Below are 121,182 nucleotides of genomic sequence, written 5' to 3'. Positions count from 1 at the left end.
AGCTTGAGGACAGAAATGCACTCAAGACAAAACCATAAAAACAAGCTCCATCATTTTAACATTTCACGAGTAAAATAACATCTCAGCTAATGTAGATATAAACAACATATTTCAGATACTGACCGTGTTGCCAAGCAGAATTTGTTCTGCCCATTAAGACACACAACTGAACAGAAGTCACCTACTATGCTGTTTCTTTGGCACGTGGAAGTGCTGCCTCCATGAGTGAAAATGCAATCAATGTCTTAATAGAGGCCGGCGAACATTCACTTTACAGTTCGCATTTGCTTCTGTGGGAAGGAACAAATTAAACGCATAGGTTAAAGCACCAATGTTCTTTAAAAAATGCTCTAAGTAGCAAGTTTAAAGTCTAAATAAAATAAAAATAGGTTGAATGTGGCTTTTGATTTTTATTGTTGAATGGCAAAGAGCTTAATAAGGAGCAGAAAACTGTGAAAGTGCAGTAAAAAAGAAAGAAAGAAAAAGAGAAAGAAAGAAAATTTTTCAGAAAGGTAATGTTTTTAGCATGAGTGTGAAGCTCCAGCGCACAGGATTGGAATGTAAGGGAGAACAAGCGGAGCACAGAATCTGTGCCACAGAAGATGGCTGATGATGATTGAGCGAATCACCCTGTCACTCTTCTGTTTAATAAGGATCATTCCAGATTTTTACACCAGCAGCCACGCCCTATCGTTGGTGGGCTTCTGCAGACATGACATGATTTGACCTGACTTCCTGACAGCACCAGACCACCCATTAAAGTCAGCACTGGACACAGTAAACATTAATATTAGCATTAGCAAGGTTTATTTATCTTGCTCATATGTTGGGGGGGGGAAAAGTAAGACATCGGGATCAGATCCTATCTTTAAAAAATAGTAATAAAAAATACAGTATGCAATAGTCCCGACCCGAGCATAAGAGGGCCTCATGAGTGGACTCACGGGCACCAAATCAGTGACAAAACAATGACGCTTCTTGTGTAGGAAATCCCCTGCATAGGGTCCTTTACTATAGCTCTTGCTAACTGGAACCCCGTAGACAGACTCACCCAAGTGGGGCCCCCCTCTAGCAGGTTTGTTTGTTTAAAACAGTCATTTCTTATCTCAAAATTATTTATTAAAAGATATATTTGCTTATCCGTCATCCTGTTTTTTTATTCGGACCCCTCATATGGCCCGGCCCTTGTTGGTGTCTAGAAACGCCCTGTGTGGCAACAAGATGCCTTAAATATACCTAATAAGTGACCTTTTGGCTGCTGGCTTCAAAATGAATAAGAGGAAACCGTGCCTCGCATGCTTACACATGTTGAGTGTTTCCTGCGTGAACAGCTGAGTTGACCCTCCTTCGGGATCACGGAACTGTTGATGATTTTACGTTGTGCTCATGACACACGAGTGCGTGACACATTGTGCATGTTTGTCCAGTCATCCACACGTGGCCACAAACAACTGCCACGTGTGAGAAACCCGGAATTTAAGTCTATTGTTATGGCTGCTGAAATATGTATTATTCATGTGGGCTTTTAACTATAGCTGAGTATTTATGGTGTTAGTGCGCCCCTTGTTGGAAGTTATGGGAACTACACTTCCGTAGCCTTTCAATGTGAAGGAAATAATGACCACGTTTTGTCCAATTTGATATTGAAGTATTTGTCAGCATCATATCTGTTCATACAGTTTGCATGTTGTGAAATATTGCAACTAGTTAGCGCTTCTGCCTTACAGTTGAGAGATTCTGGGTTCAAACCTTGATCAATTTTCAGGGTTCTAAAGACATTGGTTGATTCAGTGGTTCCCAACCTTTATTGAACTGAGGTATTTTTCCCCCATATAGTTCAATGAACTCTATAGGGAAAAAAAATACATAATAATATTTAAAACAAACAAAACAAAACTAACTATTAGTTTAATAAACACATGACTGCAGCTGAATAGTTGTCAACAACACTTACACTGTATTTTCATTGATTTCACACCCGTTATCAGGGTACTCTTGTTGCAGTGGTATAGCAGAATTTCCCCATCCTTCACTTGTTAAAACTACAGGTACTCTAATTTGTTACTTCTAAGAGTTCCATTGTAAAAACTAAAATCTAAATATGCAATGCACATTGTGAATGTATGGTCAATTCAAACGTAAATATTTTAAATATTATACATTTAAACCAAAAATAATTTTGTCTTACAATATATACTTGCTAAAGCAATATAAAAGTGTGCATAATTGTACTTGTTTTGTAAACGTCTCGGACTGTTTCACACTTATTTTCCACATCAGTAGAAATTTTCACTTTACTAAGATACGAATTAACTAAAACAGTTCACCTATTTGCTGATGTAATGAAAATGCTTACGTATACTGTACCTGGAGACTGCAGCCAACAAAGCAGTTTTCAGTTAACAGTCAAAACAAAGTTGATTTTAATGACTAATTCAGAATATGAATAATTCAGTCAATCGATGCGTGGAGAAGAGAGGTACCAAAATAGGCTTTATTTAAGAACATTGTCAAAACATTTTTTTTTGCATATAAACCCTTTAAAAACAAGGAAAGACAATTTAGGAGAATTTCACAGATTGTACAAAATATCATTGAGAAGAAAGAAAGAAAGAAATCGTGTTGAGTGATTTATACCCCTCATTTGCATGGTTATTTGCAGCCGCCACCACAGCAAGTGGAGGAAGAGTCACATAAACAGCACATTAGCGCATGTCTCTCTGAACACAAGTAGTGTCTTTCTCTCGGCTCACGTCGACGCTGATGCACCACAGCGTGACTGACCACCATTGTGAAACCTGGCCAACTCGCATTTTACTTAGACAAAGCCAAGTAGAAAAAGTCAAACGAGCCCCTGCACAAGCACTACTAATTAACTGCATTATACAACAACAAAAAAAGAGAAAGTATGATAGTGTTATTACAAGCTTTAGTTTGTTTGGCAAAGTCAGACTGTGCAGTTTGTATGCAATATCACAATGTGCTGACTTGTTGAACAGTTGTGTAACCTTGACGCTCATTTTCTCACATCACAGTCCCAAAACTTTCTTGTGATCCTACAACAGTAAACTTGAGCGCAACCCCAAGAGACCTTGAAAGGGATTTGCATTCGAATCCAGTATCAACATTAGGAAAAAGTCCTCGTGAGCATCTACCTGTAATTTTCCTGAGATATCCTCAATAAGCTCAAAACAGAAAACGTTGGCAGATATGAGCAGGCACTACTTTCATCATCAGCACCAGGCCACAAGACAAACGGGCAGACCAAATAAGGACAGGAAGCTCTTCCGCTGGAACGTTGTTTACGCTCTCATTAGCATTTTCAAGTCGGCTTTCTTTTAGCAGCTGGCGAACGCCACAGTGCACTGTTTGACCCACAACTAAGAAATTCCCCACTAGACATGAAAAGAAATAAAGAAATGCCTCATCTGTCGTTGACTGATCTTCCCTCATACAAAACACAAATACCCTCTTGTTTCTAATTAGTGTCACCCGCTGCATTCTAGTCCAGATAGGCCGTCAACAATCATCTTTGCATACAAGGAGGACAGAAAAAAAAAAAAAGTTAAGCAAGCGACTCCTTGCTGTTGCCTTACAGGCGAATAAGCTTTACGCAGGCTTTTCATTCTTATGCTTAAAACACCCCCCCACCCCCCAAAAATAATTCCCTTTTATTACCTTCTTCTTCCTTCAGCTTTTTAATCACCTCAAATCCCCCCAATCGATTCTTGCTGTTTAAGACTCAATGCGAACGGCACTTTTAAGATTTCAGCAAGTCTTGCTCGGCGGGTGCCTTGTGACTGCTTTTGGCTTTGGGCGAGCCGAGGCTTCCCTCCACGAACATGTTGGGGATGTCTTGGCCGAAGTAGATCTTGCTATTACTCGCTATGGCCTGGTATTTCATCAGCTCCATGTACTCAGGCGTCAACTTCAGCTGCAAGACAGAGCATATGTGATGGTTAAGCCACTTAAAAACTAGGGCTGCTCGATTATGAAGAAAATATTCAGCACGATTAAGTTGGTAATAATTTAAATCACGATTAGGACAATCATTTGTTTTTTGGTACAAAAGAAGAAAATGTTTAAACATGTAAAAAATATTAAGGCAAATACATTTCTTTATAACACTATAATTATGCAAGTTCCTTTCGAACCAAACAATAATTATTAAATGAGTCATTTTTAAATAAATAAAAAAAGGTGCAAATATATACATTTAAACAACTAAAAATTAGTATTAATAATCTTTTATTTTTGTTTAAGATTATGCCGATTTTGTAATGGTGGAGTAATAATTTAAATTGTAATTGAATTTCGATTAATTGCACAGCTCTACACTTAACCACATTTTCACTACTGTGGTGACTGTAAGAGTAAAACCACTAATTAATTCAACTAAAGCAGGAAAACAACAGAAAAATGAAACATGATAATCTTAGAACTCTATCAGCTCAAAGTGTTTAAAGTGTGTATGGTATTTGTCAAATTCAGCATTGATAGGCTCATCCACTACACTAATAAATAATAAATAAATGATTTCCTTTACAGTTAAGAACAAATTATTCAAAATCACTGATTTCAATGGGAATGTGAGGTTGCTGCCAGAAAAGGGGTTGCCAATAATTGTATTACAATACTATTGCGTGTGCAGGGTTTTTCCTGTCTGCAAAATTCAGAGGCGGCCACCTCCACCTAATTTGCTTGCCACCACCAGCCTGATATCGCTTAACACAGAGCTCCAGTTGTGTTGATTGAGCTCGGCAGCAACGCATTTTAACTGCAGTTGCAGTGTTGCGCCATTATGGAGGCGCTAACAGCAGTGCACCGGAAAGACCTGAAGCAACAACGGTACAGATACCTTAAAATAAGACTGGTATTGGCACCGATAGTCACCCATAATAGTCAGGATGATACCACCCCTGCCTCATTTTGAGCCAAAAAAAACCCCTGAGTTTGTGTATACAATATCTAATTGTACCCGATTTGCTTCAGCAAACTTGGCAGCGGTGTAGTATTCTGCATCTGCCTTGGCCTTCTCCCTGGCCAGAAAGGCGGCATCTGAATGAGACATATGACACGATAGAATACAGAAATATAATAAATATCCGTCCAAAGTGATGAACAGGAAGTACTGTACGTGATGAAGTATGATAGCTGACCCTCGATTTCTGAGATCCTCTTCTCTGTCTCTTTCTCCATCACTTTCTGCTGAAACTGGATCTCAGCTACTTGAGCCACTTTTTGAGCCTCTACACATGTACACAAAACACAGCAGGTGGGCTCTATGGTGAGCAGAATGGAAGAGCGTGAAAAGGAAACCACCAACAAAACCACATTTACCGATAATCGCTTTCTTCCTCTCAGTCTCAGCCTCCTTTTCCACCACCTTCTGAGTCTCAGCGGTAATTAGGAGACGTGTCTTCTCTGCTTCCCTGCGTGCACAATTTCACACATACTGCACAGTTGCCTTCATGCTGTTGAACTCACTTGAACCAAGTAGGTCATTGGCAAGAAATGAATGACACAGAGCGAGTTGGGGTCAAACTCACATCAGTTCAAAGTTCCTCCTGATAGACTCTGGGATCTTTGGCTTGGTTACGCGGACAGCCTGCATCCGGTTAAGAGCGAGGAGAAAGGTCGTTGAAATCATCATCATTTTCTACACTATGTGATTATTGTCATGTTGAAAGTTTAAGACCATCGTGAGGGACTAATACAAATCACGTCTGATTGTCACTAATGACCATAATGTCAAGAAAAGAGGAAAGAAAATAAATTTGTACAGATACACAGGAATATAGAAATACTGATGATACTGGATACACTGGTTCATTTTTTAATGCAAAAAAATACAATAAAATCACAGAAGAAAAGTTAATGAAGCAAATTTTTTGTCCTTGACTTGAATTGCATCATTCTCTAGATAAGCCAAAAAGTATTCTTGAGTGGAATTGAACCATAGAAAGGGATTACTATTCACACACACACAGTAAAAAAGGGAAAGTTGACTGGTTTGAATTTAGTCTTTGTCTTGCGCCGCCACACAAACATGCCTTCAAATTGTACTGACTGCAATAACCAACTGACCTAGTGACTTTTGTACAAAAGGTACCTGTATGGTTAGTCCAGGGGCCATCACATTAAGCTCTTTCTGCAAGGCAATCTTGAGGTTTTCATCAATTATATCTGTAAACCAAAAACACCATATTTTATCTACTGCACATTCAATATTGAATAATTCCAGATTTAGCTCGAGACGAACCAAAGAGCTCTATGTAGACCTCCTGCAGTGTGTGCACACTGCAGAACTGGTTTAATTCGTGGTGAATCTTGTTGAAAATGAGAGTTTTGTCATAGTCGGCCGTGTAGTTCCTCACTATGTCCACCACTAGAAACACATCAGGAAGGCAAACAGTGAGACTATTGTGACAGCTCTGCATGAAAATAAAGGAACTTTTGCAATTGATTGTTGATTCTGAACATGTTGTACCTGCTGAAGTGACCAGCATGTTGACAACCTCTATTCTGTCAAAATAGATCATCACGCCGCCACTATCAAGGACATACAAAATGTGTCAATATCTTTCAACTACAAAAGGAGTACTGGGGCCATTTAAAAACATAAAACAAGGTAAAATTTGGAGGAAAGATACAAGAGTAAGGCTTTATTTTGTGAACAGCACAAGTCTGGTGCGAAGCGTGGACTAAATGTGCGCAGGGGGTAGGTCAGACTTTGTTTTGGTATTTTCGCAGACACCTGCAGCTTGCCGCAGTTTAAATCAGACTTTTGCACTGTTGTAAAAGTGAACACAACCAACTTGATTCGGCATTAATATTAGCGGCTCCTCTCATTCCCTTCAAAATGGGCACGCAAGATGTAACATGGTGGAAGGAGAAATTGATTTGCTAGAGTCCATGCTGGAAGAACTAGAAGCAGACCTTTACAGGAGGAGAATTATGTAAAGTTAGCCCGGCTGATCTTTGAAGTGGGCCCTTGAGGACTACCTTCCACCCTCCCGTACATGTTCATTATTTTTATAATACTTATTTTATTAATTTATTCTCAAAGTTTTTTTTAAACATTATTCTATAGCCATTCTTTTTTTCAGTTGCATGTAACGTATTGAGGAAAAAGAGGAAAAAAATATTGGGTTTTTTTTGTACCTTGTTCCACAAGGAACATTCTTGATCTCATCAGTCTGGAGTGTAGTCTGAAATCCAAAAAAAAATAAATAAATAAAATAATGACCATAATAGTATAGACAACAAAACAATGAAAATATGTTTTTTCACATCACGTTAAATGTACATTAAGATGAGAGAAAACTCTTCGCATACGCATTTCATAGGTTCCTCTTTTGTTTGTATGCATGGTGAAACATGCTGTTGACTCCAACTTCCTCATTCTTATGAGAAGGATGCCAGAAGACATTACCTGCACTGATCTGTAGGTAGTAATGAAAGGCAGCATGATATGATATCCAGGACCATTGGGACCCGTCAGCAAAGCTCCACCCCTAAAAAGAGATTGAAAGAAAACAAAAACATGTGGAATGATTTCGTAATAGCTGATTAACTGCTGATTACAGTGTAGGAGGGTGGAGAAAGGGAAATTGCCTAGAGGGCACAAAGTTAACAATGAAGTTCAATCTGGATAACATACAGTGGAAACTCAAAGGTGGATCATAAATCTTTCTGTGATGTCAGTTACCTGTTTGGAAAAGTTTGTGAATGACTACTTTAGTGGTTCCACTGTATGCAGACAATAATGTATGAGCAATTCATGAGCTTTATCACACAGTAAGGAACTTACTCTAAAGGGTCAGTGTTAACAATTACCTGTAGTAGACTGCAAGGTGCCCTTCCTCTATTTTGTGAATGGAGGAGTGCAGCAGGACAGCCATCACTCCTGCTATCGCTGCAAACACAGCCCCAACATGCGGCATCATCCTCACTGGCTCACCTGCAGACAGACGGACATTATTTAAACATTCTAGAATGTTTACACAGGTACAGTAAATGGCATGGAGCTGCTCTGCTGCCTTTTTATTGCAAGCAATTAAAATGAGTGTAGTCAAACAGGATTCGTGTGGAGTAAAAGTTATTGTGAGTACAGAGTAATTCACCATTCGAAATGAGCGAAATAAAATAGAATGTTTATGTTTTCAGTAAAATTGCTTGCTGTCCTATACTTTTCTTTCAATGTATTTGACGGCCAAATAGTATTGGTGTTTGACGGTTCTGTGCTGTAATGTATTTGGGGATCTATTTCACTTCAGGGTGTATTTTCTATTGATGATTTAGGCCTGCCAATGTTAACGTTTGATGATATCTGCTACTGCAGTGATTCCCAACCACGCCATGTGTGCGACAGGAAATAATCCAAATTCATTTAATTGTGTCCGATTCCAAAATGTATAATTGAAGATCTCTCTGTACTTACCCCCCTCTAAGTGTTTCAGCTCGTGTTCAGCTAAACAGACCCAGATTTCACAATGTGCAAGTAAATTTGTGGTGGTGTGCAGTGAGATTTTTGTAATGTAGACATGTGGCTTAAGATCAATAAAATATGTGGTCAACTGTATGTCATCTCTTGATTGCGGTTTCCTTTGTAATGCTCTTGGCTGGACTATATTTTATTGCACCGAGTTTCCTTGTTTTGCAATTTGTTCTTTTTGCCATTCACTTCGATGTTTCGCATATGAAACGAGATGATACATCTCGAGGGGTTAATAAAGAAATGGCACAAAATGTTATGCATTCCACATTATGTAACAATCCCATTTAATGTTTTAAGGGGGGAAATCCAGCTATTCCACATTGACGAGGAAAATATGTGAACAGCAAAAATGGCATGAGTTTAGTTATTTGGAATAGCAGGTCGTATTCCCTCGTTGCAAGAATTAGACTAAATGAAATAAACTAAGCACACCCATGTCAGTCATGTCCAAAGCCACAGAATACTTTCACTTTAAATGCGTTAACCGAGAGTTAATAACATTGAGAACGTCCACACAACTGTCGCGGCGGTTAATTTTACAGTGACGATTACTAAACAGCTAACAAGCACAAGTACACAGACTGCCACAAAGACAAAATGTATTCCGCTGAACAAACATCAACAAGAAGCATTCGTCGTGACCATAGCTTAACATTTAAAACGCAACAGACCGACCTATTGCCGACAGACCGACGATGTTTGTTAGCCACAGTTAGCCGTGTAGCTATGGTTTATATCAGGGGCGGATTCCGTATTGAGGCAGCTCTAACATGCTGTGTGCTAACTCTTTGGACTCGTAACCTACGCACCAAGCAAGGCGTAGCCTGCTTTGGAATACAACAACAAAATGTGTAACATAATGCAAATGCCGAGTTGAATAATGAATTGTAGTCAAACGAAATTACCACTCTCTCGAACAGTCACTTCTCCTGTGTTGTTCATTCAAAGGTTCATCCCCTGGCCTCCGCCAGCTTTGGTTTTGACTCGTTACTGTGCGGCATTCACCGGCTGTCGGAATTAATTTTCGCTTCAGGAAGTGGAATGTCTAGCTACTAACGGTACAGTTGTTGAGTCTGAAATAAAACTTTACACCCAAAAATGTGACAGATGTTTTTTTTTTATATATATATATAAATAATGATTCAAATAAATTGTATGTCACGTAAATCTTAAACTTAAATTAAAATTGTATCTTAATGAACATACAGTACTTCTTGTTTGGACTCCTTAAATGCTGCATTCAGGGTCCATGGGATTCTCCCCCACCCCCCCACCACACTTTTGGATTTCACTGGTGTCCGGCCGAAATCATGAACATTACATCATCAAAGACAGCAAGCCATTTTCAACACTTTAGATTGGTATAAAACAAATAAAATAAACACACACGTGGACTGAGCAACAGTATAGATTTTTGAAAAAAACCCACACACACACAAAAACAATGCCAGCGATTTGCAATGTGAACTCCAGAAAGAATGCCCACAACATAACACAACAAGCTCTAAAGTCATGTTTACTAGTAATTAGAAATAATTAATACATCAATACAAGAGCTGAAAAATCTGACTGTTACAGAGATAATAATGCTGACGCTAAACAGTGGATTCATTTACAGTGACATTGTTTATTAATGTTGAATTTCAATGTGTCATACTGTACGGAGCGTCGACTTCTTTGCCTTTCTTGTGTAGCAAAATAGGGTAATCTAAATATTACAAACACCTCTAAATAACATTCAGTGCAGTTCTACACTTCGGTACAACAAACCAACTCTTTCTTAATGAATACGTCTGGGACAGTTCCAATTAAAGCTGAGCACACTAGGAACCAACAGATTGAATACAAATAGTCTTCAGACAGGCTAATTATTGTATGATTTGCTTAAAATTATACTTTAACTACAGTTATTGTTAAATTCACATGATTCTTATTTCACTCCTAAGGTTGGGTTCTGGGTTTGAATTTCAATTTAGGTCTCTCCTGTGTGGAATTTGCAAACTTTGCATGTTTTCCCCTGTGCTTGCTCCACATTCTAAACACATGCATGTTAAATTCAGTGGACGTTTTTTTTTTTTTTTACTCCAATGACATTATGTAGTGAAGTGAAGAAAATACATAAATTTGTGCCAAATTAAACAAGTGACATGTTTTTGGGGGGGGGGGGGGGGTAGAGAGAGGGGGGGGGGAGAGACAGAGACAAAGAGAGGCTGTAGATATATAAATAGCTATATTATAGATACGATGCGTCACAACTACCTTCCTTTCATTAGTTATCACTTCAACATTTGCTGTGGTAACCCACAAAAGTTAACGACATTCACCGATGGGGTATTTTCAATTTTGTTTTTTGCAGAGTAAACTTATCTTCATCTTCTACTCCTAGTCACACAACAATCACAACATCGCTACAATGATCTTATCATTGTTGAAATATCACTATATTGTTTTGTGTGACAAAGTGGTTTCCTTAAGTTAACCGTATGCTGTGTGTGGAGTATGCTGTGTAAGTGGATTTGGCACACAATAACATTGTAACCAGTGTATAATTTTCTTGGCAATACGTCACTCTGAGATCAGTTTTAGTAGTAAAATAAATACATTTTGGCTTACTGGCTATGCAACACACTTGAAACCAAACCAATACAATATAAGCTTATATCACTTGGCTTTAACATAAAGTCTGTGCCTATTACATCACTCTGTGTTAGACACAAAAAAATAAAAATAAATTCAGGCAGCATAACACGTTGTAAGGCACAAATAATGTATCTTTGACTTATTGAGTTTTTGGTTGGCTGCTCAAAGCCTTTTGGTTGGGTTTGGCTGTGCCATTAGGGATCCAACTCCAATCTTGATCCTGAAGAAAGAACACAGAGATAACATGTCATTACAAGACAGGAAATGAATTGTTGCAATCTTGTTTTGAGAGTAAGTTGGGACTGGGAGAGTTGTTCCTGATACATCATCAACATCTTTTCACTATTTTTTGTATGTTAACACATAGCTTCAGGGTTTTGTAAATTGAGGATTTTAAAAGGTTTACTTAAACTCAAAACTGCTAAAATGCAGTGAAACATTTGGGTAATTGACGCTTGAGTTGACTGAAATTCAATGAAAGAATCACAGGGGAAAACACGCCACCATGTGGCAGAAATGTACAAAATACATTATTCATGAATTTTCGTCATGACTAAGCAGTGACGCCTTTAAGAGAGTAACAGTGTTGATCATATTTGACCTTAATTTAATTCAGCTTTAAAAATACACCATAAAGTGTTTGTGTAACTTAATATAATAATAATTCAGACACGAAGACGATTGATTTGTGATGTGTCAATGACGTGATGTCTTCTTTAATTGACGTCTCCATGAAATGATGATATCAAGGAGTGGATGTCTCATTTTACTCAATATTTGTCCCTTCTCGCTCCTCTTTTGTTCTTGACGTGATCTTTGGCAGGAACTAACTTCTAAAGAGCGCAGATCACAAAACAAACTAGGATGTACACACGGAATTAAGATTTTGTCACACTTGCTCGCTCCACTCGTAACACTACATTGACTAAATGGGAGAAGTTGCAATGCAGGTACATCAATTTGTCTGTGTGCCTCTTGTGTTTAGACCTTTACAATTATAATGACCAGATAAAAACACTCTGCATCACGTACCATCATACTTTGCTCCCTCTCATGGCTGGCATCTTGCAGAAGAGAAGTGAGCTTACTTAGATAATGCCAGTTGTCATCCAATAATTGAGAAACCGTTTCACTGCAAAAGAAAAAAAATGGCTGTTAGGTTAACTTTAAGTCATGAGTTTGTACAAATCATCTTTTAGACTATTTTGGTAATATAAAGCTTTGTAATTCAAACATTACCCATCAGTGGATGGCTGAACACAAATCTGCGAATCATTCTGGGCCTTAAAACACAAACACATCAGCACTACAGCATTAGTGGCTTTTAGTTTATTCTTTAATCTCCTAAATATCATGGCTATTGAATATTCTTTTTATACTCTTTATTTACTTAATACTATTACTCACACATGCAATCTTAAGAAGGTACCAGAACTCTTTCTGCCGCTTTGTTTGCATCTGCATTACGGCTGCCTCTGCCTTCTTTATGCTCTCAACTGCCTTCTCCAGCTTTGGGAACAAATCAACGATGCGTTGCTTACACACCAGAATCGTACTGCAGGGTGAGACACACGTGGTTAGGTAGAATGACACGCCAGTCCTACTGCACTTTGCTCGGTTGCTTGTGAATGAATTACCTAAGATGAGTGTACAAGTCTTTCAGCACTCGATCCTGGTTCTGAACCATTTGTAGTATGGCCTTCACCATGCCCGAGCTGTCACTGTAACCATGCGGTAGGTCGGGGCCTGTGCAAAACAATTGTTTTTCACCCACTTTTCTATTATAATAATAAATGTGAATATCTGCACTAACTTTTGCATTTAGCTTTTAGTTGCTTGTAGAGTTCAATTGCTTTTCCCTCACTGTGGAAAAGCACATGAAGATAAATTACTTAATGTACACTACGCAGCACTAATATGATTGTTACATTATTACAAATAAACTGACAGCTGTTCCATTAGGTCTCCTTGTCTCCTCAAAAATGGACTCCGCTGCAATTCCACAATTTCAGAATGAAGCGCAACAATTTCTTCATCCAGATATCCCACATCAGCAAACTACAACAGAAAATATTTGTTAAATGTGTGAATTCTTAAATGGAAGTATAAGCATGTCTGCATATATGACTTTATATATTTTGTCCTACCTTTGTAAAGCTATCGGCCTTCGATTCATTTTCATGCCACGTCCTAAGCATCTTCTCTGAAGCTTCGCATAGATACACAAAAGCGCATCATTTGCTTTAGTAATAATTGTAAACACAGTGACAGTAAAAAGTGTAAACACCCTTGTTCAAAAATGTGATGTTTTTGTGATATGAAAAAAAAACAGACCAAGACAAATCATTAAAGAAAAAAAAAATTCCATCATTTAAGTGACCTCAATTTAATATTTTGTCATCTTTTCAAGAGGGTAAAAAACAACAAAAAAACAACAACACAAATAATCTGGTTGCACAAGTGTGCACACCCTCTTTTACCTGGGATGTGGCTGCTTTAAAAATGTACCAACCAATACCAACACATGGTAAATGGATTGCACTTATAGGTTAAATAGGCATCAGCACACAACTGCCACCGTTTAAAGTGGTTCTTCTGATTAACTGCAAATTAATGTCAGCCATTCCAATAGATTTTTACTGACTTTTTTTTCTGTGCTCTATAGCGGAAGTCTGAAGGGTTTGTACTAATGCTGACTACTATTTGTAAGTCTTCATAATATATATATTTTTTACCTTGTCTATGGTTTCAGTTCCAGCTGAATAAAAAGATAATAAAAGTCTGATGCTGCCACCACCATTAATGGTGATAAACAACATTGTGTTTGCGCTAGATAGATACCTCTTGGAACTATGGCTAAAACAAAATCTCCCAAAACCATGGGAACAATTTGTTTTTACTTTCCCCCTTTCAAAAACACCTTATTGTTTTTAAAAGAGTAGTACAGATTTTAGGTCACATTAATGGTGGAAAGGGTTTTGAAATGATTTATCTTGGTCTCCTTTTTTTACATCACAAAAACCCGGCATTTGAACAGGGGTGTGTAAACTTTCTCTATCAACTGCATGTGCATGGATGGATGCACGAATGGAAAAGACGGGCCAAAGAAGAGACACTCACAGATGCCTGTGTGCCTCTGCTTGGTATATTGCTCCAAGTCATGCTGGATGCTGGTTTTGAAGAACGCCAGCTTGGCTTGCAGCTGCTGTGACTGCGAGAAGAGCACGTTCTTGTAGCGTGTTAAGTTGGTGTTGTAACGTAGCAGACTCAGCCTACGCGCAAACAAAGGAAAGGAATGCATTTTAGGAGCGGGTTACAGCTTCCAGCTTGCCCTTACAGTATTTAAGCAAATTGCAATACAGTGCATACATTGGAAACAGTATTTGGAATGTGACCTGCAAGTACGACTTTAAAGTTCCGCAAACAATTTCAAGCATGATATCCCACAAGAACATAGCAAACCTCAGTGAGTATCAATGGATTAAGTCCGGGATTGTGTTTTGCTTTTCCTTTGGCTTTTTGCAACATTTTCTCTAAAAGCGGACTCTCATACAAAGCGGTATCGCTGCCAATGGTAACAGTGATGAGGCTCTTTTTATACTTGTACTCAACTGTAAGTCAATAAAAATAAGTGAGAGTCATGAGGCACAACCACACCTTTGCATTTGCATTGTCAAGGTAACACGAGTCGACCGTGCCAGTTTTCCGCCCCTGTGAAAAATGTCAGTGGTTTTTACTTTAAAAGTTTACCGGCCCTCAGCTGTTTTTAGACATGTCATACCAGGAAGCGGTGACAGCTTTGACGAAGGCTGAAACATCAGATGCAACTTTTAGGGTGTATTCAGACCAGCACTGTTTGGTCCGCTTTAAACGGACCAGAGTTCGTTTCCCACGCTGATCCGGACCTTTTGTGCAGGTCTGAATACACACAAACGAATCCTGGTGCGGACCAAACAAGCGGACGAGACCCACTTTTTGAGGTGGTCTCGGCCCGCTTCCAAACACACTTGGTGCGGTTCGCTTCGCAGTCTGAATACAAACCATGGCTGATCCGCTCTAACTGCAGGACATATGTGCCTTTTTGGGCTTAACAAGCCACCGTAGCTAAGCATCACCAGGGGGGGAATATTGCCCGGTCGTGAAATATTGTGCTAAATTCATTCATAATCATCCGTATTATGTTTAGCCACGCTGCTGTCAGCATGTTGTGGTGGGGGCGAGGCACACGTAACGCAACTGCTCCTCCGGTTACTGCACGCAATCTACGACCCGTTCCAAAATTAGAAACAGCATCCCAGAACCTCCGTCTAATGAGCTGCCCTTGACGCTCGCAAATATATTGCATCTAATAACGCCACAAATATGCAGGGCAGTAATGCAGCACGTCGGAATTTCATGTTTTCCTCTATTTCTGAGTTTAGTTATGCGTTCAGCCCTCATCATTTTTGTCCAATGGGAGCACAGATTGTCACGCGGGTCGAAGTGATTGCGCAATATAGTCCACTTGCAAAAAGCACAGTGTGAATATGAACCGCACCAAACGAAAAAAATCTATTCCGTTTTTGTTCCGGACCAAACAAGCGGATTAAAGGCATTTTTTGGTCAGAATACACCCTTAGCCAGGTAAGAGAACTTCTCTTTACCTGAAAAATATTTGCCTGGACACAAAAAAAATATATAAAACTTATCTTAAAAGACATGATGAATGTCAGAGATCTAAGACTAAAGAGTTTGAATGTTTTTACATTTTTATGGACGTTTGTATGATGATGACAGTTTGACCCTGAAACTAATTACTGTACTTCCTATTATTATTTCCTTTGGGGAAAGTTTAAATGGCTATGGATTTATCCATCCATCAATGTTGTTGTTGCCCCAACTGGTTATCACTTTTCTGAAGGAGCACTCAAATTGCAGTTCCATAAATGTACTTACATAGCAGCTCTTTGCCCTTGGTACAGGCGGGTATAGTCCTCTTTTAGTCCACAAATATAGCTGACTGCTTCTCCCCATACCTTCCTCAATGCTGCCAGCGGGAGCTGCGTCTTCGTCTCTCTGACTGTGGAAACAAACATTTGTTCCCAACACTTAAAATTACTTACTTTTGATGGGAGCCAAGCCCTACAAGAGCATATTCAACAAGTTCGACTTGAATCGAAGAAAGAGGCAAGAGGAAGATTTGGATCCTCTTTTAAAGTGAAAATTTGTACCTATAAAGTTGACACTCTGAGGCAGGGGTCTGGCTGTGAGGGGTCCTGAGTACTTGGATAGGCTCTTATCAAACAAGAAGACGATGAAGGTGTCCCAGCCTCGCTGATAGAATAAAACAAAAATTAAGGCACACATATTGCAAAGGTAATGCTACCAGTTAAAACAAAGTGGCTGCAAGGTAGTTCATTGAATACAAATGTACTTCTGTGTCGGCATCGCATACCAAACCATCCGGCAGGCAGTGCGCAGGAGGTCGGCGTGGGTCAAGGGTGATTCCCGTCTCTAACAACAGTTCTTGATTCAGAGGAGAGATGTGCGTCTGTGTGTGCGTCTCCAGACGAATCTGCAAGGAGTGTAAGCTCTCTTCGGATTCCAGGATCAAAGAGTGCAGCTGGGCTGACGTCATGTCCAACACATGGATCACCTGAGCACCATATCTGGGAATTATTATCTTTCTCAAGGCAACTTTATGACAGAGCTGTTACATGCAGTCTGTGCGGGTGTACTTAAAGGTAGTTGCTAATGAATGGACATTAAAGTGTTTGTTTTTATTGACCTTCATGTTGAGAATATTCTGGAGAGCCTTGTAACAGTTTGCCTTATTCGTAACAGGATCCAACCCTCCGCCCCGGGCTGCTGGGTCCCACAGTAACAACATCTGCAGCAAATTCTCAACTGGCGCCAGCAGCGGCCTTCACATAAACACATGCAAAGATTTTAAATGGGCAGAAAATTAGATGCTTGATTTATAGCGTAATAATTGTTGTTTTTGTCTCAACCTGCTGAGGTTGTTGGGATATGGAAGCTGTGTTGAAAATCGAACTTCCCCGTTCATGTCCTCCACTGCCATGATGTCCTTGGCCCCTTTATTCTTAACTTGGCTTGTCCTAATAAAAAGGCACACATATTATACATACACCAAATATTGTAAACATTCATTATCATTCCAAGCTGAGTGCATACACCATTTGCAGTCAAATTCAAGCACTTTCTAACACAGTCAGTCTTGACCATCTTTTATTATCGCACAGGAAGAAAAGAGTTTTCACAAGCATATTTTATTTTATTTGTTTAATTTAGGGGTGCACCGATCACAATTTTCTGGCCTATGACCGATCTCTGATCTTTTAAAAAGTCTGACCTGCCAATCCCGATTTTTCTGATCTCGACTTTTTTCATAATAAGCAGCATACACCTTCAGAGATCCAATCTTGTTTTTTTGGGAAAACATTGAACAATATCTGTGAAATAATACAAACGGGTTGTTTTAACTGCAAATTAAGTAGTTCTCTGAAATAAAAATGAAAAGCTTATTAGTCATCTCAGCAGAAGAGGACAGTGGCTGACTTTTTCAGACCTCTGAGGAGGGAGATGAGATTGGTGGAAAAGATCGGTTTATATTTAAAGGATTGGCCGATCACCAATCCCCCAAAACTAAGAAAATTGGGGCAGAATAATCGGCCGGGCCGATCGATCGGTGCACCCCTTTAGACACATAATGTGAGCAATTCAGTCGGAAAGGTAAGCTCTGAAGGAAGTGTATCCACTACGTAAAGATTTTGAAATCACAACAAAATTCTAGTAATTTCCAGGACCCATGGGAACCCTGTGTGAAGCTAAATACAGCTCTGGAAGAAAATAGGAGACCCCAACTTTTTAGTTTTATTCTATAAACTACTGACAATATAACTTCCAAATATAAATATTGTCACTGGTATTTATTTGCAGAAAATGGTCAAAACACAAAAATGGGCACATTTTTGGGGCATTTTTTTCCCCACAACTGTACCTCTCTCTCTCTCTCTCTCTCTCTCTCTCTCTCTCTCTCTCTCTCTCTTCTCCTCTCTCTCTCTCTCTCTCTCTCTCTCTCTCTCTCTCTCTCTCTCTCTCTCTCTCTCTCTCTCTCTCTCTCTCTCTCTCTCTCTCTCTCTCTCTCTCTCTCTCTCTCTCTCTCTCTCTCTCTCTCTCTCTCTCTCTATATATATATATATATATATAGTGCAAAAATAATTATGAAGTAAACTCACCACTGTACGGGCTGCATATGGTGTAGAAATGGGCGAAAGCCACACGTGCATTCAAAAATCACTGTTCCAAAACTCCAGTAGTCCACAGTTACCGTGTAAGGTTTACTCTCAAACAGCTCTGGAGCCTGGAACATGCAACATAGCACTTCACAAACGGTTTTAATTTGAAAAGGAAAAAGTTACGTTACACTGCACAGTAACATACAAGTTGTGCACTTACAAGATACTGGAGAGTTCCGACGAATGACGTACAGACACTGCCTTGGTCAAGATCTTTAGCATAACCGAGATCTATAATTTTATGGACAAGCTAAAGCAAAATGAAAGTGAGAGCATGGACAAGAAACCAGTAGTTAGAACATTACAGATGGCGCTTTTGTATACATGCAAGATAACGGGTTACCTTGCCATTGATCTCTTGCAGAACTATATTCTCTGGCTTTAGGTCTCTGTGTATAATTTTATTTTCATGAAGGTACTCGATACCGCATCCTGTCAAAAAGTCAAAAAGCATTAAACTGCTTCATCACATTGGGACTTTTGAAGCAAAAAATCTTACCGATGTCACGGAGCAGGGCGAGCACTTCACTCTCCTTCAACCCACAACAATTTTCTGGTTTACTGAGAACCTAAGTAATATATGTGGTGAAAATTCAATGTTTAAAGCCTTGACAAAACATTTAGTTCATAATTACTTTGCGTAGGTCTCCTCCAGAGCAGTACTCCATGGCTAGCAGCGGTAAGTCGTTCAAAGCAATCAAGCTCAATTCTTCAGGAACTTCGCTGGCCTGAACCACATTCACGTGGTTCAACCTGCAATGGATAAATACGACGGTAAAAATAAATGGGTTTTTTGTACCAGTTGATTATCCATCCAATATTCACTTCTTCATGATCTGGATCTCTCTGCCCCAGCGTTCCTTGTTCTTGGAGCTCAGTTCGAGGCGGCAGATTTTCACAGCCAACTTCTCCCCCGACTTCTGCTCGACAAATAAAAATAAGAACACATCACTCATGAGCAAAAATAAAGATGCATTCTCATCTCCTTGTTCTGGTAGCCCTTCACATTAATCACTATCCAAGAAGTAGCTCATCAATGGGTTACCAGTTACTTAAAAAATAGAAAACAATATGTTGAATTCAATAGTAGACAATCAAAATACAGTTATGTAACCAGGGATCAAATCTGGGGCCAGTACTTTTCTCCTTTATGTGAATGGTATTACAACAATTTCTAAAATTGTTCAAATGTATTTTGTTTGCAGACGACACCACTTTATTTTATGCCGGAAAAAATGTATAGAGTATATTACAAGTAATAGAGAAAGAGTTTAAGAATATTATGAAGTGGTTCAACGCCAACAGACTGTCTATAAATATTAGTAAAACCAGATTTATGATTTTCAGTTGTAGAAAATAGAAATATAGATGTTGAAGCAACACTGACTGTGCAAGGTATAGAAATAGAAAGGACTGATGAAATAAAGTTTCTCGGTATTATTATTGATGAACATTTAACATGGAAAACGCATATAGAATATGTCAAATCTAAGGTATTCCAAACCATAGCCGTGTTACACAAGGTTAAAGAATCATTGAGCAAGAATGCTTTGTTATTGTGATATAATTCAGTGATTATTCCATACCTGACCTATTGCATTGAAGTGTGGTGGTGTGTTGGCAAAACCTACACCGAACCCATCTTTCTTTTACAGAAACGTGCTATTCGAGTCGTTTTCGGATGTGGATACAGAGATCACACTAATCCAATTCTTATACAACTAAAAACTTTAAAATTGAATGAATTGGTGGAGTTTAACCGCCTTACAATAATGTATAAAGCCCATCACGAAATCTTACCAATTAACTTGCAAATCAAATAAAAATAAAAATAAAATAAGGGAAAATGAGTGTGAATTAAGAGGAACTGATACGAACGATGTATTTCAACTCAAGGTATCAGTTTGTGGAACAATCTGGATTAAAAAACTAAATCATCTCAGTCCATTTGTATTTAAAAAAACAAATTATAAAAGCACAATTACTGTTAAAAATATAGATAGCACAATGTCATGCTGTTGAATTATTTTGTTTATTTGTTATATTGAAAGCATCTTGACTGCTTGATGTCATTTACATATTTTGTGTTGTTCAGTTTGTTTTGTGTCGATCAGGGGCAGATATAAGTTTTACCTCTTTCTGTTCCCTTTCATTTCTTTTTTTTTAAAGAATCGAATAAAAATTTGCATTAGAAATTTAATTAGAAAATTTAATTAGAATTAGCTCCCAGTTTCCAAATTGGCAACCACTGAAATACAGGATCTCAGGATTTATACTGCACTTATTTTCACAGGTAACAGTGAGAACGTTGGAATGATACTTTAAGTCAGTTTGTCATCTCCGGCAGCGACTGTACATCATCTCAATTCAGGTTGGCAGTAATGTCCATTTGTATACTCCTGTGTGTAGTGACCATTTGGAAAATGGCACTTACGTGATTCTGGTACAGGTAGACGTGGCCAAAACCTCCCATCCCGAGCCTCTCCTTCATCTCCCATGTTCCACACAGCTGGTTCTGTTTGATGGAAGCCCGCTCCATTTTCACCTGCTGACGACAGAAAAAGTACATTGCAGAGTTAGTCCTTTACACTTTGACCTCTTGGTATGTTTAAAATGCAGCTGTACATATGTGCGAGCAGCTTATTTCATCAGACAAATATACAACAGACAATGGCAAGCAATTTGCTTCCTCACTAAAATTGTTGTACATTCATTCAACAGTTTATAGTCACTAACATTTTGGTGTTTTGGGTGAACATTAATTTATGTGATAAACTGCAGGTGACATGATGTATTTTCCTAAACAAACCTAATAACACATCCATCCATTTTAAATATTATTGATACGTTTCTAGGTACTACAGGACTGACTGTCAGTAGTCAAGATAACTTCCTGCTTAGAAAGAATTCTACTCGCAAATCTGATGCAAATCTCCTTACCTTTGCTATGCCATGACTTGTCGTGACAACATTAGCCGTGCTCAAGTTATTAGCCTTCCAAGTTAGCTAACTAATAATTACGGTTCGTTTTTGTCACTGTTTACGACCAAAATTTAACTTAACAAAGCCGCCAGCTTCCCCGGTCTTTTGCGCTTGTAACTGGAGATATTTGTGGTGTATTTACGCTGTCGGTGAGAGTTAATGGATCCAAAAGGGAGTTCCAAACAAACTGAAAGTAATGTCAACGCTTAAGAACATCTGCGCATGCGTGAGAAGATCGCTGCAGAAGAAGAAATGAAAACAATGTTTTAGGCTTCTTGTAACTTTCTTTGACTAGTGTACAGTACAGGTATTCACTGTTTTTGGAGGCAAGAATGTATTGCAGGCTGCAGCGATATTCTTTTTATCAGTTACCAATCCTGCTCCATGAAAAGTCTCATTCAACATGGTAAGGTTTTAAAAGTGGTCTACAGATGGCGACGTATACTCAGCTTTCGGTGTGTTGTATTGTTTTGGTGTTTTTTGCCATTTATATTTTTCCGCTTACCTTTGATGAGGCGTTTGTTCATATTATTATTATTATTATTATAATTAATAATAATAAAAAATGCCATTCGGATTTTTCAAAAAGAGTTTCATTTGAAAGATGCGGTCTGTTTCATCCTAAGTGAAGCAATTAAATGATGATAGTAGAAATGACAGTGTTGGACAGTTTACACCAAATTTATTGGCATTTTCTGCCAATCTGATTTTTTATAATGAAAGATGAGGCCTCCGATTGTCAAGTACATGTTGAACAGCAGGCTGTGTATTTACACATTTATCATTGTAGCTCCGTTTACTGTTTGGTTTTGACATGATAGCGGGGTGTCACACGTGGGGATGTGGATATTTGTGTGATAGTGTTTCAGGCACGGTAGTCCAGTGGTTGGCTACATCTCGAACGTGGTTCTGGATCTTCACCCAGCCTAGATTAACCTGTCATTGGCTTAGAAACTCGATGTGGGGGTATATTTTGTATATTAACCAAACCTTTAGGCAAGTATTGGGTAAATCATTGACTAAAAAAGTTCATCTTGTCTACAAAGCTATATAGTCCTATGTTTTTTTTTCTTTACTAAGACAGATGAGTGGCCTAGTGGTAGAGTGTCCGCCCTGAAACTTAGAGGTTGTGGGGTCAATCCCCGGCCGGGTCATACTAAAGACTATAAAAATGGGACCCATTGCCGCCCTGCTTGACACTCCGCATTAAGGGTTGGAATTGGGGGGTTAGATCACCAAATGATTCCCGAGCGCAGCCCCTGCTGCTGCTCACCGCTCCCTCACGAGATGGGTCAAATGCGGAGAATGAATTTCGCTCCATTTAGGTGGGTGTGACAATGAGCCAGAGGCGAAAGGAGAAAAAAAGAGGCAGTAGCGGGCGGGGGCCCACGGGTGTTATACCTTGTGCCTCGCCCCCGCTCCAGGGGTCCTGTCTGCGTGTCTTGGGTTACACAGAGAAGCTGGAAATTTACCAGAAATTTACCAGCTTGGTTGGACTCATCAGGTTGAATTAGATGAGATTCTAAGGTCAAAAATCAATTAATGCAAACACGTGCAGTTGGACACATAAAAAAAATGTTACCTAGCGCTAACAACTGTTAAACGTGCACACAAATGAATAGCTAAGTGAGGAATATGCCACTCTAATGAAACATCTTCACGATACTTCATAGAGTCAACATTTCAAAAAATGGCAAACACATAACATTTTATAATTCATTGGTTTGTTACATAAGACACAGTCAGGTTTTCTTTTCGTGTCAGTCAGTCAGTCTGGATTCCCGAGCTGGGTGGGGGCTGTCTGTGGGGATGAGACTCTTGGTCAAACCCGACCCCCTCACCTTGGTGTGCCCAGGACAAAGAAATTGAGTCCCTTTGTCCTTGGGCGCAGTAAGACTTACAACCGGCAGATAATCGTTACAGAAGAGAAGTGCAGAAATCAACACTTTTATATCGTTTAATTTAATGATTTTCGCATCATTTGATTTTTAATTTGTTGTTTAACCCTTAGTTGTAAATATAGTCTGAGGCCTGCATGATGCAGGAACTTAATTTGTGAACCTGTCGAGGAGGGGATCAGCTGACATTTGAAAGAAAAAACAAAAATCTAAATTTTGACTGAATGTAGCCTTGAAATTAGAATGACTGTGATAACTGAAAACAATAAGAAGTGGATGTTTTCATTCTTGCTCCTGTTTCCCACTTCCTGCCTTTGCCATGATTTGACTGTACACATGTGTCATCGTCATCCCAATAGAGTTGTGATCAGGAAAACGGAAATGTGACTAATAAAGTCGTCATGTACGAGGTAGTGTATTGGAGGGGGATTTCAAAGACAAAATCCCCTATCAAGTACCGAATATTACAAAGTGATAGTACAAACTAAATTTCATCGCATTATTGTATTTTCTTTTCAGTTTGTATGTGTGCAAATAATTTTTGGGGTAAGCCAATGACAAATAATTCAATCAAAACTTGTTTCTATGCATAATGCGACATATTACCAGTACAATTCAAACAATTAATTGTTAGCACACACATTTAAATTAAGCATTCAGACTTTTCGAGTTGGCATCTATCAGCATTCATTTTGCACTGTACAGTAATTTTATGTACGACAATATACTAATACAAAACGTAAACCTAATCTATGACTAGCATTTGTCAATATTTGGCCCATTAAAAACAAATATTGAATGGCACAGTGTCCACATTGTTAAATTATATACTGTGTATACTGTGGATTGACATTGTGTTGGTGAGCTCATCTTCACAAAAACGTGGGTGTCTGTTTTATTACCAATTTTGGATATACTTCTTCTTTTCGAAATTGGTGATGTCACACGTCATGACCAATTCTTTGGTGCAGCCAAATGTGATGGTCAGCTGTTTCGTGTGACTGATGTTCCGTCGGCCTCTCATAAACTCCTCCTCCCAGCTTCTGTATTTTTAAATGGGAGGGATGCAGGGGAGATCAGCACTCAAACACACAGCGAGAAACAAGACACAGGGGAGGAAAAACCGGCTTCAGGAAAAGAATCTTCACCAGGATCTTTGACACCGTCTTGCAACAGAAAGGTTATCTGTTATCAAATTTATTTCCCAATCTAAAACTATTATTATTCTATGTTTACATGTTTATTATTTTGTTTTATTACGAAAGTGAAGGTAAAGTACAGTTCTGACTATGCAATCGTGCCTTTCATTACTATCACATTGATGCTGCGTTCTTTTAAGAGAAAATATTTTGATATTGCAAGCTCGTCTGATACTGTCATAGATGAACATATGCAATCGACAAAGTGTCTACAGTATTGTAGATTGACGCACTTTTTTAATCACATGCACGTCTTTCCTCTTGTGTCGCTTCAGATAATTTCCCTATTAGGCATTCGGTGTTGATATTTTGTAATCTATTCCCCTTTTTGTAGTTTGTGGCCAGACCAAAATATCACAAAAGCAGAAGTAAAAATGAACTTCTTAGTCATCCTGGGCATCATTGCAGCTGTCAGTTTTGAAGTTGTAAGTAAGCAAGATTTCATTGAACGTTTGGTAATTGGCCACATATTTTTTTTTTAACACATTTGTGAATCATTCTTTTGCAGGCATTTTCAAAGAGGTGGCTTAAGTGGTCACCAAGGCATACACTCTCGCATCAAGGTGAGCTCATTGCTCTTTGCTGTGTGTGTATTTTGGTTTTATTATGTGTGGAGCCATTAGTAATTGTTCATTGTTTTCAAAGATCATGCTTCAGAGGCGTGTTGGTCAGGGGATGGGAGCAGTTACAGGGGAATCATTTCCAAAACAACAAATGGGCGCCAGTGTCTTAAATGGAAAAGGTTCCAAAACCCCTGGGGCGCCTCATTTGGAATCGGGAATCATAGATACTGCAGGTAGGCCTGAATTCACTTTGCTGAATTAATACCTAATGACACTCGGCCTGAGCTTCTATACTATTTAAGTGCAGTGAAACTTAATTTCGAACACAATGCATTAAAAAATAATTCAAATTTGAAAACCATGATCATTAAAACTTCTATAAAAGTATAGTAAGTAAATAAATAAAAAAAGAGGAATGTTAACACCTGTTGAAATTAAGGGAGAAGAAACATGACTGATTTTGATGACAAATTACAATTGCATAGTGCAAAGGTGATGACCTTCTTTTCCTCTCATCGAGGCTGCGTACAGTTAAAGGGATACTTGACTCATTGAGATAATATTTTATCTATAATTAATGTGTTAACTTCATTATTTTTTCATAAACAATTACCGTAATACCTTTAAAGTCTAATTTTGCCACTTAAGGTCGACTGAAAATGACATCTCCTGTGCTGAGGAAACAGACAACAACCAATCACGGCTCTGTTTGGTGTCCAAACACAGAAAACAGGTGAGCCGTGATTGGTTGTTACCCACTTCCACAGCACAGGTGATGTCATCAGCAAGTGGGAAAATGTGTTTTTAAAGGTAATAATTGTACATGAAAAATAATGAAGGTATCAAATTAATTCCGGACAAAATATTAATTTTTTACTGTTGAAAATGTCTCATTGAGTAAAGTATTTTTAACCAATTCTGGCTTGCTGAACTGAGCTCTTGTGAGGTTTGATGTTCAAAAAGTGAGCATAAAATGGCCCAAAACAAAAGAAGAAAGGCAGAAAATTACTATAAAATACCTTTGCATTGCCCAAAAAGTCAGAAAATGTATTTATTATTATTATTATTATTTTTAAGGCAGTAAAGAAAAACGTTGAAAAAGTAACTATAAAATTTCCAAAAACAAAAGGAGAAATCCCCCAAATTACCATAAAATGTCCCAAAAAATTCCAAAAATATCTGAAAATGTTCTAGCAAAAAAGCAGAAAGTAATGTAAAACAAATTGCCATAACAGTCCAAAAAAGGAAGAAGAGAGGCAAAAAATTACCACAACACTTCCATAATGTTTTGAGCATCACAATGTTCATCAGGTTTTGTGGCTCCAGGCAGATTTTGTGTTATTTATTTGGCCAAAAATGCTTCTTTTGACAGTAAAGGTTGCTGACCCCTGCTTTAAGAGGCATAATTTTCTGGAATTCCATATTAGGCAATCTTAGTGAAACAGTTTAATTCTTGACATTCTTTTTAATTAGGTTATTTCTGTATTTTTTTTTTCCTGAAGTACATTACTGTAGAGCGCTATGACAAAATTATATGTTGGTGTTTTTTGGGGCGCTGGAACCGATTAATGGCATTTCCATTCATTTCAATAGGAAAATGTTACAGGTGTGGTCACAGAATGAATTAAACTAGTACATCATCAAGGTACCACTGTAATGTTTAACTTCTAGGAATCCTGACAAGAGTCTGAGGCCATGGTGTCGTGTCAACAGAGGGAAAAGAGTCGTGAGAGAATTCTGTGACATCCCCAAATGTAAGCGATTGAAATAGTAAAACTTCCTCTTAAGTTTGATTTGGATTTCCTAATGATGCCATGTTGCCCTCCAGGTTCCCCAACAGTAAAGCCTCCTGCTGCTGTGGATACAGGTAATGTAGTTTTCCCACTACCTTGTCACAATAACATACCCTGATGGCACACTGATGATTCCCTTCTTTACCATCCTTGCAGAACTGACGTGTGGTGAGACGTCTGAGCGGAGGATGCACAAAATTGTGGGCGGTTCTTTCGTAGCTGCGCGGTCGCAGCCGTGGATCGCCGCCGTTTTTCATCAGAAGCAAAAGTTCTTTTGCGGCGGCTCGCTTATTGCGCCGTGCTGGGTGCTCACGGCTGCACATTGCTTCTCTGATGGGTGCGGCCAAACACACAGCCATGCTGCGTGTAATCATTTCCTCTGCTGAAATTCTCATTAGATAATAACCCTGACTCGTGTTTAACACTGTGTGTGTGTTGGGTTCAGTGACGCCACCAACCTCCAGCGTTTGTCCGTGTTCCTGGGGAAGAGTGCCATCAACGAAACGGATGACGTCAACGAGCAGAAATTCACTGTGGAAAAATTGATCCTCCACCAAGCCTACAATGAGACCAACTACAACAATGACATAGGTGAGCACAAGCAAGGATTTAAAAAGATATCGCTTTGTACTTTATGAAGACCTTAAGTGGTTTTGTTTGTCTTTTCAGCTCTGTTGAAGATCAGAAGCAGTGATGGGCGATGTGCTGTACGATCGGAATCTGTTCGTGCGGTTTGTCTTCCTCCACCTCGCACTCAGCTTCCTGTTGGCTTTCAGTGTGTCATCGCAGGATTTGGCAGGGAGAAATCTGGTAGGTACAACATAATACCCAACAAATGCTCCAGATAAAAGTACTGGAGGAACCAGTTATTTTTTTGTCCTGCAGGAAAACAAAATATTCAGTTAATATAGTGACTCACATAAATATTTCAAGCCTAACTTAAGATTTATGTATTTTTTTTACATAACAAATTCATAGTTACTTCTTTTTTTTTTGGGGATAATTTAAACACAAAACTATAAAATAAAATGTATTATATGATACCTATTCATTAGTCTAATAAAGTATATTTATTTGAAATGTAAAATCCTCAGGTTTATGTATTTAGCGTTAATAAAGTATAATTACTTTTTTTCTATACGTTTTAGGGATGTCTGCATTCATTTTCATTTCATCCCAAAAACATAAAAATGTGAAAAATGGAAGAAGAAAAAATTGACATATTTTTCACATAGCAGTATATTTATCATGTATAGGTAACCTGATTATTATGCAATGCAAACAATACACTTTATGTATTTTAAATAAATACTCTCATTATTAATTTAGAGTAATTATATTTTATTCATAATAAATTCATAAACCTGAGGATTATGCATTTCAAATAAAAAAACTTTATTAGACCAATGGATATGTATCATATAAGGTTTATCTGGTGGGTTTGTGTTAAAATTATCTTTAAAAAATAAAAAAATAAAAAACAAGTAAATGGGAATTTGTCAGGTAAAAAAAATTGCCTACATAAAACTTAAGTTAGGCTTGAAATATTTCTGAGTGTATGTAGTAATTTCAAAATCGTGTTACACCACCTGCGCCACAGCTTAGACCTGTTTTTAGCTGTTCTAAGAGCTAGTTTATTTTCTGTCACCAAATTGTTAATTGTGCCAGGGGCGTGTAAAAGAAAATGCCCTCGGTCCATCGGAAAGCCCAGCGTGGCGCATCACAGTCTGCCAAATTCCCAATCACAGTAAATTAGACTTGCCTTGCCACAAAAATCAAAACCTCATAGTCTAGAAGAACATGTTAACACACTTTTTCAACACATTATTAAATTTGTATACAGAAGGTTCTATATTGACAAGTGCTGTGAACACCTCCAGATGGCAGTAATGCCTAAGGAGTAAAGAAGCCGAATAAACTACATTCATGTAAAGAGCTGTAAAAATCCATGAAACATGATTGCTATAAACTTCAGATTTTCACAACAGACAAGTAGATGCATTCCACAAAAACATGAACTGCGAGAAAGCGTGAACACTGTAGTTTATAGCAGTCTAGCATGATTCTAACTTGTGTTGTCTGGCGTGTCTGCAGCGGGGTTTCAGTTCTCTCAGTACTTGAAGGAGGCCCGTGTGAACCTTCTTTCCCAGTCTCACTGTAAAAAAGATTCCACGTATGCAAATCTGCTGACTGACAACATGTTCTGTGCTGCGGCACCCAACTGGAGCATGGACGCCTGCAAGGTGAGCAAGCCCGTCCATTTCAAGAACCATCCAGCCATTATGCTAAATTTGGCTGCGTGAACGAAAGCAAGTAGAGGGGAAAAAATAGAAGTGGTAGCCAGTAACATGTGATTTTTTGACTATAGAAAAGATGATCTGAAACTTTCATGTTATTCACTCACTTCAAGTAATTACAAGGATTGACAATGTGCACATCTTGAACCTGTAAATGCAAAATAAAATCATGCTATTTTGCGCCTCAAAAATGTTTACAACCCTCCTGTTACGTTGCGGGTCAAAACGACAGTTTTTTTATTTTAGTTTTTTAAATATGAAGAACATTGCATTGTATTATGTGATATTTTTTTATGATTAAACATTTGAATGAGTCACATTGACACATGAACATTGTTGAGAAACAAACACAACAGGAGGGTTACTTTTATTTGATAACTTAATCTGCAAGATGCTTACATTTCTACTGTGGACAGAAAATAAATTATATGGCATCATTAGAACATCTAAAGTGGATCACATTGCTAGTTGACTTCCAATTTGTTCTAATTTCAAAACAGTGCAGTATTTCTTAACTACAAATGGAATGTATTCAATCCAGACTCAAACTGTCACTATCATAAAACAATATTTTTGCATATTAAGCTATCATACAAGAATAAAGAAAGTTAACCACTGCACAATTAAACAAACAAACAAACAAACAAAAAATAAAACTAATCACCATGTGACGATGTGTAGAGGCAATTCCATTTTTCATTTCCTGTTCTATTCTACTAAACAATGGTGTAATTAATTCTTTGGCCACTTAGTAAACTGAACTGAAGTGTCATGACATTAATTCGTTTTAAGCCATATACTTCTCAAGACATCTTTGGATGAACTTTAAAACATTTAGGTCTTTAGATTTTGCATTTGCCATACTTACGTCAAGTCTCTAGAAGGCATTAAAATGGTGTCTGACTATAGTGCTCATACTCTTTAGGGGGATGTAGCTCAGTGGTAGAGCGCATGCTTTGCATGTATGAGGTACCGGGTTCAATCCCTGGCTTCTCCACTTTGGTTTTCTTTAATTGTAAAAGTATGACTATGTGTTTGTCCATTTTCTGTCATTCTTGTCCTCATCACGGTCATAGGTGAGCTTGAAATATATACATCTTTGTTAAGTTGTAAGGTTTGATACAGCACTTGTGTTGAAACATGGATGGATGGACGTGACTTCTCTCATTGTGCATGAGGAAACTGACTGACTGACGTTTGTTTTCTCCTCACAGGGCGACTCTGGTGGTCCGCTGGTGTGTGAAGTGTCCGGTCGGCTGTTTCAGTTCGGTATTGTGAGCTGGGGTATTGGCTGTGCTGAGGAGAACAATCCTGGGGTTTACACTCAGCTCACCAAGTACAACAACTGGATTGCAGTGAAAACAAAACTCCCACAATATACAGAAGGTGTCATGTACCCCCTAAAATGAAGGTGGATGACAGGGAGTCCACTGTGGTCAAATTAATTTCCCAAAGGAACATTTGGCAGCGTAGAGGTGTGCATCTTGTTGTTTGCAATGTGCACGGAGTGGCAGCTAATCGGCATTTACAGACAGACAGACGGACAGAAACAATCCTTTAAGGATTTACTGTCATTTTTCTAAAGGAATGTTTATATTTTATGTATTGTATTGGATGTACAATAGCTTTATATACTTTTTTTAATACATATTTAACAGATCTGTTTAATTTAATGTAACCTTTTTCCACCAAGCATATTGTAGAGAAGGATTGTCCTTCAATATTTTTCGTAGATTGAAATGTAACTTTACTACTATTTTCATTCTGTGCAAGAGAAAACGTTTTAATGAGTGCAATGAGCCATCCGACAAAGGTATTCTGGTTGATATTGTGTTAGTGAAATATGAGTTATGAAGCAAAATCCAGCCATCTTTAATCCATCTCTGGGGGTGGCCATTTTGCCACTTGCTGTCGACTGAAGATTACATCAATGTTGCTCAGGGCTCCGGCAACTACCAATCACAGCTCAGCTTCAGAAAACAGGTTAGCTGTGATTGGTCATTGCCTGAGCCCAGAGCAGCTATGATGTCATCTTCAGTCAACAGCAAGTGGCAAAATGGCCGCCCCCTGAGATGGATAAAAACGGCTGGATTTTGCTGCTTAACTCATATTCCACAAATGTTTTAATCAGAATGTCATGTTTAGACTATTGAGGTCACATATAACATATTATTGTCAAGAAATGGTTGACTTCCACTTTAATAAATTAAAGACTCTTAATTTGTCCTTATATCTGAATGTGAGTGTGAATGCTTGTCTGTCCTTATGTGTCCTGTGGTTGGCTGGTGACCAATCCAGGGTTTACTCCACCTCTAGCCAAAAGTCAGCTCATGGGCTCCAGTTCTCCTGTGAAACTAATGAGGCCAAGCAGTATATGAAATGGATGGTTGGGGCATTATACAGTCAGTTGTACCAAAGTAAAAATTTTATCCAGCTGTTTTTAGCTGAGTTCAAACCTAGTGTGATCTTCCATACATCCTTTAATTGAGTCAAATATCAATACGTTCAAATAATCACGCCTTGTAAATATGCTTCATATTTTCTTCATGTTTTTTTTTTACTTCAAGACCTCTCCAAGCCACTTCTGTCACAAGTCTTTTTTTTTTCTTATAACAAATACCAAGCCATAATAGTTTACAACAGCACTGCTGGGGCCAGTCACAACTCTAGCTTGTCCCCCCACACACACCTCAAATACTCACACAAATCTGTTTACTTTATTACTGTGCCTCAAACCATACATGGTTTTGAGATGCACGACGAGTATGAGCCTCACTCCCCAGAAAGGACATTTCCAAGGAGAAGGTTGTGATAGATCAGGGTTAAAGATTGGTTGCCTCGCAGCTGAAAGCTTTCAGGTTAGATCCCCCGCTTCCCACCCAAGTTACTCAGGATGCTGCACCATCAGAGTGGAGATGAGACGGTTACTTCCCTTACATGGAAGTGTGCACGGAGTGCAGAAATTGAAATAGCACTTTTTTTTGTGTAAAAAAAAAACTAAGACCACAATAAATTATTTGAAATAGAAACTAATCATGATGGCAATATATATAGTAAGTACTACTATTTAAAACAAAACAAAACCAAAAGCTCTAAATATCATAATATTCAGTCAATATCAGTCCAGGAAAAAGTTCCCCACGGGGAAAATAAAAGTATATCGTATTGTATCGTATCGTATCGTATCGTATCGTATCGTATCGTATCAATGAGACCAGTGAGAATATTAATGATCAAGTATTAAATTTACACTATTTATGTGTCATTGTTGCACAGATGTAACGTGACCTTATAGAGTGAAATGAGAGGAGTCCATTGAAACCTCTCAGTGTGATGTACTTTCCTGCACCTTTTCTCTTTGCAATGGCAGCCATTTTAAGAGCTTTTGTCATAGCCATGATTAGATTTGAGTATATAAATGATGTCCGTTCAAGAATAGTAGAAGAGAGCCTCTTCAACCAGGTGGACCAGAGTGTCTTGTCTCTCCAGTTCAGATGACAACAGCCTCTTGTTCACACCTCCACACATAAACATATACATACACACACACACCCACACACACACACACACAGGGCTACAGGCACTCTGGTAGTGAATGTCTCCAGGGTATAAATACTGCTGTTTTTGTCTCTGGTTTCCTCAGCACACATTGAGAGTGTCCCCATTCCAGCAGCACTTGCAGGAAGTTACTCATTGCTGATACCGGCAATTCAATTTGAATGCATTTATTTATGCATGAAATTCAATGTGGGGGTTATAAGTGATGTTTGTGCCCCATGAAAAGACTCTTCTTTGGTTGACAGCAAAATTAATTCCTGGTCTTAATATAGACTTGCACATTGAGGTTTGGAGACATGGATTGTTGACCCAGCATTTAATGAACGTGGATCATGTGTCAAATGTAAGTTTGTAGCTTCATAAAAAATAAATAAAATTAAAATTAAAAAAGCAACTGATGTGTCTTTCACATGGGGTCATCTCGGATTGGCCACAAGTTAATTTTATTGGGTCTAGAGTAGTAATTCACACACTTTTTACTTTATGCCAAGTACCACCTAAAAAATACCTTCAACTTTATGAGTACCGACATGATGAACATCACAAAAATACAGTAGCAATTAAGTGTCCTTCAAATAAGAGACGGAGGTTTTATTGCTAGTATCATGTATTTAATATTATTGTAAGCCACTGTAACATTATATGTAGTTTGAACACCACATATATGTGACATGCTAGGAAAATAGCAAAATTCTGCTTAAATAATGAGTTAAATGTATTGCAAATAACAGTTAAATACAAACTGTACCTACATGTTTAAAAACAAACACTTCTTAAAGATAAAATGCAAATGTGAGGAACTTAAAAGTTAAATTCAACTTATCTGTACTTGGGCAGTGATACTTTCGTGTCCCGCTAGAGCAGGGGTCTGCAACCTGCAGCTCTGGAGCCACATGTGGCCCATTAGTTCCTCTCCTGTGGTTCCCTGTGGATGTTTATTTTTTAGATAAAATATTCTTCAAATGAACTAAGGATTTAGATTTTTTTATTGAATAATTGAATATATATTTTTTTAATGTTCAATTTTATTCGTCAGAAAAAGGGAGATGAAAAGTAGATTAAAAAATGTTTTTTAAATGGCCAAAAAATGTCCCAAAAGTGATCAAAAGTCAGAAAATTTATTTGTGTGTTTTTCCAAAAAGTAACCATAAAACGTACAAAAACGAAGAAATCCCGAAAGTTCATCCAAGTAAATCCAGAAAATTCATAGCAAAAAAGACAGAAAAAAAGTTAAAAAGAAATAAATAAAATAAAAATAAAAAGCCACAAAATGTCCAAAAAAGGAAGAATTGAGGAAGAAAATTACCATATGTTCATAATATTGCCCAAAAGTCAGAAATTTGACAAAGGCCAGAAAAGGAAAAAAATCATGAAAAACAAAGTTGACCCCTGCACTAGAGGAAGCCCAAGTGGTGCTTGAAAAACATTTTGAGAATCACTGAGCTATTATTGATCATCTGTCAGACACACACACCGTTTATTGACAAAGGTGTAATAAATTATATATAGAAAATACAAACATTTCAATATTTTACATTTGTTTATCGTCCCATTGGCGGCGCTGCACTCAACGTCCTCATACAATCGAGGGATCCCCACCTCTTCTCATTAATTTAGCCCTTTCCTTTTTGGGGGGCGCACACTGGCATGCGTGCATGACGTCATTTGGAAGAGCTGTCACTTGCAACGGTGCTGTGCTCGTGCATGTGCGTGGCGCGTGAGCGCGCCCCAGTACCGAGCCTCCTCCATAGCACCAGCACGGAGCAAGCTGCGTCTTCGCGGTGATTGTGGCGGAGGGCGGTGATTCCTTCTGGCACGACTAGGGTAGACCCACCGCAGGGACTCGGGTCCAGTTTTGACCGTCAGAGCCGACGTGGTTGTTGCTCCTCCCGCAAGTGAGGAGAGAATAAAAAGCAAGAAAGGAGGGCTTCAGTGCAAGGAAGCCACCGACCACCTTTTTTTGTGTGTGTGTTGGGGGGCTGCGGTAAAAGTCGTTCACCATGCCGGTGTTTCACACTAAAACCATCGAGAGTATCCTGGAGCCGGTGGCCCAGCAGATCTCTCACCTGGTCATCATGCACGAAGAGGGCGAGGTGGACGGGAAAGCCATCCCGGACCTGTCCTTACCGGTGCAGGCGGTGCAGGCTGCAGTCAGCAACCTTGTGCGGGTGAGTCAATGTGAGTTTAAATTGCTTTCTTTCCATTCATCATGTCAACGTCAGTTCGTGTGGTCCAATCAATGCCAGACACATTTTAAGAAAAGCCCCATTTTTATGGTGCTTGATCTTTGCACACCATTAAAATGAATTTATGAATGAAGTAACGCACACAAACGCAACTTAACATGTTCAACTTTGCCCTTTTCGCTCATGAGATGGACACTCAGCTTTCAATGGAGTTTGTGGGGCGGAAGATTGATTAGACACACACGCAGCCCCCCCCCCCCCCCCCCCACACACACACACACTGTGGTCATCTTTAATTTAAACTGAGATTACACAGTGGGTCACTTTGTCTGTGTGCACTCCCTGGCAAAATCAATACTGGCCAAGTCAAGAGACATCACTCAAGAGACACAGCAGTTGTTTGACCTATTATGGGACATATTAGATCAGAAGCAAATTGTAAAGCTCATAAAGAGCCACCCACTGTCTGTATGCTGTTACTTAAATACTACAGTTAAAATAAAACAAAATGCCAAATAATGCAATGCAGTATTTAAAAAAATAATAATCCTGGACAAACTATCTTAATCCAATTGTTCCTCCTACTTTGTGAGTACAGACAGAAGTACTGCAGTAACTTCCCATTGGTCGTATCACAAGCACATTTGATCTGGCCATCTATGATTTTCTACAATGCTTGCACCCATTTGGATCACAGGTAAGCTGCAGCTTATTGCCGCTGACTTTTTCAGAGAGGCGGGTTACACCCTGGACTGGTCGCCATTCAATTGTATGGCACATATAGACAAACAACCATTCACTTATTTGTCAGAGTCCTTAATGAACTGAACATGCTTGCTTTTGAAGCTTGACAGCTTGACAACCCACACAAACATGGGGCGATCATGGAGACTCGAACCCCAAACCCGGGAATGGTCGCTCAATTATACAAAAGTATAATGCAGACATTTGTTTGGTTGTTAGATTTTATTTTTCCATGTCCCTCAGAGAGTAAAAACTGAATTGTGTACTGATAGGAAAAGGTTCCCCACCCCGAATTTCATTAATAATCTATAGTTAAAGTAGAGTCCATGGTGTCCCATGATTGCGTCTCTGTCTCTCTGCTTGTCCTGATCACTTCAGTAGATCCATCCAGACAGCGAGCAGAGGGAGGCTAATAGCAATCTCGGGCATGTGGATGTTTCCCTGATGCATTTGTTGGGAAGTTAAGAACCAGATAAGAGGAAGCTGCTTTTATCAGATGTAATTAGGAATTTAAGGTTTGGGGGCTCATTTTCATCTCCTGATGACGCCTGCTCAGCAATGCAGTTGAATAGGAGACGAGTGGTCGCTAATGGATGAGAAAAGATAGAGGGGAAGTGTTGAACGAGAGCACACAGCTTGCTTGTTGCCGGGTAGAAAAACTTCATTTGGTATGATGGATGCCCACAGATTTTGTGGACTTTAGTCAGTCGATGTAAAGATGTACCTGTAAAAGAGTAGAGGTCCACTGCACACTGACACGGTTACGCTGTTAACCCCCCAGCAGGGTGGGCCATGTATATAAAAAGTAGGTCACTTCTAGACGCAAACAAGATGGTGTCAATCTGTCAGAGAGGCTGCACGTGCGTATGCTGACGATTCGACTAAACATTTGATTATGTGGTGCATATGTTTGGAAAAGCGTGAGCTCTGAAGTTGTGCCGATGACGGAGACGCTCTTGGAAGTTTGAGCTCCCCAAGGAGGCGATGTCGATCTCATTCCTGAGTATGTCTGAAGGGGGAGGGGGAGGGGGTGGGAGGAATAAATAGATTTACTGTTGAGAAGTGAGGCCGGGTGGGAAGTGGGCAAAAGAGTCACCTGCTTCTTTTTTTTTTCTTTGTTTTCTTTTTATCTTTTTAAAGAGCTCAGTATTGTTCATTCGGTAATGTCATCATCATTGCTCTTTATTTTATTTTTGTAAAAAAAAAAATTGTATGTGGGTGAGTATGTGTATGTGCGTGTGTGCTTGCGTGCGAGTGTGTGTGTATTCGTTAGTTCACCAAAAACCAAAAATCCCATACCGTTCACCTAAACCGAACACCCGAGGAAGGACCAAAGAAAACAAAGGAAAGTGAAATCCAGCACCGACCAGACACCACCCACCGGGCCACCAACCAGAGTTCTTCACCAACCCCAGAAACATCTAAATTCCAACAAATCCAAAAAATCAGGGAGACCTCAAGAGACCAAAGGAGAGACTGAGGAAAGGAAGGAAGGACAAACAAAGCAGAGTGAGATCCAACAGATCCACAGACACCAGCCTCCACCGATTCAATGACCTGAGGAAGAAGCAGATTGTGTCTGAGTTTCGATAGATGCCCCCCAACGCCGACCCCACCCCGACCAACCGGCAGCCCCCCAGCCCCTAGGGACCCCCCGCACCCAGGCATCGGCGCCGAAGAGGGGGCCGGACAGCGGAGCGGAGAGGGCACCCGCGCCCACCCCACCCCCCACCGCGTGGAGGGACGGAACACCAGGAGCAGAAGGGGAGATGGGGGCACCGGAGGACGGCCGGCACCCCCGAACCCCAGGCCCAGCGGGGAAAGGCCCCGGTCGTCACTCCAGCGTTCTTAGTGAAAGCTAACCCCCTTTACTGAATCCGCCAGCTCGCCGACTGGCGAACTCTACCCCTAAACCTTGAATGTTGAACCCAGTGTATATACAAGTGTGTGTGTGTGGTGCATTAAAATTGGGAGCAGGTGAACCGGAGCAGAGGGAAATGATATCCCCACGCTCCGGTCCACCCGCCTCCCAGGCATGTCAGTGAGTGTATGTGGTGCATTAAAAAAATAAATAGGGGGAGGGGGTTGGGGGTTGGCGCGGTGGGGACACGGACAGCGGACCGCAGCACTGCTCTATACTGCGGTCCCCAACCGATGGCACCCCATCCCGACAACACCCCCCCCCCCCACACACAGTTGTGTGGTGCATTAAAATTGGAGGGGAGTTGTAGGGCGAAGACGGTGTTTCCACCCTAGTGCAAACCTAGTGCAGTGAGTTAAGAGGAGCGACCAGCGGGGCCCCCCCCAACCGGGCGGGGGCAGGAGGCGCACCCGCCCACCAAACCCCCACCCACCCCATCGGGACCCCGGCGGGCATATAGGACCAGCCCGGCGGGGCGATAGCTTTTTCTGCATCCAATGATATAACATCCAATAACTGCCTTTTTATCATGCCGCTGTGACATGCTAATAAGGTTAAAGAGCCTCCTAATATTATTAGTAGAGTGACGATCTTTAATAAAGCCTGTTTGGTCGCTATGAATGATTGTCGGGATTACTGTTTCTAGTCTAGATGTGAAAGCCTTAGTGATCATTTTAATATCAGTGTTAATTAGTGAAATCAGACGGTAACTTGATGGAAGGGTGGGGTCTTTTTCTGGCTTTAATAAAAGTTTAATTGCTGCTGTATTCATGTGTGGGCGTATGTGACCATTAGTTTCTGTTACTACTCTTAAGAATAGTGGAGCACGCATTAACCAGAAGTGCTTAAAAAATATAGCCGGTTAACCATCCGGGCCAGGTGCTTTGCCATTTGGCATACTATCTCGAGCACTGTACAACTCGTTTTTAGTAAGTGGCGCATCGAACATATCTTTATATTCAGTAGTAGAGTCACCTGCTTCTGTTTGGGATGTGATTCACTGGATGACCCTGGATTACCTTTCCTGCTGTGCGAGTCCTTCTGCATCCTATTCTGTAAAGCCACTCAGTAGTCATGTTTTAATTAGAGCCGGTACGCCAACTTGTTATTTTCACTTAATTCCTAGCACTTTGATGCAAAAGCATCAGATAAGGTAAAGATTTTTTTTAAACTGTCTGGTGGAAGACAGACGAAGTTTTTGGTTATCCCTGAAGACCTTCAAACTTAAACTACTGCTAAAGCGCATCTAAAACTCATGTTTCGGACAAAGTTTCATCACAGCATATTCAAGCACATTGAGTAACTATTATTACTGTAGGCTATTAGTATTAGCATTCTTAGTCCATAGACAGTGGAAATGCCTTCCTTTTTAATTAGATTTGACAGTCAGCAAAAATTTGAAAGCGACACTTATAGGACATCAGAATCCTCAAATAAAAAAATAAAAAAATACATTTCATGAAATCAGGTGCTTTCAAGAAACACCAGCATCAACACCACACTTCACCCAAATCAAGTTCAATTACTAGTTTGATTAGTTAAAAAGTCACTTCGCTTAGTAGCTGCTGGACAGAGGTGAAACAGCCATTTGTCTCTGTAGTGAAAACATTTCCTTAGCAGGTTTGCCTTTTCTTAAAAAACAACAACCCTGCCATACTTCTTTAGACAAATTCAAACAATCATTATCACTCTAAATGATTATAAACCTGCTCAGGCGGACATTTTCCAGTTTCATTTTGACCAGGTGCAGGCCTTTTCAACACACACATGGAATGACAGTGTGTGGACACTACGGAGGGTCACTTAACTGCACATTAACAATGCAGCAATTGTACATTGAATAATCAATGCTAAGTGATTCCATTTACAGGAAGCACTTGCACTCAAGCAGGTCCTTTATCTGAAGTTGCAGCAGGACTCGCCTGCTATACTCGCAGAGCTTCATTCCTGCGTGTTTCAAGGAATCTTTTGCAGTAAGATTGGATACCAAACAGTGCTTGTGGTTGCTTCTTGCTAAGAATGCAACTTCCTGTGACTTTCTGGGGCCCACACAAAATCTATTAACTGAAGTTCACCAATGCCGCACTGAGAGACGGACGTCATCATCTCCCTGAAATTGCATCTCGGGTGTGTGCGAGGCCACGTTGGCACTTTCGTGTTTGTGTGTAATGTGGATCCTCTGCCAGCCATCTGCATCTCTGTTGATGAAAACATCCGCAAGAGAAGTTAGCATACTGTTTGATTGGATTGTAGCAGTGAACTCAACTAGTAGTTAGGGTTAGATACTGAACAATTATTCAAAAAAGAGGCTTCAAGCTGTTTATTATCACTACCAGTCAATGTTTACTGTTAAACTAAACAAAAAAACAAAGGGATTGGATGTTGTATATTTACAACAACCAAACAACATAGCCTTAAAGTGAAAGTCAACATTAAACATTTCTTGACAATAATATATTATATGGGACCTCACTAGTCTAAACACAACATACTGATTAATATTACATTTTTGGAATATGAGTTATGAAGCAAAATCCAGCCGTTTTTGTCCATCTCAGTGGGCGGCCATTTTGCCACTTGCTGTCCACTGAAGATGACGTCACAGTTGCTCAGGGCTCAGGAAACGACCAATCACAGCTCACCTGTTTTTTTTTTTTAATGAGCTGTGATTAGTTGTTACCCAAGACCTAAGCATCACAGCAAGTGGCAAAATGGCTGCCCGCTGAGATGGATAAAATGGCTGGATTTTGCTACTTAACTCATAATCCACTAATGCAATATTGACCAGTATACCATACATAGAGTAGTTAGGCTGCATAGAACATATTATTGTCAAACTAAATTTTGGGGATTGACTTCCCCTTTAAGAATGCCCTCACTGGCTTAATGCTAACTCAGAATCAAAAATGCTATTGATAGGCTAACCCTTAGCAATGATAGTTGTGGCGTTTTATAACCATTTACGCAACAGATATTTGAACACACACATGTAGACAGACAATATAACACAAAAACTGTTTCATTCTTCACATTCTACCTAATTATTTTATTATTCTATGTTTTTATGACGCACGATATTATAGAGTGCTTTCTTATTAAAAATACATTACAACATTTAAAAAAAAATTTTTTAGAGACTGGAACTGATACCAATTCCATTTGTTTGAGTGTGGAAAGATGAGGATTTCAGATGAGTGTTTTGAGTTAAGAGTGTGGTCACAGAACAGATTATACTCTTAACTCAAAGGACATAATAGTTTAGAACATGCTTCAGCTCACCTACTAATAGGACAAGTGTTAACGAAGATGGATGGAAGTGTGGAAGTTTTATATCCTATAATACCTTCTTTTTTGGGGGGGGGGGGGGGGGTTGCAACAATTTAATTTCCCATTTATCTGTTTCAGGTTGGGAAGGAAACAGTTCAAACCACAGAGGACCAGGTGCTAAAGAGAGACATGCCGCCTGCATTTATCAAGTAAGAATCTGCGTGATGGAATTAATCCACTTTATCTCTGGGCAGACAGAGAACTTGTTTTGAAAAATACGATAGAGAATTCCCAGCAGTTTAATGTTAGGAAATATGGCGGCGTGCCCAGCTGCAACAAAGAGCCACTTTTGAACTGAGTGTCTGGTCAGAAGCGACCCACGGATGACTTGTCCGCCATCAAGCATTCACCCGGCTGAGAGGCTGTTTGTTGTGTTCCAGCATGCTTCCAAAGGTCTGATAGGGCGGCTGAAAACGCCGACTCAGCAATGCTGCACCCCTGACATCAGGCTGCATTGACTTTAGTGTCCTGTAATGACAGAATTATTGATATCAATGACCTAAGTGCAGCAATGTAACATTGGATTTATGTAATGAATTATCAACAGCCTTGGTCTATCCTCAGCTTTAAGAGCAGATTCCAGATCTTAAACAGATATAGATCTGAAAAGGAGCAATACCCACGCCCTCACACACACACACGCACACACACACGCACATGTATACACATACATACACATCGTAAATCTCACCCACCGGGCTTAGGAGGGGCACATGTGTAATGCGAACCTGACTAAATATAGACGAACTGGCAGCTATCGATACCCTGACCAGCGGGGGTCAGAAGAAAGAGGAGGTGCCTTGGCTTCTTTCAGGCACTTACATTCATCACCTTATTTAACTTAAGACAACCTGTAATAACTAAGCATTAGCATATTCAAAAACAAAACATAACATCCAACATTGTTGTGCCTTATGTGTAGATGTTTAGCCTTGTTTTCTTTTTTAAATATAACAAAAACAAGAAATACATGTTCCGGATGTGTGCAGGGTGGAGAACTCATCTTCTAAACTGGTCCAAGCGGCTCAGATGCTGAAGACGGACCCCTACTCAGTCCCCGCTCGGGATTACCTCATCGACGGATCCAGAGGGATTTTGTCGGGCACGTCTGACCTGCTGCTTACGTTCGACGAGGCCGAGGTGTGTGGATGTCTTTCAGGGAAATAAAGCTTTTTATAGCGGTTCACGAGTGAAGGAATTCAGCTCAGACCTCCAAGCAGTTCATTAATGGGAGTCTCAGTTAGATTTAATCAGTGAGATCAAATGACTTTCCCTCTATCATAATGCAGAATCTGTGTGCGCGAGTGTGTCTGTTCAATGTTTGAGGCTTCTCCTGCTCCCTAAGTGGAATCACGTTGAGCACGTTATTATGGTCACCGTGCTTTATCGCTAATTTTGAAGTAGCAAACCTCTTCTAGTCACAAGATAGATATCATGCCAGCGAGTGAAATCTGAGCTAATGTTGATCCTTGACTGTCCTTTCTTCCGGGGTAGCTTTTGACGTATGCCATAAAGCAGTCAGCACATTTATAGTTTTTTAATGTGGCAGTGTTCCTACCATCCTCCTCAAAGTTGCTTAGTGCCAGTAAAAATGATACAGACACCCTCAAGCCATGGCAGAGGGACCATTCAACTAGTTTTAAGTCGATGTTTTCATCAGAAGAGATATGAAAATTTTTATTAAGGTTCAAAAATTCTTAGTGCTACTTTAAAGGTATATTTGACTCATTTTGCCATTTTCGCCAATAAAAGTTTATATTTTGTCTATGATCTCTTCATTATTTTTCATGTACAATTAATATCTTTGGAAACACATTTTCTACTTGCTGTTGACTTAAAATGACACCACAGGCAACGACCAATCACGGTCACCTGGTTTGGTCATGTGACATTCGCAAACTAAGCCATGATTGGTCGTTACCTCAGCTCTGAGCACACATAATGTCATTTTCAGTCGACAGCAAGTGGAAAAATGTGTTTTTAAAGGTATTAAGTTGTACAGTATATGAAAAATAATGAAGTTATCAAATTAATTATAGACAAAATATCATCTTCTTACTACTGAAAATGGCAAAATGAGTCATGTATTCCTTTAACCGTTTGTTCGCCTGTGAGGCTACTCTATGCACATTTATTGTGTTACAGGTGCGTAAGATTATCCGCGTGTGCAAAGGTATTATGGAATATCTGACTGTATCTGAAGTGGTGGAGACTATGGAGGACCTCGTCACGTACACTAAAAACCTGGGACCAGGTCAGAACTATTTTTGAACACTTTGCTATGAAAAGAGGGAGTCACATCTACATAAAGTAGAATATAAAGCTCAGTTGAGCGATGATGTTCATCAAGGCCAAACTATCATAATTTGGATCAGCACCAGATTGTACACATTCACTTGAGTGCTATGATTAATCATTATCACTAATAATGTTAACAAAAGTGAAAAACAATTCTTCCTTGGCCCCTGCCCAAATTTTGTAAAAATAAATGGACCCCTTAAAAGGCACACATTAATATGAGACCTATGACGCATTTTTCTCCTCCACAGTTTAAAACACTTCCTGTCTCTATGGGGTATATGCCACGGAGGAGGCGGGACTTCCCGTATTTCACACATCTGCTTTGTTTCCGGTTCCGGTTTGCGGCGTGTGGGCCGCGTCCCAGTACTTACGCTTCTGCCTTTGTGCCCCTCGGTTGCGCGTTCCCGTCGACGGGTCGAGTGGGTAGTGTGTCTGTCTCAGTTGTCCGAAGCATTTCCATGGGAGCGCGCGTTTGGGGGGTGCAGGGAAGTGGGTGCGAGTGTTGGAACGCGGCCAGCAGTGGCCGTAAACAGCGCTGAAGTGTGAAACCCGGAAGTCGGAAGTCCGTGGCATCTACCCCATAAAAGGTCTCTGACATTCTTCCATCAATATACACAAAGGATCCAAATAATTACAGCACTCTTAATATTCATTTGTCATGCTCTAAAATAACTGAGCATTTAGGGTAGAGCCATTTATTGAGATATTCACGCCTCTAGTCTGCGTCCACATTTTAAATGTATGGTCACCACCAGATAATGTTCATTTTATATCATGATTGATTTTGTGGTGATATACAAATAATCATTTTCTGTGGCTGAATTTAACTACAGTCTATTCATTAAAAGTACTAGACTTTCCCTTTATTTTGGCTTTTTATGGTTCCTTGCCCTAAAACTTTAGTTTTGGGTGATCCTAAGATAAGATAAAATAAGATAAGATAACCTTTATTAGTCTCGCAATAGGGAAATTTCCATTGTTTATCTGCAATGCTGGATGCAAGAAATATGCTAGAAAACATATTTGTTGTCTCAGTGCCTGCAACTTAATTGTTCAATTGTTCAAAAACTGGCTGCCTTTGCTCAGGGATGACCAAGATGTCAAAAATGATCGAGGAGAGGCAACAGGAGCTGACACATCAGGAGCACAGACAGATGCTCATCAACTCCATGAGCACGGTCAAAGAGCTGCTGCCTGTTCTCATCTCAGGTCAGTGTGTGGTGTGTGTGTCCACGTGCGCGTTGGTCCGACTGCGCCACAAAAAGCAAAGAGAGCAGGTCACTGAGCATGCCGCACGGTTGTTATAGCAACACTGATCATTACAGTCATTAGTTGCGTTGTACCGCGAGATTGACTACAAGCACACACGCAAGCTGCTGCTTGTTATCCTGGATCGACTAACAAGAGCTGGAAAACACTCTTTATTATATAGGCAAAAGTATTGGGACACCAAGGCCTTTACGCCTGGATACTGAAAGTGAACATTGCAGTATAACAATTTCCACTAAACTGTAAAACAACCAATAAAAACAAGCTTCACTTTGTCATACTGTTCATTAAGTAAGTATCTCTTTTGGTTGTATTTATGATTATTTTGAACCTTTTTAACTCATTTGCTCCCAAAAATGTATAAACACATTCTATTTTAAATATTGTATTTATACGTTTTTGGGGGTTTTTTTGTGCTAGAGCATACAGAAGGCTTTGGTGCAGCCTCTTACCATAAGAGGTCACTTAAAGCATTGGTAGTTATAACAAAAAACGGCCAGCAGGTGGCAGCAGAGTATACGAGATCAACTAGGGCGATGGTGCAACAAGCTCTTTTCCCCAGTATTTTAAACAGGCTTGTGAACAATGATGAAACTATCTGTATTCTAATGTTAATTGCTACAAAACGGAAACAGATACAAATATCCTTTTTTTCCTGCTGAAAGAAGAGACTCTAATCTTTCATTTGGTAGGTTCCATGTTTTTAAAGCAATAGAATACAATATTCTGTGGGCCTTGCAAAATCAGTCAAAATCCAGTAAAACAGCCAGGAGCGAAAGGGGTTGCTTCAGTGAAAATAGCTGGGAGTTTAATTATTTTGTTACATTTTGAACTTTCATTTATGGCTTGCATCACATACGCATGGCTCTATTTTGATTTTGTAAGCATTTGTAAGCTCAGTCAATTAATTTCTGTGTCATATCGTCAATACATGGGGTTTAAAAAACAAACAAACATAATTTTATAGTCTAATAACAGCCAATTTTTGGTCTCAAATGTTAACGAGATGTGAAAAAAAATTAGCTAAAAGAAAAAAAACAAGGTTAAAACCCTCCATGCCACTGTTTATACAGATTTTTTTTAAAATCCAGAATGAACTCAAATGAACCTCGACGCTTAAGTGGGTCACAACAGCTGAAAACGTTTCTCATTTCCGACGATGCTTCCAATCATTACTGCTCGTCTTTCCATCCTTAGCCATCAAAATTTTCGTGGCGACCAATAGCGGGCGCGGCGCCGGCGTGGAGGAGGCCGAGAAGAACCGACGATTTACCTTCGAGAAGATGAGCGGCGAAATCACCGAGATCATCAGAGTCTTACAGCTCACCACGTGGGACGAAGACGCCTGGGCGAACAAGGTACTCCTAAGCTGACTATGCGGATTCTCATTTTAAACCCTCGCAAGTTAAACCCCTCACACTTATTTAGTTGCAGTTTTGGTGTGGAAGGCCTCCTCATACACACACTGACACACACACGCTTCCACACATAGTTTAACTGTGTTATCCACACAAGCCTCTTTGCTGCAGAGAGCATCTCTTTACCTTTTGTGATTCACTTTTTCTTTTTGCTTGCTGGTGTAACCCCCTTTTCCTTTTTCTTTCTGTACCTTCCTCCTCCATTATTTTCCCTCCTTGTAGAAGGTAAGCCTGCTTCTCTCCCCATCTGCAGCCTCCAGTGCACGTGTGTGTGCCACTTGGTTTAACACATTTTAGTGTGTATGCCATGCTGGTACTAAACAACATGTGTGTCACGTGTTTCAGTCAAGCTGATGTGATGATGTTCTGTATATATGTAACTCATCACTGTGTATCGTTTTATGTACATCTGTTTGTGTGATTTGAACACAGGTGACAAAAAAAATCTAAGCTTTGGGCCCTACTTTGGTACTCAGGCGCACGTGCACACATCTTCATTTTTGTGCGGCGGCAAGTCTAATTTATTATTATTATTATTATTATATTTGATTTAATTTTTGGGCAGACCACGTTGCACCTCGCTGGGTGTTCTGGCGATCTGAGGTTGTTTTGTTTTTGTATTTTTAACACACACTAGGCGCACCTGACAATTTGTTGACAGAAAGTATATGATAGAATTTAGACAAGCTAAAGGCAGCAGGTCTAAGTTGTGGTGCAGGCGGTGTTATGCGATTTTGGTTCAAAATATAACAACGTAGGACGATCCCTGTGAATCATTGTAGAAATCAATTCATTGAATGACTTATTATTATTATCATCATCACCTTATATTCTACAGTACCACCCTGACCATGGCAAAACTATGGGTGTGTCCAGGGAGGTTGTCACACACGTAAAGAAAATACAGGAGTACACTGAATGTAGAATTTGCAGTAAATAACTGACAAAAAAAAGTTATCAGCTAATTATTGTAAAATCTCAGTTAATTACTATAAAAATCTATTACAGCATATATATTAGTTTTTTTTTACTGTATATAAATTACAGTTACTGTATTCTTTGTAACTAATTTATATACAGTAAAAAAGGTTTAAAAAATTACAGTAATATGCTGTAATAGATTTTTACTGTATATAAATTACAGTTACTTACTGTATTCTTTGTAAGTAACTATAATTTATATACAGTAAAAATATATATAATAATATTTACAGTAATATGATGTAATATATTTTTATAGTAATTAACTAAGATTTTACAATTATTACAGTCATTTACTATAAATTCTATTGTCAATTATTTTACAGAGTAGAAGAGCAAGTGCCCACTCCACAGCGGCTGATCTTCATGTAGTTCCTTTTACGTGTACTTTGCGCACGCTGATCTCCTGCATCTACATGCCATGTAGACCGCGTGCCTTTTTCTGCTTGTAATTTAAAGAGAACGAGGGGAGCCGTTTCCATTGGATGGCGAACAAGTCGGCTTCGTTCCCTCCCAGAACGGCGCAAACGCTCCCTTTTACGTGCGCCCATCTAGGAAAATAGTAGAGTAGAAGTACTGATTCAACTCATTCCAGTAGATTTTTTTTTTTAAACCAACACGCCTATTTTGACACAGTAAGGAATATAAAGTATTGATATTTGATTTCAAATGTAGTGTGCATAACTAGAAAGTTGTCCAAATAATAAATACTCAAGTAGAGTAGAAATACTTGAAAAAACCTACTTACAGCACAGTAACAACATATTTGTACTTTCCACCACCATGGCTTGAATGATGTATTCTTATAACGTAAAGTAACCTCATTTATTGTATTTCCTCTACAGTTCATGTAGTGTGTGTTACACAAGATGTTGTTTTAAGTCAAAATGCCTTCACGCCGAAATGATTCTGATGCCTTTTGTATTTATTTCTTTTTAGAACATCAGAGATGATAAGATAAACTTCCCTTGTCCGACCTGTCACTCTGCATGTTTCAACACACATAACCGGTCCACACAATGATTTGTCTTTGTGTGTCTGAGTGGTTGCTGTGCACCATATTGTGGCCAGTCCCAGCCATCATGAGGGGCAGGTGTTGCCCTACTCTTGTGGTCATGAATTATATAAAATAAGCTGGTCCAGACACATGCGTAATACATGACCTATTGAACAGTTCCACTCAAGCGTTTTATCGTTCTCTGAGCTGGAAGTTAAATGTTTTTCCTCTTTTATTTGGGGAAAAATAAGCAGCATCTTAACACAATTTAGAGTTAATTTTCAACTAACTGAAATTTTCTGATAACATAATCGCATGTTTGGCATGTAGTGTGGTCATGAATTATATAAAATAAGCTGGTCCAGACACATGCGTAATACATGACCTATTGAACAGTTCCACTCAAGCGTTTTATCGTTCTCTGAGCTGGAAGTTAAATGTTTTTCCTCTTTTATTTGGGGAAAAATAAGCAGCATCTTAACACAATTTAGAGTTAATTTTCAACTAACTGAAATTTTCTGATAACATAATCGCATGTTTGGCATGTAGTGTTTTAATGACTGCTGTGACTATTCTATTCATGTAAGTGACCTATAAACTAGGATTGAGCATAGTTATTGATGGTTATCAATTGGATAGATTTTTGGGAATTAATCATTTTGTAAGGCAAACTGGAGTTTACTGTTAAGATGGAATCAGCATAGCAATTGTTTAGTGTAAACAAGTTGCCATTTTACATTAGTTACCAAATGGCAGCAAAATCCTGCCTTTGCGTCCGCTTCTGCAGTCATTCAGTGAGCCATTGTGTTGATGGACGTCATGCTCTATTTTTATCTCTAAATATGACATCTTGGGCAGAAAAGTGGTTGACGTCATCCATAAAGGTGATTCACCAACAGATAAAAACAATTGCGTGTAAAGCAGTAGTTGTGCAAGGTTTTGCTTTCAAAACAAATGACCTAGATATTTCAGGAAATTGAAAGATGAGAGTAACGTTGCTGCCAATATAAATCATTTACAGTTTATCAAAGTTGTGAATATTTCCCATTTAATCAGAAAGCAGAAATGTTGAAATACAGACTACTGTTTTTAATGGTAAATATACAATATATTAGGCTCTTTATTGAATGGGCTGGACTCTAAATGAGGTTTGACAATCATATTAGTGATTTAACAGTGATCAAAAAAGCTTTTTGGGATGACTAAAACAAATTGTAAACAGTTTTATATGTGTTTTCCTCATTATTATTGCAATTAAAAATTAATATTTTATTTTTCCCATTTTAATAATTTTATTAGGATATGGAAGTACTGAAAAGATCTTTGGCCTTGATTGAATCGAAGATGATCCAAGCGAAAAGTTGGCTGAAAGACCCCTACGGACAACCAGGTTTGTATCTGAGTGGTCTATGTTGCATTTATTGGCATTATAGAACAATGTTTTGACATGTCGCCCCCAACCAGGAGAAGCAGGTGAGGTCGCCCTACGTGTGATTTTGGACGAGGCGGGAAAGGTGGGAGAGCTTTGTGCCGGGAAGGAGAGGAGGGATATCTTGGCCACACACAAAGCTTTGGGACAAATGACCGACCAGGTTGCAGATCTTCGAGTCAGGTAATGCCTGATAATTGTTACTATACTCAATATTTAATGTATTTAATGACTTTCTATTTTCACTATCTACATTGAGAACAGATATTTGTACTTTGTACTCCATACTTTTTCAGCCTTCATGGATGGCGACATGATGTAAATAAATAAAAAAGTAGTTGGGTTACGTCAAGAAGGGAATCTGGAATAAAAACTGTGGCAAACGAAAATTCTTCTTTTACCAAAGTGTTTCTTTACACTAGTATCTCTACTTTTATTTAGGTATGGCGTGAGTTTACTGTTGCCACCACTAGAAAAATATACATGCATTTACATGTATGTGTTCATACTTTTGTGTTTATCTGTGGCAGAGGCCAGGGTCCGAGCCAAGCGTGTGTGCAGCGTGCAAGCCAATGCTCTCAGGGCTTAGACTTGTTATTTGGCAAAGTGGACAATGCTGCTCGCAGACTGGAGGCTCTTATCAATGCCAAGCAAGCCATCGCTCGGAGACTGGATGCTGCACAGGTCTCATAACACAACACAACATAGAGATTTGAGCACTTTTAACAATCTCAAGATGGTCTTTCTCATTTGATCTTACTCAGGCCTGGTTGGCTGACCCGAACGGCGGTCTGGAGGGTGAGGAGAACATCAGGGCGTTACTCGCAGAGGCCAAACGCATTGCTGACCTGTGTGAGGACCCCAAAGACAGGGATGACATCCTGCGCTCTATCAGTGAGATTGCAGGCCTCACTTCCAGACTTGTAGAGCTTCGCAAACAGTACGTTTATTTTATTTTGACAGCACTAACAGATATACTGTATTTTCATCTAATTCTAAGACCCTTCATTCCCAGGATGAGAGTGCAGCCTTGTGTCACAAATACCTGGCACATTTTACCTGCATGGAGGTTATGTTGTTGCCTGCCAACGTTAGGCAGCCGTCCTGCGATAAGGTTGCTAAAATGTTTGAATACGGTGAAGAGCTAATGGGGTTAATGATTTCGATTTTAGATGGTTTAACCCACCTGTTATGTTTGTTTGAGAGGAACAACAATAATGTCCCTGGGTCACATTGACCCGGTGCGTGTTTAGTCATCCAAACGTGTATAATCCAAATTTAATACAAATTTTTATCCAGTGTATTATGTTCATTTTTCGGGAACAGCATTAATGTTTCTGGGTCAAAATGATCTGGAGGTATTTAATTATCCATAAGTGTCAAACACTTTTTTTTGTTATACTAATAACAAAGACAATTTTTCAATCGGTCTGTTACATTTGTTTCTTTGGATCAGTAATAACATCCTGGGTCAAGTAACAAAATGCTTTAACTAAAATGTGTAAAATTCAATTTACTTTAACTTTCAAACGCGTCAGTTTGACCCACAACATAACAGGAGGGTTAACGCAACAAAATATGAGTGCAGAAATTAAAGGGAAATATGACATTGGATTTGAGCCACTTATTCAAAGGAATGACCTACTTGGTTCCTTAAGTCCGCTGAGTCATGACATGAATCGTTATTTCCCTAAATTTTGAATGCAATGACCATGAAAGGAAACAGACATAAACATGGGAAGTAACTCTTTTGTCCCATGATATGATTTGAGACATGACTGCATAAATTGCACAATATTTTTTGATTGGCTATACAGGACCAGGAAGCCTGTACTGGCACTCTATTGATTTTAGGTATGTTTTTTGTTGTATTTGTGCTTTATTGATTTAAAATAGTTCTGTCCTTGTCTGTGTTAGTAATATACTGTACTGTATATTTTAAGTGCAAGAATACTTATTTACCTGAAATTCAGTCAGGAAATCTCAATCTCTAGTGAAGTCTAGGTTAATATCTCTATATATAAAATCTACTGTATAATATGTACAAAATCACAAATGGCATCATCATAAATGGTATTTCCCTTTAAGATGGATTGTCTAACCCTGGGTTAATGAGATGTTGGGATTCTAACAAAATAATGATAATAATAATAATTTTAACCCCCCTCCCCCCCATTTAAAGGTGGAGAGGACTTTGGATAACACCTTATATCGGCTGCTTCTTTTTGTGCACATCATTACAAAACATTTTCCCTCCATGTTGCGTTGTTGTATCAGAGGTAAAGGTGACAGTCCGGAAGCCCGGGCCTTGGCAAAACAAATCGGGGCGGCTCTGTTGACCCTGCAGGCCAAGACCAACCGAGCTGTGGCCAACATGAGGCCCGCCAAGCCTGCAGTCACTCTGGAGGGCAAAATGGAACAAGCGCTACGCTGGGTCGCCAACCCAGGAATCGATGACAGAGGTGTAGGTGAGTGGGTTTGCCAAAATCCTTCTGTTCTTCTGTTTTGGTTAGCAACTGGGTTTAAATGAGCTCAGCAGTTACTGTCAGTTACTGAATGATAGCGCCAATAAAGTGAGGTAATCACACTTCTTCTTTTCTAATTGAAAAAAAGGAGACATCAATTTCAGCAAGAAGTTAAGTGGATAATGCGCCTAACTGACACGCCGTCAAGTAGACGAAACAGACACTTATTGAGGAAATAACAGTAGTTGCAATTCCACCTACTTGAGCTAAGAATATGAAACGGGCTGAAAGCATCCTGAGCTGTAAATACATTCAAAAAGTAAGAACATGTTTTAAATTATTGGTTATGTGTGTCTGTTTTTTAATTGTCACCTGTTCCCTCCCACGCTGCCTCTCGGGAACAGAGTGTGAGAGACTAGAGTGGAACACAGGTACTGTCTTCCACTTTTCACCTTCCGCTGAAGATGCACCCAAGCTCTTTAAATATTCATCACTTCAGAATTTGATTTTCAAATTGTAATACTGCTAACACTAGGGGTACGCCCGTTCCCCCTTATGGTATGCGAAAGAATCACTGCTTGAATACAGTTCAGTTGTATTTACTTTTTAATAAAGGTTTGTTATTATTGTTTAACTTTTATGCCCTACATTTATTTATTTATATATATATATATATAAGAATTTTCCTTCCCTCCATCACCTCCATAGATGTTTGTTTTAATCCAAGAGCAAGCTGATAGCATGTATTTAAATGTGATATGGAGGACGACCTCTGACCATTTTTGTGTCCTCAGGTCAGGCGGCTATCAGAGGGATGGTTGGAGAAGGCAGGAGACTGGCAGGAGGCCTCTTGGGGCCATACCGCCAGGACATGATGGGACGTTGCGACCGAGCAGAGGCTCTCATGACATCCTTGGCAGAGATGGCTGGCAGGGAGGAAGCCGAGGCCCCACACGCTCGGGCGACTGCCGCACAGTTACATGACAGCCTTAAGGTAGTACACTGCCTTTATATGTTGAGGGTTTCACGAGTCATTAAAAAGCATGAAATTATTAAATGGAATTTGCAACAAAAAATAAGGCCTTAAATGGCATTAAGAAGCATTGAATGAGATGTAAAGAGATTTAAAAAACTTAAAACATTTGTTGTGCATGCTTTATTTTTATGTTCCAAATACCAATTGCTCTGAATTTGAAAAGAAAAATGAATTGTTCTTGTCACCAATGTCCAACATGAAACACTAATGTTACCTGGTGACAGAAAATTACCTTAACACAAATCTATGATGCAATGTTTCACAATCCTTTTAACCGTAACTGTTAACTATAAATTTATGAATTACTTAATATAAAATGACATGAAAGTGAAATAAAAGATACAACCACATTTGTATTTTGTAACCATATTTGTCCACTTTTATTTGAATGAAAAAGAGTATGAAAAAATATATTTTAATGTACATTTAGAATGGATATAACGTGATTAATTGACAATTTCGAGTTAACTATGGAAATTATGTGTTTAAAAATTGTTATTGACTGACATCCCTAATATATAAAAACATATCTGGGTGGGTGCAATCCAGGAATGGGTAAAGTAAGTGCTGCAGGTCACATAATGCCCACAATGTTAAAATAAACAACTGTAATAATATGGTTACCCTCTAATAACTGGGATTCGGCTACCTTCAGAATTAACGAATCACATTCGAGCTCTAATTAAGTGGGAGACCTGTTTTATGTTTGTATATTTTAAATCTTCAAAACACTGTCCTGTCTGAGAAGTGCAATATGAATCAAAGTTATATTTTTGGCATTGCTCATCTGTTTTAAAAATCAAAAGCACAAAAGTGTTCCAGCCCCACAGTGTAAACAAATACAATTAAGCTACACCATTTCAGTTTAGACTCTAGAGGCATGCTTGTCATCTGATTGAATGCACTGGTGGAGAGCGCCACCCAGTGGCCTGTTAATGGAGTATGTCCCCACGCCAGGACCTGAGGCATAAGATGCAAGAGGTGATGACCCAGGAAGTATCTGACGTCTTCAGTGACACCACAACGCCTATCAAATTGCTGGCCGTGTCTGCAACCGCACCCCCGGACGCCCCCAACAGAGAGGAGGTCGGTCGTGGTCTGCACAGATTCACAGGAGAATTGCGGTGAATAAGATGTTTGAGTCTTCTGTGATCCTCGTTTTTCGTTCCGTTCCTAGGTTTTCGAAGAGCGTGCTGGGAATTTTGAGGCCCACGCAGGTCGTCTGGGGGCAACAGCTGAGAAGGCGGCTGCTGTGGGAACAGCCAATAAGAGCACGGTGGAGGGGATTCACGCTGCGGTCAAACATGCCCGTGAACTCACGCCACAGGTGCTTGTTTCTTTTTTATTCACCGTGTCTTCATTTCTTTCAAGATAAGACACACTTTCGTGTGGGAGCGTGACGTGTTTTGTTATGGTCCAATCATTATTTGGGGGTCTCCAGCAAACCCCTTCATGGGGCCCTCTGCTGCAAAGATTTTGTAAACTGGGAGTTAGAGAAAATAAATGAATGAAAACAAATAATAATGGATTCAAATCTAAGAAAACCTTTTTAATCAGTTTCCACGAGGTGATTGGGGGCCTCTTGGAAATCCAGGTTCCCCGAGACAATTGCCTGGGTTTGCCTAATGGTAAGTCCGCCCCTGTCCAGGTAACTTCTGCTGCTCGGATCTTGTTGAAGAATCCTGGGAACAAAGCAGCATATGAGCACTTTGACACCATGAAGAACCAGTGGATCGACAATGTAGAGAAACTCACAGGTGAGAAGATTCTATTTTTCATTATTATTATTATTTTATTATTATTATTATTATTATTTGTGTGTGTGTAAAGTGATTATAAAATAGTTTCATCTTTATTTAGGATTTTATAAGGCTAACATGGCTAAAATAATTTTAAAAAATAATAAAAATTTGGCTAGCTGTACTGAGTAATATTGTTAGTATATATTGATGCATTTCATATATATAAGATTAAGAGTCCTTATGACATAAGGGATACAAGTGTCTACAAAAAAAATCTAAACAAGAACAGTAAGTAACTAAAAAAAAAAATCATTATAGTACATTATATATATCAGTAGATTATATTAAATTGACATACAAATTTACTGTACTGTATACTAGTATAGTAGAATAGAAAAGAGTAGGTGTTTAGCCTTTTAATTAGGTATTACGGTAGTCTTATCATTTCATAGCATATTTAACAAATAAAAGAAAATTCAAATAAAATTTACATTTATACAAAATATTTGCTCAGTTTTATATAGAGCCTTTCAAGGGACACTATGACGCTTAACAATATCTCATTGGAGTAATATGCATATGTTCGTGTGTGTGTGTGTCCAGGTCTAGTGGATGAGGCCATAGACACCAAGTCACTGCTCGACGCCTCCGAGGAAGCCATCAAGAAAGACATCGACAAGTGCCGGGTTGCCATGGCGAATGTTCAGCCCCAAATGCTTGTTGCCGGGGCGACGAGCATCGCGCGGCGAGCAAATCGGGTTCTGCTGGTTGCCAAGAGGGAAGTGGAGAACTCAGAAGATCCGCGTTTCAGGGACTTGGTGAAACACGCGTCAGACGTCTTGTCGCACACCATCTCCCCCATGGTCATGGACGCCAAGGCGGTGGCTGGCAACATACAAGATAAAGGTACACACACTCAGTAGAAGCCATAAACTATTTGTGTATATTACACAGGATGACCTCTGACCCTTCCACAGGGCTTCAGAAGGCCTATTTGGACTCCTGTCTGAGGATCCTGGCCGCTGTGGGAAAAGTCAGAGAGGCCTTCCAACCTCAGGAGCTGGATTTCCCCCCGCCACCACCTGACTTAGAGCAGCTCCAAGTAAGCCCAACACTTATTTACTGTTGTCATTAACCCATGCATTGTCATGAAGTGCAAGTCATGGAATTTCAAATTTGGACCGATAATGTGTTTTCTATCCAGGTAAGTGATGAGCAGGCTCCCCCCAAGCCGCCCCTACCAGAAGGCGAGGTGCCGCCCCCTCGTCCTCCTCCTCCCGAAGAAAAGGATGAAGAGTTCCCGGAGCAGAAGGCCGGAGAGGTCGTGAGTGAGCCCATGATGGTGGCCGCCAAACAACTGCACGACGAGGCTCGCAAGTGGTCCAGCAAGGTGAGTCCAAATATGCATATTTACTTCAATTTGTAAAACTGACATTCATTATTGTGGTCATGGAATACAGTACGTTCTCTCCGTTGACTGTGAATTTATATATTTCGAGTCATGCTGATGCTGAAATGTGGACATCAAGGGCTTGATTCCAATTTCAGAAGGAAACTGGAAACTGTCATCTGGTAAACTAAAAGGAACAAACGCACACACACGCAATTTTACTGGGCATTTTTTTAAGTACACTCGCACAATCCAGAAGCCTGAAGATGGTTTATGAATAATTGAGTTAAGTTCTGATTTAGCGGTTTATTTTTGCAGTTTTCAATATTATAGAATTAGCAGCATATCGGCTTCACAATCAGGAATTCTGAAGTTCTCCATTCATTTTATGTTACTTACAAAGATAAGGATTTTTGTTAGCACTTTGACAGCTGATTTGATAATACAGTGGTGCCTTGAGGTACGAGTGATCCGACTTAGTCGTTTTTTTTAGATGCAAGCCATCATTCAGACGATTTCTTTGCTTTGACTTGACTGTGTAGTGAACTCAATTCAGCTCACTTCACAACAAGCAACAGTTTGCCAAATAGTGCACAATTCATCAAAAAAGGAAGTTCAGTCCATTTAATGCCACTCCCAGGTGAAGTTTGCTGTCAATTTAAACCTAAAACTAAGAGAATTACACATGTGTATTTAAATCAACCAAATAATTTAGCCTTAAGAATGGACTGCTCGCTTAATGCTACATACATATAATGGTTGATAAAGCACATAGAACTTAATATTTGTGTGGACTTATATAATATATTTTTTTACAATAGTTTCTTTTAGTACTATTACTAATGACTTTTTTTTTAATGGATTCTCCTATTGATTATTCCATCGATTAATCACCCCCTGCCTCCCTCCTAAAAAATAGTAAAAATTTAATAATTAATATAATATATATCATAAATAAATAATTAAATAAAAATACAACAAATGTTTGTTTTTTTCATTTTTGAAGTCCACTAAAGTTGAACGTGAGTTGAATTTAGTGGGTATAAATACTCATTGTTCCTTATCTTCTGAACACATATGCAATATTACACAAACACCAACACAATTTGCCTATGCTATGCTAAAGGGTTAACAATCGTGATTCGTATTAGCCCCGAGTAAACTCGAATTCCTTACTTATTGTACTTTTCCCGAGAATCACTCCATAGTCCAACATGTGAAAAATCCAATTTGATCAAAATATTAAATAGTAAATGGAGTGCACTCAAATAGCACTTTATCTTCATATGTTTACTAAGCCTGACTATTTACTTGTCTCATTCAAACATATTTATTTTCCCTTTTGTTTGTCTCACCCTGGCTGTTTTATTGATATGTTGTAATGTTTTTTGTTCCTAAATAAAGAATTTAAAAAACTGTATGACTGGTTTCTCATATGCGCGTTAAGTGTGTGAGAACCATAAAAAAAATAGTCCCGCTAATCGATATTTGCAGTTTTAGAACACTTTAAGCGACTGATGTAGACAGATAATATCCTCTGTAAAAAAAAAAAAAAAAAGAAGACTAATATTATAGCTCCTTACTGAGTCAAATACTATAATAGTAGAAATACATTTATTCTTCATTTGTGCCTGCATGACTTGTATTATATTGCCCCCTCAGCTTCCAAGTAGAATGGAGCAGCACAATATAAAAATAATTGCAGCATTAAATCTTGCTGAACTGTTTAAATAATTCTTTACATTCTTTATTTATGTTACTACCCTTTTTTGGTACGTTGTTATAGAGTGCTATTATTCGCATCAAAAAGCAAAAACAAAAATGTAACTTGTATCACAAGGCACCATTGTAGGTATAAAAGACCCCAGGTCACCTGCTACCCTACTGAGGAGTGTAGTGTTTGTGTGTTGTTTTCCATATTTTGTGTTTTATTATGGAGGGGAATCATTTCTTCATATTTCATTTGTGACGTGAGATTCAAGTAGTTATTGCTACTTTAGGTCTTGTCTATGGACATCAGTCTTTGGAAAATGTGTCAGTCACTTTATTTGCATCCTGCTCATATTTTGGAGGGAGGCCTCCTTCCTGTTAGATCACAACCTCAGAATCACGGCTGCAGTAGTCTTATTTGTCCCCGCCTCGCCTCCGCTGCACAGTCCCGCCTTCCCTCCCTGCTCCTCCATGATGCTTGTACTCCTCCTTCAATTCCTCCTCTGTTCTTCCACCTACTGCTTTTCATATAGTGTACTAAATGCCTCCTTCCCTCCCGCCATTCCTGGCTCTCTCCCTCCCTCTTTCCCTCCGCCAACCGCCGCCAATACACCCCGTCCCCCCCTTGCCCTGCCAGGAGGCAGTAGAGGTAGACGATGAAGATGAGTTTACTGATGGTGAGGATGACTATGAGCCCGAACTGCTGCTGATGCCTTCCAACCAGCCTGTCAATCAACCCATGCTGGCGGCTGCCCAGGCTCTGCACCAGGAGGCGCGCAAGTGGTCCAGCAAGGTCTGACATGACGTCACCAGCGTGTTTTTGCAGCTGGATTTTTTGACGCCACCACTTCTCTCTACACACGCATGCAAAAACAAACAAAAGCGTCACTCAAACAAATTGCATCTGCCGCTACCATGGCAACTTCCAACCAGCTGTGGCTGCTCAGATGGTGCTAAAGTTGTACTAAAGGTTGACAGTTGATGGAATGGCTTTTTTTTTACTGGTGCACCACTGTGACCAACTAGCTTCAGGATTTCCCTCCCTTATGTTGGTGATTTCAAGGAGGAGTCGTCTCGCTGTTGTCGATCACTTGTTGTCAGGGCAACCTGTGATGCCAAGTATGACAGTTTCCCAAAGACGTCTGGGTGATGTAATGTAGTTTCAACCCCAGTTACTAACCTTAAAGCACTGAGATGCGGGTCTGCATGTAAATATCACAATGATATTCTGCATGTAGCTTACTAAAGAACATTCACTGCCATTTTCATGATTTTTAACCCTTCATTTTATTAACAGAACAATGCTTGGAAACCTCATGCAATATATGGACAAAAGTATTGGGACTTACAGCCATAACTGACAATTGAGACTTGAAATTTATTTTTTGCTGGCTCAGAAACTGAAAAGAAAAGCCCGCTGGCTCAGATTTTTTTACACAAAAATGATCACATATTGGAAAAGAACAATGCCTTTCCCTAAAGTATTACCACAAAATTGCAAGCACAAATTGCACAAAATTCAGTCGATTTTTCCCAACACTTTTGTCCAGTACAGTTTCTTCATCCCATTCCCTCATCCATCCTCCTTCTCCTCATCTCTCTTATCATTCCCTCGCGTTCCCATCTCAGGGCAACGACATCATCGCGGCCGCCAAGCGCATGGCTCTGCTGATGGCTGAGATGTCCCGGCTGGTGCGCGGCGGCAGCGGCAACAAGCGAGCGTTGATCCAATGCGCCAAAGACATCGCCAAAGCGTCGGACGAGGTGACGAGACTCGCCAAGGAAGTGGCCAAGCAGTGCACGGACAGACGCATCAGGACGAACCTGCTGCAGGTTTGTTTTTAAATTAATCATTCCCTCGTGAGAAAACACGACACTTTTTTTTCACAGCAGTGCCCCCCTGCAGGACCAGGGGAGCACTGCGCCAACTGCCCCAATAAAATAAAATAAATCACCATTAGACTACAATCCATTCCATCCGTTGAAATCCTAAATAATTTATTTCTTCTTTTTCTTGTTAAAGGTGTGTGAGCGGATCCCCACCATCAGCACTCAGTTGAAGATCCTCTCCACTGTGAAAGCAACTATGTTGGGGAGAACAAACATTAGTGAAGAGGAGTCCGAGCAGGTAAAATTACCATGCACCTAGAATCATGTTGTCATTTGACTATCAAGGATTCAAAAATTATTTCCTCACATAACAGATTTAATTGAGAGGAAGTCAACCCCAAAATTGTCTTGACAATAATATGTTCTATGGAGCGCCCCACCATTCTAAATTTGGTATTCTAATTAATCTTGCATTTGTGGAATATGGATGAAACCGCTATATCCACCCGTTTTATCCATCTCACGGGACGGCCATTTCGCCACTCACTGTCGACAGAAAGTGACAACACAGGCGCTCAGGGCACAGGTAACGAACAATCACAGCTCACCCGTTTTCTAAATTTGGTCGCGTGACATTTGCAAGCTTTTTCTTTGGTTCACGTCAAATCTACCTGTAGTCTGTCTATATTTACTATACTGCCCCCTAGTGGTCCAGGCGCACACACCAGTTAATCTTTTATGAACTTTTAGATGAAAATAAACATTATATGCATATCTCACTTAATGGGTGAGCACTGGGCAGGCACGAGAGACCCTACTATTTGTATAGAAACAGTTAACGATAATCTTTCCATAATATGTCCCCATAACAACATTAAAACAAAAAAATGAGTTTGTGTCTTCCCTGTCGTTATGTCATACCTCCCAATGTCTCGTTGCTTTGTGCAGGCCACAGAGATGCTGGTCCACAACGCCCAGAACCTGATGCAGTCCGTGAAGGAGACGGTGAGAGAAGCTGAGGCGGCCTCTATCAAGATCCGCACGGATGCAGGATTCACCCTCCGTTGGGTGCGCAAGACCCCCTGGTACCAGTGAACGAGGCAATGACTTTATGAACAGCGCCGCACACTATAAAGAGTACAAAACAAAACAAAATGAAGTAGCAACATAGACATAGATGATTCTCCATCATCCACTGTAGATGTGCTTCATTTAAAGCTCTTCCTGTCCCTTTTTAAGTGGACTCAAAGGAAGTGTTTTTATTAATATATATTTTTGGTATGTTGATTGCAGGTAGCTATATATTTTTTGCATGAAGATGTTTTCTATTTTCTAAAAGGCAACTTGAGACATTGTGATAGGACTTTTGTGTTTAACACAGCTTTGTTTCTTAATAATGAAGTATTTTGTGTGTGTACGCTCAGCTGTGAGAGATTCTTATCTCGTCCGCTCATGTTTACTTTGATCATTAACGCTGCTGACTGAAGACCTGTGTATCAATTTAAAGGTGTGACGTCATTGCCTACATTTTGCTTATACTTGAACTATGAAGTCTTCTGGATTAGAGGTGCTCGGCGGTGAAATGCGTAATTTCATAAATGAGTGACTATCGAACTATTGAAGTATTTGCTTAGCATTAGCTGTGTGCGTGACAATGATTCTTTGTAGGGATGGGCATAATGATCGATTTTAGATGTGTGATATTTGAAGGTATTTACAGTTTTTCTCCAAAGGCATGGCACATTTCTTGAAACTGAGATGACAGTTTTCAAAACTGCAAGCTCATTTGGCCAAACAGACTTACTTGCACAACCTGTTCAGTTCATTAGCAAAAGCACGTATCTATCCCAAAACTGGTCACACATGCTTCACTCCAAGTTCCTTTTCCAAACAAAGAGTCGGTACAGTCCCAACTGAAAAGATCCTTCTCAATTGCTTTGACTCATCTGCATTCACTTAGTGCTTTTGCCAAAAAGAACTTGGATGATTTTGCACAACTCTTTGGATCATCTGCAAAAGCTCATATCTCTCCCAAAAGAGCTCACCTATGTGTCAAAATCAAATTTCTATGTTATACTAGTAGTCAGTGCCCCCAAAAATGCATCTTCCCTTTGGCTTGGATTTTACAAGAGCGGTATTTAAAGTTTGCGGTTTGACATACTCACAGTCAAGGAAATTTTTTATTCACACAAAGTTACTTACACATTAGAGTGCAACAAAAGAAAGTGTAAGCCAAATTCTGTATATTTATGAAAAACTAATAACTAAAATCATATCTTGCACACAGCGTAAATAAAGAACCAACTACTGTAACACTTTCACTAGCCTTCCCCCTCTTGGCCATCAGGATGATCATTCATTCATTCATCATTCTCTTGGCCATCCATACGCTGCTCTCCGTTTGGCCAAAGGTTTTCATCTACATCGCAGCCGATATTTTCCCTTGGAATGCAGCGAGGGAAAAAAAACGGTGTGAATGTCTCAACCATCCTCTCTACACTGCTCCCCTGTGATATGCTTAGACAAATTTTGACAATTGAACAGATGATTTCGCATATTATGATTTACACACTGAAATCCTGCTGACATGTTTTGGAGAGGACAGCCATTAGACTGAAAAACAACTAATCCAGCTCGATCAGCAAGATCAATTCATTTGGAAAATGTGCTAAATGTGGGCAGATTGCGCTAACTGTAGGCTAAATGTACACAAACATTTGCACATTACCACTGAGGCAATTGAGACATGTGCGAAGACATTGGCAATGTGAAAAAAGCAATGAGAAATGCCATTCAGTTGAGAACAATTTAAGGTGGTTTTGGGATTTGTCCATGGTATTTTGAAAATGTCATCTCAGTTTCACGAAATGTGCCAAACCTAGGGAGAAAAAAGTTTGCTGTCAAAAGAATATCAACATTACTTGGCTGCACATTTCAACCAGTTAAATAATATTTTTAATTTAAAAAAATTCCCACATAGCCACAATCAAATGTCCATCCCTATTTAAATGTGATGTTTTTATGGCTGCTTATTTTTTTTATTTTTTTTAAAGCCACATTACATGACATGATAAAATCATAATAATTCAAAGAGCCCGCCACCACACACTTTATTTTGTTTTATTTCACTTTTTTTTTCTTGCAATGTGTAACGTTTCTTTTCCTGTGCTATCTCCTTAACAGTTGAACTGTTTTGAGGTCATCATGTATTTGGAGTGGTGGCATCACAAGTTAACGAAATGCAATGCAACCAGTGCCACTCTATACATTTTAAGCTCTTGTTTTTACTTTCACATTATGGTTTATACAGTGTTTTGTATGATTGCTGGGCAAATGTAACTTTTAAATGGAGAATCACTGTGTGTGTGCGCGCGCTCATCAATATAAACATGCACGCCAATGACGTCATTAAAGGGACAGAATGTAGTGAGCATGTAGCGGCCGCTTGCTTAGAGCGACAGGGTGTATGTACATTACAGTATTATGTACGCGCGTAATGTATCCCATGCACCCTGAATGTATCCTGAGAGCTCATGGCCATGCAAACACATGTGCTGTTTGTGCCTTGGAAGAATAAAAAGACTGATTATGAATGACATATTACCTGCAACTTTGTCTTTTTCTGCTATCGGTATGACCTCCTGAAACTGGACCTCAGCCCTTACCTGCTAAATCTTTTATTTCCCTATTGTTAGCACAGAGGAGTTTATACGTGTTAATGTGGATATTTAAAATAAAAAAATAAAAAGTCTACACACCCCTGTTCTACGGAAGTGTATTGCATTTACTTTTCTGGCAAAATTTGGGGATTGGACTTTGTTTTTATTATTATTATTATTTCTGTTTTAATTGAATAATCTGTTTTCTGTTTTTTTCTGATTTTTGTTTTTAATGTTTCTGTCATTTAAAAATATTCTGAAAAACAGTACTTTATTTTTAAAAAAAACATTAAAAATATTCTACAAAGTATATTAAATTTAAAAAAAAATTAATTACTAAAAAAACAAAGCCTCCAAAAATTACACACACAAACACACACAAAATAAAAAACTAAAATAAAAAGATTTTCTCCGTACAGTTCAAATGGCAGGTTTTTGTGGTATAAAATGAAACCAAGACAAATCTTTTTAAAGCTTTGTCCGCTGTAACCTGTACAACTCAATTTAATTTTAAAACAAGTTGCACAAGTCTGCACAACCTCTTAGAATTAATTTATCACATTTAAACTCATGTTAAATAAGCGTTAGCACACCCCTGCCACCATTTTAAGTGCCTCTGATTGACCCTAAAATGAAGTTCAGCTTTTATAGTAGGCTTTTTACAGTATCATGCAATACAAGCAGAGTACAGTCTGAACTGGTTGCCAAGCAACGGGCATTGTGTAAGAGTACGGAGTACCCATGTCAATTATTAATTAATGTATAATTATATCATATAACCGTTATTTTTTATTGATGTAAAATTGAGTAACAGCATTTTCTAACTTTACTGCAAAAGAGCCAATTTTTTTTTACATTTTATACTAGATTCGATTTAGAATATACTTCAGTTGTTAGTTTTCAACATAATTGTAATCTTCCATTTTCTTCTGCTTGCCACTGAATCAGAATAAATCAAATAATACTCACCCTTTGACAGAATTTCATAGCATTTGATAAGCATCAGAATGATTTAATACACAATTTCCAGCTATCTGTTAAAAACATACCAAATTTGGTTAATTCAACCTATTTTATCTTGCCGTTTTGACTTCTGTGATTTTTAGATACATTTTTTACATTATTTAATTTCATGTATGGTGTCCTAAATCATCTTAAAATTATTTGTATAATTTTGATTGTTACAAAATTCACAGTCCTGCTTCATTAGGGAGTGAAAAAAAAACCTTAAGGAAAATGTTGGGAAACACAGCACAAAAGGAACGTAAAATAAGCACACACAAACAAGACGAGGACATTTTATACTGTCAAAATAATTTTATAAGACCACTTGTGCACTGAAGTTCATTCTGATATAAGCATTTGACTTTTCTTTTTACATAGAGAAAGTTGTGCAAATGCTAGGCTAAGACAGAAAATTGCGTTCAATAACACATAAAGGTTGTGCATATTTCTAAGCAGGTGCTCCCCACAGCCGATCACAGCCTGACATAATGCAGATAATACTTGCTTATCTTGTTATAAAGTTCTGAAGGAAGCACCTTACAAGGCCACATAAACAGAGTCAAAGTGTGCAAAGAAAATGGTGTAGTTCTTCACAATGTAAGTAGAAAAAATGATGCGCAGAAAGGCAACATGCAAGCAATATTTCAATAATGATTGTGTGGGCTCAGTGCCTATTTGCAATGCAACATATTCCCTTCAGCAAAACGACATTTGGAGGAATTGGTCACATGGCTGATTTATATTATTATTGTTATTATTATTATTAAGGCTTCCCTCCAGAGGCCAAACATAAGTTGCTTGATATATACAGAGCCTGTAATGCCATAAAATTGATTTAATAAATAACTGTTAGAATGCAAAAATATTTGTTAATAATGCAGAGGTTTGGATAGATTTGGAGCGCCGCGCCTGGAGCGTTGACTGTCGAGTTGTGATTGAGTCAGGTCCGCACTTGGAACTTCCCAGCTTTGGTGAGGTATTTGACCCCTTTAAAGGGTTTGTACTTCTCCCCGTACATGTCCAGACGGTTCACTTTTAGACCTACAGAGAATCAATTGTTAGAACGTCACATTGTGACATTCCCCGTTGATTGCAATCACCTGATACGGCCAATTGCTGAATCTTCATGTCGATGTTAAGCGAGGGGTTCTCCTCGGGTTTCGGAGCGCCCGACTGCACGCTCAGGCTGCCTCGCAGGTTCGGAAGCTTCTGTGGGTTCAGCTTCCCCACGTTCCAAACCAAAACCTACAAACACAGACGGATGATGTTAGTGTCACAACTAAAAACGTACCTGACCCTCAATAAGTGGAAGAAAATTGATAGATGGAAATAAAAATGTTTTGAAGTACATGTATATGTTTTTAGATGAGTAGGATGAAAAGTAGAACGGTAACTAGACTAAGTGCCATTTCTGGAGAAATTGTGTGGGAAATGCTGAAAGCTGAATGCTAAGATTTGAATGTATGTGGAATGCTTAGAAAGTAAAATTACGAAATTATAATTATAAAATTACGACCTCCTGGTTACTGGACAATGCACTTTACTAACTGTGCCACCGAGCAGTATCACACACCTGGTAATGGTGATAAGTTATACGTATGGAAGTGGGCGTGGAAAGTGATACTTAGAAAAAGTTCAGTGTCTGTCCCATTGAAAATGAATGGCAAAAAGTTGATATTTAACGTTACTGTAAGTAATGTGGAATCAGACGACGGGCGTGAATTTTTGAAGCAAGTGTAGATCGGAGGTATTATGTGGGAGTTGTTACACGGTAAAAAAGTATGGAGAATAAAAATCACATTAACATATGAGGGAAAGCTTCAGCATTCCCACGATGAGGAAATGTTTTTGTTTTCTGATCAGTGTCTTATTTGATGCATGAACATGGTTTTAAAAAAGGTGACTTCTACTTGCATTTTATGTTAAATGCTGAGTATTTAGAATAGAATTGTTAACTGCGTTAAATAAAATTGTGATGATGTCAGCCAAATGACTGCTTCCATTGTACTTTTCGGAGCGGCATACAATAACTCCTCAGTCCCCGATTCACTGGCAAGATCCGAAAGTATGGCATCTTATGTGCTGAGTGTGCATTCACCTTGGAGGCTAGGTCATATGTGTAGTTGCCCTGCGTGGCGATGAGGTTGGCACTGAGTACGGCTTTGGGCATGTGGATGGTGACCAGCAAGCCCTCCACCGTCTTCCCCATCGTCTGCTTGGGCCCGATTGTGATGTCCAGACGGCCGCAGGAACCCGTCTCCATGAAACTGATGTTCTGCTTCACGTACACCGGGATGGCCACCTGACTGAGGTAGTAGGAAAAGTGACCTGGGCTGTTTTGTATGGAAAACAAAAACTGCGCATTAACAATTGTCTGCACTTACTTTTGTGAGCTGACGTGATAAGTCATGAGGGTGAAATTGCCGTCGGGCGGGATGAACGAGAGGACGTGCTCCGACTCCCAGCGCTTGAACCGCACACACGGGTGAAAGCTGACATCGTCCAGGAGGCGGGGATTCTTTAATGCACGATGCAACAACAGGGTTGGTAATTAATTGCTTTATTTCCATAGTTAACTCACGATTAATCGCACGTTATAGCTGTTCTAAATGTACAATAAAATATTGTTTTGAAATTTTTCATACTCTTAAGATTTAACATAAAATTGGACAAATATTTTTTACGAAATACAAATGTGGTTGTTGTATCTTTCAGTTCATTGATTTAGTAATTGTAGAGTAAGTAATTCATAAAGTTATTTGAAGTTAACTCTTTTACTGCCAAACGTTATCCAAAAAACAACTCCTACACAGTGCCAGCCGATTTCGAGCATTTTCGCTCATTATTCAAGGCAAACAGAATATTGTGTGCTATGACTACATAAACATGGTGGTTACCATATGATGATTGGATTCCAATCTTTCATTAGAAAAAAAAAGTATGATTCTTCCTTATTCCTTTCTTTAGTATTCACCATTTGAAAATAGGTCACTTAAGTGACATTGAGTGAAAATGGAAAAAATAAGGAGAAAACAAGCTTTTTGTGAAAAGATACATTTTCCGCACAACAGTGACTTTGACACTAATATTTTTTGTTTAGTGATGCTCTGTGAATTAGATTTAATATGACAAACGCTTTCATCATTCACGTCACGTTCTATTTCCTAAGTTCCGCCATGTTTTCCTGTTATTTGATACACAGGAGCCCGTTGACAAAAGAGATACAATGCTGCCATCTGCTGGTCATAGTTAGTGGGTGTTTTGGGATTTTCACAACCCCATTCACAAACTAGCGCTGCACAAGACGTTGCACTGTCCATTCGGGGGGAAAAAACCATAGTTAACGTCAATTGACGTTATTGGCGGCATTCATTGGGATTTTAGTATACGTCAATAAACGTTCTTGGCGGTAAAATAGTTGAAAAGATATACTAAATAGTTAAAAGGAGCATGAAACATGGAGTCATAGATATCTTGAAGTAATTTTACGCCACTAGGTGGCATTAATGTTTCATGTTGGCGATAATGCATGAAATCATGATGCACAAACCACTGCATTGTATCTCTCAAAACCGAGCACTCACCATGAAGGACAGCGTGAGGTCAGGCATCCCCGTGAGCCGGACGCAAGCTTCAATCACACCTTGAATCTCTGCAAACACCATGGAACCTGAACAACAAGCCCAGTTTACACAGCATTAAGTAGAACCTTTATTATATTTATTGACAATGTAAAAAAAATCTTCAAACATTGACAGCACAGCTAATAAAAGTTGAATGACTATCTGATATTGTTTTACTGTAAAAGGCTTTGCGGCAGAGCAATTCTAATCAAGTGGGTGACGCAAAATATTTTCTTCTTCCATTTATACAAAAAAAATGACTGTCAATCGCTAAGTTAAGTGCAAATTTTATTTCATTTTCAGCCTTTATTACATTTTCAGGAAATTATTACGTTATTGGGTGCTACAAGGAACTTTAAAAGAATAATCGACCTACGTTGAAATAGATTATATTATATAATAGTGCTCAGTGGAAAAACAGATGGTGTGTCTCAGTACGGAGCGTCTTCCAACCTGATTTGTCCAAAATGGCATCGATTTCCTCAATGACATCGAAGTATGCTTCATTATTGGTGTATTTAACACCAGCACGCCTCCAGGGGATATTGGACAACTGACCCGTTGGGAGCGTGTCTCCAACATTGCTCCCTCCTAAGGAGAAACACAACAAAAGTTTTGGACTCCGTTCCCACACATTTGGAGATAAGTAAACGTCAGCCATCTGTTTACCCGTGAGAGTATTGACGACCGTTCGGAGAATGGTGGGAGGCCTGATCATCTCCTTGAGGACGTTGGACTCAGTTGCCAGCGGAAAGCCGTTGTCGAGCATCTCTTCGAGGATCTCGTACACCGTCACCAGGTTGTCTTTGATCACGACTTCGGAGCATTCGCCAAAGTAGTCCTGTTATTTGCAAAGCTGTTTGAGCATTTGGTCGATATCGTTGATATTTGACATTTTACGATCAGGAAATAGAAATGAGAAATTACAAGAATAGAAAATTGCCATTAATTTTATGTCATTTTAAGAAAAAATGCCATATTTGGATATGTATAGGTCTCTACTGTACATGGACCTTAAACTAGATATGAAGGATACCGAATAATTGGAATTATTTTTATTTTTTTTAATCTTTCATAGATCTTTATATAAAACTGAAATGGCCCCACACACAGTGGTTATGAAAAGTCTACACACCCCTCTTCAGGTCCCTGTAATGAAAATGGCCCCTGCAAGTTATATACAGTGGTTATGGAAAGTCTACCCACCCCTCTTCAAGTGCCAAATGAGACCAAGATAAATATTTTGAAAACCCTTTCCACCATCAGTGTGACTTTTATGTCGAACGCAATTAAATTAAAAATATATGTTTTCAAGAGAGGAAGTACAAATAAGCACCTGAAATAATGTCACACAAGTATGTGCACTCTGTAGTAACCAATCACATTCAAACTAATCAGTACACACTGACACCATGTCCCTGATTAACCCCAAATAAATTTGAGCTGTAGGTTTCCTACCTATGTTGTGAATTACCTGAAGAGTGTCTGCAACCCTGTGCAGGAATTCAATGACAAAAAGTGGAGGTACTTCAGTCTGGATGACAGCGAGGAAGAAGAGCTTCCCTCTGTATATATTAATAAGATAGTGATGCGGGGTCTGCAGGATAGGAGGCACATTCTCGCGTTCCAGCGCCTGCTCCTTGGCTTCGAAGAAGTAGTCACACACGCTCCGGTTGATGACGCTCTTCCAGTGTTTCTCCAGGAAGATGTCTCCCGTGTAATTGATTAGGAACAAACTGTGGATCATCTCAGCTGAAACAATAAGGAGATTGTTGTTGTGTTGTGTTGATGGCAACAAAGCAAGGTAACAAGCGCGCACGTCAATACTTTTAAAGCATTCATGTTCATTCTAAATTATAATTCTTTGTTTTCATTTAAATTCAAAAGTTATGGTGTCACAAAGAAGTGTCACATTGTGCCAAATCTGAACAACTCACTTAGACAACAGAGTTTACTTCAACTAGTTCCTGAATTTACAGTTTATGAATTACGGTATATTTATACGATCTACAACAATGTAAAATAATCGCTAAACTACAAATACAGAAAAGCCCTAACCGTAGAAACGTTCGGTGTAATATTTTAACTTTTACCTGCTGACTGTAGTTTAGTCGACAAACAGTGACGATGTTGCCACCAGACAGGGATGTCCAAGCGAATGCCTGCTCCAGTGAAACGCATAAACGACTTGAGTCACTATTTTATGGCAACAAATTGAAGGAACTAGAAATCAGATTGGATGTATGTTTTTTAAATCCCTAAAATAATAATATCAGTATTTAAGGGGCTTTTGAGGCTACAGTTCTCCCCCGCAGGCACATTTAAAGGCTGCTGTCCCTGCTCTGTTTAATAAGGGTTTCTTGTGTTAACCCTCAGTTACGTCTTTCAGGATTTTGGTTACACAAAATGTAGACGTCATAAATGAGTATAACATTCTCATGTCAAGCGCGAACTAGATTTTTTTACGACAAAGGCATGTTATTGTACATTTATATGTTTGGAGGCAAATTATTAATTTTCACTCTTTTAAATATAGATAACCTATGGAAACAGATGTGTCGAAATTCGGCATTGCATAATAATCCGAAAAAGAGCTTTAGCAATTTCCCTATTTTTCCTTTTTTACGTATGCATTCCTGTTCATTACTTTATTAACTGTAACACTGTCTTCTAGAATTACAAATGTCCGTAAAACACAACAAATGTTCTCGAGAAGCAGCGGCTTTTCAGAAACACATAGAGTGCCCTCAATCAGCTATATTTATTTTATAGTTGTCTTAGTTTTAGAAAAGTGCAACTCAAAAAGGCGCATGTTTATTTATAATAATAATAATAATAATAATAATAATAATAATAATAATAATAATAATAATAATAATAATAATAATAATAATAATAATAATAATGCGTCCGAAGTCAACGTACAAGTCTATCAATGCAGCTTGTGATTGGTGGAGCCCTCTTGGGCCGTCCTAGTTTAACAGCCTGCGAGACCACAATCAGGGTGATATATTAATTTATTTTAATAGCGGTATCTGTACATGTTGTCTAGGCGCCGTAGGCGGTAAAAAGGTGAACGCAACGTGCCCGTGCCTTGCTTAACCAACAATGGCCTCCTCCGAGGAACCCAAAGCGAAGAAACCCAAAATTTCCACACAAGAGAAGACGGACTCTGTAGCCAAAACCTCTCCTGTGAAATTAAGGTGACAACAATCCCGGGGTGGGGAAATGTGTGCTAATATTTAGTTGTTGAATCGAACTCTAATGTGAGCTTCACTTGTAGTCGGATTTTTTTTTAATACACAAATGTGAATGAAGAGAAAGGAAGTCAATGATTGTGTGTAACCTCGTTGTTATAGCTAACCTGAAAGCTGTACTAAAATTTAATCTCACTCGTCTTCAAGCAGTGCTATTAAAAGTGTCCCCTTGTAATTGTCCTATGAGTTGTTATTGCCAGTTCAAGGTGACCGTCGGTATGTAGAAATAAATAGTTCACTCCCTGTCAGTGAATTGCTGTCCCGTTGCCAGGTTTGTTGGGGTGACACCTGAACGCACCACGGTCCAACACAACGCGTGGCACGGCAGTCACGTGGCCTCAACCAGACACTGTTTTGGTACCCAGTTTTCCCCGGCTTGCACTTGAATGCACCGCGATGCAGTTTTTCACGGCTAATCCAGCTCCTTTGAAGCGCTTATCAGCACGCTTCTCACGATCATTTGAAGTGTCTTACAAGAGACGTGTTGAGGCGAACCGAGCCAATAGCCAGGCAGAGACCGGCTGTCGTGGCCCTTCCTCCTTTAGATGCCCACCAGTCAACCATTTAGGAGGAGGAGGAGGCGGAGGAGGAGCTGGGGTTGCAGGGGGAACATCGATCTGCCACACATTTGTGCTGAAATTGAGGTGTTTGGGAATTCTTTGCTCCTTTTTCATTTGGCTCGCTCAACAGGTGTCTAGCACCCACAGAGACAGACAGAGAGACAGATGTCTGCATTGAGGTAAGTGGCAAAGAGGATCAATGTAATGCTTGAGTAATTGGCTGCACATATATGTTTGTGTGTTGTCGGACAAGATAGTGAGGGCGTGGCATCCACTGGAGTCCATGCATTGCCTTCGGAATTAACAAACGGGCTTTAGTCTTCTGTGTTTTGGCAAATGGCTAAGTTACCAAAGGGAGGCATGTGAATTGAGGTTGTCTACTCTGGACTGCAAGATTTTGTGGATTATAAAAGCAAAAAGTTGCGTGACAGACATTCGCCGATGCTGCACTTGTGGATGTTATTCACTGACACAAGGCCTGAGGGTCTGGAAACAGCTTGTGTGCGGGTCATATCAGTGTGCTTTTGCAAATGGAATCACATGCAATGTCGGCCTGGTGGAGAAACAATTACACACATGGTTGACTTGGCTCTCTCTTTATACAAGTACAAGTAATGTCACTGGTGTGCACTATTTCTCCTTTTCCGTGCAGATTTTTTATAGTCATCATGGGATTTGTGGTCACATGAAGCTAGCGTATGCCCAGGGTGACATTTCTGACCCTCTTGCTGGCTTATCTCGAGCAGATTCGGAGAAAGTAAACAAGCAGGATGCTGCAACATTTAATCTCAAGATGCTACTTGTTGATTTAAAGGAAAACAATGGCTAAATCCTCTTTTTGCACTTATGCTGCAGCCCTAATTCACTCTTCGGGATGGGAAATCCCTTGCTGGACATTTGCGCTGTGGTGGACAAAGACTTCTTGGACAAGTAAGTACAACATTAGGGATAGAAGCTTGATATTCAGCATATTTACTAATATCCGCATCAACCTTTTATTTTATTTTATTGTGACTGTTGCTAATAGAGAAATTTAAAAATAGTATTAGCTTCAAGAAAGTATCTATCTAAACTTTCAGTTAACTTTGAGATGCTATTTGACCCTGTAGTGTAGACTGCACCTTGTTTTTGTTTGAAATTGAAACTAAGATAAGTGAAAAGTTAACATTTCAGATATTTTGACATTTCAGAAAACTTTCATTTAACTTTTTTTAAGACTTGCTGATGACCCTGGCAACGCCCTGAACTTCTCGTTAGAATTTTAGAATAATATAAATAAGTCAACAAGGAATGAGTTGGAGTTTGTATTTGTTTTAAATTTGGATGCTAATAATTTCCTCTTTAGTGAAAGTCAAGTCTGCTAATAATCGGTATCAGCCCTTAAAAATAAACATCATCGTATCTCTATTCAACAGCAGTCAAAATAGTTTGTTTCTAATGGTCTTGGGTGCACCACATTAAATGCAAACTAGCAGCTAGTGCAAAATGTAAAATAAAGAGTCATTTCTGTATTGTTATCTGTTTAACCTTTTATAATGGGCAGATAAAGCAACAATTTGAGTTCCTAATACCAGTTAGCGCCAGTCAGACATTCTATTTACTTATTTCTTTGACTTTGTATCCTCTGCAATAATCGGCAGATTTTCCTTTAGTGTTGTCCAAGCTGCACTGAAGTGACCAGGACAAAGAGCTCATGTGGCTTCCAGTTCAGAGTCCACCCTGCAAGGAAACCCTTGCGTAAACGCTGGGATTCGATTTAAAACAGCCAAGCATGCGTATCTGATTCAGCCTCCTCTCAAATAAAGCAGAAATGAAACTGTACCTCATGGATTAAAAAAAAATTCTCGATCAAAACAGTGGCAGAACCACTATTGTGTCTGCACAATCAGATAAACTTGTATGAGGATGATAGTGTATTTTTTCTGAATGAATGTTAATATGCTTTTTTTTTTTTGTGTTCTTTAATTTGTAGATACACACTGAAGCCAAATGACCAGATCCTGGCTGAGGACAAGCACAAATCTCTGTGCGTATCTCCCCCTTAACAGCCCATCTTGTAGAATATTGACTATTTGATGTCACATGTTTGCCCCTCGCTCTTATATCTACATTCTAACCGACTCCTCTCAAGGCTGGAGCGAGCCAGTCAAAACAGCCCTGCGATGAACTCCATTCGGTTATAGAACAGCAATAGTAGGGCGGCAGATCTAGCACAGCGAGTGTGTGTGTGAGCCAATAGCAGAGCAGGACTTTTCACCTCCCAGTTCCTGTGAGACAAGAGCCACAAAGCAAACAGCAGGAGATAAAGCATCTTTTGCATTTTACACAGAACAGTCACAGTAACCCGCAATCAATTAAATATGTGGTACTGGATCTTATGACTTAACTACTCCCATCCAACACATGTGTGCGTCTAAATAATTTTTACCCTTGAACTAATAGGCGCTTGTAGGATAACTTTGTATCTTTCCTCATGTTCAGTAAGCAAGCATAGTCGGAAAGCCCCACGCTGCACCATCTGGCTCTGTCTCAGAAAATTAAACAGCAGTTGTCCTACCCACAATCCTGTTGAACCCTTGCAGAACAGGTTTCTCAGCTACACTAGGCTATACATGTGGGTTGTTGTAATCCATATCTTCTACCACTAGAGGTCGTTTGTCTTTTCTGGAACTGGCGGTTGATTGGAGAGTAATTCTTCTACAGTACTACTGTATGTTTGCATAAAATGAATGACCACTGCCCAGCCATCAGAGACCGTGCCCATACGTTGTAGGGAGTGCATACAGTCACGTGGAAGCCATACACACTACTCAAGCACATTAGGAGTTTTAGGATATTTTGACCGTGATTCCGAAAACTGTTTTCAATCACTTAACTAAGTTTGTGCTGTTAAAGGGTAAAGTTTAAGATGAACTGAGCGAGGAATGTGCAGACACAAGTCTGGGATTGATGGATAACGGTATGAATCAATCATAATCAATGTATATAACTGATGCGTTTAGTAAGAATCGATGGGGACGGGTTACTAATAAGCCATGGCTTCTACACGTCAGCCCTTCTTTCGGATGTCAATGTTGCAAATTATGTGATCGATGTAACCTGTAATAATGTGTCCGAAAGGAAAAACGGAATAAAACAAAACAAATCAACACCCCCCCCCCCAAAAAAAAAAATTGTTTTTGACAATATGTTCTGTACAGCAACACTAGTCTAAATACAGTATTTTGAATAATATTGCGTTAGTGGAATATGAGTTAAACAGCAAAATCCAGAAGTTTTTATCAATATCAGAAGGCGGCCATTTTGCCACTTGTCCAGTGTAAAGACATTGCAGTTGCTCAGGTCTCAGGTAACAACCAATCACAGAACAGCTTCAGAAAACAGGTGAGCTGTGATTGCTCGTTACCTGAGACCTGAGTAACTGTGAATGTGATGTCATCTTCAGTCGACCGCAAGTGGCAAAATGGCCGCCCCCTGAGAGGGATAAAAAAGGCTGGATTTTGGATATTAATCAGAATGTCATGTTTAGACTAGTGAAGTCACATATAATATATTATTGTCAAGAAATGTCTAAGGTTAACTTCCCCTTTAATCAAGTGTGATATAGGTCTTGCTTTATTTATTCGTAATATCTTATTTTTTACCCCATGCAGGTTTGACGAGCTAGTGAACAAGTTCAAAGCAGAATACCACGCTGGGGGAGCCACACAGAACTCAATAAAGATCGCCCAGGTTTGTCCTTTGTGGCGTCATGTGACATCACCGCAGTGATTCTGTCCTTCATTTAATGTGGAGTGGTAATTTGTGCCATCACTGCGCGCAGTGGATGATCCAGGAGCCTCACAACGTGGGCACCTTCTTCGGATGCATCGGCAAAGACAAGTTCGGTGAGATCCTGAAGAAGAAGGCGGAGGATGCCCATATTGATGCTCACTACTACGAGCAAGACCAAGAGCCCACGGGCTCGTGTGCAGCATGCATCACTGGAGCAAACCGGTAAGGTCCACACACATACACTGGTTTTGTTTGTATGAAATATTCAGCGCATGGTTTGTTGATCTCTGGTGTTTTCTCTTTCTTTAAGGTCGCTAGTGGCTAACCTGGCTGCTGCTAACTGTTATAAAAAGGAAAAACATCTGGACATTGAAGAAAATTGGAAGTTGGTGGAAAGCGCTAAAGTTTATTATATTGCCGTGAGTACTGATCTGCGAATGTCACGTGACCCCCTTGTTTGCCTTGAACCTTTGAGGTGAACTTTGGAGCAGTCACTACATATAAACAAATGTCAGACACAAAAGACAACTTGCATGAATTAATTTCAAATAAAAGTTATAATAAAAAAATCTAAGTCAAAGTTTTAAACAAACTGTACTTAAATATTAACTTCAAATGCATTAATTGTATTAAGTTAAATATAACGCAACTGAACTTGGGTAGTGATTTTTAAGTACCACTAGAGGGAGCCTGTGTACCACTTAAATGAGAATTGCTGGTTCACCGTCTTTTTCTCCCGACAATTAGCAACCCAATGAAAACGGACCAGCAACCTGTGTTTGGACAAGCATTGTTTATGGCAGTGATTCCCAACTACTATCATTTATTTATTACAAATAATTTACCTTTGTTCATCTGTGGATGACAGTGACTTATTGTGACAGATAGGACAATTATATGCTCCTCTACTGGATGGCAGAGGTTTTTTTTTATTTAACTTTCCCAGCTGTTGCTATTCACGGAACAAAATAAGTCGAGCCTTCCTGCTAGCATATTATCAACTTTGTGTTGAACTGAAAAAGTAAGTAAATTTGTTAGTAACCTGAGATGAGATCATTATTTTTATACACATACATTTTGTTTACTTATGTGAGACTTTTCTAATGTTAAATACGTGCCTAGGTTCAATGGTTGACAAACACTTGATTTATCATCTAGTATTGGTTATTAATCTAATGTAATTAAAATATTTGCTTGTGGATGCATATGTATTTCACCCCAGCTGTACTATGCGTTTCCACATGTATTGATGCATATGTTGATGTTGATGATGTTTCCTTCCAGGGTTTCTTTGTCACAGTGTCTTTGGAGTCCATGCTGAAAGTGGCCAAGCACGCATCAGAGAATAACAAACTGTTCTGCCTCAACCTGTCCGCACCCTTCATCTGTCAGTTCTTCAAGGACCACCTCATGCAGCTCTTGCCCTTCGTGGACGTGCTCTTCGGCAATGAGACGGTAAGGCAGCTTTCCGATGAGTATTTATTGTACAGTATGTGCGCTTGAATAAGAGCAAAATGCAGTGATTGGGATTGCATTCTGGTGTTCGACATGATGCAACGTTACCTCTTCAAATATTATTATTGTATAAGTGAAGCCTCCCCATATCGTTATCACACCGTACTTTCCTTCTGACAAACTGTCTGCAGCCTCTCTTAGTCCCCAAAAGAGCAATCTTGCTTTCATCATTCTACAAAATTGCTCCATTTCTCTTTTAAGCCAGACAATGTGTCCTTTTGGCAAATTGTCGCCTCTTGAGAACTTTGTTTTTTGGGCAACTGGACTTTGCGGGAGCTTCTTGCCAAAAGCTTAGCTAAGCGAAGTCTTATATAATTATAAATTGTCTAATCATCTTGGGCTGGACTAGCAGTTCACAGGTGCCAGAATGTATACACTGTAAAAAAGAAGAGGAAAAAAGTGAGTAATATTTACTTGGAAATAAACTAGTAAAGGCTTTTCACTCAGAAATTCTTAGTACATTTTTACAAGGAGAGTTATGAGTATTTTTTTTTATACCAGTTTATTAAAAAAAAAAGTTATTCAAGCTTTGAGGAACAAACTCATGACCATACCAGCTTGGTAGACCAGCCACTCTACCACCTGAGCCATGCCACTCTTGCTGTTTGCCACTATACTGCATTGCTGGTGTGTCCAAAATGAGACCCAAAAAGCGTCTATATATATATATATATATATATATATATATATATATATATATATATATATATATCATAAGGGATAGGCTCTAGCGACCCTTGTGAGGAAAAGCGGTGATGGATATATATATATATAATATAATATCATTTTACTTTCCCTCCCCTGGTATAATACAAAGATTCACTAATCTTTTTTTTTTTTTTCTGTTGATTCCATCCTACAGGAGGCAGCCACGTTTGCTAAAGAACAAGACTTTCAGGTGATTCCGTGTCCCTGCTGTTATCTCTGCTGCACTTTCATGCATTTTGTCTAAACGTTGTGTCATGCGGTCACGTCTCTGCAGACCAAAGACATTAAGGAGATTGCCAAGAAAATGCAGGCTCTGCCCAAAGTCAACACCAAGAGACAAAGGATTGTTGTCTTGACTCAGGGGAAAGATGAAACTGTGATGGCTCTCAGTAAGATTTCCATTCCTTTTTTCCCCTTCAAATAAAACCAGTCTGTGTTTGAGGTGTCATTCAACCCCCACCCCAATATTTGTGTTCAGGTGACAAAATTGAGACCTTCCCAGTGATAGCAATTGATCCCAAAGACCTTGTGGACACAAACGGTGCTGGTGACGCCTTTGTAGGAGGTGAGAGCTTGCAGTGATTGCTTCTATGACTTGTTAGGATTTTGTGGGTTTTCCAGTTTTAAAAAAATATTTCCTTCCGCTCCGCAGGTTTCCTGTCTGGGCTGGTCCGAGAAAAAGCGCTGGACCAATGCGTGAGAGCAGCTCACTACGCTGCCAGTGTCATCATTAGAAGATCGGGTTGCACGTTCCCTGAAAAGCCGGACTTTGTTTGATGTATTTTTATTGTTGTTCTGTGTCCCCAAAAATGTCCATCATTTGACACAAAATGTCACCTAGAATATTTTGTACCACAGTACTCCTTCCCATTCAGATATATATATTTTTAACCTGCCATTTGATTTAATTTTTTAATTTTAATCTCTTCTTTCTTTCGTTTGTTGGAGTTGCAAGAACTATTAATAAGGGATCGCAAGCTCAGCCAATCGAATTATGGTAATTATAATTGTGGCCAAAATCAGGTATACAACCACAGGACCACATTTTGACATGAGAACTCTTAAACATCAGTGTCGACTTCATAACTCTGCACTCAATTGATTTTTTTATCAAATAATTCTACTTGTTTGTAAGGGATTAATTTGTGTGTGATTTACGACAAGTTTTTCGTTTAAAAAGCATGAATTAATATTCATCAAAGCCACTAGCCATAGGAAATACAACTGTGAACTGTCCAAATCATGAGTGCCTTTTATTATTTGTTCAAAAGGTTAAATACTTGAAGCTACTTTTGTCATCAATATGCAAAGTAAAAGTGCACATACGCTAGAACTGTTGGAAAGTAAGACCAACAATCAAAGAATAATTGAGGGCATTATGTGAGTAGCCATTCGAAAGGTGTAATTTTTTTCACCCGTTTTCCAAGTACCTCAACATTCAGCTTTGTTAAATTTCATACAAATGCACGTTTATCACGTGATAAGATTTTGTTTTTACCTCTTCAGTGTTTGATTTAGATTAATCAATACTTGAATACAATTTTGATGATGCACAATGGTTTCTTCCTTATACAATTGTTTTTAAATCTTGGATTTACAATCCTATTCAGTCGTATTCCTCACTATGTACTCAAACAAGAGGCCTCAAGTGACCCTTTTGTCTGGTTGTTGCCAGACTTTAATGTCTAACATGGACAAATAAAATGAAAACAAAACAATCTACGCTGTTGGATTTCCCCCCCCTGTGTATATTTATTTATTTATTTTAACATTTCCTTGCCAACAGCATGTCAAAAATTTAAAAATGCAATTGAGATGCATTTAAGATATTTTATGTTGGATTTATTTATTTAAATATCTCAATCTATTACTACACAGTACTTACTCATTGCAGTCTCAACCTCATATGCTGGTCTTTTAATTTTAGCTTGTGATTTTTTGTTTGTGTTTGTCTTTTAGTTTGTACTTGCCCCAGACTTCTCACTAATGAAACTACAAATCAATCCATTTAGATTTTTTAAATAGCTGAAATGAAAGTAAATCAAGTTATTTGCTCTGTTTTATACCAACAACATACAAATTCTTTAATTTTGGAGATAAAAATGTAAGTAAAAACATAATTGCAGTACAGTACTGTATTTTTCCTCTATTGGGGTGCAACACCCCACCCCCAATTATGATTTGTTAATATTTAAGTACATATTTTTCAGGGCCGGCCCTAGGTGATTTTGTTCCCTAGGCGAAAGTGTAGATTGTAGCCCCCCAGACAACTACATGTAATACAAATAAATAGCCTAAGTACAGTGTAAAACAGCTGACATTATTAACTCCAAAATGTTTTCAAACTATGTTCAACATATTTGTGTAAGATACATATAAAAAGTAATAAAAATAATGAGGTCAATGACGTACGCCCATTTTGTTAACAATTGACGGGAAACTTGGAAAAATTGCCGATAATTCAAATGAAATTTTTATAGACAATTCTGATTGACTGACATACACATGCCTCTACCTTGGGCCCGTTTTTCCTCCTCCTCCTTTCGCCGCATTCTTAACGCAGTACCTGAGGGCTTGGACCTTTTCATTGTAAAGGTTTTTGATGCATAGACAACAACATAAGCGAGCCATCCATCTATCAATAGCGCTAACACTGAGAAGATGCGCGACCCCTTCCCCTACCTTTCACTGTAAACAGCAGCAGCAGGTCAGATTTAGGGTGCCAGGTCATGATCTCATATTTATTTGGACTAGTCATAAAAAAATTATTATTATATAATAACAATAACAAAATTGCCATTAATAACTCAAACGGTATGTTTTGTGTATCCTTTTACTATATTTAAGCCATATGCTAGGGTGACCAATTTCCCATTTCCCAAAAAAGAGGACACTTGCCCCGGTCTTGAAATAGTGGTACCAGTCGCAGTTATATTATCGTCGCAATGCTAACCGAACAATATTCGTGAATTTATAGAACCCTCGAATGCACTAACAGGACGTAAGAAAATGAGTTGTCCTCCCAAAAGAGTACACGTTTGGCCACCCTATCATATACTATAAATGAATTACCTTAACTATACCTTTTATAGCCTTGGCAATCTCTTGAGTACAATTTATATTGTAAATAAACATTTTAACCTTGCATGTTGCCTTTATAAATACCTTAAAACAAAAATAAACCATACAGAAATACAGATTCTTAGCCAATAAAACTGAATCTTGAGCAATAGCGTTACTAAATATTTACCAAGGAGCGTTAGCACACTCCAGTGGACGAAAACGGTAACGTTTTTACTATGCAGTAAATTACACAATGACCATGAAATATAGCAACATTAGTTAAACAATGAAACATTGCTCCAATACGAACCTCGTTCCCTTCTCAGCCAGGTGCTAAAGAATCATTCACTGAATTAGTTGTAAACTTCAGATTTCTCATATTTCCTGTGGCGCGCACATGTCTTCTCTGCACTTGGAAGATGGCGCTACTAAATTAATGGCACAGTACGTCGGTTACTTACGTCAGTTCCTACCGGTTTATGATACCTATTCCTGTATCCTTCAAAATAAAAGTATGAACTATATTATAATAGCACAATAAAACAACGCAATTCTGCAATACAAAAATGCAAAAACAAAAATAATAGCAGGGTCATTTAAATATTTTATTTTAGAAAACTTGAGGGGGGGGGGGATATTTTTAATCTCTTTTTTTTTTGCCCTGCAATTTGGCGCCCTCTCCACTAGGGCGCCTATGCCCTGGGCCCTGTATATGTTAACTAACGCGAGAAATTTAGGTGTTCAGACAAAGATGAGGTATTACATCAAGTGAACCCCCCAACCTCCTGTCGAAATGTGATCCCAATCATGGTTGTTGATCTTGCATCTTTAGTCGTTTTAGTCTCAGCTTCTCCTCTTGCAGTGTGATGTCAAGAGCTCTGAGCTGCTTGAGAAAACCGTGGTTGGGCAGGACGCAACGGCGTTGTCGCACGTGCTCGATGGCGTCCACCACGGTTAAGCCTTGCTCCATCATCAGGTAGGCCAAGACCAGTGAAGCTGACCTGCTGCGACCCATCACACAGTGCACCAACACCTTGTCTGGAACAAGTCAAAATATGCCGAAAATTGAGACAGAATGCTAAATCTTGGTTTTGTTTGGGTTTGTTCCAAACTGCCAAATTGTGTTTTTCCCAGTGTGCAACCTTAAGACGGCGCCAAACACACCGTTTTTGACCCAAATTCAAGCTTTCAACAAACATGCACTAAAATGTAATGACCAGGACATGTAGACAGTATTTGTAGACACCAGTTTATACAGTTTATGAGCAAAAAAAAGTTGATTTAGCGTTGAGTTACTCTTTAACAATGTGCTTTTCTTTGTGTCTGCTTAATTTAGTGGTTCTTGAACTTTTTACACCAAGTACTATCCTTGACTTACTCAGTGGTTGTCTCAGAGCTTCGCTAATGAACTGTGTTGCCGGACAGAAGAACTGTGAGATGTCAAATGTGGGTTTGTCATCTGCCTCCACCCCAAAATACTGGATGTCAGTGTCTGAGTAGTAATCTGCACCAGTCAGAACGTTGTTGTACTTCCCCTCGGCAGCATTCAACACGTGCGTGATACCCAGGTCCTTCAGACCAGGTCGCTCCAGAGCCATCTTCCTTTTCCCAAACAACACATACCGCTTACTTCATTTTTACAAATTAATTTGAGTTATGTTTGTGCGTGTTTACTTACTCATCCCCGATGAAGATATTGGGCCAGACTTGGTTGAAGTGTGCATATTGAACGCTGGTGCCAGTCCAGAAAAGCTGCTCCAGGTCTAGAGTGCCTGGTGTGATGTAATCGCTATCTGGGTCCACTTGAACAGCTGTGTAGGGGTTCTTTCCTCTTGATTTGACCGCACAGGAGGACATGGTTCTCCTCTAAGCAGCAAAGAGAATAATCTTTTTTGGGGCGCGTTGCCACCTCGCAGCAATGTGGCCCTGTGCGCCCGCACATAACGCTCATGCCAGAAACCACCACTAAATACAAAAATGTGAATATGTATGATAGACAGATCGATAAAACCTCTGTTAAGTATTATCTACAAATGTATCTGAGGATGGCATTCAAGCTTGAGCATTACAATCGTTCTCAAATGCTGTACGTCTCAGGAGAGCATTTCATCACGCGGGATTATTTCAAGATCCCAAAAATATTCAACCCATTCATGCTTCCTAAAATATTACATATGGTCACTCATTAGCTGTGTGTGAAGCTGAATATGAAAATATATCACTTACCAGTCATATAGTTGTCTGAATTTTGTGATTTGTCTCCAAGCAGGACTTGTGTTCCTTCACATTTGGCATAAGGACACATGCTAACGGCTCTCTCTGTGTTTGACATGATATTTTTAGGCCGTTGCCTGCCATGACACCACATCAACGTGACGCGCAAACATTTGCTTGTTTAAAACTTTGTAACACCTCATGTACAGAATGACAGCGGTCACTTTTATGCTGCGCGGGAAATATCAAAAGTCCAAGGCACACACAATATTGTGTTACATCACAGTCATGTTAAGAATCTCACGTGTCCGAACAAGTGTGAGTGCGAAGTCCCATGACAGCACATTGAGATCTATTTGTAGAAATAGCACACCTTGTCACATAATTTTGACTTTTTCATTTTCTGATTAATTTAATGAATTTAATGCTTCATTTGTTGCTATGTTCATTGTCAAAAATGATCTCAGACTAGTGTTTGATTGTTAACAAGTTTCTGTACTTCTTGGTTCATTGGAGAATGACATGTGACCAAATGTCATTTTATAGGGTTAGGGTTAGGTTCAGTCCAATTCAGGGTTAGGTTAGTGGTAGGAGGGGGGAGGGGGGGGGGTGAATGTTTGCTAGCTAGGCTTCTACCCACAGGAAAACATATGGACAAATGAGACATGTTTGAGATCTCAAACATGTCTCATTTACTTCTCCTAGATAACAATAAAATTGGTGCGAAACCAAATTGAGACTAAGGTGTATTGCTCCAGTGTCTTGTCTTTTTTTCTCCTTTGGAGTTTTAGATGATTTCTCAATAAGGTCTCACATATGTCTCAGTGTTTCTCAGCTCGCCGCTTTGTGTCTTGTCCAGGTTGTCTCGTCCATTTGTTTGTACTATAGTTCTATAGTTATACTATACAACACTAACTTACATCTTTGATATCTTATAAGTGTTTAAGTGTTAGTTTTATGTTAATTTTGTTTTCAGGTCCAATCAATAGTTTCTGTTCAAACAATTAAGACTTCGTATTTATCGTACTTAAATGTGCAAAGTCTGTGCATGTCACGTGCAACAGCAGTCACTTTTGGTAGTGGTCCAAGAGTAAGTATATTATTTCACTTTTTTTTTTACATTTGATATTTTATAGCTTCATTGTCTATTTGACACCATGATTGCTGTTTGTGGTTATCTAGAATTTTCTTTAATAGCTATTCATTTAATGCCATAATATTTAGTTAGGCGCTGTTGAGACAAAATCTTTTTCCATCTGACCAGAGTTTCGTTTCAATTTACGGTAATAAAACAAATAGCAACATCTAATCAAACACTTTTCAAATCAACTATCAAAAGTTCCATATGAAAGAGATAATTATTTACATTTAGTGGAAAACAGATTCAGAGTTAAAACTTTTGGCGGGCATTGTATTGAAGCTATTTTATGGATGAAAGTGCTCATTTAACTATTTAATAAATAAATAAAAAGTACCAAATTATCACTTGCACCAAATGTAACATTATTTTTGGGATAATATTCAACTTGGGACTGCTGTAAAACATGCAGAGCTTGAATTATGTACTTTTTTTTTAATAAGGAAGTGCCTATATATAAATATTAAATGGCCATTTAAAAAAAGAAATGGCTTATATATTATGCATATTTGTCAGTGGGGTTTTCATAGAATTAGAATTTCATCTAGTAGTTAAACATTCCAACATTGTTTTCGTTTTCTGATCAACACTGTTTAACTCGAAAGGTAAACAGAAAAATTGCAAACATGCTGGGAGCACCTGAAACACACACCATCGAGAAGAGGAAGATAACAATAAGGCTGATTTTTTTATTTTTTCATGAAGTCACTGAGGAATGTACACACTACACTTGGCCGTGGCTTTGTTTCTTTTGTTGCTGAAAAATAGGTATGTTCAATAAAAATGCAAGCAATTGCAATGTTGCACTTTTACATGCCTCTATTGATTAAAAGACACATTTTGGATTTCTGTAACTAATATAGTTATTTTGGCCAGTAAAATATACAATATGGTTCAATTGCTGATAGAGTTAATACTTAAAAAGCTGAAATAAATGATTTTTTTTTAACACAGTATTTTTTAAAAAAAAAAATTCTAACTGCTCCATTCCTTTAGGAGCTCAAGTCCAATGCACATAGTCTACTAACCTATTCAACACTTTTACGCAACTTAAATTATTATTATTTTTTTATATTTTTGCATTGGGCCCACCTAACCATGTTTACAGTGTACACATTTGACCAACTGTCCTCTGTTCAAAAAATATTTTGCACCGCAAATGCTCATTGAGAGAATGTGATTTCATAAGTTATCATTCTGCCATGTTGTCAGATATATGTTATGTATTGTTTTGTTTAAATATTTTTTCTAGTATAACATATCGTCACCCTCTTACATTTAATTTATTTTTGGTAAAAAATATTTTTTTTTGCCTAAATCATCTTCTCATGATGCAAATTGTTAATTTTTTTGTGTTTCCTGAAAAATCAGAAAAAAATGACTTAGGCGATTATTTTAAGAAAGCGTCTATTTACCATTAACAAGGACAAATAAAATTTGTAGGAGAGTCATTTATGGACACTTTTTTGCCTAAATCTCTCTGCGACTTGCTATTTATCGTCCTGCCTAAATTTGGCATTGCTTCTAAACACAACCCAATGTATCACATCGCTTCATTTGCACTAATGTTTTGGTGAAATTACCTCAAATTTGAACTGAATTGGTATGAATCAGGAATTTTAGGAGAAACACATGAGAAACACATGAGAAACATTGGATAAAAAAAAATAGTAAAATGAGACCGAGATGAGATTCTCACATTTGAAGAAAAGAGAGAGAGTAAAGATTCTCAAATTTGTCCCGCGAGACATAGACGAGCAAGCTTTGAGCAATAACATTTTCCACTGGGCTGTTAAACTTTTTATAGAGTTGATGAGAGTTGATGGTTTCTATTTTTGCATTGTGATGGAAGTCCCCACTGAAGGCTCAGGTACTAAATGCACAGCCTATCACTGACTGAACCAGTGCTCATATGGGTGTTTGTGCATGCACATCATTGCCAGTGTAAAGGTTGGGCCACACTTGACTGACATGCCCAGTGGGTCGTCTGTCTTTAGCAGCAGCTCCTGGAGCGCTGTCACAGAGGGGGTGTTCCGTGGTGGATTCGTCAGAGACATTCTAGTCTAGCACGCACACACACACACACACACACGTGCACAACAACAACAAAAAGACTACATGAACTATATGTGCCTTGCGCACACTGAAGGCTCTATATTTGAGAATCGCACGTGGCGTACCTATGCGTGGAAATTTTGGTAATTTCTCAGATAAGCTAACATGGTCTGAGCAGGTGTTTAGCTAGACTTTATAGATTGCTAGAGATATACAGTAGTAGTAGTAGTGTCATTGGCTTCATTGGTAGTGCGGCAGTGTTACACATGGCAAAATCAAGGCGTTCCGCAACAGATCCAAGGAGAACTGTTTAATCCACTGTGACAACCCGCCGCAGGTCCCCTCAAGGGAAAACAATGTGGCATTATCCAATGAACTTTAACATTTGCTATCTCACTTAGTTCCATGCTATTCTCCTTGGAGAAGAACTGACATTTGCCAGTATTGTATGTGCTACTTTTATGATCAAATGACACATATTGGATCACCATTCATCCAACATTTCATTTTTATAAAATGACTTTGTGATATGTTATATGATTAAATTTATTAACACTGTTTTCTGATTAATATTGTGTTTGTGGAATATAAATTAAGCAGCAAAATCCACCATTTTTTATCCATCTCAAAGGGCGGCCATTTTGCCACTTGCTGTCGAGTGAAAATGACATCACAGTTGCTCAGGTAACGACCAATTACAGCCCTGCTTGTGAACATCACATGACCAAACTCAGAAAACAGTAGAGCCGTGATTGGTCGTTAACTGAGCCCTTGAGGAACTGTGATGACACTTTCAGTCAACAATAAGTGGCAAAATGGCTGCCACGTGAAATGGATAAAAACAGGTGGATTGTGTTGCTTAATTGATATTCCACAAATGCGATATTAATCAGAATGCCGTGTTTGACTAGTAGGGGGCCGGTGCACATGGAACATATTGTAATTTATTAATCATATTCAAATGGATCATTCTTGAACACAAAAACACAAATGTTATTATTTCTCTATGATTTTATTGTTTGTCTTCTTTATTTATCTTTATGATAATATTTTACTCTACGTATAACTTTTAAATATAAGTGATTAAAAACAGTTGCATGGTTTGGGGCGAGATGATTTTGAGATGAATGATAAAAGACAGTTTCCTGTTTTTGCTGACTTTACAGTATTTTTTATTACAATTGCTATGCTCATGAATGACATAAGCTATAATTAAGGTTAGCATGTGCAGTTAAAACACGGACACAATGTGCATTTTTAATAATATATCTATTCATAAAAGAGATTGCAGTGTTTCTAAAATGTTATAAAGCAATAATGTATATACAAAGTTGTTGATATTTTGATGTGTGACAAGGATGGAGACATGTGGAATTTGAAAGCACAACCTGAAGTGTTTTCCATACAAGATGTTTGTTCGCAGAAAGAAGGTGATAACGTAGGCGGGGTCGCTTTAGAGGAGAGGACACAACCTCCTTTTGAAAGCCAACTGTTCATTCAGCTTGTGGAGAAGCATCAAGAAGTTCCGATTGGGGTATATAGCTCGTTTTAGCACGACGTGCCTCAGAGCATCGTGGAGGGAGAGACGTTGACGCAGCATCAGGTAGGCCAGCGCCAGGGTGGCTGAACGGCTCACACCCATAATGCAATGCACCAGAACTTTCCCTGGAAAGTCGCAGGAGGTGAGATTACAAATGCAGAAATTGGGTAGCACATGCTTACCTTGGTGGTCCTTTAGGCCTTTATTGATGAAGTCAGCTGCAGGTTTGAAGTACTGGCTAAGGTCAAAGTGATTCGAGTCTTCTGCTGGGATGCCGCAGTAAACGCAAGCGTTGCCATAGAAACGTTGGTCCCCGACGCTTCCCTGCTTGGAGTGAGCTGCGTTGAGGACGTGAGTGATGCCCAGCTTGGATAAAGTCTTTTTATTCTGTGCCACAGCTCTTGAAAAACAGACGTGAAGACATACAAGCCAGTTTCATACCACCAAAACATCATCATTATGACCAATATCAACATTACAACTAGATTTACTTACTATATTGTGAAGTCTGGTCTCCCTATCAGCACACCAAAAGACTGTTCACCATGGTAACAATCAGACTTGACTCGGCCACTCAGTCGAATGACCGACTAACTGGCCTGTTTTATACCAAGTCATGACACTAAGTGCAATTATGCAAAATGCCGTAGGTCATTCCCAACAGTAGTTTTGAAACGAAAATAACTCAACTGTCTGTTAACAGAGTCTGTTGTTGCAACTGCAAGCCTCTATTATCAAGGAAACTGAGTTTGCTGTATGTTCCCTTGTGTTAATGAACTCGTATATGTAGGGCCCCTACAGATGAATAATTGAGACTATAAGCTGTGTCCTTTATTCATTGCTAAAGACAATGTAGCTTTGATTAAGCAAACGGATTAAGCTAGATCACTGTAGCATAATGCAAAGTTTGAACATCAACATTTACATATAGGAAAATGAGACAATTGTACTTAGATCATGATTTAATTCAAATCTTTTAAAAGCAATTATTCAAATTATTATTGTTAAATTTGTTGTTTCCAACTGTGCCTCTGTACCGAGCCTCCACTTCCAGGTTTAAAAAAAAAGAAGAAGCTGCATTTCCCTAGGCGGTATTGTGACCCGTTTTGGGCTTTTTGATGGTTCTGACCAAAATAAAATACTACTAAGAGACAATCACAGCAGCCGGTCTTAAAGTACGTTTTTATCACTAGCATTGATTGTGACTCACCGGGCCAGCTCTGTGAAATATGTTGAGATAGGCTCGCAAATTGGGCAATGAAGCTTACAAAATTGCCAAAAACAATGTTGTGTGCCTCAATTTCTAACGTTCTATCTTTCTCTGCAATGATGGGGACAAAAACAAACTCCCTAAAATGGTTCCTCTCAATCATCACAGATGTTGTCTGATATTAAATAGTTAATGTCTAAAGGATTAATTTTTCTGGGCGGAAACTCAATGTTTTCCTTCCAGCCAATCCGTGGATGGCAAGCTACTATCATTGGCATATGCAAATTTCACTGCACGAATGCCCGCTCCTGATTGGTGGACTGTTTTCACACGGACGTGTTAAGAGTTTGTTTCTTGTGTCTTGTCTGCATAAGCAAATTTGGCTGTACGAACCCTCGCTCCTGATTGGTGAGCTGGTTTCCCGCTCGTTCCTCGATTGTCAGATTTGAATGTTGTGTTTACTGTTTACAAACAGCAGCGGAAAAAACGTTGAACTTTTCCTTTCAATAAAGAGCCTAACTGAATTTGGATGCTAGCCAAAACAGCAGCACCTACAGAGGCAAAAAAAACAACAGTCTTTCTAGTGAATGAAATTGTCTTGACACTTATCACATGTAAAATGAGAGTGCTAAAGATTATCTTGCATTAGTTAGACAATGCTATTAAGGACCATTTATGTCCAGAACTCAACCGAGTTTATGGATTCCTTCATAATTATTATTTTTGTTTTGTTTTAAATTCCAGTTTTCACTTGACATGCAACATGCAAGTTGTTAAAATAGTTTCAAAAATGCATTTGTGCCTTGTCCCATTTGAACAAATACAACAAATTATCAGTTGATTATTGTGGTCGTGTGTCGTGTAGAAGCTGTTTCAAACATAATATTTTTTCACTTAACCAAAACCAAAAAAACCCTTCTTGCACTAATACTGAGGCGTCACTCACATGTTTCCTATGTAGAGGTTTGGCCAGATTTCATCCACTACAGTAAGCTCCAGTGTGCAGGAATCCAGAATGAGTTCCAGTTGTTTAATGGGCGCCAGGTCCTGTTGCTCCTTGCGCCCTGACATGATCTCCTCACAGGCACTGGACAACACTGTTTGTGTGTGTGTGTGTGTGTGTGTGTGTGTGTGTGTGTGTGTGCGTGCGTGCGCGTGTGTGTGTGTGTGTGTGTGTGTGTGTGTGTGTGTGTGTGTGTGTGTGTGTGTGTGTGTGTGTGTGTGTGTGAGTGAAAGAGAGAAAGTGGAGTGTCTCATCACTGTCAAAGGCTGCTTGCTGAAGGACGCCAGCAGCTGCTTGTACAGACGTCGCTGGCCTCCAAAATTAGCTCACTGCTCTCTCTGTGACTCCGTGTTGCTATTTGATGTTGCAGGATCGCCAAATGTCAAAGTCGGGCACGCTGAGGTCACTCCAGCAGTGCAACTTCCTGTGTACTGCATCATATATCAACACGTATAGAATGTTGACAAAACTAGTTCTAAAGACCAAAATTGGCATGACATCATGACGCAGCATTTGCCCAAACTACAAGTTGGGGTCTAAAATGGGTAAAAGTTCAGTTTTTTGAGGTCATAACTATGAAGTCTCTTTTATTCAGACCAATACCAGTACGAGTATGCAACTCTTGAGTAGACACTGATAATCACCGCTTCTGTACTTGTTTTATTAGCAGAACCCTATATATCTGTAATTTATCATTTATAACAGGAATTTTTCCACTTCAAATGAAAATAGCAAAAGTAGTCCCACTCTTCAAAAAGGAAATAAGAATGATTTTTTGAATTACAGACCTATATCTCTACTACCACAGCTGTCTAAAATATTGGAAAAATTGTATGTGACAAGATTAAATAAATTCATAGATAAGTATAAAATTGTAAGTAACAGCCAATATGGGTTTCCCTCAAATCACTCAACTACCATGACAATAATAAGTTAACTGAAGAAATTTGTACAGCCATGGATAAAAAAACAAACATGTTTTAGTAAGCATTTTTGTGGATTTACAAAAAGCATTTGACACCTTAGATCATTAAATATTACTGCATAAATTGTTTAAATATGGTATATGGAGGTGTTGCACATCAATGGGCTGCCAGTTATTTAAAAAATAGAAAACAATATGTTGAATTCAATAGTAGGCAATCAAAACACAGTTATGTAAATTGTGGGGTACCCCAGGGATCAATTCCCTGGCCAGTACTTTTTCTTCTTTATGTGAATGATATTACAACCATTTCAAAATTGTTAAAATTTATTTTGTTCACAGATGACAACACTTTTTTTTATGTCGGGAATATATATATATATATATATATATATATATATATATATATATATTGTATTACAAGTAATAGAGAAAGAGTTTAAGAATATAATAAATGCTAACTGAATGTCTATAAATATTAGTAAAACCAGATTTATGATTTTCAGTTGTAGAAATATGCATGTCGAAGCAACACTGGCTGTGCAAGGCATTGAAATAGAAAGGACTAATGAAATTAAGTTTCTAGGTATCATTATTGATGAACATTTAACATGGAAAGCGCATATAGAATATGTCAAATCTAAGAGGTCACAAACCGTAGCCGTGATACACAAGGTCAAAGAATCATTGAACAAGAATGCTTTGTTATTGTTATATAATTCACTGAGCTATTGCATTGAAGTGTGGGTGGGTGTGCAGCCAAAACCTACACTGAAGCCATTTTTCTTTTACAGAAAAGTGCTATTCGTGTTGTTTGCGGCTGTGGATACAGAAACCACACTAATCAATTATTTATACAACTGAAATTTTTCAAATGTAATGAATAGATGGAGTTTAACCGCCTTAAAATATTGCACAAAGCGCATCATGAAATTTTATGAGTTAATATACAAACTAAATTCATGAAAAGGGAAAGTGAGTACAAATTAAGAGGAGCAGATATTTTTTCCAAACCTAAATATAGAACAAAACAAAAAGAACAATGCATTTCAACTCAAGGTGTCAGTCTGTGGAACAATCTGGATTGTAAAACTCAATCTTCTTATTTTCAGTTTAAAAAGCATAAAAGCACAATTATTGCAAAAATATATATAGTACAAGGACACACAGTTGAATTATTATTTTTATTATTTTGTTGTAACACTGAAAGCGTCTTGATCGCTCGTTGTCATTAAATTTGTGTTTGTTTGTTTTTTGTTTTTTATTGATCAGGGGCAGACAAAACAAGTTTTACTTCTTTCTGTCCCCTTTCATTTCTTTTGCTTTACTTTGAATTTGAATATTGCTTTATATTGTCTTTTTTCTTTTAAAAATTAATTAAATAAATTGATTTCTTGATTTCTTGATTTATTGATTGTTTGCTTGATTGATTGATTGATTGATTGATTGATTGATTGATTGATGATTGATTGATTGATTAGTTGCAAAATCCAGTGTGACATCTTACCCCATATAGTGTGACAATTTACCCATTGGAGGGACAACACGTCACATGTTCACTTCCTCTATTTAATGGCTTGTAACTCTGCACTGACACAAAGTAGGAAAATGACATGAACACCAAAAAATATACCCAAGACTTTGGTCTTTCAGCTGGTATACATTTTGTTTATATAAGATGTATTGATTCCAAGATATATATAAAAGTATAAAAAGTGATACAACTAGCCCCGGTCTCCCCTACTTTTGATACATAAAAAAAATGAATAAAAGACAGATCATTTTAAATACCTGTTTTTCCCAAAATAGCATTTTTTTCCTTAAAATTGCAAGAAATTAGCAATTTTTTTCCGATGTGCTCATAAAAGAATATTTTGTATAGAACACAAAATAAAAACAATCTTAATAAATACATAAAAATATATAATTAATAATTCAGTGGTCAGGAAAATCCACTGCATGGCGACAGGAGCGAGGAACTGCATGTAAAATCTCCATCAGCTCCTCGAGAGAGAGCCTTGTTGTCGAATGCTCACCCTTCGTGCCATCTTCTCTCACATTATCCTTCCTGGAGTCTTCAGTGTCGCATTTCACCGCTGACACTCCACTCATGACTGCGCTAAAGAGACGCTTAACTGAAGCACTCATACACTGCGTTGCCCTCCATGCACTTATACGCCACTTGACTTGACTGCCAAAGACAGGTGGGGATGTTTGGCAGAGGCAATCGCTTTAATGAGTACAGTACACTCTTTCACTGTTTATTAAGTTACCTCATATTTTACACAAATTACATAAATCACCTAACCACTTTGATTCTATCCTATAACATGCCAGTATTGACAAATGGCCTATACAGATATATACACAGGACTGAGTCTATATTGTTTGTATGCATAAATTAGTTCTGGTTTCCTGGAATGTTTGTGGCGCTCGCTCACAGGCAAAAAGAATAAAAACTTTAGACCATCTCTTAAAATTAAAAGCAGATATTTGCCTCCTACAAGAAACCCACCTACAAAAATCTGAAGAAAAATTACTTATTGATAAGAATTTTAGCCAAGCGTACTCTGCCCCTTATAACAGTAGACAAAGGGGAGTCTGTATACTCATACATAAGAATTTATTCTTTACTCTAAATAATACAATAACAGACCCAGAGGGCCGATACATTATTATTCAAGTGACTATATTTAATAAAATATATACATTTGGTAATTTATATGCCCCTAATAATGATGATCCGGCCTTTTTCCATGAATTTTTCTCTCAGCTGTTTGAATTAGCAGCGAACTCTACTATTATTATTGGAGGAGACTTTAACACAGTCTTAAATCCATTAATAGATTGTTCTAATAATACAACATGTATAAGGCGATTACAATCTACTTAAGTAATAGGGGAATATATGGGTGATTTTGGCCTCGTCGACAGCTGGAGACTTAAAAACCTAAATAAGAAGGAAATTACCTTCTTTTCCGCTGTGCACCGGTTTTGATTGATTTTTTTCTTACAAATAACTCTATTGCTGATAAAACTGTTACAAAAATACATCCTATTATTATTAGCGACCATGCACCAGTCTCCCTTTCCCTACAAGTTGATTATACCTTTAAACCACCACCGACATGGCGTTTTAACATCTCACTGCTAAACGACGCAGAGTTTGACAAAATTATAAGAAAAGAGTGGCAGACTTTTTGGAAATAAATGACTCCAGACCTATCTCCATCTCTTCTCTGGGAAGCTGGGAAAGCAGTAATTAGAGGTAAAATTATCTCATATTCATCTTATAAAAAGAAACAGGATCAAAAATTTGAAAAAGACTTGGAAGATCAAATTAAACAACTGACGGATGAGTACGCAATAAACCCAAATAACCAAATATGGACTGACTTACAAAATACAAAAATACAGTTAGACGATATGCTAACTAAAAAGAGTTTATAATACAACAATTGACTTTATAATACAAGGACTTTGAATATAATAACAAATCAAGTAAATTTCTTGCAAACCAACTTCAACGCAATCGGGAAAAATCTCTTATAACGGCTATTAAAGGGACAACTGGTGAATGCACACAATCACCAGAAGAATTTTTTTATAACTATTATCGCAACCTATACTCAGAAACTAACAAGCCTAACCCTGAGCATATTGAGGTATTCCTCAGTAGCTTAAATATACCTCAGTTAACTACTGAATATAAAGATATGTTAGATGCGCCACTTACTATAAACGAGTTGTACAGTGCTCATGATAGTATGCCTAATGGCAAAGCACCTGGCCCGGATGGTTATCCGGCTATATTTTTTAAGCACTTCTGGTTAATGCTTGCTCCACTATTCTTAAGAGTAGTAACAGAAATTAAAACTAATGGTTACATACGCCCACACATGAATACAGCAGCAATTAAATTTTTATTAAAGCCAGAAAAAGACCCCACCCTTCCATCAAGTTACCGTCCGATTTCACTAATTAACACTGATATTAAAATTATCACTAAGGCTTTCACATCTAGACTAGAAACAGTAATCCCGACAATCATTCATAGCGACCAAACAGGCTTTATTAAAGATCGTCACTCTACTAATAATATTAGGAGGCTCTTTAACCTTATTAGCATGTCACAGCGGCATGATAAAAAGGCAGTTATTATATCATTGGATGCAGAAAAAGCTTTCGACAAAGTTAACTGGTCCTTCCTCTTTGCTGTTTTAAATAAATTTGGCTTTGGGAAGTCATTTATTCACTGGGTGTCAGTATTATATGATTCTCCTAAAGCTACAGTTACTACTAATGGGATTATATCTCAGAGTTTTACTCTACAGAGAGGCACAAGACAGGGATGCCCACTGTCGCCTTTATTATTTGCAATATTTATTGAGCCGCTTGCATTAGCCATACGCCAGAAAAGAAGGATTCAAGGAATTCACTCTGGGGTAACAGAACATAAAATTAATCTATATGCCGATGATATTTTACTTTATTTAGAAAAGCCTGCTATTTCGTTAGGGAAGTATTTAACTAAATAACTAAATTCTCACAGTTATCAGATTATTCTATTAACTGGACAAAATCAACACTTCTACCTATTACAGAAAATTCATGGAACCCTGCAAGCCCACACTACTCATTTCCTATAGGTAATTTAAAATTCTTAGGCATAAAAATCTCACCTAAATTAACTGATTTAATTAATTTAAACTTTGCTCCACTTCTGGATAGCATTTATAGTGACTTGGAGCGTTGGAATAATCTTCCTATTTCTCTAATAGGACGAATAGCCACGATTAAAATGAAAGTTTTACCCAAAATAAACAATTTTTTCTCAAAGATTCCATTTAAACCTACGGCTAACTGGTTCCAGTTGTTGGACTCAGCCGTTACAAAATGTTACTGGAATAAAAAAAAGCAAAGATTAATCTATCTACTCTTCAGAAAAATAAAAGTTAAAAGTATGATAAAGAAACAAATTCCAACACTTCAGGGTACGCTCCAACCGCCTGTTTTAGCTAAAGATATTACCAAGCTTTCTCCAACAACAACAAAAAACCTCTCAAAAATATATAAGTTACTTTCATATACTGATAAAAGGTCTTTACCCATCTCGAAATGGGAGACAGACTTGTCTATAGCTCCGGAATCTGACTTTTGGATTCAAGTTTGTGAAAACGTATTTAAAATGACAAAACACACAAATGTACAACTTATCCAATATAAAATTATTCATAGAACATACATTACTCAATATATGATGAAGAAAATGGGACTCTCAGACTCCGACATTTGTCTCCAGTGTTTACAAAACACTACAGACACTTATTTTCATGCTTTATGGTTATGCACTCCGGTTATGTATTTCTGGACTAAAGTCTTAGAAAAACTTTCCGCTATCTTGGACTGTAGGATACCTTTATCTCCAAACTTGTGTTTGCTAGGTGACCTAACAACAACTGACTTACCACATAAACAATTTCACATTTTAATGGAAAAAATATCTGCCTCAAATAAAAACCAAATATCAAAATTTATAGAAACATGGTCTACGTATATAGAATATTTTAACCTAAATCGGGGTGGGGTGCCATCGGTTGGGACAGACCGCAATATAGAGCAGTGCTGCGGTCCCCTGTCCGTGTGCCCGCCGCGCAGCCCCCCCCCCCCCCCCTATATATATATTTTTTTTTAATGCACCACATACACTCACTGACATGCCTAGGAGGCGGGTGGATCAGAGCAGAGGGGGATATCATTTCCCTCTGCTCCGGTTCACCTGCTCCCAATTTTAATGCACCACACACACACACTTGTATATACACTGGGTGGGGTCACATTCAAGGTTTAGGGGTAGAGTTCGCCAGTCGGGTTAGCTTTCACTAAGAACGCTGGAGTGACGACCGGGGCCTTTCCCCGCTGGGCCTGCAGTGCCCCGTCCTGCTGCGTTGGGTTGGGGGCGCGGGCCGTGTCAGGGTGGGAGGGCGCTCCTGCTCCTGGGTTTACTCTCCGGCCGGTGGCCCCAGCGGGGCCCGGGGGTCGTCCTTTGGCGCTGCCGCGGCCTGGGGGGCCCTGAAGTGTTGCGCTTGCTCTGTCCTGGCAGGGGTCAACGGCTTCCCTCTTTGGTGGAGATTTTCATGCATGCCAGATCCACCACACCAGCATCTATTGAAACTCAGACACAATCTGCTTCTTCCTCAGGTCATTGAATTGGTGGAGGCTGGTGTCTGTGGATCTCACTCTGCTTCGTCTGTCCTTCCTTCCTTTCTTCAGTCTCTCCTTTGGTCTCTTGAGGTCTCCCTGATTTGTTGGAATTTAGATGTTTCTGGGGTTGGTGAAGGACTCTGGTTGGTAGCCCGGTGGGTGGTGGGGGGTGTCTGGTCGGTGCTGGATTTCACTTTCATTTCTTTTCTTTGGTCCTTCCTCGGGTCTCCTGACGGCGGTGATCGGTTTAGGTGAACGGTATGGGATTTTTTAATAGGTTTTTGGTGAACTAATGAATACACACACACTCACACGCACGCACACACGCACATTCCCATACTCACCCACATACAAAATAATAAAAAAGAGAAAAAAAAGAGCAATGATGATGACATGTCAAATCGGTAAAATTACAGAATGAACAATACTGAGCTCTTTAAAAAATAAAAATAAAAATTCAAAACAGGAGCACTCTGAAAAGGGAAGTTACATTGAATCCAGATGGAAAAGTTTGATTAAGTGAGACAAATTTGTGAAGCGTCATATTTGTTTGCTTGTCCATCTGTTTGTTAGTTAGCAGGCTCCTGATGACAAACAGATAATTGGTGTCATTATGATTCAGGCGGGGTGCGTAATTCCATTGATGCTATAGTTACAGTGAAAATGTATTACTGTATCTGCATCATTGGAGACTTTACGCTAAATGTTGTTTAAGTTCTTCCTTTGTACCTAACACCCCTCTTTAATACTGATTTTGTATCTTATTTTTAGCACGATAAAAATAAATAATAATAATAATAATATATATATGTTTCTATTAATTAGCTACTTTCTATAGAATAGCAGCTGTGAAAAAGGTAAATAAAACAACAAACGCAACGGTGGCCTATTGACCTGGACAAACTACTGTATTTTATGTTGAAACCTTTATTGGGTAATGATTCAAGATCCATATTTGGTGATGTTATTTTCAGTCAAAAATTGCTACCACATGCTTCAATGTGAAACAGCAAAACCACAGTGGAAGCAGAGTGCCAAAAAGGAGCTTGTCCCTAAAGCCATGAAATAGGCAAAAATGCATATTTTCAAAGAAATACAATTTTCAACGGCATTTTGTTTGATTGGGATATTAACAAATTACATCTTTCTGATTCTGATTCTGAGTTCATGATTTTTTCCAACATTTTCAATGTAAAGTTTGATGCGCTGTGCATAACAGAATAACAGCTCTCTGTTGTAACAGGTTTGTGATCAATAAAATAGATCTAGATTTCACACTGAGTAAATACATTTGTTAAATGAGATTACTGTATCTTCTTTTTATTTTATTTTATTTTTTAAATACGTTTTGTGACTATTTTGTTTGGTGGTATACTGTGGGATTTTTGGATGAATTCGATTTTTTTTAAATGCAAAATGTGTTCTTTGGATTAAAGATTGGGAAACACTGCTTTAGGGAGTACATTATATGATACTTATATATCATTATGAGTTTATGTCTTTTTTTAAGTGATTACATAGCTCAGATTATTTATATATTCATTTTATGTTTTTCCCTCTATAATAGGGATTACTTGGTACATCATATTTTTAAATGTGATATGACAGTACAGTATTCATTACAGTTTACTGTAGTTTTCTTTTTTATTTCATTATTTTCTTTTTTTTAAGAAATCCTCTTCCTACATTTGCCCAACAGGTGGCAGTGCGCCTGAGACGCAACCTTCAAGAAGCGCTCCTCTTGTCTGCTGTTGTTAGTTATTGCCACTTCCTGTTTGCCGTTGCTTGGTAGTGAAAGCAGAAGTAGGCATGAAGCACTCCTCCAATGCGAGACGAAGACGTCTCACCTCCTCCTCCCCCCCACACTCTGACACAAGCACTGACACTGGTTCTTTGGTAAGAAAAATGACTTCTACTTCTTACCAAAAGTATTTTATTTACACTGCCACACGTTTGACCTCACGTCATTTTTGTTCCATTTGCTGCATAATTTCACACGGGTATGTTATTGTATTAACAGTTAACAGTAAATCACTGCACTGTGCCGAGTTTCCTAGTTTTTTATTGGTTAGCCCTCACGGTTTGGTTACGGTTTTTCTTTTAATTTTCAGTATTTTATGTTTTCTTCCGAGTTACTTTACAGACTGAAAAGCCCATATTGTGCAAGTGAGTCTCATCACGTCTTGTGTGTCAGTGTGTGACTCAACAAGCAAAACAAGCTGACTTGACACTTAACGCAGCCTATCCCAGAGGGCTGCTCGTGTTGCCACAGAGGTTTTGAGGGGTTTCTTTGCATATAGTGCACTAATCGGTGGGAACATTTGCAGGAGTTAAACTGTAAATTGCCTGAATCCATTCTTGCCCCGGAAACCATTATTGATATTTATTATATGAAACCTGGAACGTTCTGTCTAGAGATTTCAATGCTAGGTTATTAATTGCAATGAATTAAAAATAAAAGTTGACCATTTAGGGAAGTCACTTTTATTTATTATATCTATCCGGCCTTTTGGGACTTCCTGTTGATGTTGCTGCTGTTGTTTTTCAGCTGCTTGTTTCATGTGACATCCTTTGGGACATGACTAATAACGAGGAATTTTTAAAGGAATTTAAGACAGAGAAGTTTTGGAAAGCCCAGTCTACTTTCAAATATACAGTAGATTCTAAAACCCTTTACCACACAGTTTATACACTTTTCTCATTGAGGCTTTTACATGTTATCACATTTCTCTCTTTAAACATTCTCAATGTTCTAACCTTCATAGTTTTTTTTATAAAATAGGCACATTACTGTAAAAAGATGCATGCAAAATTGCACCCCAAAAAAATTTCGCGAAAAGTGAACCGCGTTATAGCGAGGGAACACTATATACTAAAAATACTATTTAAATGGTGACTAATATTGTGTTATAATTAAATTACACTGAAGTCAAAGTTGATATTTGGATGATATTGAATGTGATTACCGCCTTGACAAACCATTTGTCACAGTAAAATAAAATAAATACCACCTAATGAAGCATGACAAGGTAAACTGACACGTGTGTTGACTTTGTGTACACTGCTGCCCGTCAGCATGCAGAGTTTGGTTCTTGTTGACCTTTGAGTCAAAGGGAGGAGCTCAACGGGCTGCGCTTTGGTCATCTTATCTACAGGTTACAGGGCAAGGACAGTTTATTTAATCTGTATGCTTGTCAATAGGAGGGGAACATCAGATTGTGGAGTACTGATATTGTCAACATTGATGTGTTTTTTTTCCCCAATATGAAAAATGAGATCTTCCATTCCACGAAGACTATAGCCAATATGCAGTCATCAAAATACAGATAATGGATCTAGCCTGCAGTAGTGGCTAGTTATCACATGAGACATCTTGACCCCAAGTTGCACTGAGTAGGTGTGAAAAACTAAAAATAACTGTCAGTGCAGCTCATTTAAGTGATGTAATGAACCTGTCGTTTCTTTCAAGTGATGATGACGCTAGAAGGCATCAGGAGGCTTTGAAAGTCAGCGTAGCCTCCTTCATGCTCTGAATGGCCCCTTTCAAAGCATCTGCTGAATCATGGAGTCATCTGTATTCTCAAGTGTTGTTTTGCTACTTAGTCTCTATGACTGTGTGTCTGTCTGCAGTGGCATGGCATCAGTGAGCAGTGTAAGTGCTTGGAGCAACAAGCAGGTAGCCCAGTGGCTGCAGGCGGAAGGATTCGCAGATTATGTGGATATGCTGTGTACTCGCCACCGCCTGGATGGACCCGGTCTTCTGACTCTGACTGAGGCCGACCTACGCGAGCCTCCTCTGAGCCTCAAGGTGCTGGGGGACATCAAGAGGCTGGCCACATCCCTTCGTCAGCTCCAGAGACAGAACCAAGCCCAGCTGGAGGAGCTGGGTCTTCTGCCTAGAGACAGTCTCCCACTGGGGCTTCCCACGGCGGCCGAGTGGAGCTGCGACAGAGGCGACAGGCGCTGCAACGGAGGCGACTTCTCCAGGGACGGCACTGAGCTTCGACAGAGGAATGGCGCTCCATCTGAATACGGAACCAGAGCGATATTGTGTCACTCACACTCCAACGGAAGATGTCGGCAGCATATGGCCGGAAGGCTGGACCCGGAGGTGTGGAAGACCATCTTGAGTGTCATTTATGTCTTTTTAGTGTTTGGCTTAACTTCCTTTGTTATGGTCATCGTACATGAACGTGTACCAGACATGAGGACCTATCCACCACTTCCTGACATCTTCTTAGACAGGTATCAGCTCTGAATGCATCCTGATAAACAACATATGGATTTCCCACTATAGTCCATGTGCACCTTGTCCCTATATCTAATCTGCATGCTGACACTGATATATTCTAACCCCTGACAGTGTTCCAAGAATCCCTTGGGCTTTTGCAATGGCTGAAGCCTGTGGCCTCATTCTGTGCTACATGCTTATGTTGATCCTGCTGCTTCATAAACACAGGTAACACTATTATCTTGACTCAAAATAAATTGAATAAAATGAATAACGAGGGGGGAAATGGTGGGGCTCTGCATTTGTGTTTGTCCGTTTGTTAGCTAGCAGTCTGCTTTTCTGTCTTTGAGAGAATGACAAAACATGTTAGGATTACACCGATGGTACTCCTAGGATGTGGGGGGGAATGCTTCTTTTGAGACTCAATGGCGAAAAAAAGAGGATAAAGTCCTCTTTCCGGATTTAGAAATGGAATGCCTTTTTGCTCACCACAAAAGCTTCTTTCGCGCATAGACGAGCCCGCAAAGTTGGCACATCGGAGCCATAAAGAAGCATTAATCCGCCTGCGCCTTTTACACAAAATCTAGCCAAGCGAGATATTGCCTCGACTGTGCGATAGGGCTTCCTACATTCAGATAATCAGATGACGCCAACATCATGTCTCAAATTTTGGAATAGAAGTGAGAGTTGACCTTCACACCCCTGTCACAGGATTGCAGAATGAAAGTTTGGGATCATTTCCCACTTGACAAGGAAGATAAAGTGCAATGTGTACCACAACTGCACGCCTACCATTGCCAACACAAAATAATGTATCAATATTATCTTATTTCGTATTGTCTACTAGGGCTGAACAATTTTGAAAAATTATCTAATTATTAGTGCTGTCAAAGTTAAAGTGTTATCTCATTGATTAATCACAAAATATATCACATTAATCATATATTAACGCAGATTAATCACATTATCAAATTTGACCGCAGATTATCCTTCAGCTCGACAGCGGACGGTTTCGTTGAAGGTAGCGCAGGTTGTGTTTGAGCAATAAACATTACTACATGCATTAAAGTAAAGCATGTAATAAATGTTTGCATATGACATTCAAAATATTTGTTCATGTCTAACTACTGGGGTCATTTTTTTCATTATTATGTATGTAATTAACTGATTAGAAAAAGGAGGACAAGAGTGTGTAGTGGTTCAAAAAATGTTGAAGACGTCCTCATAACATTAAATGCCGAAAGAATTTACGCATAACAGGTGTGCTTCAAATTTGGCAGGCAAAATTTTTTGATTAAAAGCTTTTTTAATTAAGTGATTAATCAAAATTCTAAGATGTGATTAATCTGAATAAAAACTGTAATTGTTTGTATAATTAATACGGAGTAGCAATATAGCAAAATTGAAAAAATGTTGGGTTTTTCTGACAGTATGAATGAACGGAGCTGAAGTTAATCTATGCTTCAAGAAGCAATTACTCACCATACAATTAATGCTTGGCGGAGGAAATAAACAATCTCCCCTCCCAACACCACTTTTTTGTTGTATTTAGGTCCATTCTCATTAGGCGGTTGTGTTCTCTGATGGGAACAGTGTTTTTACTTCGCTGCTGTACCATGTTTGTCACCTCGCTCTCCGTGCCTGGCCATCACCTCAAGTGTGCCAGTAAGGTGAGAAGCTTCCATGCGCCTTCTGTCAATTCTGATTAGAGAGCTTGTGAGTTGTTGTTTAGGAGCTTGCCGCTCCAGCTGTGAGTCACCGCATGACTGCCGCTAACTAGGCTCTCTTGTTCTCCCAGACGTACGGCGATTCGATGGAAAAGATACAGAGGGCACTGACAATCTGGGTTGGATTCGGGATGACTCTGACCGGTGTCCAAACATGTGGAGACTACATGTTCAGCGGACACACTGTCGTCATTACCTTACTCAACTTTTTTGTGACAGAATGTGAGTGGAATATTTTTTGGGGTATTTTCCTTGTTTATGCTAATAGTGGCCATGGGGCGTGGGCTTTTATTTACTCAGCTGCAGATAGGGAGGCTTACAGTGTGTTGTGTGTGGGGGAGGTATATATATATATATATATTTTATATATATATATATATATTATTATTATTATTTTTTGTATATATATATATATTTTTTGTATATATATATATATATATATATATATATATGTATATTTTTTATGTATATATGCATATTTTATATATGTATATATGTATATTTTATATATATATATATGTATATTTTTATATATATATATATATATATTTGTATTTTTTATATATATATATATATGTATATTTTTTATATATATATGTATATTTATTTTTTATATATATATATATATATGTATATTTTTTATATATATATATATATGTATATTTTTTATATATATATATATATATATATATATGTATATTTTTTATATATATATTTTTTATATATATATTTTTTGGGGTATTTTCCTTGTTTATGCTAATAGTGGCCATGGGGCGTGGGCTTTTATTTACTCAGCTGCAGATAGGGAGGCTTACAGTGTGTTGTGTGTGGGGGAGGTATATATATATATATATATATATATTTTATATATATATATATATATATATTATTATTATTTTTTGTATATATATATTTATTTTTTTTTGTATATATATATATATATATATGTATATTTTTTATGTATATATGTATATTTTATATATGTATATATGTATATTTTATATATATATATATGTATATTTTTTATATATATATATATATATATTTGTATATTTTTTATATATATATATATATATGTATATTTTTTATATATATATATGTATATTTATTTTTTATATATATATATGTATATTTTTTATATATATATATATATGTATATATATATATATATATATATGTATATTTTTTATACATATATATATATATATGTATATTTTTATATATATATATATATATGTATATTTTTATATATATATATGTATATTTTTATATATATGTATATTTTTTATATATATATATATGTATATTTTATATATATATATATATATATATATATATATATATATATGTATATTTTATATATATATATATATATATGTATATTTTATATATATATATATATATATATGTATATTTTATATATATATATATATATATATGTATATTTTATATATATATATATGTATATTTTATATATATATATATGTATATTTTATATATATTTTATATATATATATATATATATATATAAAATATATATATATTTTATATATCACGATGCTATCCTATACTTTACAATTTATTGACATAACAGGAAGTCTGAGAGAAGTTAATCTGAAGTCATAAACATGGATCATTTTGTGGAGTGTCCTGACTGTTTTGAGATGGGTTCGTTAATGGCCTATCTCACTTCTCCTTCTCCTCATTTGTCATCTCTGTCAAGAATATGTACCTTTTGGTCGACAGAAGCGCTCTGTTCTTTGAGGTGCAGGTAGACAGCTGAGTCTTAGCCTGAAGAGATTGCTCGTCTCTCTCTGTTGTCGTGACATGCACCTTGCTCACTGCTTGCTTGGTTTCCCCGAAACATGCATCAGTGCATTCTTCACTGGACTTGACAGAAAGTGCACTGAAGAATGCTGTTTTATAAATCTGGGCAACCAAGCAACCACTGAGCAGGAACATATCACACCATTTTTCATCGTTGTTTTTATCTCATGACGACAAGATAAAATCCCAAAGTACAATGGAATGCAATAATTGAAATTAAATAACTTTGATTAACATTAACGTTACAGGCTAGGCTAGTACGAACAGATATTGCAATTATTAGCTAAAGTATTATGTTTGTGATTTCTCCACATTTAGAGATCTTCAGTGATTTCCATCATTTTATTGTGATCTTGATTTAAATCACTGGTACACCATTTATTAGCCCTTAAAGATCCTGTCTTCACATAATGGGACTTGCTTTACATCATGCACCGAGTCTTCATAGACTGTTTACATGCTGTAGGTGCTGCTCTTTTGGTTAGCAAAGGAGTTGAATGATAGTGTTCATTCAACACCGTACAGTTTCTACTGCCTGATTTTTCTATGTAAGTCTATTTGAGGGAGCAGATAATGCAACTTTGTTAAATAAAATTTTTGCTATCCAAATTTAGTCAGTTTTCATACATACACACAGCTGTTGTGCAAAAAAAAAAAAGTGACTTGGCTATCCACGCCCCCCACACACACAATCATTCTGAAGCATTTTGTAAGCTGTGTAAAAAGGATTCAACAGACTGCAATGTGTATTCCGCAATGCAAGTTTGTTTTTGTTTTTTTAACAACTCGAGTCAAAAACCTGCTCGTGTGCTCTCAGGCAACATCAACGTAAGACACATCATGTCAAATATGAAACAAGTTTAGTCACTTGGAAGTTTAGTCAATTGTTTGCACTTAAAACAAGGACAAAATAGCTAAATAATCCACCGTTGGGCCTAAGAAAGTGTGGTGAAACTGGTGTGATTTTTATTTTCAAGGCTTGACTTTTAACAGGATGTGTTGTTACGCCAATGTTGCCCCGACTTGTCCAAGTGTTGCCGAGCAGACCGGGAAGGTTCATTGCAAAATCATGAAATGTGGAGTCAAGTGTACCTTTCTGTTTGTTGAACCCTGTTTGCACAATACAACAGGAAGTGCTACGTGCTAGCCATTTTTAAAAGATGGTGAGAAACATGATAGAAAATAAACAAGTCGTTACTGATTTTTTTCTTATCAATGAAAACAAACACTTAATTATGTGACTTTCTTGTGCCGGTCCATCTGGAAAACATTTGTTCTCAGCACATCAATCTTTCATAACCAACTATTTAATTTGTTTAAAGAGGGGTGGGTAATTGGCAATTAAAAGCCAGCCAGCCTCTTGTGAACCCATATTCTACTCACTTAATGGATGTCAAAATGGGCTCACTATCTCTGAGCTTGATGTTCTTAGCTTCTGTATTTACATTTCAATAGAGACTTTAGTAGCATTTATCAATTTTTTAGTAACATCCAGGTGAACAATTTTGGTGCAATTTAACATCTTGTTGGAAAAGCAACACTCAGAAAGGACATTCATTAATAGTAGTATGGGGGGGGGGGGGGCACATATTTGGTGTGACAGCGACTGTTTACATTCAACCAGATGGTGTATGTGGGACTGACTCAATGGCACAGTCAGGGCTAAAAGTTTGACTCATGGGTGTGTTATTTACAAAAGCGTAGAGCTGCCAATGTGGAGTAAACATTTTTGGCTGGTGAGTATGTTCGAACATACTCGCAAATACGTTTGAGCATACTCGCAAATACGTTCGAGCCGACTCGCAAATACGTTCGAGCCTACTCGCAAATACGTTCAAGCCTACTCGCAAATACGTTCGAACCTACTCGCAAATACGTTCGAGCATGCTCGCAAAAACGTTCGAACATACTCGCAAATGCGTTCGAACATACTCGCAAATACGTTCGAACCTACTCGCAAATACGTTCGAGCATGCTCGCAAAAACGTTCGAACATACTCGCAAATGCGTTCGAACATACTCGCAAATACGTTCGAGCATACTCGCAAATACGTTCGAGCATACTCGCAAATACGTTCGAGCATACTCGCAAATATGTTCAAACATACTCGCAAAATGTTTACTCCACATTGGCAGCTCTACGCTTCCGTAGTTATTCATTCAATTACTTGGGCACATATAATATTAATTTAATCTTAGTTAGGCTTTGAATACGCAGATGAAAGTCAGTTGAGTTAAGAGGATAAAATCCTTCTAATAATATCCTCGACTTCTCTTTTTTCCCCTTTGCCAGACACTCCAAGAACGTGGAATTTGATTCACACCATCTCTTGGGTGTTGAACCTCTTTGGGATCTTCTTTATCCTGGCGGCACACGAGCACTACTCAATCGACGTCTTCATCGCCTTCTACATCACCACGCGCCTTTTTCTCTATTACCACACCTTGGCCAACACCCGTGCCTACCAGCAGAGCCGGAGAGCTCGCATCTGGTTCCCCATGTTCTCCTTCTTCGAGTGCAATGTGAACGGACCGGTCCCCAACCAATACCACTGGCCTTTTAGCAAACCGGCTTTCATGAAGACGCTCATTGGGTAGGCTGTAATGCTCGCCCATTCATCTTGATGTATGCATACAGAGGGTATGCATGAAACGCGTTCACCAAAGGAAGCCAAAGATGTTTGTACATTAAAAAAAAAACTGCCTCTTTAGCCTAATAACTTAATTTTTGCACATGATATAATAATTATTTGTGTGTTGGTAGGTCTTAAGGTATGCATGCACTGAACACACTGTGGTGTTCCACTTTAAAAAAACGTTGTGGGGTTTTACATGGTAAGATCACTTTTTGGTAACTATGCCGTTTTTGCTACCAAAGAAGCTTCTTCTGGACAGCACTTCCTATTCAGCAAGAGTTATGGTGTTCATTGCCATACTCTTTTTTTTTTTTTTTTTGTGTGTGTGTATGTGTGTGTAATGACATTTGAGAACGGAAGCTTTTATGTCTTATATGAGACGCACCTACTCACGTCGGCAGGAAATAAATGTTTACTTTGTCAGGGTTTAAAACAACTATGCAATAGTGCTTATGCATTTAACGTGATTGTTTACAATTGATGTTTTTATTTGCAATGCAAGTGATGATCTCAATGCCTTTTGGCTCAACTACCCAATGTTTACAGCAGCAGGACGTGTTTATGTTTTATACTGACTGCTTTTTCAATAACAGTAGTTTTTGCTTTTGTTATATAAGTTGATTTTAAATAATTTGTGGATTGTTTTTAATTAAAGTCACGTTTCTGTTTACTCTTAACAACTGTGCCTACATATTTGAGGTGGGATTCTGCAGCGTCCAGGTGTGTTTTCTCTAAAGGAGAAAGCAAACCAATAATGACTTTCAGTGTTCACCAGAACAGAAAAGATTGCACTCAAAAGATCAATCTAAGGGGGAGGGTTTGTTGATGGGAGTTGCTTCAAATGGTCGGTGAGCAGACTTTTAATCCAAGTTGGAGTGAACGGCTAAAGGTTCTGCCTCCTTGATTTGAGTTGTGCAAGTTATACGTCATATTAAGGCTGAGGAAAGTTTTGAAGTGATTTATCTTGGTCTCATAGGCACATACACATTTTCCCCCACTGTAGACAAGCAAACATTCACTCACATGCACACCTATGAATGATTACGAGTCTTCAATGAACATGCTTTTTTTTTTTCATGTGAGGAAGCCTGAACACCTGCAAAAAAAAAAAATCCACACAAGTACAGGTAGAACATACAAACTCCACAAATAAAGGTCAGAACTGAGATACGAACGCTGAACATCACTTTGTCACTGTGCTGATTGTGTATTTTCATACACAAATTAAGTGTGCAGCAAGGGTTGGGCATCTCTAAATATAAATGCAAGCACCGCTGCTTGTGTTAACACCACATTAGAGGTGCCCTTGCTGGACCGCCGAAATTTAAAGTGCTGTAGCAGGTGATGCCTTGTTGCCATGGCAATGACAGTCAATTCCAGTTTCTCCCTATTATAAACCAGAATACACCAATGTACATCAGTGTTTTACAGCACAGTTATTACTTTGTCTCTCAACTGGCATGAACTACAACACTGGTTTTGGTTTCTTGTATTTGTCTCTTAGGGTCCCGTCATGCGTAGCAGTAGCACTGTACAGTTTGGAGAAAAATATTCGGACGAAACCAATTGAGGGCGGCAGAGAGAGAGAGGTTGCTTGCTTAGCTGAATTTTACTGACATTTGTGTGCGCATCTCTTCACCAGCTGATGAATAAAACATCCCATTCCCTGCCAATGGCAAGAAGCTCTGAAGAGGCTGTGTTGAGGCAGGTGCGTGAATGCAGTGTGACAACAAACGTGTGGAAATGTGCCCAGTTTTCTAGTCTCTCAGGCCTCCCTACTGTCTAACATTTGGTATTTTCCTCTTTCTTCTACTTGCTGCTGATGTTGATCAAAGACTTTTATTTTTTGAAAAACCCTCCAAAAGCTGGGTTACCATGACAACCGTGGTTAGGCGTGTGATACAGCAGCAGTGTAGCTATTTGTGTCCTGTGATTGAAAGCTCGATTCATCCCTCATGTAGCCCACTGTGGATGAATTAGCTTTCAGCTTGTGTTTATCCCATTACATATTGTAGTTTTTACAAACACACGCACATTTTCCTGCATAAACACAATTCACAATAATCACAGTCAAAGCTGCAAAGATAGATGTGGGACTTATTTGCATATGACAATTATGAAAGCAAACCTTATTCTTTAAGACCATTGTGGACATTATATAAATGTTATAATACCTATTCCTATTTATGTAATTGGCAAATTCATTTTCATTGTATTACTAACAGTTTAGATCCCTCCACTTGTACTATAAAACAAACTGTATTAGTAATATATGCTATCAATATGAATACAGTGGTAGCATATATATTTGTATAATTGAAATGACAGTTTATCAAAAATCAAAACGCTTGTATCCCCACTAAAATGAATGGAAATATCATGAATCCGTTCTGGCCTTTCTAAAAGTTTTAATGAGCAAAATAGCACTCTATAATATTGCATTTTTATTAAATCATACATTAATTATATAATTATAAATAATGTAAAAAGTTGACGGTTTTTGCCACGCTTTTTGCTTCTGTTAAATGGTCATTATGCTTCTTCTTCTGTTGTGCACACCTTGGCCAGTATAATACAGACCAACAGTACATGGAGACAGGAGATGCCGCAATTCCTCAGAAGTATATTTTACCCTAAAGACAGTCGAGTAACTAAACTTCATTAATATTATTATTATTAAATTGTCATTATTTAAATGAATAATAATACATTTAAATATATGTAAAAATACATATACATATATTCTAAATTATTATCATTATAAATAATAATAATAAATAATAAAAACAATAAATTAAAATTATTACATATTTATTATTATTATTATTATTAAAATTTAGTTGATGTTGTTGTTGTTTTTTTACCTAATTGTTTTTAAGGGTGTAGCCATTCTTCACAGAGGAAAAGGATTACAGTGGTGCTTCTAGATTGTGGCAGCACACTTCACTCCATCCAGCCCCCATCATTTCAAATGGTTTCCTTGCAGTGGAAGGACAATATTAGTTTGGTAACAGTAATGAGCCACAAAAGAAGAGCAAGGAAGAACAATACATTAATGCTCATATTTTCTGTGTTGGAAAATTACATGGGGAGCAAAACATTAAAAATATATTTTTTATTTTATTTTTGTTGTCAAAACTAATTGAATTTCCATTCATTTCAACGGATAAAGCTGATTTGTGATACAAGCATGATCACGGAATGAATTGACCATGAATCTCAAGGCACCAGTGTGACAATTGTTGCATTGCTTGGGTAGCCTACATGTGTTGTCCAACCATTTGTGTACAAATATCGTACCCGATGTGGAAAGGGTTCAGAAACGTGACTATTGATACTATTTGTTAGCCCATCTATCTATGGCACTTTCCATTATGTGTTAACATTAGCATCAAACTTGGCAATAATCAGCTTGAAGGCTCTTTTTTTGAAGAATTGTTCCCTCATTCAGTCTCAGAAGTTTGAGCTCGCAAGTCAAAATGAAAAATCGATCGAACAATGGCTCGTATCCTGAAAACCCCCCAAGTTGACTCACTTGTATCTCAAGGAACCACTGTACAGTATTTAAAATTTTCATTACACCACACTATTCTTTAGTGGCAATAAAGCCTTCAGATTTTTCTTTTTTTTCCTGTACTGTATTCAGTTATTACATTTTTGTGTTATTTATAGCTTTTAGGGGCTGGGAGACTACTTTAAATGCACGAGAAAAGCATACTAAAAAAGTATTAAAAAGCTGCTGTCGTATCTTGTTCCTGCACAAAAAGTAAGCCTATGTAGATTTGAATTGTGAGGAGCAAGGTAACTGTCAACCATGAGGTCTGGCACTGACAAAATATATGCTGATAGTATCAATAATCCAACAGTTGCTAGAGAAACCCCTATAAATATGTATGTATGTAAATATATAAAAATAAAAAATAAAGATTTCCAATGCTGTCCAATTTGGCAGCATGTGTCATTTCCAGGATGCAATTGAATACAATCACCACAGTGTGACAGCAGAGCTCGGCGCACCGAGGGTCTCGGCAACCCGGAGGGGCTTCATCAGCCCAATAATAGCCAAACTCCTCTCAGCTCTGCCTCTCACTGAGACATTATGCTCCTCAGGATGCTCTGCTCCTTCTCCAACTCGCGTCTATGGATTCACACCTGCATGGAGTATCAAATCCTACACGTGAGTGCTTGTTTTTCAAATAGTAATGCTTATCTTTTTTTTGTATTCTGTCTGGATGTGAGTTTTTATTTTATTTTATTTTAATTAAAACAGTCACAGAATTTTAAGAATTGTTGAATGGTGCTTTCCAACAACAAAGCAGCATTTAAATTTTTGCTTTCTAAGAACATGCATCTACTTTCTGCTTAGCTAAATCCAGTAAATTGCACATACTGTGATGAAAAGATATCATTGCAATGTGTGGTGGGGTAATTGCAGTAATGGTAACACACACACACACACACACACACACACACACACACACACACACACACACACACACACACACACACACACACACACACACACAATAAACCCCAGCTGTGAATAATGAGGCTGGGATCATTACCTTGGGTCAAGACTTGGTCGACTGCTGTTATCCAGCATCTCCATGCAGTAGGGGAGGAGGGATTTACAGTATGTGAATAGCATCAGTAGTTGAGCATGCATGTGGAAATACGGAGAGGGAGAGTTGGACATGTGTGTGTGCACATGAATTCACAGATTAGCCGTGCCGCCGTGAAATGAAAGAGGGGGAACCTATGTGGGCATGGTGAGCACAATTTACAGCACATGATAAAATACCAAGAAATGAAAGATTTATTTTACAGCCACAACATGTAGTATAGTGAGATTTTTTGCGTACTATTTAAGTCGAAGAGCTACCAGTTGCATACACACTTCTGAAAGAACAAATTTACTAGAACCCAAAAACTTGTACAGCTTGTACAGCTCAATAGCTGGTAGTTTTTTTTTTTTTTTTTTTAGAAAAGCAAAGCAAAATAATTAGACCATCTCACTGGTGAGTTATTTTTAGAACATACCCGCGAGTTACTCGTAGTCCTTGGGGGCTACCTATGTTGCTGACCCCATGTCTATTGCATGACTGTAATCACAAAAAATTGATTAAGATTGGAAAGGCGGTTATTAAAAATAAAATAAAAATCAATTTCTAACTGTTGGTCTACAGTTTATTTTATTGGTCAAATTTCATTTTAATTGTATTTTTATTGTCTTATGAGCTGAGCTGACATATATGTATTTATTTTATGTAATTTTAGCAATTCAAGTATAATATTTGATTCATTTTAACCCCAGGTGCTGTCTCATTCCTATCTTTTTTTAAATTCATTATGGTAATATTCTGTTTTATGAGCTAAAATTATTTTTTTTCTTATTATTCCTCTAAATCCTTCTAAACTAACCTTCCTAACTGCATGATTGTGTGATATGACGACCGTTAGTGTGAAGTGATCCAAAACATCATGGGACCAACACTGGTGCCAGTGGTAATTAAAATGTAAATAGATTAAAAATGTATGCCGGCCAACACGTATTCAACAAGCAATGCTACAAAGTGGGTGTGCGTGGGGTAAGCGGATGGGTGTGGTTGGGTTGGGGCGGGGGGGGGGGGGGGGGGGTAATTTATCCTCATCTGAAATTCATTTATCTTCATTTAATTTTCTGTCATTGTGGGCTGATATTGCGGTGATTAATGACTGTGCCTTAAATGAGAAAGGAAGAATATGGTGGACACTGCGGTGCCAGGTCACATTGCGCTCAAATACTACATTACAGACTTGGCTGCAGCTTCCAAGACTGTCACATTGGGGGGGGTTCTAGGACTTACTCCGTCTGCTCTGTAATGGCTGTTTTTTTTTTGTTTTTTTTGTAGTGTAGCCACATCAATTTTCTGCCACCTCGCCTGCAGCTTGCTCAACACACTGACACAGTGCATTAGTATTGATGCACTGTGAAGTGACTGATCGCAACGCCTTTAACGCAAAATGACAGGCTCATTGTATGTGCCATGCAAGATTTATGCAGCAAAGGTTTCAGGGGAGACGTAGACAATCCATTTTTAGGATTCTGACAATGTCACGCCCTTTTATTTGGACACGTGCTATATTGTGCTACTTGGAAAGCAGAAATCACTGCCGGCATTGTGTACACGGTCCGTTGACTGTCATCATGCTTTTCACGTTCGGCCTGAGCGAGGGATTGCACATGTCACACACTATCCAGATGGATTAGCAAGTGTACTGTACATGACATACAGTCGAGTGAAATCATCTTTTTGAGCAGTTGTGCGGAACCTTTGGTTCGATCACTGGCTATCAAGTCCTCTGTAGGAAATGTATTCGTTTTGGATTTAATTTTGTTCTTGTAATGCTGGGCTCCCTCTAGTGGTACACAAGAAGAATTATTACCAAAGTACTGTACAGTTCAGTTGTATTTAAGCTTTTTTTTTTAAACTGGTGCATTTTTTTTTACTAAGCTTTTCTGTACAATGCATTTTAATTGAATGCATATTAAAATACATATTTTAAGTTAATAGGCAATATTTTATTTTGATGGGCCTTGGTGTAAAAAGTTGGAGAACCACTGTTTTAAAAGCTTTGCTGAATGTAGAAATGCTGTAACAGCATAATGTATCCCAGCTGGCCAATAAGGGGAATTTTCATAAAACTTTACAGCAGTTCTTAACTAAACACTAATGAATTTGTCATATAGCAGAATATTTCAGAAGCACTCTGCAAGGATTGCCCACAAGTGTCCAAAGTGATGTTAGCACCGGTGCTATAAATGGTGTCCTGGCCGGTCCACTCCATTTTATAGACTGCAATAGATTAGAAGACAATCTCGAGTCACCACGGTGATGAAAGAGACACTCTTTTTCTTATAATGAGCCAGTGGGCTATTCAAATGATTATGTAGCTGTTGCTTAAAGGTCAGATTCAACATGAATCCGCTTTATGGCAGGTTTAACACTAAATACAATGGGTTGCGATAAAGCCTTAGGTATACAGGTAATGAAAGGGTAAGCCACTTCTTTGTTTGGACATCAATACAGAATCAAAAGTTTGTCTTTGTTTTTCTGGTCAGATTCCATTTTATTCTGAGCTGGATTAATGGCCACATCAGTCTTAGGTTTATTTTAAGAAAAACAACTGATCTATTTTTCAGTATCGGGCCAGTACCCAGCCATATTTCAAGGTATTGGTACTCGCCCTTGTGAGTATGGTTGTTCGTCTCTGTGTGCCCTGCAATTGGCTGGCAACCAGTTCAGGGTGTACCCCGCCTACTGCCCGAAGCCAGCTGGGATAGGCTCCAGCAACCCCCGCGACCCTTGTGAGGACCAGCGGTACAGAAAATGGATGGATGGATGGATGGTACTCGCCCTCTTGTGGCCATTTTACGATCAGGAACTATAGCAAATCTAATAATGGTAATTATTTGGGATGGGTAATTACAGATGTCAATCATACCTTATTGTTATTGGTACTCATGATGCTCTTGTGCCTGTTTTACGATTAGGAACTAGAAATTAACCAATCTAATAATAGTAATTATTAGGTATCGGACTGATACCTGGCCTGGCCTTATTTCAAGGTATTGGTACTCGCGAGTCGTGACGGCGCCCGATGCCAGTATCAGCGGCCCTCTTGTGGCCATTTTACAATTAGGATGTAGGAATTAGTCAATCTAATAATGATCATTATTTGGGATAGGTGAGTACCGATACCTTGGTATCATCAGGATCAGGAACTAGAAATCACAAGAATAGAAAATGTCCTTTAATTTTAAGGGGAACTGCTATAGTGGGACATATAGGTCTGCTTTTTAAATTATGTTATTGTTTTCTTTGAGGACATTTTATGTGTCAAAAGTGCTAGTGGTATCGGTACTTGGTATTGGTATGAGTACTTGTACAGGTATTGTAAGGAAGTAAAGATCACCAAAAAAAAAACATAATTCGTTGTATTTATTAATATGATCATTATGACTGTAAATATAAATAACAATCTTTCCAGGACTAAGTGGAATTATTGTCAAAATATTCAACATTGTGGTCCATTGATTCCTTGCAATTGTGTTTTGTACAAAGTAGTATTTTATTCACAAAGCAACTGTATTAATTGATTATTAATTACAGATTTTCTTTAAAGATAAATAAAGTCTACATTTCATGTTTTTCAATGCAACCTGAGCAGATCTTCTGACCTTTGAGTGATGTTGCTGTGTTCGTCCCCCTCCATCACAGATGCCGATAACTTGCTAAGGGTTGAGATGGATGTCTTCATCCTGGGGCTTGGTGACCCTTAAGTGCTGGCGAGATGTCCTTCAGTGACGACGCGAGCCAGCCCCCCACTTCCGCGCCGTCCCTCAACCACACGCCCTCTTCTCCACCGCCGCCGTGGGAGGAGGCCGGCTCAAACGAGACTCTGCTCCCAGACCTGTCGGGCCTCGGCCACGACGAGCAATGTCACACGTCTCCCGTCCTCACGGCGTTCCTGGTGGCGTGGTACAGCGTCACAATGGTGCTGGGCCTGGTGGGCAACGTTGGCCTTATTTGCATAATTACCCGGCGCCGGGAGAAAGCCAACGTCACCAGCATTTTCATCTGTAATCTGTCATTCTCTGACATTCTGGTGTGTGTCTTCTGCCTCCCTTTCACACTGGTATACACGCTGATGGACCACTGGGTGTTTGGGTCCCTGCTGTGCCGGCTGGTGCCCTTCATTCAATGCATGTCCGTGACCGTCTCCATCCTTTCCCTGGTTTTTATCGCTCTGGAGAGACATCAACTCATTATTAACCCGGCTGGCTGGAAACCCAGTATTCCGCAAGCCTACACGGCTGTGGTCGTCATCTGGATTCTGGGCTGCTTCACCTCCTGGCCTTTCCTGGCCTTTCAGCTGCTAACGAAAGAGCCCTACGCCAACGTGATCCTTCCCCAGTCTGCTCTCTATCACGAAACGTCACCCCCACATCACTTTCCGCCTGCTAACTCATCCGCGCTTCACAATTCACTTCATTTTCACAACCTTCAGCCACCCTTGCACATGGAGGCCTGTCTGGAGCACTGGCCCTCTCAACATCACCGGCTGACCTACACCACCTGGCTGCTGCTTTTCCAGTACTGCGGCCCTCTGATTCTCGTCCTGCTGTGTTACATCCGCGTGTTCGTTCGCCTGCGTCACCGCAAAGACATGCTGGACCGTGCCAGGACGCCCGATAGCCAGCGCATGACCCACAGCCGTCGCATCAACATCATGCTGGTGGCGCTGATCACGGCCTTCGCCCTGTGCTGGCTTCCGCTCACCATCTTCAACGCCGTGTCCGACTGGTACCAGGAGGCGCTGCCCGTGTGCCACCACAACCTGCTCTTTTCCCTCTGCCACCTGCTGGCCATGTCGTCCACCTGCATCAACCCCATCATCTACGGATTCCTCAACTCCAACTTCAGGCAGGAGGTGAAGGAGGTGCTCCAGTACTGCTGCTGCCGGCCTCAGGAGGAGGAGTGTGAGCGCTTCCCAGTGTCCACCGTGCACATGGAGGTGTCTCGCACCTCGATGCCACTCACCTGCAGGACTAACTCTGTTTAATAGTCCAGATGGACATGAATCTCCTTTTACACTTTTAAATGGAGCTTCAAGTTCTCATCTTTTCATAACGAGAGATTACAAGACATTTTTCAGGTTTTTAGTCTTAAATAAATAGTGCAGTGTGCTAATAGAGGGGTGGGCAAACTAGCATTGACATTATCACATGATATTTGGTCCAGATCTATTCTTGTCGTTTTTGTTCCTAAAATTGGTTCATTAAAAAGTATTATTTTCTTTTTCATTTATGTTAGTTGCGAACTTTTAAAAATGTATTTATTGTAAACAATACAACAACAATATACACACACACACGATTAGTGAAAATACATGTATAATTGATGCCCATTATAAATTTATTGAAAACTGCATTGACCCAGTTGTGTATCTTAAATGTGGCCTTTTAAATTGCACACCCCTGCCATAATACAAAAATACCCTGTTATCATAAAGTCTTGAATTATCAGTTTTAAATGAAATGAGCCTTACATGCACTGCTGCACTGCATCATTGCAACTAACTTTCTAAAACAATCGGGCAAAATCGGAACATGTCTTTGTAATAAAAGTTAGCAAAAGCCCAATTGTCTGATGTCCCTGAAAGATTATCCTGTAGCAAATATCCTGTAGTGTGGAATGTGTTAAGAGTGATTTTTTTCTTCTCCCCCAACTGCTCAGAAAACGGTCAGACAATGTTGTATGGTAAACATGGAATAATGAACGGACCTACAACCAAAGACAAAAGATAGGTTGAGAAGAGATATCTGCTAACTCAGATTGGGATGATTACTTCCACCAAGAAGCACACGAGCAGGGGTGCTCAAGTTCGGTCCTCGAGAGCCCCTATCCAGCCTGTTTTCCACGTTTCCATCCTGCAGCACAGCTGAATCTAATGATCAGCTAATCAGCAAGCTTTGCAGAAGCCTGATAACGTTCCTGATCATGAATCAGATGTGTTAGTGGAGAGAAACATGGAAACCAGGCTGGATAGGGGCTCTCGAGGACCGAACTTGAGCACCCCTGCACAAGAGCGGAATACAGTATTCGATTGATTGTTGATGTGCACAAGTGAATGCTAAATAATTGCGTTTTGAAGCCAAATGAATTGCACCGCTTAGGTGAAGCAAACGTGCTGTGAGTCATTCTTAATGAGCTTTCCGTCTAAACAGATTTCCATTTACCTTCAGCCTTTTCCAACCTAAAGCGTGGTAAACGCATGCCGATAATCAGGCCGAATTTGTGCATTTTTACATTTATTCAAGGTCATCAAATGCCCATTATAAATGCATTGAAAACTGCATTGACCCAGTTGTGTATTTTACATGTGGTCCTTAAGCAAAAAATAAATATATTTTGTCATTAAAGGCTTGATTCTCATCAGCGATTATAGGCTATTGTAGTGAAGGGTGTATTGAGAATATTTTTTCCTTTGATCTGCTTGAAAAACAATCAGGCCAACAATGGTAAATGTTAAACCTGTTCAATAAATCCAATCACAAATCCTTATGTGTGTGGGCAACACTGAGTTCGGCCCAGCCAGGGACTCCATGATTGTGACGTTAATAAAAGAAAAAAGAAAAAAGAAAAAGAAACGCTAGCCAATTAAGACGTGACCTGACACAAATACAAAAGCAACTTGTTGTGCTTAATATGTGTATAACATGTCTCCTAAATCATTCGCCACAATACAAATGACAAGGAGAAGAGTTTGCAACCAAATTGTAGTTTCCAAGCTAACAGTGACTCTAGCTTCTATTTTATCTACTACTGCTACTCTTTCTTATTCTTTGTATTTTCTACTAGTCTGGATGCCATTTGGCACCATGCTGCCTCTCACAGGTCAGTCTTGGTACTACGATGATCATCTAGTTTAGGGTAGGAGACCTAATTGTCAATGGCACTATCGTTATATATATATTAAGTACATCACACACTATAACAACTGAAGGAACATACACAGTGGTTGTTTTCCTTGTCATGATGTGTGGGGTCTATCTCACACATTAAAAAAATTGCTTAATATGTTGAAAATCTATGCGTGTACTACCCCGCTTAAAACATTGGCGGGGAACTTAAAGCTTATGGGTCACAGAAAACACAAGAGCATTCCAACACCACAAAATGTATTTCTAAAAACATCATAAAACCTTAGAGTACAGTTTGCAGTCTGCACTGTGCACATTATACAACAGTGTATACGTTTTCGGCTTAAGAGTGGTCAAAATTAACTGTTTCAAATGTATATGCAGCATGACATTGCTTTGACTTAAATATGAAAGGAAATTGAGATTTAGTCTTAGAATGCATGTCATGTTAATTAATTTGTTTCACTAAAGCAGGGGTGGGGAGCCATATACGAGCATTAGATTTGGCCCACCATATAATACAAAAATCAAACAAAACATTGGATGAACTGTTAGAAAAAGCATAACACTAACTCACAAATGTTCATAATAACTTGTTTGAATGTTGCCTTACATTTTGCCCTTGAAAGACTTTCTAACAGCTGAATTTGCCACTAATACAAAAAAGGATCCCCAACCCTGTTTTAAACGCTGCTTGTTTGTGCAGAAATCGCTACATGAAGTCCTCCAGGGCATGTGCTCTATAATTTTATATATTTCTGTATTTGGTGCAAGGTTAACATAAGTGCATTTACGTGATAAAAAAGACAAAGGAAAAAATGTTTTTATTATGTAAATTTAATATTTTTCCTGTATGCTTTAATTAATTTTGTATGTGTCACATCTGTGCTGCATGTGAAATGTGTTTAAAAGTAGAAAAAAAATGACACATGTTGTTTGTTGGTAAATAAATAAGTAAATATAGTGTCATTTTGCTTTTTTGTTTTGCTTGTCTTATCTGAAACAGTTTACAGTTGGTACAAAGCACAATTCAATCTAACACAGCCACTTATCATTTTATAACTAAAGTTTTTGTTGTTGTGTGTCTATAATAAGATCGGATAGCACTGGGCAGGTGAGCATGATAAACAAAGGTAAACAGGGAGGATGTCATTCTTCTTCTTTTTTTATTGATTAATGCAAAACATACAACAATAGCCGTTCTTAACAATGACAAGCTAATGACTGGAATAATTGTTGACTATACATAACAAAAGAAAACTAATAAAACAACATGCCAGGGGGGGATAAGTTTACAAAAAAATACCAAAAAGTTTACATAAATTGTATGCCTTGATAGCCTTTTGGTTACTAGAAAACTTAACAGTACATCTTTCCAACAGTTCAAAATCTCAATTTTTTTCAGCAATACATTTACAAATGTCACTCCAAAAGCTTTGGACAAAGCCAAAATAAATGAATCACCGTTTCGATCTCCACAGAACAGAAAGTGCCTTTCTCATCAATATCTTTCTTGAATGTTTTAACAATATGACCATTTGAGGGGTAAAACCTATGAATTATTCTAAAATAAATTTCTCTAATTTTGTTAGTTAACTAATAATGATCGGGTAACAGACAGACTATTTTCCAGTCTATGTGTTCCACATATTTATTCCAGTATGACATCCCATATGGAACCGTCACAACTTCCCTTTTGAACAAAGATCGAATAAGTTTGTTCTTGCCGTTATTGCAGCACAAGCAAATCCTCTCAATTGCAAAGTCAGTCAAAGATGGCAAGGTTAACTGCTTTATAGAAGTGACGTCACCAACGCTCACCCAATCAGCAGATTGCATTTCCAAATCCCACAATGCATTGCCCCACAAACACAAACTGCGGGCGCGAATTCACACCGCATACTTTGTCAAGAGTGGGCGATTCAAAGCTCATTGCCACTGAAAGTAAGTACACCACACGCGTTTAAGGGATAAAAGCATTTATGTTGTGATGTTGATAGTTAATACGATTTAAGCACCCGTGTCAGGATCGTGCAGAACTCGTTAGCCGAAGAGTTAACCCGTGCTAAGAATAGTAATTGTTAGCCACGGCCATTAATATGCCATTTATGACGATTACGTGTTGAACCAGATATATCTCTAAGGTTAAGATTATTGTTGATTATTGTTATTGTTTCTCTTCTTGATTGTCGTCGGTGTCCCTTTTCTACTCTTATTAAGTATCACATTGTGACATCAAGAAACAAAGTATCGGTGAATGAGCAACCTCCTGGTTTACAATTATTTTTACAACCCCAACATGATTGTAGTAAAAACAAAAAGTCTTCTTGCTGTTCAGTTGGTTTTGTCAACGGGAATCTGGAGCAG

General features: G+C 38.7%; 11 protein-coding genes and 1 non-coding gene across 27 annotated transcripts in view; 7 read left to right on the top strand and 5 right to left on the bottom strand.

Annotated features, from left to right (window-relative positions):
* Positions 1 to 2,463: 2,463 nt before the first annotated feature.
* erlin1 (ER lipid raft associated 1) lies at positions 2,464 to 9,547 on the bottom strand. 2 transcript variants are annotated; one of them, XM_086093685.1, is made up of 12 exons: positions 9,406 to 9,547; positions 7,840 to 7,963; positions 7,436 to 7,517; positions 7,165 to 7,211; positions 6,491 to 6,552; positions 6,263 to 6,388; positions 6,113 to 6,186; positions 5,550 to 5,608; positions 5,341 to 5,432; positions 5,160 to 5,249; positions 4,979 to 5,058; positions 2,464 to 3,934 (listed from the first exon to the last, which is right to left on the bottom strand). In XM_086093685.1, exons 1-12 carry the CDS (start codon positions 9,440 to 9,442, stop codon positions 3,761 to 3,763), a joined length of 1,047 nt encoding a protein of 348 aa, XP_085949811.1. In that variant the 5' UTR covers positions 9,443 to 9,547; the 3' UTR covers positions 2,464 to 3,760. The 2 variants fall into 2 exon arrangements, with proteins under 2 accessions (XP_085949811.1, XP_085949812.1); XM_086093686.1 differs by lacking the exon at positions 9,406 to 9,547 and adding an exon at positions 9,176 to 9,328.
* Positions 9,548 to 10,107: 560 nt separating this feature from the next.
* On the bottom strand, positions 10,108 to 21,638 carry LOC147164035 (inhibitor of nuclear factor kappa-B kinase subunit alpha-like). 2 transcript variants are annotated; one of them, XM_086093529.1, is made up of 22 exons: positions 21,379 to 21,638; positions 20,873 to 20,986; positions 19,264 to 19,358; positions 19,074 to 19,191; positions 18,938 to 19,007; positions 18,782 to 18,870; positions 18,599 to 18,688; positions 18,379 to 18,503; positions 17,131 to 17,238; positions 16,908 to 17,043; positions 16,575 to 16,775; positions 16,351 to 16,453; positions 16,076 to 16,199; positions 14,261 to 14,412; positions 13,288 to 13,349; positions 13,089 to 13,198; positions 12,954 to 13,003; positions 12,778 to 12,886; positions 12,548 to 12,695; positions 12,380 to 12,423; positions 12,173 to 12,272; positions 10,108 to 11,360 (listed from the first exon to the last, which is right to left on the bottom strand). In XM_086093529.1, exons 2-22 carry the CDS (start codon positions 20,975 to 20,977, stop codon positions 11,280 to 11,282), a joined length of 2,220 nt encoding a protein of 739 aa, XP_085949655.1. In that variant the 5' UTR covers positions 20,978 to 20,986; positions 21,379 to 21,638; the 3' UTR covers positions 10,108 to 11,279. The 2 variants fall into 2 exon arrangements, with proteins under 2 accessions (XP_085949655.1, XP_085949656.1); XM_086093530.1 differs by having other exon boundaries at positions 20,873 to 20,983.
* Positions 21,639 to 21,754: 116 nt separating this feature from the next.
* LOC147164033 (urokinase-type plasminogen activator-like) lies at positions 21,755 to 31,071 on the top strand. Of its 2 annotated transcripts, XM_086093310.1 has the most exons (12): positions 21,755 to 21,826; positions 24,359 to 24,498; positions 24,852 to 24,942; positions 25,026 to 25,080; positions 25,163 to 25,313; positions 26,752 to 26,834; positions 26,909 to 26,947; positions 27,030 to 27,210; positions 27,319 to 27,464; positions 27,543 to 27,683; positions 28,968 to 29,116; positions 30,385 to 31,071. In XM_086093310.1, exons 3-12 carry the CDS (start codon positions 24,892 to 24,894, stop codon positions 30,577 to 30,579), a joined length of 1,191 nt encoding a protein of 396 aa, XP_085949436.1. In that variant the 5' UTR covers positions 21,755 to 21,826; positions 24,359 to 24,498; positions 24,852 to 24,891; the 3' UTR covers positions 30,580 to 31,071. The 2 variants fall into 2 exon arrangements, with proteins under 2 accessions (XP_085949436.1, XP_085949435.1); XM_086093309.1 differs by lacking the exon at positions 21,755 to 21,826 and having other exon boundaries at positions 24,054 to 24,498.
* trnaa-ugc (transfer RNA alanine (anticodon UGC)) lies at positions 30,096 to 30,167 on the top strand. The gene has a single exon. It is a non-coding gene; the product is annotated as a tRNA-Ala (tRNA).
* Positions 31,072 to 34,423: 3,352 nt separating the features above from the next.
* LOC147164032 (vinculin-like) lies at positions 34,424 to 63,232 on the top strand. Of its 9 annotated transcripts, XM_086092585.1 has the most exons (24): positions 34,424 to 34,896; positions 40,985 to 41,055; positions 41,896 to 42,046; positions 43,052 to 43,160; positions 44,294 to 44,416; positions 45,674 to 45,834; positions 49,172 to 49,262; positions 49,337 to 49,484; positions 49,832 to 49,985; positions 50,066 to 50,241; positions 50,317 to 50,415; positions 51,579 to 51,769; positions 52,171 to 52,197; positions 52,561 to 52,760; positions 53,760 to 53,888; positions 53,980 to 54,129; positions 54,451 to 54,559; positions 55,148 to 55,450; positions 55,522 to 55,646; positions 55,749 to 55,934; positions 58,282 to 58,437; positions 59,274 to 59,477; positions 59,668 to 59,772; positions 60,423 to 63,232. In XM_086092585.1, exons 1-24 carry the CDS (start codon positions 34,729 to 34,731, stop codon positions 60,567 to 60,569), a joined length of 3,483 nt encoding a protein of 1,160 aa, XP_085948711.1. In that variant the 5' UTR covers positions 34,424 to 34,728; the 3' UTR covers positions 60,570 to 63,232. The 9 variants fall into 9 exon arrangements, with proteins under 9 accessions (XP_085948711.1, XP_085948714.1, XP_085948712.1 ...); XM_086092588.1 differs by lacking the exon at positions 50,317 to 50,415; XM_086092586.1 differs by lacking the exon at positions 52,171 to 52,197.
* A 1,204-nt stretch (positions 63,233 to 64,436) lies between these two features.
* LOC147164031 (AP-3 complex subunit mu-1-like) lies at positions 64,437 to 70,103 on the bottom strand. Of its 3 annotated transcripts, none has more exons than XM_086092568.1 (9): positions 69,855 to 70,103; positions 69,236 to 69,513; positions 68,431 to 68,602; positions 68,215 to 68,352; positions 67,723 to 67,808; positions 66,523 to 66,656; positions 66,237 to 66,444; positions 65,239 to 65,383; positions 64,437 to 65,179 (listed from the first exon to the last, which is right to left on the bottom strand). In XM_086092568.1, exons 1-9 carry the CDS (start codon positions 69,940 to 69,942, stop codon positions 65,079 to 65,081), a joined length of 1,350 nt encoding a protein of 449 aa, XP_085948694.1. In that variant the 5' UTR covers positions 69,943 to 70,103; the 3' UTR covers positions 64,437 to 65,078. The 3 variants fall into 3 exon arrangements, with proteins under 3 accessions (XP_085948694.1, XP_085948695.1, XP_085948696.1); XM_086092569.1 differs by having other exon boundaries at positions 69,820 to 69,859; XM_086092570.1 differs by lacking the exon at positions 69,855 to 70,103 and adding an exon at positions 69,699 to 69,825.
* Positions 70,104 to 70,796: 693 nt separating this feature from the next.
* LOC147164030 (adenosine kinase-like) lies at positions 70,797 to 79,297 on the top strand. 2 transcript variants are annotated; one of them, XM_086092571.1, is made up of 11 exons: positions 70,797 to 70,964; positions 72,434 to 72,508; positions 73,551 to 73,604; positions 75,232 to 75,310; positions 75,402 to 75,574; positions 75,663 to 75,771; positions 76,637 to 76,807; positions 77,730 to 77,765; positions 77,850 to 77,964; positions 78,054 to 78,140; positions 78,228 to 79,297. In XM_086092571.1, the coding sequence occupies exons 1-11, from the start codon at positions 70,870 to 70,872 to the stop codon at positions 78,350 to 78,352; spliced, it is 1,119 nt and encodes a 372-aa protein (XP_085948697.1). In that variant the 5' UTR covers positions 70,797 to 70,869; the 3' UTR covers positions 78,353 to 79,297. The 2 variants fall into 2 exon arrangements, with proteins under 2 accessions (XP_085948697.1, XP_085948698.1); XM_086092572.1 differs by lacking the exon at positions 70,797 to 70,964 and adding an exon at positions 71,592 to 71,757.
* A 1,984-nt stretch (positions 79,298 to 81,281) lies between these two features.
* LOC147164029 (dual specificity phosphatase 29-like) lies at positions 81,282 to 83,034 on the bottom strand. The gene is made up of 4 exons (XM_086092573.1): positions 82,865 to 83,034; positions 82,317 to 82,504; positions 82,017 to 82,240; positions 81,282 to 81,676 (listed from the first exon to the last, which is right to left on the bottom strand). Exons 2-4 carry the CDS (start codon positions 82,493 to 82,495, stop codon positions 81,444 to 81,446), a joined length of 636 nt encoding a protein of 211 aa, XP_085948699.1. The 5' UTR covers positions 82,496 to 82,504; positions 82,865 to 83,034; the 3' UTR covers positions 81,282 to 81,443.
* Positions 83,035 to 87,295: 4,261 nt separating this feature from the next.
* Positions 87,296 to 89,932, bottom strand: LOC147164028 (dual specificity protein phosphatase 13A-like). Its single transcript, XM_086093280.1, has 3 exons — positions 89,742 to 89,932; positions 87,768 to 87,985; positions 87,296 to 87,710 (listed from the first exon to the last, which is right to left on the bottom strand). The coding sequence occupies exons 1-3, from the start codon at positions 89,864 to 89,866 to the stop codon at positions 87,499 to 87,501; spliced, it is 555 nt and encodes a 184-aa protein (XP_085949406.1). The 5' UTR covers positions 89,867 to 89,932; the 3' UTR covers positions 87,296 to 87,498.
* Positions 89,933 to 98,710: 8,778 nt separating this feature from the next.
* On the top strand, positions 98,711 to 107,951 carry LOC147164027 (sphingomyelin synthase-related protein 1-like). Its single transcript, XM_086093253.1, has 6 exons — positions 98,711 to 98,823; positions 100,558 to 101,172; positions 101,291 to 101,386; positions 102,711 to 102,828; positions 102,957 to 103,107; positions 107,006 to 107,951. The coding sequence occupies exons 1-6, from the start codon at positions 98,753 to 98,755 to the stop codon at positions 107,308 to 107,310; spliced, it is 1,356 nt and encodes a 451-aa protein (XP_085949379.1). The 5' UTR covers positions 98,711 to 98,752; the 3' UTR covers positions 107,311 to 107,951.
* Positions 107,952 to 111,449: 3,498 nt separating this feature from the next.
* Positions 111,450 to 117,750, top strand: npy4r (neuropeptide Y receptor Y4). The gene is made up of 2 exons (XM_086093236.1): positions 111,450 to 111,525; positions 115,610 to 117,750. The coding sequence occupies exon 2, from the start codon at positions 115,683 to 115,685 to the stop codon at positions 116,952 to 116,954; it is 1,272 nt and encodes a 423-aa protein (XP_085949362.1). The 5' UTR covers positions 111,450 to 111,525; positions 115,610 to 115,682; the 3' UTR covers positions 116,955 to 117,750.
* A 2,919-nt stretch (positions 117,751 to 120,669) lies between these two features.
* mcph1 (microcephalin 1) overlaps positions 120,670 to 121,182 on the top strand; it is a 25,839-nt gene continuing 25,326 nt past the window's right edge. For both annotated transcript variants that reach the window (XM_086092463.1, XM_086092461.1), the window contains exons 1-2: positions 120,670 to 120,759; positions 121,154 to 121,182. The exon at positions 121,154 to 121,182 is cut by the window's right edge and continues 46 nt beyond it. The gene's annotated coding sequence lies outside the window, so the exon portion shown is untranslated. The remainder of the gene's footprint in view (positions 120,760 to 121,153) is intronic.

Source organism: Leptonotus elevatus, chromosome 13 (assembly GCF_054856555.1).
Source record: "Leptonotus elevatus isolate MCC_2025b chromosome 13, RoL_Lele_1.0, whole genome shotgun sequence".
Taxonomy (NCBI): Eukaryota; Metazoa; Chordata; class Actinopteri; order Syngnathiformes; family Syngnathidae; genus Leptonotus; species Leptonotus elevatus.
Note: the sequence above shows the minus strand (reverse complement) of the source record. Positions and strands in the feature narration are given on the sequence as shown.

What these genes read in the sequence shown, in the direction of transcription:
- erlin1 (XM_086093685.1), bottom strand. Translation starts at nt 9,442, where the DNA reads ATGAACAACACAGGAGAAGTGACTGTTCGAGAGAGTG. An exon ending in CACCTTGCAGTCTACTACAG is followed by an intron (nt 7,518 to 7,839) that starts GTAATTGTTAAC and finishes ATCTCTTTTTAG; the next exon opens with GGGTGGAGCTTTGCTGACGG. An exon ending in CCCCTGGACTAACCATACAG is followed by an intron (nt 5,609 to 6,112) that starts GTACCTTTTGTA and finishes AACCGGATGCAG; the next exon opens with GCTGTCCGCGTAACCAAGCC.
- LOC147164035 (XM_086093529.1), bottom strand. Translation starts at nt 20,977, where the DNA reads ATGGAGCGGGCTTCCATCAAACAGAACCAGCTGTGTGGAACATGGGAG. An exon ending in GAGATCCAGATCATGAAGAA is followed by an intron (nt 19,192 to 19,263) that starts GTGAATATTGGA and finishes TATCCATTGCAG; the next exon opens with GTTGAACCACGTGAATGTGG. An exon ending in ACCTTCTTAAGATTGCATGT is followed by an intron (nt 12,424 to 12,547) that starts GTGAGTAATAGT and finishes TTGTGTTTTAAG; the next exon opens with GCCCAGAATGATTCGCAGAT.
- LOC147164033 (XM_086093310.1), top strand. Translation starts at nt 24,892, where the DNA reads ATGAACTTCTTAGTCATCCTGGGCATCATTGCAGCTGTCAGTTTTGAA. An exon ending in GCATACACTCTCGCATCAAG is followed by an intron (nt 25,081 to 25,162) that starts GTGAGCTCATTG and finishes TTGTTTTCAAAG; the next exon opens with ATCATGCTTCAGAGGCGTGT. An exon ending in CAACTACAACAATGACATAG is followed by an intron (nt 27,465 to 27,542) that starts GTGAGCACAAGC and finishes TTGTCTTTTCAG; the next exon opens with CTCTGTTGAAGATCAGAAGC.
- LOC147164032 (XM_086092583.1), top strand. Translation starts at nt 34,729, where the DNA reads ATGCCGGTGTTTCACACTAAAACCATCGAGAGTATCCTGGAGCCGGTG. An exon ending in CACTAAAAACCTGGGACCAG is followed by an intron (nt 43,161 to 44,293) that starts GTCAGAACTATT and finishes GCCTTTGCTCAG; the next exon opens with GGATGACCAAGATGTCAAAA. An exon ending in GGAGACTGGATGCTGCACAG is followed by an intron (nt 49,986 to 50,065) that starts GTCTCATAACAC and finishes GATCTTACTCAG; the next exon opens with GCCTGGTTGGCTGACCCGAA.
- LOC147164031 (XM_086092568.1), bottom strand. Translation starts at nt 69,942, where the DNA reads ATGCGTTTCACTGGAGCAGGCATTCGCTTGGACATCCCTGTCTGGTGG. An exon ending in GGGTTGCAGACACTCTTCAG is followed by an intron (nt 68,603 to 69,235) that starts GTAATTCACAAC and finishes TGCAAATAACAG; the next exon opens with GACTACTTTGGCGAATGCTC. An exon ending in TGCCATTTTGGACAAATCAG is followed by an intron (nt 67,809 to 68,214) that starts GTTGGAAGACGC and finishes CTTGTTGTTCAG; the next exon opens with GTTCCATGGTGTTTGCAGAG.
- LOC147164030 (XM_086092571.1), top strand. Translation starts at nt 70,870, where the DNA reads ATGGCCTCCTCCGAGGAACCCAAAGCGAAGAAACCCAAAATTTCCACA. An exon ending in ACTCAATAAAGATCGCCCAG is followed by an intron (nt 75,311 to 75,401) that starts GTTTGTCCTTTG and finishes CACTGCGCGCAG; the next exon opens with TGGATGATCCAGGAGCCTCA. An exon ending in TGCATCACTGGAGCAAACCG is followed by an intron (nt 75,575 to 75,662) that starts GTAAGGTCCACA and finishes TCTTTCTTTAAG; the next exon opens with GTCGCTAGTGGCTAACCTGG.
- LOC147164029 (XM_086092573.1), bottom strand. Translation starts at nt 82,495, where the DNA reads ATGTCCTCCTGTGCGGTCAAATCAAGAGGAAAGAACCCCTACACAGCT. An exon ending in AATATCTTCATCGGGGATGA is followed by an intron (nt 82,241 to 82,316) that starts GTAAGTAAACAC and finishes GTTTGGGAAAAG; the next exon opens with GAAGATGGCTCTGGAGCGAC. An exon ending in AGCTCTGAGACAACCACTGA is followed by an intron (nt 81,677 to 82,016) that starts GTAAGTCAAGGA and finishes GACTTGTTCCAG; the next exon opens with ACAAGGTGTTGGTGCACTGT.
- LOC147164028 (XM_086093280.1), bottom strand. Translation starts at nt 89,866, where the DNA reads ATGTCAGGGCGCAAGGAGCAACAGGACCTGGCGCCCATTAAACAACTG. An exon ending in AACCTCTACATAGGAAACAT is followed by an intron (nt 87,986 to 89,741) that starts GTGAGTGACGCC and finishes CTGTTTTTCAAG; the next exon opens with AGCTGTGGCACAGAATAAAA. An exon ending in AGGCCTAAAGGACCACCAAG is followed by an intron (nt 87,711 to 87,767) that starts GTAAGCATGTGC and finishes GCGACTTTCCAG; the next exon opens with GGAAAGTTCTGGTGCATTGC.
- LOC147164027 (XM_086093253.1), top strand. Translation starts at nt 98,753, where the DNA reads ATGCGAGACGAAGACGTCTCACCTCCTCCTCCCCCCCACACTCTGACA. An exon ending in CCTGACATCTTCTTAGACAG is followed by an intron (nt 101,173 to 101,290) that starts GTATCAGCTCTG and finishes AACCCCTGACAG; the next exon opens with TGTTCCAAGAATCCCTTGGG. An exon ending in CAACTTTTTTGTGACAGAAT is followed by an intron (nt 103,108 to 107,005) that starts GTGAGTGGAATA and finishes CCCCTTTGCCAG; the next exon opens with ACACTCCAAGAACGTGGAAT.
- npy4r (XM_086093236.1), top strand. Translation starts at nt 115,683, where the DNA reads ATGTCCTTCAGTGACGACGCGAGCCAGCCCCCCACTTCCGCGCCGTCC.